Genomic DNA, 143868 nt, shown 5'->3' with positions numbered 1-143868 from the left:
TAGCTGACCAGCTTGCTCCAAGAGAAGGGATCTCTCCACCTCTTGAGCACTGATGTGGGCTGTACTTGGGGATCCTCAGTACTTTGCCCGCTAAGCCATCTCCCCAGCCCTGGCTATGTGTAGTTGGCCACAATGATGCACAGGACAGTGACATCATCTCTACATGAGTTCATTTCCTACGGATGTGTCTGCAGGAAATGAAGGTTATGGGATACCTGTAGCCATTAGCTAAATGAACAGTCCACTTGCTGAATGAAGCTAGTAATGTGTGCTCTGTCTCCAGTAAGTGGGGGAGATGATTTTGTGTAAGAGCCTCCATTGCCTAAGTGATTACCTCCGTGCACATTCTAACTCCTTCCTGTTGGGTGCTAAATGGCTAAAGTTCAAATCCTGACCCAGTCCCTCCCCCCCCCCGCCCCCGCTGTGTTTGGGGGGCGGGGGAGTTACTTAACTTCCCAGAGCTTTCATCTCCTGACCCCTAGAATAATCATTCAACAAACAGGTCTACCACATGTCCTTTCTGGAGCTAGGGATACCATGGGAATCAGGGAAAGTGACCTGCTCTTAAGCCGCTTAGATTCTGAGGTGGGAAAGAAGACAACCAGACAATAATTAAGTGGTAGGTACAATGTAAAGAAAACACAAAGGCACGGAGGGGGATGCGGGGGTGGGGCTGAAGGGTAAGGGACAGAGGTGAACGGGGGAGGGCGCTGACTTTGGTTAAGGGTCAGTTCTTTCCCTTAGCTGAAGCTCCGTGAAAAGAATGGACAGACCCGAGGTTATGTGGGGCAGAGCCAAGGGAGCAGGAAGTGGAAAGATCCTGGGGCAGCAGGGCACCGGCACATTTGTAGAGGATGCAGACTTCTGACTGCAAAGGGTGGACAGACAGGAGCCTCAAAGTCCACTTGGTGGGTAGATTTTGAAGTCATCCAACCCTTCTGTACCCCTTCCCTCTAAGCCCGAGCTGTGACTTGCTTTAACCAAAGGGCGCAACAGAAAAATACTCTGCCAGCACCAAGTTATAAAGGAGCCCAGAAGCCATTTCTGGGCATTTGGGAGCCAGTCATGTAAGAACCAGCCAGGGCCAGCAAGATGGCTAGTAGGGTAAAGGTATTTGCCACTGAGAGTAAGGGTCTGAGTTCGATTTCTGGAACCCACATGGTCGGGGCAGAGAACCAACTCCTGCAAGCTGACCTCCAACATGCACCACAGCCTGTGTGCATACATGCACATACATGCACACACTACCAACAAATAAACAAATAAATGTAATTCAAACGATAGCCTGTCGGGAGAACCCACCGACAAGAACAAGCCCCTGCCTTTGTTTCCAGCCACAGAGAATAACCATGTGGGCATTGTATGTAGGATGTGGGAAAAATAAGACACCTGTGTGGCTGGGCTACAGCCAGTGAGATCTTACAGGCTTATGTGACCTGCAGATGGACCAAACAACTGACCACACTGTAACTGGTCACCCTGAGTAGGGCGCTGTAACTCATGCTGTGATCCTAACTCAGGAGACTAACTAAGATGGAGGATTCTGAATTCAAAACCATCCTGGGCTACCCGGTGAGACCCTAAGGACAAGCCTGAGTACCAAGGGTATGGTCACAGGTGCACAAGGGTGCAAGATCTGAGTGATATGGCAGACACTCAGTGCTCCTTTAATGTTCCAGGAAGTGTGGGAGGGCTGGGGGAGGACAAGGGACCTGCATTCTAGGTCTCTCTGGAATGTGCAGATTACCTAACCTCTGCCCCTCCCTGACAGGCAGGCTCAGACACAAGACAGCAGTTGTCTCACTGTGGATGACGCAGAGGCACGCGCCCGGGCTCTGCCAACCTCCATGAGCAAGTCATGCCACATTCATACCAGCACACCCTGAGGATGTGAGCCACTCTAGTGACAGGCAGAGCTGCCTCGAGCTATTAGGTTCATTCTAGAAGGCAGTGGGGCACGGGCGCAGCCTTGGGGCCACTCCTCCCTCTAGGCGGCAACAAAGAACTGTTATTAACCAGGAACAAAGGTCTTTGAATATGGAGCCTATTGAATATTCAACAACTGTAGGGGTCAGGAACCAGTGCGGGATGGGAACTGAAGCCTGGCCTGGTTTCAGATGGGCGCTGTTACCCACCAGCCAGGCCACCCCAGGAAGACGTCAATTCTGCTCACCTCAGAGAGAGGGTATCTGACACCACAAACCATGGACACCTGTGTCACTGTGAGCGACAGTGAGCTCTCTTTGGGCTTGACTGTTAGAAGTGCTGAAAGAGAAGTCTAGCAGTGTATACATGTAAGGCCAGCAGTCAAAAGGCTGAGGCAGGAGGATTGCTGCAAGCATGAGACCTACCTGGGTTACACAACAAGAGACTGACTCAACCTGACTGGATTTAGATTCAGGGTAGGAGACAGCCAAGTTGAGGGTGAAGATTCACCATCATGGGCTGGGTCAGCGGGTAAAAGCTTGCAGTGCAAGCCTGAGGACTTGAGTTCAATCCCCATAACTCATAGTAAGAAAGCCTGACTCTTGAAGCATGATCTCTAACCTCCATACGTGCTATGGCTCACACGTTCATGTGTACGTATACACACACAACGTACACACACACACACACACACACACACACACACACACACACACACACACGCTAAATAGAAAAAGAAAGGATTCACCACCACAGGGAGGGAAAGGATCTTGCCCACTTGCTACTAAGCTGGGGATGGACCTGACATCCTATCACATTCCCTAAGACCTGCCTTCCCCCATGAAAATGGCTGTGGATTTGCAATGGCCCTGTAAACACTAAGATGCCACACAGGTAAAATAGGTAATGGCTGCATGTTCCTCCCCATCCTACCATGCTGTATACACACTTTTCAGCCACTTCAGGGTACTTTCCCATCCTTAACTAAACACTTCCAGTGGGGTCCTCATCCCTAGACTCCCTCCCCTGCTTTCATATAGGGCTGTGCTCCTTTCAAAACTCCACCTCCACCTGGCCTCTCACTCACCTGTGCAGGGAGACACAGAAGGCTTCAGGGCCCTGGCTCTTTAATGGGGAAACTGAGGCTCAGAGAGATGATGACTCTCCCAAGGCTCGATGTCAAGACAATCTTGGCTCCCATGTGTTACAAAGGCTGCTGGCTGCACCTTTCTGAGCCTTGGGCAGCTGGTCCTTGTGGAGTGTGAGTGTCAGGTGCTCCTCTGACTTAGTCCCACCATCCGAAGGCCACTTAGGTCAGTGGTCAGCATGGGGGCTGCTTAGCTGGCATTTGCATGCATCGGGGTGACTGTCGAGAACCACCTAGAATTTCTTGGGGTTGACTGCAGCACAGGCTGTTACTAGGGCAGGCAATTGAAGGTGACAGGTGACATGGGTGCTACCTTTTTCTTTTTCAGAACTGGGACTGAACCCAGGGCCTCAAGCAAGCAGTCAAATGCTCTGCCATCAGCAGAGTGGCCTCAAACTCAAAGTCCTCTTGCTTCAACCTCCTCAGTAACTGGGATGACAGACCTGCACCACCAGGCTCAGCTCAAAGTCGAGTCTCTGAGTCGAAAGCAGTGTCTTGCCCCTAGAAGGCCCTCTACTTGAAGACTAAATCAATGAATAGATGAATAGATGAATGAATGAATGAATGAATGAATGAACGAATAAATGACAAACAGAAGCAAGGACATTTGGAGGGCATCCTTGGGTCCTGGCAGCTGGTAAAAAATGTAAACTCTCAGGAGACTAGCCAAGCATGATTTAAATGGCACCAAGGGCCCTGCAGCTCCCACAGCATACCTGCTAAGGCAGCGTCCGCCATATTTGGTGCTATGCTTACTTAGGAGCTTTGCTTCCTACTCTCAGATTTGTGGAACTCTGGGTAAAAAAAAATGACCTTGTGAGTCACGGAGAATCTGCCAGTAACTGTGAGGATTACAAGTGTCCTCTTCCCTCAGGGAACATGTCCCCAAAGTGCCAATGGATGGCTGAAACAAAGAACTCTCTCTTCTATACTGTGCTAAGCTACGCTATGCTATACTACACTACACTATACTATGCTACACACACACACACACACACACACATCATTTAAGTACGTGTATGTGGGATGAACTCATAGCCTTGGGCATGTCAAACAAACACTCTATCACTGAGCTCCAATGCCTGCTCGGTCTTTCCCATCAAAACTAAGCATTTACCACACACGGTGGCCTTAGCTTTTGTCATTGCTCTATTTTTATGTGGGGGAGGGGTCGTCTTATGACTGCATTCAGGCGCCTGAGGAGGCCAGAGGAGGACATCCAGTTCCCTGGGGCTGGAGTTACAGGCAGTTGGGAGCTGCCTGATGTGGGTGCTGGGAACTGAACTCCTGCCCTCGGCGAGATCAGTGCTTGCTCTTCACTGCTGAGCCATAGCTCCAGTTTTGAGCTGTGTGACCGCACAGCCATCATGAATTTCTTACAGATGGGCACACGACAGTCATTCCAATCCTTAATCTAGGCTGTTAAATGTGTGTTGTCTCTCTTCTCTCAGGGTCCCCATTTCTTTCCACCACCACTGAATCCTCAGGGTCTGCACAGGACTTGACACAGCAGTGTCTGATAAATAACTGATGAGTGAATGAATGAATGAATGAACGAACGAACAAACAGATTTGGAATGAATGAATCTGGTGCTGAGGACACTGTTCAATGATCTATCAAATTTTTAATCAAATTATGTGGTTAGCACCCTAGAAATCAGGGTGCAAAAAACAAAGGGCAAAAAAATTAAGCATGAAACATTATTCTTTTCTATATGGATGATGAATTTTTACAATTGAAAATAAAATTTGTTGTTGTTTTTCAGAGTGTTTCTGTTTGTAGCCCAGGCTAACTTAGATCTCAACTTGTAGCCCAGGCTGGTTTCAGAGTCAAGATCCTTTAACGTCAGCCTCTCTAGGCCTTCGATTATAGGTGTGCGCTGTCCCAGTGGGGAGGGGAGCGGGCAGTAAATACTGTACTTGATGTTCTTGTTTCAGATTCTTTCCACAGACGTGTTTATGGAAGTGCACTTTGGTCTGTTAGGAACACAATTCACTGTTCTCAAACAACCTTACCGCAGGGAGACACTGATTACACAGTCTGCTTACATTGGTTCCTGGACACTTGTCCACTCCCTGTGTTTTGATGTCACTATTATTCTGGAAGCTAACTAGAGGGAGGAAGCCTGATGAATACACATACAGCTTCCAAAGGCTTTTATCTAGAAGTTTCTAGAATTCAGAGACTCTACTTTAAAAACTACCACACAGGCTGGAGAGATGGCTCAGTGGTTAAGAGCACTGACTGCTCTTCCAGAGGTCCTGAGTTCAAATCCCAGCAACCACATGGTGGCTCACAACCATCTGTAATGGGATCTGATGCCCTCTTCTGGAGTGTCTGAAGACAGCTACAGTGTATCTATATATAATAAATAAATAAATCTTTTTTTAAAAAAAGCTACCACACATAAGATACCCATCAAGTGATATATACGCCATCAGGATGGCTCAGCAGGTCAGCAGGTAAGGCACGTGTCGCCAGGTCTGATGACCTCAGTTTAATCCCTTCCTTATATTTTGCATAGTTGAAAAATTATATATTTTTCAAACTCATGTTTTCAGAGTCCTTTCCCACAGCCTTAAGGGCTGTCCTAAAGGTCACAGCATTCTACCATTTTGCTGAGGCATTAGACACCTCACCTCCTAGACTCTGTGCTGTCTCTGATTATCATGGAGTCATTAATCTTAAGGACATTCCCCCAAGGAGGAGCATGAAAATATGTTTATTATTATACAAATAAGCCTTACATCCATGAGCATCGACACCCATGGATGTCTACACACTGCTAGCTCTGTTTCAGGCATGGGAACGATGTCACACTGTCTCTTACATACGGCCAAGCAGGAGTTGGCACCTGAGAAGGTGACATTTGAGGAAGGCTGGGAAAGCAGGGAGAAATAGTTATGCAGTCATCCTGGGAAAAGCTATCAAAGAAGAAAACAGCAAGTGCAAAGGCCCTGAGGCAGGTGGAGCTCAGCAAGCCTGAGAAAGAGATGGGTGGGAGTCAACAGGAAGACAGTAGGTCATGGGGGACACGCCAGGACACATGGGTCTTGAGTATCAGGGAAAGCATTTGCTTCTGTCTGTTAAAGTGGGAGCCATTAAGGGTTTGTGCCAGAGGAAGGCTTCTCTAACTGGGGTTAGGCGGGGTCACTGTGGCTACCATTGTCTCTACACAGTACCACAGTTGTGGCCCAAGCTAGGTACACTTCCCAAAAGGAAGGCGCAGTATTTTTTTTTTTTTTTGCCAACTTGACATAAACCTAGATATATATGAGAAGAGAGAATCTTTTTTTTTTACTTTTTAGATTTATTTCTGTGTGTTTTTTGTTTGTACGCATGTCTATACGCCACATAGCTGCCAGGTACCCTCAAAGATCAAACAGGGAATCTCCAGCCGATTGGCCTGTAGGCAACTGTGTGGGGCATTTTCTTGATTAATGAATGATGTGGGAGGACCTGGCTCATTGGGAGGTTGGGGGGTGGACTACCCTGGGCAAGTGATCCTGATCCTGGGGTGTATAAGAAAGCAGGCTGAGCAAACCACATGGGGCAAGCCAGTAAGCAGCATTCCTCCATGGCCTCTGCTTCAGTTCCTTCCTCAGGTTCCTGCCTAGAGTTCCTGCCCTGACTTCTCTTAGTGAGGGACTGTGACCTGGAGGTGTAAACTGAAATAAACACTTTCCCTCATAGGCTGCTTTTGTTCTTTGTTCCCATCAACAGAAACCAAAGACAGGAGGGAAAGTTCTATATCTGGGATCATTAAGCAAGCGAGGTGTGACTGGGGAAAGGCACTTTTCATTTGGTCACATGACCAAAGCTACCTGTGGCTGGTGCTATAGGGGACACTGTGGAAAAGCCTTCCCTGAAGCCCAGAGCCAAGGGAAGGGTAGAGAAGCCTGCCAGATGCCTGGACAACAGGCTAGAAGGACCAACCTGAGTCACATCAGCTGGTGTCAGGAGCCTGGCTGGGCTGGACCCCACATTTTACAACCGGATGAGCAAACAGCCCTGAGGAGCAGGTGACTAACTTGCTAATCAGAGCTACCATTGGGCCAAGTGCCTGGATTACCTAGCTGTCGAGCCAGAGGAGAGTCCAATGTGCTGCTTATGGGCTAGTTCCTATGAGCTGGTATGCCCAATGGTGTGCAAGGCATGCAGGACAGAGCCCTGTCTCCCTGGCCACATGCCTGGTGCTGAAACCCAGTCCCTCCTCCCTGACCACCCTGTGCCTTAATCTTCCCACCTGCAGCAGGGACAGCCGTCCTGAAATCAGTCAGCTCCCATATGTAAAGTGTTTGGACAAGAGCCAGAGAAAAACTCACGTGTCTCAAATCCCTGCTGCCCACATAGCAGGAAAAATCCCCAAGTGACAGTAGCAACTGTGTTCTAACAAAAGCTTATTCACAAAAACAGGTGGCAGCTGATGTGGTGAGACGCGTGTGGAAGCTGGGACTTACTATTCATTGATAAGCTTAGCGTGTGAGACGATCCAGAATGTGCCTGGGAGGTGCCTTCTTGGTAGGGGTCAGGCTAGTCCTTAGTGACTGTCTTCTCTCTACCAGGACCGCTTCAAAAGAGTCAGAAGACAGAGGCTGAGGCAGGAAGACTGAGAATTTAAAGCCAGTCTAGGCGAGGCCCTTTCACAAATATAAACAAATAGGGCTGCAGAGATGGCTGTGTGGGTAAAGTGCTTCAAGCACAGGGACCTGAGTTCAATCCCCAGGATCCTCATGGAAAAGCTGGGCATAGTAGCATGTGTTTATAATTTGAGCACTGGGAAGAAAGGAGCCAGTGGATCACTGGAGCCAGCCTTTTGCCTACCTGCTTTGCTACTAGGTAGATTCTAGGCCAGTGAGAGATTCTGTGGTGAAAATATTTAAAAAGGATGGCACTTGAGAAACATTACCCAGGGCTTGACTTCTAACTGACATGTGCATGTGCACCTGCACGAACACACACACACACACACACCAAATAAACGAATGAATGAATGAATGAGTGAGCGAGTGAGCGAAGAATTAAGTGATTCCAGTGTTTCTGAACACACTAGCAGCAGGCTCTGGGGAGCACACACAGTGCAGAAGCAGACACAGTTATGGGAAGTTTTTACACTGGATCCCCGGTGAGTCTCACAGTGGCCAGATCACGCCGGGTCTTCTCATGCCTATCCTCTGCAGCTAAGATAATAACTCTGCTCCCAAATGAGCCAATGTTTGAATCATGAGGGGAAAACCTCAGGACATGCTCACTCCATACCCACGACACAGCAGTGGTCTGGCACCTAACAAACGTCCCTCAGACAGAACATGGAAATGTGGCCTTGGGGATTTCTCTGCTGCGGGGCGGCCACAGTGCCCTGCTCCAATTTTCATCAACGGGTTTGTCATAAAATACAAAAGCTCCTCGCAGGCTGGTCGACTCTGCATACCGTTGTGACAGTTCATGGGCCTGACAGGTAAGCTTGGGTGAGGCCCGGGCCTACTCCTGGAGGCAGCACTGCCTAACAGGAAGTCACTGGAAGTCAGAAAGGAGCCTGGGTTCCACAGTCTCTGTGGTGGGCACCCCCATTAAACCCCACCTTTTTTTTTCTTGGTTTTTCGAGACAGGATCTCATATAACCCCAGCTGGTCTCAAACTCGATACTTAGTAGAGGTTGGCCTTGAACCTCCAACTGCGAGGATTACAGGTGTGCACCACATCCATCACTTTCCAATGCCAGCACCCTGCGGACTAACCTCCAACACGCAGAACCTCCGGGAGAAGCCACCACAAGTGGCTTGCCAAGTAATCTCTCTGTGCCTCAGTTTCCACAGAGGTAAAACAATCCTTTCCTGGTTTGCTTTCTGTTGCTGTGAATAAACACCACGACCAAAAGCTACTTAAGTAGGAAAGGGCTGGCTCGGCTTACATTTTCAGGTAACAAGGTCCACCCACCCAGGGCAGGAACCCAAGCAGACCACGGAGGACCGCTGTTTCCTGGCTTCCTCTCTGGCTTACACTCATCCTGCTTTCTTAGCCCAGGCAGGTTTTATCCAGGCTACATGCTATTCGCACCTGCCTCGCTCGGCATGGTGTCTGGGTCCTCTCGCATCAGCTCCCAGTCCTGATAGCATCTCTCAGACATGGCCGCAGGCCAACCTGATGCTCACAGTCTCTCAGCTGAGGTTCCTCCTTCCCAGGTGATTCGGTTGTGTCCAGTTGACAATAAAAACTACCAGGACAAACCCTTACTTCCCTGAGTTTCTGAAACTCCACAGGCAAATGCAGACCAGGGCCTGCAGAGTCTGCATGAACAGGCTCTGGCTTGCCTGACCTGAGCCACCCCTGCTCCTCTAAGATCTCCCTGAGGCCTCTTCAAACACACCAGAGGCTGTCCACTGTGCCTCCACACTGCTCACTGCGCAGCCAGGGGCTAGGTCCTTTAGACCCTCAGGGACCTTAAACCCGGGTACAGCAGGATCTTGGTGTCCACTACAGAAAAGACACAAAACCAGTCGAGAGCGAAGCAAAGCTATCGAGGCTACTGACTGGAAAGACAGACTTGAAGGGAGTCCAGCGCAGGTGCCCTGCCCCCACCTCAGCAGTCACCACGGATACGATTCAGGGGCTTCCAAGTTTAGATGTTAGAGGAAGCCCATGCTGGCCTGGAGACTTATCATAGAGCTGTGTCCCCAGATAGATGTAGGTTTTGGAAGGGCACACTGGAAAAAAATAAAATACAGCTAAAGGGGTTCTTGCTCTTCCTCGGGTCACAGGATGCTGGACTTAGAGCCTCATTCAGTAGGCAGAGTTTTCCTCAATAATTCGTTTTTGTTTTGTGTGCCGGTGTTTTGCTTGCACGTTTGTCTGCGTGGGAATGTTGGGTCTCCTGTAACTGGAGCTGCCATGTGGGTGCTGAACCTGGAACCTCTGCAAGCACAGCCAGTGCTCTCTCCAGCCCCCCAGTAGCCACAGCTCTACCAACCCTATATGTGGTGCTTCTCAGAAAGGAGAGGGCAGTGCTGTAGACCTGGAGGTCGGCCAGTGAGGGACAGAAATCAGAACGTGTGTGGTGGGGGAGGGTCCTTTCTCTCCTCATGTTCCTTGGTCCTCCTTTTCTCCCTCCTCCCTCCCACTTTCCCTACTGCCTCTTTGCTGCAGACAGAGCCTCCCTACGCAGACAAGGATGGTCTTAGCACTCCTTCTTCCTCTGCCCCCCTGATGACTGGACACAGGTACCTCGCTTGGCTCTTGGCCTATTTTATTTAAGTTTGGTTTTTAAGATTACATTTCCCTTTGTACAGGGTGTGCCAGGGAGCACAGGCGTGTCGTGCGTGGCGTGGCGTGTGGAGGGAAGACCACTGTGGAGCTCAATAGACAGGTTTTTAGAGTCCTCCCCTCTACCACGCGGACCCCAGCGATCAAACCCAGGTGACCCACCAGGCTTGGTTGACAAGCACCTTAGTTAGCTCTCTGCCCTCTGCCCTCTGGTCCCCTCTCTGAAGGTTCCTTCCCTTTGCACTGCCAGCAAAGGCCACAACACTCTATATCCCCCTGCATCAGCTTAGAGTCACTTCAGAGGCTCTGTCCCATCTGGGCTGGTACTGACACTGGCACACAGACACACACACACACACACACACACACACACACACACACACACAGAGATACACACATGCACACACCCCAATACACACACAGACACACACACTGATACACACACACACACACATACATATACAGACACACACACACACACACACAGATACACACACACACCCCAATGCACACACCCACAGACACACACACACACACACACACACACACACATACACACACACACACACACACATGATACATATACAGACACACACACACACAGAGATACACACATGCACACACCCCAATACACACACACACAGATACACACACACACACATGCACACAGACACACGCACGCAAACAGGCCACCTCTGTCTCTCAGCAGCTGGACTCCCTTGGATTCCCCACTTCCTCCCTTCACTGCAGCCTTCTCACAGAGCCTGACCTGGAGCTCAGTGCCCTGTCTCTTGCAGGCGGCTCCCTGGGACCAGTCCAAGGGTCTGCCTGATAGAACTGTCCTGTCTCCCTCCTTCTACTTCTAGGAGGGGACCTCACGTCCACAGCCCAGGTTGACTGGGTGGTCTCAGGCCCAAATTCTCTCCTTGAGAGAGGGTAGCAGCTTGCAACCAAGTCACAGCCCTACAAAGCTATTTCCCCCTTTTCTCCCTTCAGACTTCTCACTTCCTGAAAAAACAAAGACAGCCACCTCTAAGCTGGGTCCCCATGGCTGAACAGAGCTGGACTCCTCCAGACAGATGGGCAAAAATAACTCAAGAGAACCAGTCCCCAAGAGAACCTGACTGAAAAAGGCTCAAATGATCTCCAGCCTAGACCAGAACATTCTACCCTCCTCAGACGCCCTGGAGGGTGGTAGGTCACTCAACGGAAGAAGGGCTAAGCAGATAAAGGAAGGCATAAATAGCTATGTGTCTTTGTATCTATTGTGGTGAAGGAGGCTTGACTCAGACAGAAGAATAGTTTTAAATTCATGCAAATGCCTGGTGGGCCTGTCACAAACCCTATGCTGTTAGGGTTCCAAAGACCAAACAGAAAGACCCACAGTGTTGTCAGGGCTCTGGGACAATATCCCAAAACGCGCTTCAGAATTTCATGTCCCAGCTCCGAGGCAAGACATACGCACAGAACTTCTCTTGCCCACCCAGGGGCAGTCATGAAAACTAGAACCTATTGGCTCGGAGACAGAAGAAAGTTGACTTTAATCTCCCCTGCCTGTCCAGGAGGCTAGAAGGAATTCTCCACCTGAGAAGCTGGGCGCCCTGCCTGGCCTATTAACACAGCTCACATAGCCTTGATGTGCCTTGCTGTTCTCCAGGGCGTTGTGGCTTCACCACCTAAGCAGAACATCACCTTTGAGTCTTCAAGTGTATAAAAAAGTCTGATGTAAGCAGGCATAGTACACATAGTTCACAGCTCAAATGCCAGCACTGAGGGACAGAAGAGACACTCTAAGACCCAAAATGAAGGAGAAAACATAGGAAAAAAAAGTGGGGCAAGATTTTCCAACAACAGCCAAGCTGTGTACATGAAGGGCTGAGCAACTCCACTCACAGGGGCCCAGGGACTGAGCCGGCCCGATGTCTATGACTGGACGTGTACACACACAGAATATGACCCACAATGGAACATTAGTCTCTCGTGAAAAAGGATGGAGCACTGGCTATGTGACCATGGATGAACTCCAATGATAAGCTGAGAGGAAGCCCTCAAATCAGCCTCTAGACTGATCCACAGACAGTCCCTGGAGATCCACAGACAGGGGTAGAAGCCGACTGTTTGCAGGAAGCTGCGGAAGGGGAGGGACTACTGAATGGGGGCGGGGCCTCCTTGGGGTGATATGGATGTGCTGAAACAAGGCAGACCTAGTGCAGAGAAACTAGTTAAAATTGGTAGGGGTTGAGGATTTAGCTCAGTGGTAGAGTGCTTGCCTAGCAAGCGCAAGGCCCTAGGTTCAGTCCTCAGCTCTGGGGGAAAAAAAAACCTAACAAAATTGGTGCAATGAAGGATTTACTAATTAACTTGCTTAGAAATATTAAGTTACACAAAGTGGAACTTAGCTGAAGGAGCATTGCCTCCAGTAAGACTGGAGACCAGCAATACACTAAACAGGCTGCCTAGGAACTGTGGGAAGAAGAATTTTGCACCATAATGGAAGTTTAGGGTTTCCAGGGAAAGTTTCTGCTAATGTTTGTTCACCAAGCTTGACCTCCAATTAGGCTTCATTCCCATAACAAAAGGAGACAGCCCTGACTAACAAGCAGCCATTAGGCTACTCCCACGTCAAAGAACAAGCCCCCAAGGGGCAGCTCAAGGGCACAACAGGTCTGCAGCCATCACTAAGTCCTGGTCTGCCATTAAGTCAGGAGAAGCACAGTCCTGCCAGGTGGGCAAAAGGGACCTGGGTAACAAACATTCAAAAGGAACCCCCATGCAAGGCCCCGGGTTCAGTCCCCAGCTCCGAAAAAAAAGAAAAAAAAATACTCTTAAGAAATAATTCTGATAATATCTTTACCATATAAACCTCCCATCTTCCCAAGTGGCGAGACTCATGGTCTCCTGTCTCTGTTGAAATTGTTCAGTGTGACCTGGGACTGGAATGGAAGAGGTTTAAGAATGACAGCAGATATGAAAAGCATGTGTCTAAGGCAGCAAAGTTAGTAAAACCTGTTCCAGCCAGCTCCTCTTTGGGCACGTCAGGGTGGGATGCGAGTTATCATTAAGGCGCTTTCCCCTTAATCTCCTGAGTGTGCAGAGTGGGTTCTCACTGGGGATGAGGGAGGAGCATGCAGAGTGGGTTCTCACTGGGGAGGGGGGAGGAGCAGGCAGAGCAGGTTCTCACTGGGGATGAGGGAGGAGCAGGCAGAGTGGGTTCTCACTGGGGATGAGGGAGGAGCAGGCAGAGCGGGTTCTCACTGGGGATGAGGGAGGAGCAGGCAGAGCAGATTCTCACTGGGGATGAGGGAGGAGCAGGCAGAGTGGGTTCTCACTGGGGATGAGGGAGGAGCAGGCAGAGTGGGTTCTCACTGGGGATGAGGGAGGAACAGGCAGAGTGGGTTCTCACTGGGGATGAGGGAGGAGCATGCAGAGTGGGTTCTCATGGGGATGGGGGAGGAGCATGCAGAGTGGGTTCTCACTGGGGATGAGGGAGGAACAGGCAGAGCAGATTCTCACTGGGGATGAGGGAGGAGCAGGCAGAGCGGGTTCTCACTGGGGATGAGGGAGGAGCAGGCAGAGTGGGTTCTCACTGGGGATGAGGGAGGAACAGGCAGAGTGGGTTCTCACTGGGGATGAGGGAGGAGCAGGCAGAGCGGGTTCTCACTGGGGATGAGGGAGGAGCAGGCAGAGTGGGTTCTCACTGGGGATGAGGGAGGAGCAGGCAGAGTGGGTTCTCACTGGGGATGAGGGAGGAGCAGGCAGAGTGGGTTCTCACTGGGGATGGGGGAGGACATGTTTTGCATCACTCCACCCTGATGAACAACAGCTGAGCCTGTGTGAATCAAGCCTCCATGAAGGAAAGAGAAGAGGAGGGAAGAAAGAGGGAGGCAAAGTGGGGAGAGAGGAAATGTAAGAGACGAATAATCTAAATCTCACGGGGAGAAGCACATGAGCACAGTAGGTAGTAAAGAGGGTGCACCAAGACCCAAGCTGGGCAAGCAAGCACACAGGAAGTTCACTGGTTCTCATTCTACACAGGTGGTAATTCTGCGTCCTTTTCCCAGCCCATCCTCCAAGCCCCCGACTGTCTGGGATTGGGCCTCAAAGTCTTTCATGACTGCCTGTTTTCAAGGGATTCATGCAAAGGAAATGAAGGGTAGTCGAGGTCACTTAAATTCTGATAATGAAGCAGGACGTAGTGGCATTCACCTTTAATCCTAGGGCCTGGAAGGCAGAGGTTTTCTGTGATTCAAGCCCAGCCTTGTCTACATAATGAGTTACAGGACAGCCAAGGACTACATACTGAGACCCTGTCTCAAACACACACACACACACACACACACACACACACACACACACACACAAACGAAAAAATTAATTTTGATAACACAGCAGGACCTTTGTATAAACAAGTTTTAGCCAGTTGGAGGGGAATGAAGACATTTGCATAAATGTTTCAGAGCAGGAAAGATAAAAATATTTTGATTTCTTGTCATAAAAGTGTTACAGCGCTTGAGAGAAAAGAATATTAAATGCTCCTTGAAGGAGAGGAGGAGGAGAGGAAGGGAAAGAGAGTGGAGGGAAAGAGGGTGGGAGGGAAGTCTGGAAATGAGGCAAGAGCGGGGAGACCAGCTACCTGTGGACACCTAGTGACACCAAGTGTGCCGCTAGGACCCTGTGAGAGACACTGAGAGGAGCTGTGGTCAGGACTGAGGGAAGGAAGGCTGGGTAGATGCTGCAGGTGGAGGCTTTGCTGGGAACCTTCCTCCTCTCCATCGGGCTGGACAGGGCCTTGGGCTGTACTCCTGTCAGAATCCCCAGCTTAGAAAGGTGGAGATGGAGCCTCAAGAAGGAGGCAATTTGCATAGATTTGCATGAGCCCAGCTCTGAGAAACAGAGGGTTGAGCCAAGTGTGTTTACCCCCAAAGCCCTGCTAAGAGTGGGAGGCTCAAGGATCAAGTGTTTGCTGAGCACGTGTGAGGCCTTGAGTTCTACTCCAGGGCTGCACACACACAATAAAAGAAATCAGTAAGATGTGCAAAAAAGCCACTGTCACCCCAGTACTCAGGAAGCAGAGGCAGGAAGACCATGGGTTCAAGCTCAGCCTGGGCTACTTGGTGAGTCCCAGGCAGGCCTGAGCCGCAGAACAGACTATTTGGATTAAAAAAAAAAAAAAAAAAGATTAAGCCAGAGGAAGGAAGAACCCCTCCCATCAGGAGAGGTCTGGGGGCCTCAAGAGTACATGGTGGGGACAGAGTCTAGCCTGGGGGAGGCATCACTTCTGGGAAGAAGTGACACTGAAGGAAGAGATGGACCTTATAAGGAAGGTTATGGTCCCCAAGGAGGATGGACAGTCTGGAGCAGAACAGTGACCATCAGGTGGGCCTGGGAGGAACCAGTGGAGAGGGACTTCCCTGCAAATACTATCGTCAGAGTGCGCCAGACACCGAGGCCACCTTCCAGGAGCCCAGTAGCACAAGGAAGCACAGCCATAAATGACAACAAGGTTCGTTAGCACTGACCCCAGAATGGCCCCAGAGAGCTACACTCTCAATGTCTGGGTGCTCACATCCAAGCCCAGCACCCTGCACACTAGGCAAGGTGACCCATGACAACCAAGGAGCTGCTGCAGAAATCTGGCATGGACTTCAGAATGGACCCCAGGACACTATAGCTTCCAGACTGCTTTCTTGCAGTCATCTGCTCTGGGGACGGTATGAGCCATGTTGTGGGGAAGCCCAAACTGCCCTGAGAAGGCCCAGATAGAGAGGAAGAGAGGCTCCTGCCAGCGGAGTAGGCCTGTTGATTAAGCTATGGTGGGAAGGACCCTCCAGGCCCAGTCAAAGGTGCAGACAACTGCAAAGCCAGGTTCCCCTTGATTACAGCCTTACTGTAGTAGACTCAGGGAGCAGAGACCCCAGAGGGTTCACTCCTGACTGCACACACTGTGGCCTAGCACACTATGGACCGCTGCTTGTCTACAGAGCATGGTACTGCTGTGGGGTCCATTTCCAAACAGGCCCCACCTCATGCTGCTAGATTAAGGGACACAGTGTCTGCCTGGGGCAGATAGTACACCTGTATCCCAGGGCACCGAGGCAGGTCAGATCATAAGCTGAAGGCCAGACAATGTCTCAAAATTTAAAAAACAAATAAAACCAGAGGTAACGGCACACACCTTACCTTCAGCATCAGGAAGCAGAGGCAGGACTCCAAGGCTAACCGGGATCACACAAAGTTAGTCTCAAAATAAATAAATAAATAAATAAATAAATAAATAAATAAAAATAAAAAACAAAAACAAGCAAGCAAAAAACCAAAGCAACGGTTGGGGATTTAGCTCAGTGGTAGAGCACTTGCCTAGCAAGTGCAAGGCCCTGGGTTCGATCCCCAGCTCTGAAAAAGAGAAAAGAAAAGAAAAAAAAAAAAGTAAAAGGAACTGGGGAATGTAGTTCTGAAGGGGAGCTCTTGTCTCTCATGATGTGTAAAGCTCTGAGATTTACCCCAGTATTTCAAAACAAACAAAAACTTGCAGATATCCAAGGGGATGGAGAGACAGCTCAGTTATAGGGGCCCAGGAGTCATTTAGAGTGGCCTTTCAACTCTCAGCAAAGACCCGAAAACTGGGAGCAGTGTGACCGACCAAGCGGGAAGATCATATGGAAGCCAACCAGAAAGGGACTTAGCTTCCACAGTGCAGCATGGTGTCCTGGAAAACTCAACAGGAGACACGCCCTTAGCCCCTCACTGGGGGACTCCAGGCCTCTGGCTGGAATTAGCAGACGTCAGCAATGCTAGGACTAAGCTAGGGGGAAAATAAACTATCATAGAGCTTCGCCTGGTTTTTTTTTTTTTGTTGTTGTTGTTTTGTTTTGTTTTTTGTTTTGTTTTTTTTTTTCCTGCTTCCAACGCATTGTCCCAGGATTGGGTCTTTCTTCTGGAAGTTGAAGAGACCAAAGCCCTCTCGCTGAGCTTTGCCTTGGTAGATCCAATCTCACTCAAACTCAGACTGCAGATAACATTGTGAGTTCTGGCTCAGGGAAGAAACAAAATAAATACAAACTACAAGGAAGCCTGCCTGAAGGGGTTGGCAGCTCTCCTATATCTACTGGGCGGTGTCTTTACACATTTCTGTAAAATCTCAGGAAGCTGTATAACTGACTGTATATCTAACACAACTAGAAAGAAAATTTTCCTGTGCTCAATAAGCTGCCATTGACTGTTGTCTTACTATGATCGGGGCTGTGCTGGGCATTTATTAATATTTCACTGTTCTTCAGCCAATCTGAGGCTCAGAGAGGGCAAGTCACTTGGCAAAATTCACACAGCAATAAAGACCAGAAACAGAATGGCTTCCATGTGGGTATAAAGGGAATATCTAGGGGCCAGCCTCTGGGGCAGGCAGGTTGTCACAATCTTTTCACAGAATAGATACCATGGCGATCTAGAGGCTGGCCTGGGTCCGAGAGTCGTCGTGTGGAAAGTGAGGACTGCCTCCTCAGCTCGGCCGGCAGGGCAAGGGGAGCCTTCTCGCCGGGCACGTCCGCTGCCCACCGCTTTTCCCGCAGCGGTGTCCCGCGGAGGACCAGGACGGCCACCCTGCCGCCCCGCACGCCTGGTCCCGCCGCAACCTACCTGGGTGTACGGCTCGCTGCCGGCTGGACCCGTGGCCCGGGTCGCCTGCGTTGCCCTCGCTCATCACGGCTCGGCGAGGACCCTCCAGCCGCCTGGACCCGCGGCCCCGCCTCGTCGGGTTCCGGATGACGTCACAGAGGCAGGCGGGGCCGTTCCCACGGGCGCAGGGTGGGGACCAGCTACCTTCAGGAGCCTCCCACTTCTTTCTCAGTCTCCTTCTCCCCTATGCCTCGGTCCTTCCCCTCCCTCCCCTCCTCTTTTCTACTCTCCCACTGTTCACTCTCCTCCCTTTTACCCCTCCCCTCCCCTTTCTCCTTCCCTCCCTCCCTCTCTTCTGGTACTGTGAGACCCAGGTTAGCCTTGAGCTCCTAATCGCTTGCCTCCACCTCCCAAGTGCTTGGATTACAAGCCCCACTATTGTAAATTGTCATTTGGTAGCAAGTGTGGAACAGAAAGTGTAGAACATTGCCATTGGATTCGTGCGTGTGTGTGTGTGTGTGTGTGTGTGTGTGTGTGTGTGTCCACTCATAACTAAGACAGTCGGAATGTACCGTACACTATATATATACCAATGTATGTGTAGATAGCTGTCTAGAGGGTGCAGTCAAACCGATCCACTTGCATAGTTACCCGAGGGAAGGGCAGGTGCGGGAGGATTTGCTACATATGTTCTTCCTAGAAATGTTCTCATTTCACCAACACCCCATACATATTCATGTACAGCTAAAACAATGAATTGGGTCAGTCAGATGAATCACAGGTAAAGGTGTTTGCCATCAAGCCTGCCGGCCTGAGTTCTAGCTTTAGAATCCACATGGTGGACGGAGAAGACAGACTCCCACAGATGTCCCCTGCAGGGGAAAAAGAAATGCAAATAAATGAAATTTGGAAAATATTCTTTTAAAGAAGAAAGTGGGGCTTTAGAGATGGTTCATTGATTAAGAGCACTTCCTGCCCTTCCAGAGGATTGGGGTTCAATCCCCAGCGCCCACAACCACCCTGAGCTCCAGCTCCAGGGTCTCTCTTCTGATCTCCACAGGCCCCTGAGTGCACATGGCATATGTTCATGCAAACACACATGCACATAAATAAAAAGTTTAAAAAAAAAAAAAAGCTTGGGAGACCGATAGATCTGTAAATGTGAGCCAGTCTGATTTACATAGAAAGTTTCAGGCCAGCCAGGGCTACATAGTGATAACCCCTCAGGAAAGAAGGAGGAAGGAGGAGGAGGAGGGGGGAGGAGGAGGAGGAGGAGGAGGAGGAGGAGGGAGGAGGAGGAGGGAGGGGGAGGAGGAGGAGGAGGAGGGGAGGAGGAGGAGGAGGAGGAGGAGGGAGGAGAAAGGAAAGGGGACTTGATGGGTGGAGTTGCTGTCCCACCTCAGGAGGCTGAGGTGGGAATATGGTCTGAGCCCAAGAATTGAAGGCCAGCCTGGACAACATACGAACCTCAACAAAGAAAGGAGAAATGGAGGGGAGGAGGTGCAGAGAAGGGCAGGTGGCGACGAGGCAGAGCAAGACTGCTATTTTGAGAATTAGTAAAAGGCTCAGACGCCAGCTGGCACTGGAGACCTTTAGCGGTGGCAGTGAAGGCAGCCAAGCAGGATCACCACGTCTGTCTGAAGGTCATCCAGCTTCCCAGTGTCCCTCCCTGTGCCCTTCACCCTCTGCGTTTTCTTACACTGTGCCCTCTCTCCCCCTTGTCAGATAGTGTCTGTTGACCTCTGGCTGTTGATTGTTTCTGTCTTTGTAGTTTCTCTGTCCTACTGAATGATTAATACAGGATATTAACATTGATTTTAAAATTTGACAGCCATGGTGACTCGGGCTTGGAACTCCAGAACTCTAGAGACAGAGGCAGGACTATTATGAGTTCAAGTCCAGCCTGGGGTACATAGCAAAGCCTGACTCAAAACAAATAAATAAGAAAACTGAATGGGAATATAAAGAATATGACCCAGTTGCAGTGAGGAGGGTTCCAGCAAGCACAGTTCCTTCCTATGTGAGTTGCAGCCCATCTCCAGGGCTGTTTCTCTGTTTCTCCCCAATCAGAAATGTTTCCGACGCTTTTCCTTCATTGTCCAGCCTACTTCTGCTTTTCCTTCTCATTATTTCCAGCAAATTTTAATTTATGAATATGGATGTTTGTGTCTGTGCACCATGTGTGTGCTTGATGTCTGCGGAGGCCAGAAGAGGGCGTCAGGTCCCCTGGAAACGGAGTTGCAGACGGTTGGGAACTTCCATGTGGGTGCTGAGAACCAAAACCAGGGTCTCAGGAAGAGAGCCAATGCTGTTAACTGTTCGGCCATTTCACCAGACCCTTGAAGTGTTGTTGTTGTTGTTGTTTGTTGAGGTCTCCGTAGTCCAGGCTGGCCATGAATTCATTATACTGTCAAGGGTGACCTTGCAAGTGTGTGTGTGCCACCAAGACCACCTTCACTGTCAACTCTTCCAGAAAACTGTATTTGTAATAAAGAAATAGAAATTACTGAGCTGGGTGTGGTCATTTGAGACCAGCTTGCATAATGAGACCCTGTGTCTAAAACAAAGAGGGGAGAGAAAAGAGAAGGAGAGAGGAATCACAATGAGTGCTATCACTGTCACCATCACCATCACGACCACCACAACCACCACCACCATCACCACCACAACCACCACCACCATCACCACACCACCACAACCACCATAACCACCACCACCACCACCATCACCATCACCACCACCACCACCACAACCACCACCACCACCACCACCACCACCACCACCACCACCATCACCACCACCACCACCAACACCACCTGCGTGTGTAGTGTTTCGTGTTTGTGCAGGAGCACATGCACAATATGAGGAGACCAGAGGTCACCTTTTGGCCTCACACCTCCGGAGCTTTTTGCCTTGCATACTTTTCTAATGCTGTGATAAAATACCACAACCAAAGCAACTTATAGAAGAAAGAGTTTATCTTGGGCTTATGGTTGGAAAGGTTTAGTGTCCATGATGGCAGAGCAGAGGTAGCAGACAGTGGGCAGCAGCGCTCACGAGCTCACGTTTCTGTGTACAGGCAGGAGGCGGAGAGAACTCATTCCAAATGGCATATGTCTTTTGAAACCTTAACGTCTGCTCTCAGTAACACACCTCCTCCAACAGGGCCATACCTCTTCAGCCCCCTACTGGAGACCAAGTATTCAGTCATATGAGCCTGTGGGAGCCATTCTCATTCAAACCACTACACTGTGATACAATCAGGTCACCTTACTAGGGCCCAGCAATTTCAAAGTTTAGGGGTTGAGGGGCTGCTTGATGCCTATCATCAGGACCTGCTGTGTGTCCATCTTCCAGTCTCTTTCTTCTCTAGTGCACTACCAAGCTCTCAGAACTACTCTTTATAGGGAGGCAAGACCCCCTTGTCTGGGAGGCAAGCCCCCCCTCTGCCTGGGGAGGCAAGACCCCCTGCCTGGATAGCTGCAAAATCCTGGCTAGCGCCAGGATTTTAGGATACCACTGGCCTTCTGTGAACCTTTTCAAGACAGTGTCTTTCAGTGACATGAGAGTCAGCTGGTCAGGAGTCCCAGGGATCCTCCTGTCTCTACTCTTAAGACTGTGATTACATGAACATTGTACAGCCAAGGTCTTACTCTATTTCCCAGACTGGCTTCAAACTTATAATGCCCCTCCCAAGTGCTAGGATAATGGGCAAAGGCCACCATGCCCAGCTGGAAGCTGTCATTTTGAAACCTCTTAGCAGACACACAGACACACACAGTTTAACTCTGTTTCCTTTGACTAGACTATCAATGGAGAAATGGAAGGCACCAAACACGTACATTTATTAAAAATCTTTGTCATTGCTGCACTTAACAATAATAGATGACCTAAACAGGTTGTGTGGTGTAAGTTAAGTCACCTCCCGCAGGGGGCCCTTGGTTTTCATCTTCGTGTAACACATGGGTTGGGGTCATGATGCCAGACTGAGGTGGCACCTGTCCAAGGGTAGTTTGAGAGCCTTGGTGAGCTCGGAAGGGTAGAAGCTAGGGTTGCCCCCCAGCACCAAGCTAGAGTCATCCTATCTCTCACAACAGCCGTCCGGCCTCCTGGGAACTTGGTAACAAAAACCTGAACCGATGACTGGAGCAATGGTTCTGGTGTTAACAGCATACTGTTCTTCCCCCGAGAGACTCAAGTCTGACTAACAGCTCCCCTGTAAGGCAGCTCACAGTCGCCTGTTGCTCCAGCAACACAGGATCCAACATCCCGTTCTGCTCTCCAAGAGTCTATACAGACTCATATGGGCACACAGAGACATAGAGTGCACATAAATAACAATGAGTGGGGCTGGAGAGAGGGCTCAGCGATTAAGAACACGTACTGTTCTTATAGAGTGCAACTGTTTGTTCTCCATACTTATGGCAGCCAGCTCCCAGGGAGACCAGCTCCAGGGGACTGGACACCTCTGGCCACTGCAGAGGTTCCATGTACACATCCCTATCCACCCTCACATATACAAGTATACATAAGGGGCTGGAGAGATGGCTCAGCAGTTAAGAGCACTGACTACTCTTCCAGTGGTCCTGAGTTCAATTCCCAGCAACCACATGGTGGCTCACAACCATCTGTAATGGGATCTGACGCCCTCTTCTGGTGTGTCTGAAGACAGCGACAGTGTACTCACATACATAAAAAATAAATAAATCTTTAAAAAAACCAAGTAGACATAATATTCTATTTAATGTACATTAAGCACACTAGCTCTCAGCCATCTCTCCAACCCTACATAATAAATGTTTAAGAACTGAGTCAAGAGCCTGCATCGCAGGAACAACTGTCTGCCATTTCTGCTTCCTTTTGACAGACACTGAATCTTCCAGGAACACAACACCACATATATTTTAAGAAGAACACTTAGGATTTAGTCTCCAGTGGTGTCTTGGTCTTCACTGCCTGTATCAGTCCACATCTGTATCAGTGTAGCTGTAGATGCATCATTGGTGGGGTTTCCCTGAAAGTCCTGAGGACACTTACAGAACACTGTCCTCCAAGCACAGTGGCCATTACCACCTTCATCAGAGCAGCTGTCTGATGACCCAAAAGCGACCCTCAAGATCAGGTCTGTGGAACTTCCCTCATAGAGAGAGGACCTGGGGAGTAAGAACCTACTCTCACTGGGGCTCCAGCTGGATGCAATTCTGTCCCTGCTGTCTGTGTTAGAGTACACCCATGGTAGAAGGTTAATTGAAGGAGGAGGGGAAGCATTTATACAGCTTAGTCATCACTTGGAAGTGATGTGATGGCCTGGCTGATGATCATAGGCCACTAGGGGTGGGTCTTAAGAAGTTTTAACCTAGGACTGGTTCAGGGTCCAAGGTCTCTGCATCTTGTCCACCACTGTGGTGGTTTGAATAAGGTTGGCCCAGGGAGTGGCACTATTAGGAGGTGTGCCACTATGGTTGTGGGCTTTAAGACCCTCATCCTAGCTGCCTGGCAGTCTTCTCCTACCTGACTCCTGATAAAGATGTAGAACTCTCAGCTCCTCTTGCACTGTGACTGCCTGGACACTGCCACGCTACTGCCTTGATGACAAACGTCTGAATCTCTGAACCTGTAAGGCAGTCCCAATTAAATGTTGTCCTTTATAAGAGTTGCCTTGGTCATGGTGTCTTTTCACAGCAGTAAACCCTAAGACAATCACCATGTGACAGAGCTACTCCTTCCTACCACTACCATCAGTCTACCATGCCTTCCCTACCCTGGTGGGCTGAAATCCCTCTGAAACCATGAGCCCAAGTAACTCTTTCCTCCTTCATTGCCATACGTTTTGACCACAGCAATGAGAAAAACAACACACCTGGCCTTTTCCCTGGCAGGCCATCTGCATTCTCCACCCCCTTGACCTTTGACCCTCTTCTCTATGCCTCCTTCCCTTGTGGCATTTACCATTCTCCAGCAAAATAAACAACAGCTGGTATTGTGGCATTAGTGGCTGTCATCTTACCTCAGTGCAACAGAACACAAGCCCATGGCAAGGATGGTCTGTGGTCATGCCGGTTCACCAAGAAGTTCACTAGGCTTGTGGGAATTAATGGATGGAGAAGGAGAGTCTTTTTCTCTCAGAGATTGCTCTGTGGTATTATTCATTCATTCATTTTACTGGTGTGTTTGTTTTGTTTTGTTTTTGAGAAGTGGGGAGGAAGGAGTCACAGTCTCGTGTATCCCATGTATCCATCCCATCAAATCCACTATGTAGACTAGGATGACCTTGAACTTCTAACCTATCTGTCTCTGCTCCTAAGAGCTGGGATTACAGGCAAGCACTACCATGTGGGTTTACGGGTGCTGGGGATCAAACCCTGGGCTTCATTCATGTGGGCTTCACTCACGCCGGGTAAATGACTAACAGAGCTATACTCGGCTCTTTTTTTCTTTTGAGATAGGATCTCACGATGCAGCCCATCCTTGCCTCAAGCTTGATTCCCCTGCCTCAGCCTCCCAAGTGGTAGGTTACAGGTGTGCACCGCCCTCCCCTGCCACTCTCTGAATCTCAACAGATGGGCTTTGCTGCCTTCTGGTTGGTCTGTTGGCAGGAACTCATACCACCCGCCCAAATGAGGCCTGGTGCCTGGTGCTGGGTGAGTGCTCTCTGCTGGGGTTTCTATGCCTCTGTCACTTTCTCTGTAGTACTTGAGCCTAAGAGAGCACTCCCGCACACTGAGTCTTTGTGTCTTCACTCTGGAACCTTCCATATAGACAGAACTTGGTTAAATAAATTGGCATACCTTTCTCGTGGTAGTCGGCCTTTTGCTATGGGGTACCTACCATGATTCCTCATGACAGACAGGAGGAATGTCCCTCTTCTCCCACACACTCTGGCCTCCTCACTCCCTAGGTCCCCCAGAGATGTACTTCCGTCCATCTGGAAAACATTTCCCTCCTACCAAAGGAGGTGATGACTCCCGCCTCTGCGCATTATCATCAGCCCTGCTACACTGTCCCGCTCTGATTGCTGACTACTCTGTCTCTAGGGAGGACTTGGTTGAAATCTCCCAGGCAGGAGCTGAATCCTGATGAGAGCCAAAGTTTCTCTGAGGCTGCTCACAGCCCATAAGCCGCTGCCCAGAGCACAAGTCTGTGCATGGAGGAAGGGAAAGCTTCCCTTGGCTGCTGTTGCAGACAGCAGGACACCAACACACCCAGCAGCTGCCCTCCTGGGCATTTATTATGAGGCCTGTGTGTCTGTGCAGTCTGTTCAGCTCCAGGGGCTCTATTTGGGAGGACTATGCAGTTCTGGTCATCATTCCAACTTTCTCATGTAAAGCCTTCATTGAGGGGGGGGGCTGGGGATTTAACTCAGTGGTAGAGCGCTTGCCTAGCAAGCACAAGGCCCTGGGTTCGGTCCCCAGCTCCGGAAAAAGAGAGAGAGAGGGAGAGAGAGAGAGAGAGAGAGAGAGAGAGAGAGAGAGAGAGAGAGAGAGAGAGAGAGAGAGAGAACACCAGACAGCCTCAGATCAGCAGATGGTTCTTCACTCACTAGCTGTGTGATCCAAGGCTTGTTACTAAGCCTCTCTGTGCTCCTGCTTTCTGTGCTCCTGCTTTCTGATCTATTCTTTCCCCTTTCTCCCTTTAGATAAGAGCTTGCTAGGTAACCCAGGCAGGCTTTAGACTTAACCCGCTCCTGCTTCAGCCTCCAGGGTTCAGATACCATGGGTCTGCATGACCATACTTGACTCTCCTCCTGTACCAGTGAGCCTTGTAGTGACATCTGTTCCTCTGTTTAAAAAAAGCATTAGCTGTATTCCTGCTCCACCATCACCTCTAATTTTTCTTTTTTAATTAAATCAAAAAGGGTGGATGTTAGCATTCTGTCTAAGCTCTACCGCACAGTTACCTGGTAACAGCCAGGCATGCCTGACTCACTATAAAGGGGCTGCATGCCCCCTCCTCATTCTCTTGCTCTTGCCTTCTTCATGTCCCTTCTCTCCCCATCCCACCCCCGACTTCCCTCCACCATGGCTGGACTTTACTCCTCTCCTCTTCTGCTCTTCTTCTCTCATTAAACCTTTCCATGTGGAACCTTGTTGGCTTGGTGTGGTTTGTCTGGATGCGAGCCGAGATTTCTACCCCAACAAGCTGGACCTGGATTTTGCAGACAGGGAGAGGGGTGGGTTTGATCCTAACGTGACCTGGGTATCTGGAAGCTATAGCCAAGAAGCAGGCTGGGGGTTGCTGATAGGAAATTACTACGAGAAAATATCAGGGCTGTATTAGTTCTTAGGTTGCTCCGAGCAGACTGGAGGAGGGAGGACTTAGTTTACCTCGAGGTTTCAGAGGCATTGGTGCAACTTCTATCATGGCAGCCGAGAAACAAAGAGAGGGATGGTATAGAGAAAGAGGTGAGGGTACAGCGTACTGTTTCCACCACCTGCTTCCTCCCAGGGGTGCCATCTAGTTGGGAATTCATCAAGATATCAGGTCAGAACCTGTAGTATCTAACTGTGGGCAATTTGTCACACACACAACAAGATGGGACTTCTCCAATTAATCCTGTGGTGATTCGAACTCCAATCAGGGCGGCCGTGGAGACTAACCATCAGGCGACAGATACCATCCAGGAAGGAGGTCCTACTCAGACAGTGAGGAGCACCAGGCATTAGGGCTCCTTCTTGCTGAATGACTGTGCAAGCCTCTCTGGCCTCACTAGAGTTCACAGAGAAGTATCCAGGCTGGCTTAGGAGGTGGTCAGGATCCTGACAGTTAGGCTACATAAAGAATCTTAGTCACCTCTGCTCAACTCAGGGATCTACTTACCCAAGAGGCAGAGGCAGGGCACCTGAGATCAGTGTTACATAGAGATGAGTCCAGAGAGCACCCGCTGAGCTTTCTAGGTTCCTGTATCCCAGAACAAAGAATGGACCGGTGTGAAAGTGTGCGGGAAAGCTGAGGAAGAAAGTAGAGGTGCTAATGGACCCCACCTGGTGAGTGGTGAGTGTATAAGGCCTCTGCTCTGAGGAGAGCACCTAGGGTGTGCTTGGTTTGTTCCTTGTAGCCCTGGTGGGGGAAGAGTTTCCAGGCCTTCAGCCAACTGGCTTCTTTCATATGCTAATCTCCCCCTCCAGCCCTATTCTAACACAAGTTGCTGTAACTAAAGACCTACCCCCGACCCCCACACTGGGTGGTTTATAGAAGAAAATATATATGGTTCTCACAGTCTCTAGCTGGGAAGCGACAGCTGTTCAGAGAAGAGTAACAAATACAGCTTGAACATTCACGTGAAGCAAATTGCCAGGGTGCTTCAAAAATATCAAGAGCCGGGGTGGGGGCAGGGGCATGAGCAGGGGTGAAGTGGGAAGCTCGGTAAAGCTCTTGCATTGTAAACTGGAGGTCCTGAGTTCCACCCCCAACCCTGGCGGGTGGAGAAAGAAAACAATTCGAGTCGGGATTGGCAGAAGAAAGGGAGGAGGCGGGGACAAACTAAAGGTGAGTAACACGGAACTTGGGGGTTCACAGCCCACCTCCTCTGCTTTTATCTGCTGGTGCTTGCTGTCACTGTGACCAGGAAGGCCCTTGCTTCCAGCTGGGACCTTGACCTTGGTGTTTCCAAGCATCCAGAACTTGAGAGTATTAAAGAGCTGCCGTAGGGCATTTGGGGGATGGCTCAGTGGGTGACGTACTTGCCGCACAAGCCTGAGTATCTGAGGTTGGATCCTCAGCACCCAAGTAAACCTGGGCTCAGTCGCACACATCTGTAATCTCAGCTCCTACTGTGAGAAGAGGGCCAGAAGGAGCTGGGAAGCTCCCAGGCCAGCTAGGGGGTGCAGCTGTGAACACCAGACTCTGCCTCACACGGGCGGAAGGAAGACCAACGTCTCTCAATAAACCTGGAACTCAGCGGTCAGTCAGTAAGCCCCGAGTGTTTTCCTTTCTCTACTCCATGCCCCACAACCCTCACCCCAGAATGGGGTTACATGAGTGCAAACACGCCTGGTTTAATGCTGGGGATTCGAACTCGTGTCCCCGGGATTGCAGCAAGCGCTCTTACTCACTGAGCTCTGATTTAGAGACACTTGCCTTCATTAAAGAAAGGCATGCTGTACTAACATGAAATAAATGGGGGCTGTCTGCTGCTTTCAGTGCCTTGTGAGGTTCATCTTGGAGTCTCCGTGTGGGATCCTTATGATTCTCTGATGGACCCAGTCACATCAGCCAGTCAGATTACCTTCCAGTCCACAGCGTGGCACAGAGGCAATGTAGGTCACGTGGCCCTGAGGTCAAGCAGACCCAGATCACAGCACTGGCTCTGTAGTTTACTAATGGGCAGGCAATGTTAAGCAAGTTCCATTTGTCCCTGTCTGAATCTACCTCTCTGTTTCTAAATTTGCATGTGTTTAAACTTAAGACACGTTATGACTATGTTTTCTAGGCTGGGCTGGGAGTCCAAAGCTCAGGCAATCTGTCCCCCTGCCCCAGCCTCACTTGTGTGCCCCTGCACAAAGTTCAGTTTCCGTATTCACAAAGCCACCTCACGGAGTTGTCACATGAGGTAGTGCATGATATCAAGTTGCCAGGTGGGCACCTAGTCTGAGCTTCTTTGACCAGTGAATCCCTTTCATAGACTGGGCTAGCTCTTTTCTTAGTCTAGGTTAACTCCTTTCCTTGATGAAGCCTCCCGTTTCTGCCTTATACTAGAGGCAAGTGGCCACAAGAGGGAACCAGAGAGCAGGGATGGGAGTCCTTCAGGCCTCCTGGGGAACTTTGCAGAGTTTGTATTGACAGTAAGCGAGGCTGGAGAGGTAAACAGCATCCTCCCAGAAGAAGGCAGACTAAAACCGAATCTTGGCTATAATGAGTGTCCCTGAAGGTGGCCAGGGTTCTGTTGGTTCTCTGGGGAGTCTGATCTCTGGCTGCTATGCAGCAGCTTCTCCTCTTGAAAAAAAAAAAAAAAAAAACCACCGAGTCAAATCCTTTTTGTGACCCGAATCACCACCTTTTTAAGAGTGCTTTTACTTTACGGTCTTCTTCAGGCTAGCTAAGGATATGTGGGCAGAGCCTTGGGTGGAGCATTTATTCTGGTGTTTTTGTTTGTTTGTTTGTTTGTTTGTTCGTTTTAGAAAGTGTCATGCTATGTGGTCCCAACTGGCCTGGAACTCTTTTGGTAGAACAAGCTAGCTTCAAACTCACAAAAGTCCACCTGCCCCCACCTCAGTGCTGGGATTAAAGGCATGAGCCACCATGCCTTGCCATGTGGGAGTTTAAAAAATTACTCGATGAACACAAATGTACATTTTAAAACTTATCACTCTGTGTGTGTGTGTGTGTGTGTGTGTGTGTGTGTGTGTGTGTGTGTGTGTGTGTGTAAGAGAACTATTGGCGGTAAGTAGAGAATTCCTCCTTTATACCCTGCGGGTAAAAATCAGGCAAGCGTGGGTTCAAACACCTTTTTCCAACTGAGCGATCGTGCAGTCCCACGCGTGTCTGTTAAAGAACTATGTCTGTAACCAGATCGTTGTGATCTTCTTGGTCTCAGAACCAGGTGTTGATATCCCCTGAGATAACCAGGCAACAGAGTCTGTTGGCTGACACAGCGCTTCCTTAGGGAAGAACCCTGCTCTGCCTGAAGCACTGTGTACCCCCTGCATCAGTCAGAATGACAGCTGCGTGGTGCCGAGGCAGCCCCCAGAGCCCTATGTGTGTGGTGGGCAAGCACCACACCCCTGAAATCGAGGTGCACTTCTTAACCGTAATGAAAAAGAAATGACAATCAACCTATCCTCCTTACGCAGTTCAATGGAGAAGATGCAGCTGGTCTCCAGAGTGTCTTTCTCTGTAAAACACCATCCCACACCACCCCTCAGCACCCCAAAGCTTGTCTGCACTTGTTCCCTGTGTGGGTCCAGCTCAGAGTATTCAAGCTGCTGTACCAGACTAATCTCACCCACTGTCAGGATCTCTTGTTAAACACAGGCTGGGTGTGGAGCATGCTTGTAGCCCTGGTACACCTGGAGTCCAAGGCTAGCCCTGCTACTCCAGACTCTGTCTTGAAAAGCTAACACCATGGGGCCTGTGAGAGAGCTCAGCAGGTGAAGGTGCTTGCTGCCAAGCCTGATAGCTTGAGGTCTATCTCAAGACCTTCCTGATGGAAAAAGAGAATGGACCCCTACATGTTGTTCTTGGATCCCCATACATGCTCCCATGTTCCCCCAATAAATAAAATGTAATAATAATTTAAAAAAGAACACTACTCTGTTTTGTTTTTATGAAATTCTCACTCTGTAGCTCTGGCTGCTTTAAACTTCCAGCAATCCTCCTGCCTCAGTCTCCTAAATGCAGAAATTACAGGCCTGAGCCACCTGTCTGGACAAGGTTTTCCTTTCTATTGAAAGGCAGGATTTCACTAAGTTGTGGTGAAACAGAGATCTGGGATGACAGGTTGGCCCTCCACCCCAACCCCTTGTCCCCACTCCCCACACCCCCAGCTCCCCCTCCCAGTCACTTTTCTTTGTTTGCTATGGGTGGACATTGGAGTTGCTTCTGTTAAAACAGTGCTGGGAAGAGCATTTTTGGAGGTTCCTGGTGTGTGTGTGGGGGTGTGCATATCTCAGATGACGACACACTTCTATTATCTCATTTTGGAGGACTTTCCATAGTGTTTTTCGTTGGACTGCCTAGCTGGTTACAGTGTCATTCTAGTGGTGAGTGGCAGGGTGCTCGGCCCACTTGGTTTCTGATTCTGTGTCCTCTGGTGATTCTAATCTCCTCTTTGCATTTCTTTAGAATGGCTGGCAAGCGGTGCCTTCTGCATCCCCTGGGGACTCCGTGGCGCTGCCGAGGGGTGGAGTTTTCATAGGAGACAGTAGTGTGTGTACACCGGGTTGAGCAGTTGTCCAGAGCCACCATCCGCAGGAACCTGCTAGATGCTAAGGATACTGTGGCTGGTCCCTGGATACCAGGACCAGACGCCGCCCGCGCACAGTTCCAAGTCCTCGTCTCCAGCTGTGAGTGTGAGAGCCGCTGCGCCCGGGTGAGACGGTTGCCCTGCACAAAAGATAGCAGCTATGACATGAAAGCTGGGAGCTCCGCAGGTGGATTAGGAGAAAGCGGGGTCGGAGTGGGGGCGGGGCCGAGGGGATTTAGCAGCTAAGAACCCAACTGTCTCTGCACCCCAACAGCAGCGCTGTCCTTGTGTAGTAACAAAAAAACGGGTAGGATTGTCCAAACTGCAGCTTGCATGAAAATGTCTTCAAGATCAATTTCCTTTCTTAAGAAAGTTCCATAGCTACAGAGTCCAAAACCCCGAAAGAGTCTAAGCCAACAGTGAAAAACGCCTCTCTCCCTGCCTGTCTTCCACAGAGATCACTTACGGTGGTCAGGTCTGGGGCACCTGCAGACAAGACAAGAATCATCCACACACAGTGTCTAGGGCAGAGTCATGGCTACTTGGGATGGTTTCCAGAAGGGAGAAGTTGGGTGGGGCTTGCGGGTGGGCTTGACTTGAGGTTCTCTTGTGTGAAATGGGAGAGGCCTGGGACGATACTGCTAAGCACCTTACGATGACAAAATGTCCAAACTCTAATACGGTAGAAATCAAGAGACCTGACAACTGAGAAAGGACTTTTTGCCTTTTGGTTCCTCCATGCCCTCTCTGCAACCCCTGCATTCCACAGATCCTGGCAGCTGGGGACTTATCTCTACAAGGGGACAATTCTTGAAGCAAACCAAGCCATCTTCCTGGGGACCACCTTCTACATCCTCTCATTTTAAGGCCCTTCCTCACTTTGTGAGGAAGAAAAATCCCATCTCTCTTTTAGGAAAATCCACCATTTTCCATTTAAAATTTAAATTTTACTTACGTGCTCTTAAGATTTTTTTTTTTTCTGAGTATCGCTTTGCAGCCCTAGTTAACCTGCCCTTGCTATGTAGACCAGACTGGACTAAAACTCATAGAGCTCTGCCTGCCTCTGCCTCTTAAGTGCTGGGATTAAAAGGGTGGTGCACCCCAAATTTTTTTTTCTGAGTACGTGTGTGGTTTGCACACATTAGTGCAGGGCCCCTGGAGAGTGTTCGACCCCCGGGAGCCAAGTTACAGTTACCTGAAGTGGGCGTTGATAGGTTATTTCTCTGCCGCAGGTGAAATGAGCCAACTGAAGCCAGATCAGAGTATATTAAAGTCAGGTTTATTGGGAAGCTGGCCCCCAGGGACCAAGGCCGAGGAAGTTGCCATGGGGAAAGGGGGTGAGGGGGGAAGAGAGAAAACGCTCTCGAGCAGAAAGAGAGAAAAGGAGGGGGGGTGAAGGAGAGTGAGGGTGAGGTGCAGGGAGAGGAAGGACCAGAATGTTGGAATTATATAGGGAAGGAAGAGCCTCTGCAGGAAGGGCAGCCCAGCCCCTGGGCTGGTAAGTTCAGGGTTGGAGGCAGGGTATGCCAGGTAGGGACGGAGAGGTCCTGGGAGAACCTGGGGGCCACATCTGCTTACCAAGTAAGTGTAGGAACCCAACTCCCACTGTCTGCAATAAATAACAATTGGTCCTAACCACTGAGCCATCTCTCCGGCCCCATAAATTTATTTTTAATTACATTAGTTAATTGTGTTTTTACTTTTTGTTTTGAGACAGGGACTCTTGTATCATAGTCTGGCTTTAGACTCATGTGTAACTGAGGATGACCTCAAACTCCAGAGTCTCTTGCCTCTACCTCCTGGAGTCACAGGCCTCACGGGTGCCTACTGTCTGGTTTATCTGCCGTGGGCTGGACCCCAGGGCTCTGTGCTTGCTTGCTTGTCCTCAGCCAGCCGACTTAGCATTTTAATGTGGGTGTCAATATTGCAAACTAGGAACAGGAAGTATAAGCCCTTTCCCTCCCCTTCTCTCCCTCCCTCCCTCCCTCCCCCACATCTCCATCTCTCCTTCCTTGTTTATGAGACAGGGTCTTTCTCACTATGCTTTCTGGGCTGACTCCATTCTTGACATTCTCCTGCCTCAGCCTCTCAAGAGCCAGGAGTTCAGACTTGTGCCACTGCCTCCATCTCTTTCCTTCCTTTGGAATGTTTCCTCCTTAGAGGCAGCACTGAGTGAAGGCAGAGTGTCCACTCGGCTGTGGTTTCTCTCTGGAAGGATGAGTCTTGGGTGACTAGAAAGGACCAGAGCCACAGAAGTCCCATTTATCTCCAGTATTGCCTCCACTGAGGAGGTAGAGGATTTTGCTCCCATTTCTCAGATGAGGAGGGTAAAACTGAGACTAGGCGAAGATGAAGAACAAGAGTCAGGATTCGAATTTTGAACTGCCTGCCTTGAAATGTCAGCTATGTCCATACTGCCTGCAAGGCACAGGCCACCTGTGATCATAATTATGAGCTACGGCTGCCTTCAGATGCTGCCTCAGGGGAGCTGGCTACAGAACACACTGTCCCAGAGCTGGGAGCCTCTGTGAGACCAAGGTCTACCATGTTCCAAGGGACCGTGGTTCAGTCCGTCTCTTCCCACACCTCTGTGACCCTCTCTGAGGGAAAGGCCCAACTTACTTCCTTATGGTGTCTTAGAAATAAAATACTGAGCTGAAAAGGACTTTGCTCTCTCTATTGTCTTGATGCCAAGAGGACATCGGAGGAGGAGCTCAGGCTCAGGAAGAAAAGAGGAGTTGGAGCCCCAGTGAGGGCCTTGGTAAACCACAGCACTCAGTCCAGACGCTGGAAAACAAGCAGATCAGTGCAAAAGGTAAGACTTGGCTTTTCATTGGCAGGGAGGGGACAGGTGACAATGAGGGGGCATTTGTCAAAGTTTCCCAAGCTGGGTCAACAGTTCCTCTTGCCCCTGTCACCAGCTACGTGGCAGCCTGCCCAACAGAATAAAGAAGAGGGCTAGGCAGGCATGCTCTGTGCACAGGGACCTGGTTCAGGGGCCGAAAGAGATGAGACTTAGCGAGTTATTTTTAAAAAGGAAGTGACCGCTTCCTTTTTCTTTATGTCTGCCGAAGCACTCCCCTTCCCAGAGGCAGTGCCGGCTGGGGTTTAGCATCTCTGCGATAGAGCTTTCTTCCTGGAAAACCCCACCTCTGATCACGGAGTACAGAGCAAAATTATTGAGATATTTCTTCAGGACAGAGGGAGGCTGAGTTAGGGACAGGGAAGGAGATGACTGAGGTAAAGGGGATGCCTGGGAATGTGTCAGGGGAGAAGCACCACACTGGGCTGCCCTGTGGCTTATTCCTATGTATGGATGCAGAAAACGCACACTGAACATACGTTAGCCAATGGAATGCTCATCTGGAAGTCCAGATGTCCGGTTAGGACCGAGTGTGCTTCAGCTGCCTCCTACCTAGTTAAAGTCTGGCCTTTTCTGCTCCTAGCTGTGTTTTGCTAAATTACAGCTCCCTCCTGGCCTTGATGTCCTGATTGAATGGATAAGATGCTATCAGAGCTGACGAGAATGTATGATATATTGTCACCTTGATCTTTTGATCTTCTACCTCTGCTGTCATTGATGATGCTGTTAATGGTAGCAACCAAAGTTTAAGGTCTTCGGGCAGAGGCCCTGGGGTCACATCCCACCCTGCTTCTATTTGGCCTTGCAACCTTGAGCAAATTACACAACCTGTTGGACCTCAATATCGTCATCACAAGCTGGGCCAGCCAGACCTCTCCAGAAGGTTTGAAGGCTTGGTTGCTGAGATGAGAGCATGGATGGTCGAGTGTAGCCACACGGGCAAGCCCTCAGTACACAGTTCCATCTTTATTTGTCCATGTGGGCACTACCCTCATCAAACAAGATTCTGTCTGAACGGGAGGAAGGAGATGTGCTCGGTGGGGATGAATACCAAGGGCAGGATTTGAGCCTAGCACGAAGTACACGCCTGTGGTTCCAGCATGTGGGAGACAGAAGCAGAATGATTTCAACTTTAAGACTCCAAAGCAAGAATTTGTTTCCAAAATCAGAGAAAAAACAGAAACAGAAGGAAGGGAGAGGGAGAGAGAAAAGAAAGAGAGATGGCTCAGTGGATAAGAGCACTGTGCAAGCATAAAGAGCCCAGCATCCACGTGAAAGCCAAGCACAGTTGTGGGCTCGTATATCTACAGCACCACCGGGGGCAAAGACAGAATCTCTGGTCGCCAGCCTAGCACCAGCTTCAGTAAAATCCTCTGTCTCAAAGGAATACAGTGGGAAGTGATAGCTCAGAACACCCAAAGTCCTCCTGAGCCTTCTCCCCAGATGCACACGTACTAGTGGTGGGAGATAGGCTATCAGGAAAAGTCCTCCACCAATGTATGTCAAGGTATAAATGCCACCAAAGTCCAGTGAATCACCTGCTGGATGCTTATGCCATGATTTCCCAGAATGAAGTGATGAGGCTGTCTTATTACAGAGGTCATTTGCAGTCAGAGACCAAGCCAGCTGCCGGAGTGCTAATCACCAGAAAGGGCTGTCTCTGCAAAATACCTCATCAGAAGGAGCATGGGATTTCCATGTTGTTATGATCGTCAGACCGAACAAATTCTATTTCCTGTGGTCTTCCAGGTCTGAATAGCATTTACAAATAAGAGAAAAACAGTGTCTTTTTTTTTTTTTTTTTTGTAATTCACAAGAAGATTTGGAAGCCTCTAATGACTGTTATTAGCATCCACATTAAATGCAAAAAAGAAAAATTTTTTTTCTATAAAGAATATTAAATTTTTGGATTGGGGATTTAGCTCAGTGGTAGAGCGCTTGCCTAGCAAGCACAAGGCCCTGGGTTCAGTCCCCAGCTCCAAAAAAAAAAAAAAAAAAAAAAAGAAAGAAAAAGAAAAAAAATGAAATTCTCTCTTTGACAGAATATTGAGGTATAGACAGAGTAATCAAGGGCATGGCCTTTAAGTGAGGGGAGAAGGGGACTGTCTCCCTGAGGCAGATTCGCCTCAAGAACTGTCTTTCCAGTGATGTGTAAGCTACAGGGTCGAGTATGCTATCTCTGACAGCTGAGCTGCTGAAGTGGAAGGTGGACCATGGTTCCCGTTGTTGCCTATTCGATGCCTTGCTCACGGAGCCTGAAGTGACTTGAATCTGAGATTTGTGTGCTTGAACACATGTTCCCAGCCGCTGGTGACAGTCTGGAGGTGATGGGGCCTGCTAGTAGACATGGGTCCCTGGGCCGGCCTGAGAGTGATAGGCCCACTCACCTCCTGTTTTCTCTGTTTCCTCAAACCAGGAGCCCAGATAAGGCCTTTCTGTGATTCCATCAAGTCTTCTGTCACAGAGATGAGAAAAATAATTGAGAGCATCTGCATTGTTTCAGTCTGGATTTTGGGCAACATAGTTTTTAGTTTCAAAAATTATAAGAGGTACTTCTTTGTCCAAAATTATTTCAGGGCTGGGAAAATAATGGCTCAGCTGGTAAAGTACTTGTTTTGTAAGCATGAGGGCTTGAGTTCAGCCTCTCAAAGGTGGACACTGGGCTGGAGAGATGGCTCACTGGTTAAGACACTGGGCTGGAGAGATGGCTCTCTGGTTAAGACACTGGGCTGGAGAGATGGCTCTCTGGTTAAGACACTGGGCTGGAGAGATGGCTCTCTGGTTAAGACACTGGGCTGGAGAGATGGCTCTCTGGTTAAGAAACTGGGATGGAGAGATGGCCTGCTGGTTAAGACACTGGGCTGGAGAGATGGCTCTCTGGTTAAGACACTGGGCTGGAGAGATGGCCTGCTGGTTAAGACACTGGACTGGAGAGATGGCCCGCTGGTTAAGACACTGGACTGGAGAGATGGCCTGCTGGTTAAGACACTGGGCTGGAGAGATGGCCTGCTGGTTAAGACACTGGGCTGGAGAGATGGCTTGCTGGTTAAGACACTGGGCTGGAGAGATGGCCTGCTGGTTAAGACACTGGGCTGGAGAGATGGCTTTCTGGTTAAGACACTGGGCTGGAGAGATGGCTCGCTGGTTAAGACACTGGGCTGGAGAGATGGCTCTCTGGTTAAGACACTGGGCTGGAGAGATGGCTCACTGGTTAAGACACTGGGCTGGAGAGATGGCTCGCTGGTTAAGACACTGGGCTGGAGAGATGGCTCGCTGGTTAAGACACTGGGCTGGAGAGATGGCTTTCTGGTTAAGACACTGGGCTGGAGAGATGGCTCTCTGGTTAAGACACTGGGCTGGAGAGATGGCTCTCTGGTTAAGACACTGGGCTGGAGAGATGGCCTGCTGGTTAAGACACTGGGCTGGAGAGATGGCTCGCTGGTTAAGACACTGGGCTGGAGAGATGGCTCTCTGGTTAAGACACTGGGCTGGAGAGATGGCTCACTGGTTAAGACACTGGGCTGGAGAGATGGCCTGCTGGTTAAGACACTGGGCTGGAGAGATGGCTCTCTGGTTAAGACAGTACTGGGCTGGAGAGATGGCTCACTGGTTAAGACACTGGGCTGGAGAGATGGCCTGCTGGTTAAGACACTGGGCTGGAGAGATGGCTCGCTGGTTAAGACACTGGGCTGGAGGGGTTGGGGAGATGGCTGGAGACCCCAGACAAAAAAAAAAAAAAAAAAAAAAGACACTGGGCTGGAGAGATGGCACTGGTTAAGACACTGGGCTGGAGAGATGGCTCTCTGGTTAAGACACTGGGCTGGAGAGATGGCTCTCTGGTTAAGACACTGGGCTGGAGAGATGGCTCTCTGGTTAAGACACTGGGCTGGAGAGATGGCTCGCTGTTAAGACACTGGGCTGGATGTGTGTAACACCAGCGAGGGGAGGCAGAGTGGGTGGATCTGGAGCTTGCTACCTAGGTTGCTGGCATGTGTAAATGCCATGTCCGTGAAAGAAGTGGGCAATATCCTTCAAAGGCTTACACATACATGTGTACACACACACATGTGTACACACACACACACACACACACACACACACACACACACGCACACACCATTTCAAATGGCACAAAGAAGATGATAAAAATTCAACACTTCCTCCTGTGTCTTCTACTCCAAACCTTGCACATCATTTGGTCACATGATAGATGACCACTCTGTTTGTTTTGGGGGTTACCATGGTGACCACCTTTAACCTTACCGGGGTCTGTTGTCTCATTGGTTATTGTGTACACATGTAAATATGCCTAAGTGTATGTCTTGCTACATGCTTTGTGCCTGATCCATGCAGCTGTCCTGCATGCACTTTGTTCTGAGGGCTCAGGAATCCAGCTCACCAACTGTCTCCTCTCTTTTGGTCACCTTCCAGTGTTATTATTTTAGTCTTTCTTTTTTTTTTTTTTTTTTTTTTTTTTTTTTTTTTTTTTTGAAGCTACGAATCACACCAAGCACCAAGATGTTTGATCTGGAAACTCTGTTGGCTTCTGCTGTGTGTTTTGTGAGATGTTGAGTGTTAGACACATCTGAATACCAGAGATGCCAACAGCATACTTGTACTAGTGTTCTCTCTCTCTCTCTCTCTCTCTCTCTCTCTCTCTCTCTCTCTCTCTCTCTCTGTTTTTTGGGACAGAGATAGGCCCTGGCTATCCTGGAATGCTCTATATAGACCAGGCTGGCTTCGAACTCACAGAGATAGGCCTGCCAAGTGCTGCGATTAAAAGCATACCATGATCAGCAGTTACTTGTCTCATTGCTGTGACAAACTGCCTGACAGAAGCAGTTTAGGAAGGGAGAGTTTATTTTGGCTCACATTCTGAGGGGATGGTCCATCAAAGTGACCCCTTGACAGCCCTTCATTCAGTGTGGAACCCCAGCCCAGCCCACGGGATAGTACCTCCCACTAGGGTGGGTCTGCCCACCTCTGCTAATTCAATCTTGAACCTGCTTCTCAGAGCTACACAGAGGTTTGTCTCTGAAGTGATTCTAGGTCCCATCAGGTTGACAAATTAGCTTAACAATCTCACACACACACACACACACTTGGACACACACATGTGCACTTGAGTGCACACACACACAAACGCTTGAGTGTGCTCTTGGACATGTACACCCACACCATATGTCCACTTAAGCACGCATGCTCACATGCAAGCACACGCACCTGGCCCTCATAAACTTACACACACACACACACACACACACACACACACACACACACACACACACACACACACGACATTCGAGTCTGTCAGACTTTGACAGATATTCCCCCAGTCGAGTGCTGCTGACAATGGCCTGACATTTTCAGTTCCAACACCCCACCTCCACATGGACACCTCAACATTTTGATCAAAGTTCTCTTCTAGTTTCACTCTCAGGCCTCTAGACACCACCTTCATGTACTGTGGCAGTTAAATATTTTATGTGTCTTGAATGATGGGAAAACAGTTTTCTCCTGTGCTTCCTCATGCTGAAGCCGTGGTTGATGTTGCTCCAAAAGTAGACACAGGTGGATTCCCTTAAAGAAATTCGTCTTGCAGTCAGCAATGGAGCTGACCGGCTGGGACTCCAAAGAAGGAAGCAGCAAATGCCATGGGGGCCTGTCCTGGTGTTTATTCAGGGAACCCGCAGGAGAGTGTGGCTTACCCTGTGACGGGAGAGGAGAGAAGTGCTCCCTGGGAGGGTCAGAGTTTGTGCAAGGGCTTCAGGATTTAGGCTCAGTGCCAGGCCCAGCTTCCTGCAGTGTTTTGGCAACAGACTAAACACCTTTGTTGATGTTTGAGTGCTTTTGAGGTCCTGCTTATGGACACAGAGGGGCAAGGCACACAGAAACTTGGGCTCTGGGAAGTCCAAACTCCCACTATGTCTCAACAGAGACTCCTAGGTTGGGTGGTACAAGGCTTTTCAGGACTGGCCAATTCTTTCAGCTGGCCCATAGTTGAGTTAAGTGCCAGTATTTTCTACCTAGAGTTAGTGCAGCATCCCTGGGTTAAGGGCTCAGTCCCACAGGGTACCACAGTTCAGATGCAAGTGACTAATCCAGGCTTCTGCTAAAAGACAAAATTACAGTGAGTTTATTTGAAATATATATACCTATATGTATATACACACGCACACACACACTTATACATTTTCAAATCAAATTTATTTATCTATTTGTACAGCTGTGACGCACATGTGGAGGTCAGAGGACCAGAGGACAACTTTTGGGAGTTGGTTCTCGTCTACCATGTGAGTCCCAGGGATTGAACTCAGGATTGAACTTGCTTGGTGGCATACTCATTTATGCACGGAACCACCTTATCTGCCCCCATCGCCTTTTAAGATAAGGCTTTGTGCCCAGTGTGGTGGCGCATGTCTTTGATCACAGCGCTCAGGAGGCAAGTAGATCTCTGTGAGTTCAAGGCTAACCTGGTCTACAAAGCAAGTCCAGGACAGCCTGGGCTATTTCACAGAGAAACCCTGTCTCAGACAGCAAACAAACAAAAACAGGGTCTTACTCTGTAGTCCAGCCTGATTTTGAACTTGTGGTCCTCTTACTTCATCCAGTACCACAGGTCTACACCACCAAACCTGACTAAAATATACAACGCGATAAGTTGCCAGCGTCTTCTTGATGTTTTTATCTAATTTTGCTGCACTAGCTGTGTAGCGTAGGACTAGTATGCAACTGGCCAATGCTGGACCACTAAGCAACACTCCATCTTTGAATGATCTTCACTGACTTGTGTTTGTGTTCTAGAAGCAGGCAACACCCCAGATTTGACTAGCTGAGTGCATGATAAGCAGAAAAAGTTTGGGAGAGCCAAAAATGGAACAAAAGCGATTGAGGCTATCACCTCTCCTTATTTTTTAGAAGACCAAACAGTGAAGTTTTGACTTAATGATGTAAAACTTTGGTGTCAACGACTCTATGAATCCATGATGGTTTGTTCTGTGGGCCCCGGTACACAGCCTCATTTAAGTTTTATTTAACATTAGAAAACATTTTTTGTGGTCAACCTCTCTCTCTCTCTCTCTCTCTCTCTCTCTCTCTCTCTCTCTCTCTCTCTCTCTCTCACTGTGTGTGTGTAAAAGTAACTTTTATTCACCTGATGTAGTTGTCACCTTGGAGGCTTACTGCTGAATAAGCTCACCCTATCTAGTTCTGTCTGAACTCTGGCTGGCTGGTTCAACTCAGCTGTTCTGGCTCAAACGCCTCTCCAAGCTGACTGATCCAACCTGGCTTCTCTCAGCTTCTCACTGAGTTGCTGACCTTGGCCCCGAACTAACTCTGGCAAATAGTTCTAATCTTCTGGCTCCTTCTTATTCTCTGGCTTCAACCACCTCTGTTGCCCTGCACTGAACTGCGTGAACTCAGGAATGAACTCAATCCCACTGCACTGCACTTCTGCATTGACTCCTGACTGACCTCCTTCCCTGTGCTGCTCTTAAATAGCTTCTCTTTCCTATGCTGCTCTTAAGAGAGTTGGGCTTATCCTATCTCAAACTCATTCTACCAGATCTTTCTCTGATTTGTCACTTCCTCTGTCCCTCAATTAGATGTCACTTTCAAACATGGATACTTCTTTCTACAAACTAATTTTACCTTAAAGGTATATACTAAGGACATATCTGTATTCCAGCCAAATCACAGCCTTGCCAGAGTTGCCATGTTGCTGGATTAAAATTCCTCTCCCTCCTCTCTCTCTCTCTCTGTGTTTCTCCGTCTGTCTCTTTCTCTATCTCTCTGTCTCTGTCTCTTTCTCTATCTCTCTGTCTCTATCTCTGTCTTTCTGTCTCTGTCTGTCTCTCTGTCTGTGTGTGTGTGTGTGTGCACGCACGCACGCGCGTGTCACATATGCATATGCTTGTGAGGAACAGAAGTGGACTCACTGTCATGTCTGACTGGGAGGGTGCTGAGGATCCAGACTCAGGTCCTCACACATGTGCAGAAGCAGTTTACTGACAGCACATCTCCTGACAGCTTTGACACTGAGCTTCCTCTGACCTTCCTGCTACTCCTTCGATGGTTTAGTCATTTGCTGAAACTGCTTATACAACTCAGGGAAACACTCTTATTTATCAGTTTATAGTGATGGTTATGAAAAGCCTTCTGATCAACAACCAGATGAAGAGGACACAGGGTGAGGTATTTAGGGCAGGCACTTCCTTTTCTCTCCCTGTGGATGAATGGCACCACCGATGAAGTATGCTGTCCACACAGTGCCTGATATGTTGAACCCGTAAGTTCCGGGAGCCCCTGAGTTAAGGGAGTGGTGTGAAGTTTTTATTGCATAAGCACAATCCTACTATCTGCAGCCGGTGTCCTCATCTAGGACAACAGGGGTGAGGCTGAAAGCTCTAAGCTGCTGACCTGTCTCCCCAAGAGTCACCACATTAGAGTCAAACAGAAAGTTTCCGAGCATGGGTGGCTCTTTCAGGAACTTTGTTCAGAGACCATATAGTACCTTAATTATTATTATTATTATTATTATTATTATTATTATGAAATAAATTTTATAGTGCTAGGGTTCAAATCCAGGGCAATGAGAACACAGGCTAATGCTCTACAAAGCAGCTACAGCCCCAGACCTGAATTTTAAAGTTTAGATTGAAAGACTCTGGGGCTGGAGAGATGGTTCAGAGGTTAAGAGCACTGGCTGTTCTTCCAGAAGGCCCAGGTTCAATTCCCAGCACCCATGTGTCCGCTCCCAGGAATCTGACACCCTCACACAGACATATGTGCAGGCAAAACAATGCTCATAGAAATAAATAAATAAATAAATAAATAAATAAATAAATAAATACAAAGGAATCACTTAAAATTTTAAAACATTGTTTTAAAAAAAAAAAAAAGGAAGAAAGGAAAAGAAAGAGTCTCCCATGATCTCTATTGCTCAGGAAACTGTAGGGTTCTTAGGCGCTCCCTGTATAATCCTTCTCTTCCACTTCTGCAAGGAGAGTAACTTTATGACCAGTCACTCTTTGATCTGACTCTGCTTCTCTCAGCCTTTTCCTGGCTATCAAGCCAATCTCCCCTCAGCTCATTAGAAAAGGTATTCTATTTTACAAAATTAGATGGTGCTTGATTCTAGAATCACAAGTAGGAGTCAGTGAAGTTCATTCAAAGACTGGAGGAGGGTTGAGTGGGTGAGTGCTTGCCCAGCACACTGGAGGTTTCCTACCTAGCACAATACCAGGAAGACACAGACGGAAGACGGGCACACATGGCCACGAGGCTCTGGTGATGCATACCTATGGGGAGCAGGGTTCACTCCAGTTCACAGTGCTGGAGACCCTGAGGAAAACTGATGCAGCAGCCCAGTTAGACCCAAGGGTTACTCGTTCCCCAGGTTTGATGGGATTGGTTGTTTTGCCATTTCTGTCTGTAAGTTCTTTGTGTCCTTTGGAGGCGAGGTGTCTCTATTTCAGACTAGCCTTAAGCTCTGCATCCTCCTGTTTCAGCTTCCAGAGTCCTGGGATTACAGGTACACGGCATCATGTCCCTGCCTCGAGATCTTGGTGTGCTTTTGCTGTGTCTAACGGGGTGTCCTTCGTGTGATCACACCTGAGTTTTCGTTTTCTAGCTTCTCCTTCTCACTTGCAAGCTAAACTTACGAATCAAACAGCTTACATTCACTTTCCATTCATAAAAATACCTTTCAAGAGGTAAACACATGTCCTGGAATCTATCACTGGATTCTCTTTGCCTGCTAGCTCCCAATAATAACAGCGACTTTTTATTTATTTGTGAATGCTTAGGCCTTATAGACTCCCAACTAGCTCATATAACTTAATAACCCCATCTAAACTAATCCACTTTTTCCATGTGGTCCATTCTCCACCTCTCATTCAGTCCATACATCTGACTTTCTCCATGTTTGGTTGCCTTCCATCCCTGATGCCACCTGATTCTTTCCAGAATTTCTATCTCTGCCTGGAAGCACCACCTTTCCTATCCTGCCTCAGCCAAAGGCTATCAGATTTTTATTAAACCAATTGAAAAATGATGGAGAAGAATGTCTAAGAATAAGAATACCAAAGTCTGGACAGCACTGTGCTGGCACAGAAATCAACAGTTGATTAATACAAAGACAGTCCTTACACAGTACACAGGAAGATTATCCCAAGAGAAAACTCAATAAATTCCTTTAAGAATGAAAAATATTTTTAAAAAGTAAGGCATAACCATTTTTGCTAGAGAGTACTTAATTCATTGAACAGTTATTTATATTTTTTGTGTCCATGTGCCACAGCGCATGTGTGGAGGTCAGAGGTTTCCTTGGAGGAGTCAGATCTCCCTCCATTTCTACCACATGAGATCTGAAGCTGGAACTCGGGTTGTCAGGGTTGGTGGTTACCAAAGGTAATTTTCCTCATCGAGTCATCTCCGCAGGCCCTAGTAGTTTCATCTCCCCTCCCAATCTGAACACAGTAGCACTGAAACCACAGTGTGGCTGTTTCCGGGGTGGGGTGGGAAGTGTTGAACACTGGCGACATCTGAGTCAGAGGCAGAAATGCTCTCTGAAAAATCCCACAGATCTTGAGTTTGCAAATATTTAACTACCAGGAAGTGCTTGCATGCGAGTGAAGGTCTTGTTTGCAGTTGCTGTTTGAAGATGTTTGCATCATGGCCGTTTTCTAATTCCAAACTGAAGGCGTTTGGAGAATTCGTGATGGCGCTGAGGTCCAGCGGTCTAAGTACCCATCATTTCTATACTGACCACAGTACCCACACAGGCACAAGCCCAGTGAAAAATGTGGAATGAGAGTGGGAACCTCTGCTGTCATGCATGGTCTGAGTGACAGATGTCCAGGCATCTGGGCCACACCCTCAGAAACATGGTCATCGATGCCCTCTGGGTTGGCAGTTATTTTTCCCTATGGCAGGACTGAGGAATGAAGCCAGGACACACACACACACACACACACACACACACACACACACACACACACACACACACACACTTTGTACACATGCACTAGGCGAGTGCAGAAAGGCACAGTGAGAGTCAGTCAAAGTGATATATATTCCTGGTAAGGAGGGACTGTGATAGTGACTGGATTGTCTGCCCGACAGAATCCAGAATCTTCTAGGAAACAAAAGTGTAGGCACATTACTGAGGAAGTTCCTAGGTTCCGTTAGTTGAGGCGGGAAGACCCAGGATAAATGTGGGCGCCACCTTTCCAGGGGACCCTGGACTGCCTGAGAAAAAGAAAGCCAGCTGAGCACCAGCGTTGCTCACTCTCTGCTTCTCGAATGTGCACTTGTCCGACCCTGTGACCAGTTGCCTCACTCTCCTGACACCGTGGCTTTCCCCACTGTGCTGTGTTGGGTCCCTGGAGCTGGGGGACAAAACATAAATCCTTCCTTCTTTAAGTATCTTTTGTCAGGTGTTTTGTTAGAGTGACAAGAAAATAACTAACACAGTGATTTGTTATCCCCCACTCCTTTTCTCCTCCCTCCTCCCTCCTCCCTCCTTCCCCCTTTCCTTCCTTTTCCTCCCCTCCCTCTGTCCTCCCCCCTTTTCATTTTCCTGTCTTCTTCCCCCATCCCTTCCCACCTCCCTTCCCTCCCACCTCCCTCCCTCCCTCCCACCCTCCCTTCCTTCCTGTGTCCCCTTTCTTTCTGACAGGGCTTCACTACCTTGAACTCACTTATGATGTTCCCCCTACCTCAGCCTCCTGAGAGCTGGGATTAGGAGTGAATCCAGGAGAATTCTTCTCTTTGGATTCCTTTCTCCCCCCTCCTTTTCATCATGTTTGGTCCCATTCTTACCACACGTGCTATTTATTTATTCATTTATGTCACGCTGTATATTCATTGTGATAGAAATTCTGTGTGTGTGGAATGGAGATTTGAACATGCTGGGCTCCACAAGCTGAGCTCTGCCCTCAGTCTGTAGCAGCGAACTGATGTCCATTGTCAATAGAGAATGTGTATAATTTTGTTTACAAATATGGCTAAGTTTTCAGTGCAGGACGAATGGCTAACTGAGGTGCCTACTGACATATCAGAGTGGACCCTGGCCACCAGGTTCTCCCAGCATTCCTCAGTGCCTACCTGTTACAAGGTCCTCCTGGCTGACCTATCCTGCCCTCTGCCCTAAACTTCTCCAGTCCAGAGGTTGGGCTGGACTTTCCCTTTGCCCAGCTGCTTTTTCCTGTATCATCCAGCCATTTGGGCCTCTGGGTCTTTTGGTCTGTTACTTCTTGATCCTGGGCCCCTCGCTTGGTCTCCTGGCCAAGGCTCCCCCCTCCCTGTTACCTCACAAGGCCTGGCTCAGGGTCACGTTCACTGGGAACCCTTCCGATGCCTCTGGCTGTGCTCTTCCTCATGTCTAATATACATCCTCCTCACCATACCTAGGACCAGTCATGTCCTCCTCCTTATTTCTTTTCTTTCTTCCTGTCTTTACCCCTCATTCTTCCGGTACTGAAACCTCAGGAGTGGCATAAACAAACTCCTGTCCCAAGGACTCAGCCGCTCCAAACCAAGCTGCGATCGACTCCCTTCTCTGGCTTCTGCTACCCATGTATTTGGCCTCCTTCCAAATCCCAGAGTCTGCTCTGATATGTTAATAGGCAGCTCAGTTAGCCACTTGTCCCAGGTTTAAGGCCCAATAGACTGCACTTGGGTACCCGTGATGTTACTTGGAAATCTTTATTTTAGCTTGGTTCTTGGTGCTGTGGCTGGAACGTGCCTTAAGCGTGAGAGGCAAGAGCATCTCGGCCACAACTCTCTGATGTACAGTTATAGACACATTCGATTGCTCAGAGTTTGAGAAAGGGGAAGACTCCTGTATTGTATTGTGCAGCACTCTGAATGAGCAAAGGTTTAGGAAACTCCACCAACAAACGGGCAGATATGCTTATGAATGAATGAATGAATGAATGAATGAATAAGGAAAGAAGCACCCGGAGATAGTGAGGGAGGCTGAAGCTCACATTTTGCTGTATCTGGATAGATCTGAACGGTTCGTAGTTGTGAGCAGCTGAGAACTCAGCTGCTGGGGTCGGCAGAGACGTGGCTACTGTAACAAGAACATGCTATCCAGTCAGGCCACAGCTTGCTCTGGATGGAGACAGCGTGGGACCAGATGTAGTTGCACAGTTTCCATGTTTTTATGCATGTATATATCCAAGGAAAACAAAACCACATATATTTTTTAAAGATTTATTTTGTTATGTACATATATGCATGTCTACGTGTGGGTGGTTGCCCGTTCTTGTGGATACCGCAAGGGGACAGAAGAGGGAGTCAGATCCCTGGAGCTGGAGTTGGGAAGCAGCCAGATGTGGGCGGTAAGAGCAGAATTTAAGTTCTCTGGAAGAGTAACAAACAAGCCACTGTGCTGGCTCCCCATATTTTAAGTTGTCTTTAGACTGTGATGACGAAAGAAGCCAGTCTCGAAAGGCTGTGTACTGGGGGCTCCATTTATGTGACATTTTGGAAAAGGTGAAGCTAAGGGTGGAAGGAGATTGCTGTCAAGTGCTATAGTAACAGTTTTTGGGTCATGGAACTGCTCCATGCTAATGAGAAAAATACCGCGCTGGCCGTTTTCCTGTTGCTATAACGGATGCCTAGGCGATCAGCTCACAAAGAGGAAAGATTTATTTGGCCTATGGTTTTGGAAATTCTAGTCTGTTCATCGAGCCTGTTGGTTTGGGCTTGTTGCCACTATCAAGGTGAGGAGGCCAAAGAGAGGAACAAGGGGCTGGGGGCCTAGTGTCTCCTTTAAGGGCATCTCCCTTCAGTGACTCAAGACCTCCTATTAGGCTGTGCCTCTCACAGGCTGCCCACAGCAGCACCAGTTGGGAAGCGAGCCTTGAACACGCAGGCCTCTGGGGAGACACGACCCCGAACAGCAAGTACGCATTAACAACAAAAGTCACTGTGTGCTAAAGTAAAAAGAAAGGTTGGTGGGGCCCATGACCCAATTTACTGTTTATGCAGAGAAAACAAAACGAAACAAAACAAACAAGCAAAAAGACACCTCCCAAAACAAACAAACAAACAAACAAACAAACAAAACCCCTCTCATGTTATAAGGGAAACGGGAGATGTTCTAGAGCCAAATTTGAATGGTCACATACTGGGAACTCAGATTTAGGATGTCCCAGATTCTGTATTCCAATTTGCAAGCAGTTTCATGATGTTTTATAATAGTTCTACAGAACAAAGAAAGTCACCAGTCAAGGCAAAGTTTAAAATACGTTGGTGCGTACATCAGAGTTGTGGCTACAGCAGGGTGGGGGAGCTTTCCATAGCTCTCAGATGCTATCTGATGACAGTCTGGACTTTTAAGTGAGTGGAAACTAGTGGTCTCATAAGTTAATAGATTCCCAAAGATTTTTTTTTATCTGTTTGCCACAGAATGTTAGTTCTGACACAGAAGTGAGTAAGGAATGGCTCATCTGGGGGCATTAGAACTAACCCAAGGTAAGGTAGTTAGCCTCCTGACTGAAACATTCCAGTCACTTCAGGTCTAATTAATCAGCCTTGGCAGACACAGCTTCTCTCCACGAACCCCACATTACCATGTTTGGACTTTCCGAGGGCGCAAGCGCGAGGTGCGCTCAGGAGACACACTGCAAGGTTTGGATTCTGAGTCGAATGTTTGGCACCAAATTCTCCCAGCATGCAGTGCGTGCCGTGCTGATGAGTGAAATGCTTTGGATGCTCATCCACTTGTTTCACGGAATCTTCAGCCTACTGTTGGGTTTCCTGGAATATAACCTTTTCGTAAGTCAGGAGTGTCTGCCGTGCGATTCTGGCCACACACTGCGGCTTCAGCAAGCCTCTGAGCGTGCTGTTTCAATCGGCCCTTTGTTGGACAGGGCATCACGACATACACATAGTTGAAAGGCTGCTGAGGACATCTTGGTAGAGATGTAGCTGTTAATTAGAAAGACTTCAGTGGAAATGTGTTTCTTTTGTGTGTGAAACAGGCAGAGGTTGATGTCGGGAACCCTCTGCACCCTTCTTCTTCCTTTATTTAAGTCTCTCTCTCTCTCTCTCTCTCTCTCTCTCTCTCTCTCTCTCTCTCTCTCTGTGTGTGTGTGTGTGTGTGTGTGTGTGTGTGTGTGTGTGTGTGTGCGCGTTGCACGACTGTGTGCATACATTACTCAGGCACCATCCACCTCACTGTTGGAGACAGTCTCTCTCTAGCCTGGAGCTTGTCAAACAGGACTGACTGGCTAGTGAGCCCCAGAGAATCCTGGGTCTTTGCCGCTCCAACAGCTATGCCACTGGTGACACATGGCTTTTTTTTTTTTTTTTTTTAATTAAGTTACTTGTTTACTTTACATCCCAATCACAGCTTCTTCTCCCTCCCTCTCCACCTGGCCCCCCCTCCCCCCCCCTACACACACATGGGGCGCACGTGGTGGTTATGCTTGCAAGGCAAGGGCCTTACCAAGTGACTCATCTCCCAGCCCATGCGCTCTCTGCCGTGCCTAGGTAGAAAGGGAGGTGCTATCCTGTTTTCAGCTGACTTTTTAAAAATGATTTAAATTTTTTAAATTTTATTTTATGTGCATTGGTATTTTGCCTGCATGTCTGTCTGTCTGTATGAGGGTGTCAGATCCTCTAGAAGTAGGAATTACAGACCATTGTGAGTGGCCATGTGGGTGCTGGGAATTGAACCTGGGTCCTTTGAGAGACCAGCCAGCTGAGCCACCTCTCCGGGCCCCTTGTCAGCCAGTCTTCACCGGCTGCAAGTGGAGTGGGGATTGGGGCCGATCATCCAGTCAACACTGTGGGCTTTTTACATGTCCCTTTTATTGCCTCAACGAATGGTTATTTGACTTCAGTGACAACTTACTGAATTTGCTTTGAGGCTTTAAACTGCACTTCTCAACCCCAGCAGGTGTGTTTGCTCCCTGATTAAATTTACTAGGAAGCCTTTGTCACCTGTTTGGGGTTTGATGAAGAGAGGCAGTCATGATGTTAGCTTATTTGACATTTTCCTCACCACCCTTTCCCCAGACAGCACGCTGTGACAGCTGATGTTTGCACAAATGGCTTTTGTTTTAAATGATGATAAATTGGGAAAATTCTTGCCTCTTTTCACTTACATTTATCATGTTTTCTTTCAAGAAGGCTTTTTTTGAAAAGCTAATTTTATTCTGTTTAGTTTTTTAAAATATGCATATGTATAATTTTTCTAAGTTCTTTTCGAGTTTTGCACAATATATTTTGATTATATTTACCTTTTCTCTGGCTTCTGGCTCCTCTCAGACTCTCTCCCCCTTACTGAGAAGATGCCTGCAGTCGGGAGTGGGCAGGAAATCCAACTTCTTTATACCAACACACATTTAACACATATCTTTACCCTCAGCACTTGGAAAGTAGAGGCAGATGATCTCTGTGAGTCTAAGGCCATCCTGGTTCACAGAGGGAGTTCCGGGACAGCGGGAGTAGATTCTTTGTGTTTTCACCTAAAGAAACAATTGGCATTTAAGATAATGATGCGCTATTGCCCTAAGTTAATCATTACCCCAGATGTACACACAACCCCAGACATCACATTGAACTTTACATGGCTATGTAAAGCAGGTTGTCAGTCAACAAAGTAAATTAGTTTACAGAAGCCTGCTTTATAGAATCTGTGACGTCAGCAGTTCCCCTTGGCATCTGCAGACCACATCACATTGGGGACATGTAATGTCCTGTAACTGGGGACACAGTGAGAAAAGTAAGTGCTAAGGGACAAGCTTCCACGCAGGTGGATGTGTTCGGCTAGTGGATCTTCCTTTCTCTTTAGGAAGGACAAATAAAAATATTTTTATTTTATGCGTGTGGGTGGGTGTTTTGCCTGCACGTATGTCCATGTACCATGTGCATGCAGTGAATTGGATCCCTGGGAACTGGAGTTACAGACGGTTGATGGAGTTACATGGGTGCTGGCGATCGGACCCAGGCCCTCTGCAAGAGCCACTGAGTCACTTTTCTAGTATTCTCGTTAAGAAGGGTTTTATTGGCACGTATTTAAGTCCTCAGCGATAGATTTGGTAAGATATTTTTACAAAATATACCATGTATGTTAACCATATTTGCCACCATATCCTTTTTCTCCCCGCTCTTCCCTCTAAACCCTTTATTCTCCCAGACAGTCTTGCTTCTACTTCCATGCATGGTGTGTGTGTATAATTTTGTATATTTCCATAAAACCCAAAATCCATAAATGAGAGAAAATGTGATTATCTATCTATCATCTGTCTGTCTGTCTGTCTATAGAGAAAGGGTCTTATTATGTAGCCTTGACTGACTTGGAACTTGCTATGTAGATCAGGCTGGCCTCAACCTCACAGAGACCCTCCTGCCTCTGCCTCGTATGTGCTGGGATTAAAGGCATGCATTTCTATGCCTGAGTTTATTTTCTTTTTAATTAATTAACTAATTAGGTCTTTTGAGAAAGAGTCTCTCTCTACATAGCCCTGGCTGTCCTTGAACTCACTATGTAGACCAGGCTAGCCTAGAGCTCTCAGAGATCCACCTGACTCTGCCTCCTGAGTGCTGGGATTAAAGACATACATCACCATATCTGAATATTTTCTTTCTTTAAAAACATACTTTTAATGTACATAAGTGTTTTACCTGGGTGAATGTATGTGCACCAGATGCATACCTGGTGCCAACAGAAGCCAGAAGAGATCAGATCCCTTGGAACTGGAGCTATAGGTGGTTATGAGCTACCATGTAGGTCCTGGGACCTGAACCTGGGTCCTCCGGAAGAGCAGCAAGTACTCTTAACCACTGAGCCATCTCTCTAGCCCACTGATATTTCTTCGAGTCTGATTTCTTTTGCTTAATGCAATGATCTCCAGTTGTACACATCTCTCCGTGGTTAGCATAGTTTCACTCTTCATCAAGGCTGCATACAACCACCATGCAGATTCTCACATCAGTGGCCTGGAGGGGACCCTGGTGTCCCTTCGACTTTAGGCTCCTGAGGTCGTCAGCCTCTGACCTTGGCTGATGGCTTCACTCTGTTATCTGATCCTTCTAGAAGGGTTCTTGGAACACTTGTTCAGAAACTGATCCTCAGCAGCATGGCTGCCTGGCCAAGCCAGCTCTGCTCACCCACGATGAGTGTCATGTAACCTACACTGATTTCCTTGTGTTTTGGACACCGATTTCCTTGTAGTCTAGGCTAATAAGAAGCTTAAAGCAAAATTCAGCTCTAGGCTGGGCAAGGTGTTACCTTCCTATAATCCTAACACTCAGGAGGTGGAGGCAGGAGGATCAGGAGTTCAAGGCTAGGCTTGGCTACATACTATCTAGAGGTCAACCTGGATTATGTAAGACCCCATCTTACAAAAACACCAAACAGTTCTCTCTTACTGTCACTATGACAACCTAGGAATTGTGTGGGCTTGCTCCTTCTCCTGTCTGTTAAAAGGCACTACCTGTTTTTTTTTCTTGTTGTTTTTTTTTTAAATCATTTCCTGGTCTAGTCCATAGTTAACTCTTCTAGAAGTTGCCTGGGGATTCATTACACATACACAAACAGTGCTCATTAGGAATTCCTGATGGCTGCCTGGAGATGGGTGCTAGGATGTTACTGCTGGTGTTAGGTGACTACACAGACAGACTCAGAGAGCCTAAGGGCCTTGTCCCACCACACCCCCCAGCATGTGGATGCCAGACTTTCTACCTGACACCAAGTGCTGCAGTTCCTAACCACTTTCATTTTATTATCACTTTAGTACTTTGTCTCTCTCTTCTTCCTTCCTTCCTTCTTTCCTTCCTTCCTTCCTTCCTTCTTTTCTTCTTTTCTTTTTTTCTTTGTTCCAGAGCTGGGGACTGAACCCAGGGCCTTATGCTTGCTAGGCAAGCGCTCTACCACTGAGCTAAATCCCCAACCCTCTTTTCTTCTTTTGAGACAGAATCTCGATAGATAGCTGAGGCTGACCTCAACCACAATGTAGTCTAGGCTAGCCCAAAGCTTGTAATTTTCCTGCTTCTGCCCATGCATCCTGGCCCCTGCGCCTCCAGCCTTTCTTTCCGTTTTCAGTTTAGGAATGATATATTAATAAATACATATACAGGTCTTAAGTGTATAACTTGATGAATACATATCTATACTTCTAGAAGGCATCTCCCACCCAAGAAGATCATAACCCAGCATTCATAGAACGTCCTAGCCATTGGCCATCTCTTTCATCTTTTTCATTCTCTGCATCCACTATTCTGACTAAAATCGACACGTGTTACAGCCTACTCTTGAACGTCGATGAGTTTATACAGTGTACGCTCTTTTGTGTTAACCCAATTATCTGTCAGAGTTACTCATGCTACTTCAGATTGCAAAGGAATTGCTGTATAGAGATTCGTGCTATGAGAATACCACAATTCATTTCTTTGTTCTGCTCTTTAATGGCACCTGAGTTGTTTCCACCTTTGGGGTGCCCTGATCTGTTTCTGTGGGGGTCACAAGACTTGTCATCTTTTGGTGGATATACTTATTTCTCTTGGGCTTGTCTACACCTATCTATCTTTATTTCCTGGATGTACTAGGTCTTACTTGACTTTGCTGGATATAAGACCTTGGTTTTATGTGAACCCTGGAAATCCATAGCATAGACCTGGTAATTTCTACAAGGAAACAAATGAGCTCCAAACCATGTAAGGAAAAACAATTCATAGTGAAACACAGCAGGGTCTTTATAGCACCACAGGGTATGTAACTGTAGCCACTTGCAAAGGTCATATAATAGGGAAGGTTCTTTAACAGCAATTAGCAACCAAACTCTAAATTATGTCAGAAAAGGAATACAGTGACACAGTGTGTAGTGATTGTCTGCCTTCAGGCATGGCTGCATCCAGGCGCTGTGTACATCACCACACTCTTCTCTCTGTGTATGTCTTGGCTCTGCTCTCTCCCTATGGGCAACGTTTAGGCTTCAGCCAAACAAACTAAATTCATAGGATTGATTCTTGTCAGCTCTGCTGGGTGAGAGGCCCTCATCTGGTTACTGTGCCTGGAAGAAGAGAATCTCAATCAGGCCCAGCCCACAGGGCTCCCAGCGGGGAGGGATCCTACCCAAGGAGACACGTTTCCACAACAGAGAGAAATGGATGCCAGGAAGGAAGAGAGGGGGTGTAAACTGACTCCCAGGGTGCTGTGCTACCTGGAATCCAGTTGGCCCGCAAACTTTCTGAAGGCATAGCTAGAGCAGAAAGTTAATATTTTCTTAAGCTTTGGTTATTCAAAGCCTAACCTATGTCATTTACACAGAGATAAAGTAGTCAAAGCTGGCCAAGCTTTAAAAATCTTCTACTTCCTTCTTCAAAAGTATCTCCATTTACCTGGTCATTCAGGCCTGAAACTGGGAAGATGTGTTTGTGTTTTACTTTCCTTATTTCCTGCTATGAACTGAGCAACAAATTCTGTTAGCCCTTCCTGTTTACTTTCTCCTTTGCTTATTATTTCCTTCTCTACCCACACTGATACCACTCTTGTAGCTCTAGGCTGAGCCTTTAACCTCCTCGGAAGAAGAGCGCCTTCACCTCAGCAAGCCTAGTCTAGACCCCTCAGAACTAACGGAGCTTATGAACCCAGTCCTGAGCCGAGCAAGGTGGGCAAGAGGATGGTGGGTGCTGATTGGTCATGCTGGGTCACGTGCTTCTTGTGGGGGGGTTGTTTGTTTGTTTGTTTGTTTGTTTGTTTGTTTTGTTGGTTGGTGCAGTCAGTTTCTGTACCACCTGCAGTAAGTGGGAATAGGAGGATTTCTTGGGGGGGAAATCAAGGCATTGATGCCAGAGAAAGGAAACAGCAGAGCAGGTCTCCAGGACATCTAAAGAAAACTTTATCGCTTGACTGGAGAGTGCACCCCACTTGAAGAGTTCCCAGAACTATAAAGTCACATTTTCTTTTTTTTTTTAAAGATTTATTTACTTATTTAATTTATGTGAGCACACTGTCACTGTCTTCAGACGCACCAGAAGAGGGCATCAGATTCCATTACAGATGGTTGTGAGCCACCATGTGGTTGCTGGGATTTGAACTCAGGACCTCTGGAAGAGCAGTCTGTGCTCTTAACCGCTGAACCATCTCTCCAGCCCCTAAAGTCACATTTTCAAACAGCAAGGGATCCTAGCTGGTGTCCTTACTCGAGTCTTCTGTCTCATCTTCATACACTATTCTTTCTTTGTTCACTCATGTTGATCTGTGCTAACCCTAGAAACAGAGCAATCCAAGAGTTTAAGGTTGGATGTAGTGGCCATACCTGTAATTCCAGCCTTCGAGAGGCTGGAACAGGAGCATTGTGAGCTCCAGATCAGCGTGGGCTCCACAGTGAGACCTTGCTTCAGACAAACTAGAAAACAAGCAGCTCAAAGATGTTCTGGTTCCTTGGGCTAGGGTTCAGTTCAACTGGTAGAGCGTTTGTCTAGTGCAGAAGCCCGGGGTGGTTTATGCCAGGCATGGTGGTATGCTGTAATTCTTGAACTTGGGGTCAAGTTCAAGGTCATTCTTTGCTACTTAGTGAGCTCAAGGCCAGCCCGGGCTACGTGAGACTCTGTCTCAAAAAAATTTTTTTTCCTTTGGTTCCTTCTGATCTTTGGTTCATGTCTCCTCCCTCTCCCCAATCATGCAGATGTATTCTGTAAGATAAAACTGCCTCTGTAGGTATCAGCACTTAGAGAAAAGACCGAGGCTTATTCTCTCCCCGCTGTAGTCTGTGCTGCTAGGATGGCTTTGCTTAGGGGAGTTGCTTACCATTCAACTCTCCATATGTTGCGCTATTGTTCCCACAGAGAGCACTGTCATTCTCAGGACCCAAGACCGCAGTGCACCAGCTCCATTCCAGCCCACAGAGGTTGAAAGTTGGGATGTGAAGGAATGGCTTCAATCCTTCAACTGCATGGCCTGGAAACTGTAGATAGTGTTCCTGCTGGGCTGCCATTGGGCACCCTCATAGTTTCATCCTAGGTGTGGGGAGTCTACAAAACTCAGTCGTTGCTCTCAGAACCTAGTTATCAGATAGTGGGAAAAAGCAGGCAATCTATGCGAGGAAGGAAGAAAAATAGCTTACTTTTCCTTTCCATTTTGTTTTTCAGGTTAATGAAAAAAGGTCCCTGAGTTGCTACGGATACGATGATGCTTTAACACGACTGGGTGAGGACTCTGCAGCATCATGTCTTCCTTCCACAAGAATAGCAGCTACATGGAAGATCCTGACTACCCAGGTTATTCAGGGTCTCAGAACCACACGCAGAACTATTTGAGAACTCAAGATGATCTGGAATTCCCAGGGTTTCAGGACCACCCCAGAAGAAACCCATATTCTTCGGACTCTAGAACAAATGCAGACTACCACCACTCCCTAGCAGAACCAGATTATCCTGGATCTCCGAGTAACACAGACTATCAAAATACCAGGCATCACCCACGCTCCGCACATCCCAGAACCAGGCCGGACTATGAGCCAGACTATGATCCAGACTATAATGACTTCCAGAGCGAATCCTATCACCCCGATTTATCTATGGAGCCTGACTACCCTGGCTCTCATGGCCATCCTGGTTTTGCAGGAGTCCGAAGCAGTGTGAACTCTACAGGTCCTAGAACCAATCTAGGCTATTTGGATCTGGAAGAACCAGACTACCCTGGAGCTCAAGGCAACTCTTATCACTCTGGCCCCAGATCCCATTCCAACCTGCCAGGCTCCAGAAGAAATGCAGGCTATGCTGGGTCCAGAATCAATTCCTACCCAGACTCTTTGGGGGAACCTGATTACCCAGGTGCCGAGAACCAACCAAACTCTCCCGACTTTTATGGAAAGCCAGACTATCCTGGTGCTGAAGAGGGCGATGTCTACAGCCCTTCTAGGTCTCTGGGAGTCATCGGGAGGTAAGTCCAAGTATATCCTCCTCAGCATGCCAGGGGACATTGGTCTAGTGGATTCAATTAGGGACACATATTCATTACCTTTGTGTCACTGTGTCTAAAATGCCCAATGCAAACAGCTCACAGGATGAGGCGTTTGTTTCAGATCACGGAGTTCAAGCCCATGGTGTCTTGGTCCCATGCTCTTGGACAGAACATCATGGCCACAGGAATGTGTGGCAGAGGAGAGAGTTTGTGTCCTGGAGGGCGGGTAGCAAAGAGAGTGAGACCAGGTAGATGGTTGGAGGTGCAGAGACAAGACTCCATTCCAAGGACCCAGCCTCAGTGACCCCCTTCCTCTACCCGATTTCATCTCCCCAAAACTTCCAGAAACTCCCTAAACAGTGCCACCAGCTGAGGACTGGGCATTCAGCTCGCCCATCTGTGTGGGATAAAGGACTTTAGCATCTGCCATTTTTGGTCACTGTTATAGGTACTGATTTAGACTTCAAAGTGTTGGCTGGGTGCCCTAGCTGGACCAACTCTGATTTTCCTGGGTTAACTTTTCTAAAGGTCATGTCAACAACAATATTTATTTCTTCAGTGAGTTTTTTGTTGTTGCTAACCTACACATTTTACCGCGTGGAATTTTAACTGATACAGGTCTTATTTTACACATACCATTTCAATTATAATACTTACGGTTTCAGTGTTATTTAAAAATAGCTATCCTAGAAGTGATGATACATTCCTATAACCTGAGCACTTGGAAGGCTGAGGCAGGAGGATTGTGATATTAAGGCCTGACTGGGTTGCATAGTGAGATCTTTTCCCAAAAGAAGGTAGGAAGGAAGGGGGAAAGAGAGGGAGAAGGGAGGAGAGGAGGGAGGGGAGGAGGGAGAGAGGGAGGATAGAAAGAAAGGAGGGAGAAAGGGAGGAAAGGGAAGAAGAAAGAAACAACAAGATCCAGTGTCTTGCATTTGTGTCAAGGAACAAGGGCACAGGACTTGGTATGCAGCTACCACATAAATGCCTTCAGGACCTAAGGAGTGGCCCCACAGGCCCAGGCCACAGGTGTCATTACCTCCGACTGTCTGAGCCACCATTCTGAGAGCCACCCTTGATCCCAGCATCCCATTCTTTCCATCTCTCGTGGGTCCTCCTATCCTGTGGGCGAGGCTCCACTTGTTTAGTTACAGACTGGGAGAAAGAAGTACAGGGTCAACAGCAGAACAAGGTGCCAGCCCCAGACCAGCTGGCCTTGCTCCTGTCCCCTCTCTACCACCGGCCTGTGCTCCAAGTCAGTTATCTGACTGCTCATTAAAATTACTCTGTTCCCTAGAGGCCTTTAAAAATGATATAACCAGGGTTAGAGAGGTGGCCATCAGTTAAGAGCACACACCACTCTTCCACAGGATGCAAGCTTATAACCACCTAAAGTCCAGTTCCAGGGGGACCTGATATCTATATCTCCCTTAATCCTTAATATTATATCCTTAATCCCAGTGCTCAGGAGATACAGGCAGACCCTGTGAGTCTGAAGATGCTATATATAGTGAGTAACAGGCTAGCTAGAGCCATATAGTCATACCCTATCTCGATGATGATGATGATGATGATGATGATGATGATGATGATGATGATGATGATGATATAACTTGGGAAGCAGAAGCAGAAGAATATAGACAAGTTCAAGTCAGCCTGGGCTATGTGCTAGGACCCTATCTCAAAAAATCAATAAAATAATAATAACAACAAAAATAATATTAACAATAACAGCAACAACAATAATAATACAAAAATAAAACATCTTAGCCTGAGCTTCCCATTCTGTTGTCTAAGATGAAGTCCATGTATTGATACATATAAAACTGAGCATTATTGCTGCAGGTTAAATGTTCTCTCGTGGTGTGTGTGTGTGTGTGTGTGTGTGTGTGTGTATGTGTGTGTGTGCATGTCTGTGTGTGTGTCTGTGTGTGTATGTATGTGTGTCTGTGTGTGTGTCTGTATATGTGTGTGTATGTGTGTATGTGTGTGTGTGTGTGTATGTGTGTGTATGTGTGTGTATGTGTGTATGTGTCTGTGTGTGTGTATGTGTGTGTATATGTGTGTGTGTGTATATGTATGTGTGTGTCATGAGTGTGTGTATATGTATGTGTGTGTGTGTGTGTGTGTGTGTGTGTGTGTGTGTGTGTGTGTGTGTATCTGTGTCTGTGTGTCTGTGTGTGTGTGTGTGTCTGTGTGTGTGTGTATGTGTGTGTGTGTGTGTGTGTCTGTGTGTACTGTGTGTGTGTTCGTGTGTGTGTGTGTGTGTATGTGTGTGTATGTGTGTGTCTGTGTGTGTCTGTGTGTGTGTATGTATGTGTGTGTGTGTGTGTGTGTGTCTGTGTGTGTGTGTGTGTGTGTGTGTGTGTATACACCTGTACTTGTGCATGTAGAGGCCAGAGGAGGACTTTGGGTGTCTTCCTCTGGTCTCTCACTGAATGGGAAGCTCACTGTTTTGGCTAGGTTGGGGTCAATAGGCCCCAAGGACCCACTTATTTCGGCCCTCCAATGCTGGGATCGTAACTTCTAGCTTTTCTGTGAAACTGGGGATTCAAACTTAGTTCCTCATGCTTGCGTGTGTGCGTGCAAGCTCCTACACCCATGCCCCCTGGCCCCCCACCTGTCTTTACATGTGCCCTCAGACTGCACTGATCAGTCCTTCAAGTTTCCTCTGATATGCATTCTCTCCATGTAGCCTTCTCAGAACCCCCAGCCAGAAACCCCCACCCTTTCTCCGAACCCTCAGCCTGTCTTTTGACACTCCCTAATTCCTACTTGAATACCTCACAGCTGTATTTTAAAGTGGGTTGTGCAGGGGAGGAGGCGCCTTCAGAGTCTTCTCTCTGTATTCCTAGTGCCTAGTCACAGCTGACACAAGGCTGGCCTTCAGTCAGCCTCAGAAGACAGATGAATGGATGGATTACGACTGGACACATGGGTGAACAGATGGATAGATGGGGTACACATGAGTGGTGAATGAATGATGGATGCACAAATGGATGGATGAGTGAATTGTCACCCTGATATGGCTGGGATTGTGCTAGTGAGACTTTCTGTCACTGTAATAAACAAACAGACAAAAAGCAAAAACTGACAGAAGCCAAATGAGAAAAAGAAAAGAAAAGATGTATCTTGACTTACGGTTTCAGACGTTTCAGCCCATCGTGGAGCAGAGGGTGTGAAGTAAAACACTTCATATCCTAGTGGCCAAGAAGTAAGAGATGGGGAAGGAAAAAGAGAAGGAAGGAAGGGAGGGACAAAGGGAGGGAGAGAAAATGGGAGGGAGGGAGGCACAGAGGGAGAAAGAGAGAGAGAGAGAAAGAGTATGCATTCAGGTGAATTTCTCTTGGTTCCCCTTTGGTTCCATTTGTGCCCCCCCACACACACACACTTCTGCCCTCCTATGGGAGGGTCTTGCCCTTAGATAATCCTCTCTGGAAATGATCCTCACAGACACTCCCAGATGTGTGCTTTATGAATTCCCTAGGCCTTCTCAGTCCAGGCAAGGCGATAATAAAATGGGCCATCACAAAGGTAGCCGTGCTTTGGGAATTTAAAGATGCTCAGCCAAACACATTCAGCCTGATCCCTATTTCCTTGCAGGAGTCGTGGCTCCTTTGGCATGCTAGGGAGAGAGGATGGAGATTACCCTGAAGGCATTGAAATGGCGTCCCTGGGGATGGCAGGTGATCCTAGAAATGGCTATGGTAAGTACGTGTTCAGGTGGCATTAGTGTCCCAGCAAGGAAGCAAAAGGTAGTGGATACAGTGAAGCAGCACCAGCTTCTCCTCCCGCAGGTGTCCTCCTTACACACATAGAACTTGGTGTGTAGGCAGCCAAGTGTCATCACTAAGGATCAAATAGTGTGAGGGGAGGGGAGAGGAGGGGAGAGGAGGGGAGGAGGGGAGGAGGGGAGGACAAGGGGAGCGGAGGATAAAAAAGAGGAAGAGGGAAGGACAGAGAAGCGGAGGACCGACCAGCTAAGAACAGCACAGGATGCTGGTCCTATAAGGCACAGGCAGAAGCTTCATACGCTGCAGGGGGTGCTGGGAATGATTTTGAAAGCAGCAGACAGGAAGGTACCAGGATGCACTCTCTGGTTAGTGTGTACTAGGAGTCCACTGTGTTCTAGGCTATTGAACCATTTCACATGTCTTCACAGATTGCTCTACCAGCAATCCTGTGTACAAGTCAGATTGCCATCCCTGCCCTGCAGATCATGACGGTGAAGCTCAGAGATGTTAAGTAGCATGTTTGGGGAAACAGCTGGTAAATAACAGGGCTGAGACTTACTCCCAAGCAAGAAGCTAGGGAGCCCAGTATTCTCTATGGTTTGCCTTTCGTTCTTGACATGGATCATGTGAGCATATCCTGCGCTACGTGACACTGTCACACAGAAGCAGGGAGCAGACTCTGTCCCTAGGAAAATCAGGCCATACTTGGTCCATGCGTCACAAAACACTAAGGGTTCAAGGAACCTTTGTGCTTACCTATACGAGCGGTTTCGATGTGACTTGTAACTTATTAACTAACAAGTTCAATCCATTACAGAGTGAGATAGTACAATTACGAGTAACAAGTGCAGCTAGAGAGTGGGATAGAAATTTTTTTTTTGGGGGATAGAAATTTAAGTATGTAAACATGAGTTTATGTAGTTAAAATAGAGTTTTGTGAAATGTGTTTATCAATTACCAGAGCATTGTTTTGTGCTGAATCACAAAATAGAGTTTTGTGAAATGTGTTTATCTATTACCCGAGCATTGTTTTGTGCTGAATCACAAGTACAATTTTTATTTAAAGAATATTTTGAGTTTTTGTTTATTTCTATTTAATGTGTATGGGCGTTTTGCCTATGTGTATGACTGTGCACAACATATGTGCAGTGTCCTCAGAAGCTAAAGGGGGTAGGTGGCTGTGAGTTGTCACCAACTGGGAACCAAACCCAGGTCATCTACAAGAGCAGCCAGTGCTTTTAATCACTGAGCCATCTCTCCAGCCCCTAAGTAGTTTCAATCGTATGATTTTTGTATTTTAATCCTATTTTCTACCCAAGCTCTTAGTCTTGGATCTCCTAGGACCTCAAAGGCAAAATCTTGGTTTGGGGGACCCTTTGTGACCATTGTAAGCACAGTCAGCCATTATGTGTTCCTCAGTGTAGAAGGACTGATTGGCCATGTTCCCACCTCATTGCAGTGAACCCTGCTTACATGAGAGGAAGCAGTCCTGTCTGTCCAGATAGAAACCTGTTACTGTGCCCACGTGATTGGAACACATCACCCCAAGGTAAAAGTCTTAATGGATCATCACTAAAACATCAGCCCTGGGGAAGGACTGGGCTCAAGGCAACCCAGGTACTAGAAATAGCACTTCATCCAGACCCTTGGTCTTCTAATGGATGTGGTAGTGCTTCATTTATCATTAAGAGTTTTCTCCCTGCCTCTGTCCATCCATTTATCTTTATCTACCTTCTTCCCCTCTTCTGCTGTGGGGATTGAACCTGGGGTCTTGTGAGTGGTCAGCACACACTATCCTTTAACCTTACCACTCAGAGTTTCCTTGTAGATAATACAGGTTTCCCCATGTAAGGATCATGATATCTTCACTAGGAACCTCTGGTTGAGGGATGGGAGAATGGTCCAGTGGGTAAAGTGCCTGCTATGTATCCATGACGACTTGAGTTTGAATCCCAAGAACACACACACACACTATGTGTAATGTTGAATATCTGTAACTCACTGGACTGGGGGCAGAGATAGATCCTGGGAGATCATTGGGAAGCCAGTCTAGTGAAAATGGAACCAACCTTCAGGTTCAGTTGAGAGACCATGTCTCAGAAAATAAGCTGGTGAGCAATAGAGGAAAGACATCCTGGCATCAACCTCTGGTCTCTACATGTGCCCACTCATACAGGCGAGTGCCCCATGCACACATAGGTGCATACAAACACACATACACACGTTTAAAAAAATCTCGTTATAATGGAAACCTAATTCATTAGCAAGGAAGGTATGGACTTAAGGGGGGAGGATGAAGGAAAACATAAGAACTGAAAGTCATAATAGCTTCCACTTCCTCATATGGTGCCCGACACACAGGTAGGTTAGGGGTTCTTGCTGGTCAGTTTGTTGAATATAAAAACCATTGCCTTAGAGTCTGAAGCCAGGGCTGGGTGCCCCTGGATTCATTACTCATCCACTGCTCCCCTCTGCTTGGCTCAGCTTCTCTTTAAACTTGACCTTCACAGACATGAGGGTCAGGCCATCAGATCTGCAGGAGCCCCTCAGCGTGGATATCCCTCTGAAGGCTTTCCTCTCTCCCTAGCTGTCCAGTGCTACAAGAAACACATGTCCACACTTGAACCAATCATTTAATCATGGGTGACAAGACAGGGCCACCTATCTCAAGGTTAATGCTTGTGTTTCTGGGGACAAAGTCCAAAAGTAAACTGTGAAATAATAAAGCGGCTTCCCCAAGGTTGGCATGTGCATGTCACCGGAAGTGTGTAGACCAATGGGAGACAGAGGCTTCCCCTTGTTTGTATATGTTTGCATACGTAGTGTGAATGTATGTACGAAGGTTTGAGTGTGTCTATGCTTATATGAAGTCAGGAGTTGACATCTTCTGATTGCTTCAACTTACAAATTGAAGCGAAGCCCTCCCACCACCTTAAAATTACATCTTGGCCAGGTGTGGCTGCACACACCTTTAATCCCAGTATTTTGCAGGCAGAGGCAGGCACATACCTATGAGTTCAAAGATAGCCTGGTCTATATAGCAAGTTCCAGGCTAGCCAGGGCAACATCATGAGACCTTTTCACAAAAATAATTAAATAATGTTTTAAATTTTTATTTATTTATTTATTTATTATTGTGTGTGTGTGTGTGTGTGTGTGTGTCTCACAGTGCACTGTGGAGGTCAGAGGACAAACATGGAGGAGCTGGTTCTCTCCTTCTACTATGTTGGAGCCCAGACCTGAACTCAGGCCCTCAGGCTGGGCCAAAAACCACTTTAACAGCTGAAGCATCTTCCTAGCCTCATACAAGGGAGCTTTTGGGATTCCTATATCCCATCTCTGTCTCCCAAACCCTGGAATTACAGGAGGCAAGTGCTTGCGTGGATACTGGGATTTTAACTCACTTCCTCAAGGTTACCTTCAAGCATACGTTGAACCGTCTCTGCTGAAAGGTCGAAGGCTTTGAAGTATTAGGAAACTCTAAATATCTAAATATTGTGTGTGGCAAGAAAGGCTTTAATTAAAGGCAGAGACTGATGAGCTTATGGAAACTGTCAGAGAGACACTAGAGAAGGCCATCCCAAGGGCAAGCTTGTGAATACAGGGGACCAAACAGATGGGTTCTTATAAAGCAAATCAAAGGACTCTGCAACCTAAAGTCGGCCTGCTCAGTATCCTTTGAGCAGATTCCAGACTTGTCCTTCCAGAACCTTCCCAGGCTAGGGTGTAACTTTTGCAGGAGATAAATTCTACAGCCTGGCAGTGGAGCACAGGTTGGCTTTGAGGGAAAGCTGTACAGTGAACATCATTACACTGCTCTGTCCAGCCAGCATGCGGTTGGAGGAAGAGGCTCCAAAGGTAGGCTTTTAATCTCCCTGTTCTCTGATTTTCAAATCACGTGTCAATTAATTGATGTGTCACTCTTATAGATTCTGCTAATGCCTCAAGAACTCCCGGGCACAGAGCAGGCACTAGTAAATAAATACTTGTAGTAAAAATTTATTGAGCACCTTTGAGCACTTAGTTCCCAAATAAAAGACACAAAGTCTTTATATTTAATAATTAGTCTTAACAGCACTAGAGCTGGGAAGATATCAACCCTCAAAGCTATTTTGTCCACTTCCCTGTCGATGACTCCGTGATATGACTTGCCACACTCCACCTGGACCGCTCTTACTCCAACTAGCCAGTCCTCGTGGCCAGTTCTCATAATTAACTTACCCAATGGCGTCTTCTCTCTTCACCTCTCTGATTTTCTCGTGGTCTCTGCTTCAGATCCCAAGCATAGCAACCGAAACTCTGCCTCTCTTCTGCCCAGCTACAGGCTGTTGGCATTTTTATTCAACCAATAGTTATAAATTAAGGAGCAAGGTTACATAGCAATACTTGGTGTATGTGAGGCAACCAGTACTGGGGGCCAGTATTTAGCATTACAATACATAGCAAAAGACCAAACTTCAACATACTTGCTAATTTATGAATGAGTGATGAATTAATGCACATTAGCACCTTGTTCTAGAAGGAGACAAAGGAGAAGTACTCAAACTCTCATTTTTGGGTTCAGACCTTTAGTGCAACTGATCTCTGACATCTTAGCCTTAGGCAAAATCCACCACCACCATCCACCCCCATTGAGCCTCAGGGGGTTTTTTTTTAGCTCTGAAATGGGGTAATTGTGAAAACCAGAATAGCATACTCTAAAGCAGTGGTTCTCAACTTACAGGTCTCCACCCCTGTGGGGGTCAAATGACTCTTTCACAGGGGTTGTCTAAGACCATTGGAAAACACAGATATTTACGTTACAATGTATAACAATAGCAAAGTTACAGTTATAAAGTAGCAACAAAAACAATTTTGGGTTGGGGTCACCACAACATGAGAAACTGTATTAAAGAGTCACAGACAGCATCAGGAAGGTTGAGAACCACTGCTCTGAAGTATCTGCCCTCAGTAAAGCCAGGCGAGGCTAATGACCACTGTGGGAAGGAGATAAGAAGTTTTTGTTCAATCCTGACTTGTAATAGGAGGCAATGGACCGAGTACATCATAGCATCTCTCTGCCCACTGAAAAAAATGAGCACGTTGGTCCTGGTCACTTGAAAATCAGGTCTGTACAATAGTTCTGTTCAGGTCTCTGGCACTGGGGCAGAGCAATACCTTAGTGATACTTAATTTTCTCAAGAAGCGGGAAGAGTTGAGAGAGTAATTCGATAGAGAAGCTGTTTCCAAGATCCTCTCAAGGACTGAGTTTCCCTCCCTCATCCTTAACAGACAAATGTCTGCTTAATTGTTTTCAAAACAAGAAGGCACAAAAGCGGAAGGATGGTGAAGGGGGGAAAAAAAGGCCAGCCAAACCAACTCTTTTGAAAACTCGGTCCCAAAGGCTGCATTCTCATTGGCTAAAACTGGGTCACATGATTACTCTTAGCTGCAGAGGAAACTGGGAGGCTCTAACTGAGCAGTGTCTATCCAAGAGCTTCTGCAGGCGTGAAGAGGATAGACAGTAGAAGGCAGACCTGAGGTGGTCGGGAGATAATGCTAATGTTATGAACTCATGTGGCTTTATATAGAAGACTTTAGTTATCAGTGTCCACAGGCTCTTGTGTGGAGGTCGAGGAAAACTTGCAGGAAGGATCAGTTCAGTCTTCCCGCCATGTGGAGATTACACATGGGTCATCAGGCTTGGTAACAAGTACCTTTAATCACTGAGCCATCTCACTGCCCCCAACATATACATAGCAAGTGATGAATATAAAATTGACAAGAAAACCTTGTCCTATGGTTACAGGTCATTTAGAAGACTCCCACCTTCTGTTTCTAGAACCCCATTGTCTTTAATGAAGGGTTCTGTTTAAAATTTCTCACTTAGCTACCAAGGCAGAATTCTCTGTAGGGAAACGTGTCTCCTCCTGAGGAGCCCCCTCAGGGACAGAGGCAGGAGGCATGTTGTAATTTGTGTGGAGCTCTTTGTGAATGAGGCATCCTTTCCCCGATGTCATCGCTCTTCCCTGGTGGACCCAACCATGGCAGTCTGAGTGCTCATGAGACCTTTGATGACCAACCCTGTGAAGAACAAGTCTTCGTAGGCAAGAGATGCTGTCTGACGACCAAGTGAATGAAATCATCATAGAAGTGGAGAATGTTCCCTCTGGGGTCCAAAGAAACGTATCCTCAAATCAAATTACTCTGAGAAAGTCATCAGCAAAGCCGAACTTCAGCATGCTTTCCTCGTCAACTGCAGACACCATAGACTGTCAGATCTTCAGCCATGGCAATGACAGAAGGCACAACCGGTTGTTGAGGTTTTCATCTCTGAATGACTCGATCTCTCAGATCTATCATGGCCCAGAGTGCCTGGGCATGGATGAAGCCTGTACTTTTCATGAAACTGTTCAAGGTATAGAATGCTCAGGAAAAGTTAGGGAAGTAGCTTTAAAGTTGTCTGTGGGTTGCTGTTGTTGTTTAAGTGTGTGTGTGTGTGTGTGTGTGTGTGTGTGTGTGTGTACTTAGCACGTGTGGAGGTCAGAGAACACCTTAGTGATATCAATTCCCTCCTACCTTTCCCTGAGGTGCAGGTTGTGGGCATTGAACTCAGGAAGGCATACTTGTACATTCGGCCTTTTATTAGCAGGCTTATCTCGTGCTGGCCCCTTCACTGCATTCTTTTGAGACAGGGTCTTTCACTGAATCTTTAGCTCCAGGACTTAGCTGGACTGGCTGGCCATTCAGCCCCAGGGTTCCTTCTATGCCTGCCTCCCAATGGCTGGGATGATACTACTGTGCCCAGCTTTTTACATGGGTACTAGGGATCCAAAGGCAGATACTTAACCCACTAAGCCATCTCCCCAGCCTTTAATTTAAAAAAAAAAAAGATATCAAGTAATTTTCAAGGATCATAGTCAGGAAGCTAAAGGATGTTGGCAATGAAGAGAAGTGTCACGTTGAGACTTACCTACTCATTTTCCAGACAGCCACATTTCATGTGACTGGAGTTAGTCATCAAGTTTAGTTTTGTTAGTTGTATTTTATCTTACACCTTTGAGGCAGGCTTAAGGAGGAAACTGAGGCTCAGGAAAAGTCATTGTCATCATGGTTTCATGGAACTAGACAAGATGTCTCAGAGCTAAGTTAATTCTTAGCCTGAGTCTTAGCTGAGGTCCTCCAGCCTCTGAGCTCCTGAGGACAACAGAAAAGCCATTTCTGTTTTATCCCATGATAAAATGTTGATGTAAGTCTGTGACTTGGATGGTAGGGTGTTTACCTAGCATTTACCAAAAAAACCCCTCTGGGTTCCATCCCCAGCCCCACATATACAGGGCATGGTAGGATATGTCTGTGGTCTTGGCATCCATGAGGTGGAAGAAGGAGGGTCTCGTTCATCCCCAACCATGTATGGAGTTTGAGACTAGTCTGAGCTATATGAGATCTTATCTAATGAATTTTATTAATATATATTTTTCATTCTAGGTATAAAGTCTATCATATGCCAGTATTTTCCAGGAGAAGGGGAAAATTAACCCAAGCTTTTACTAACTCATACTGTGCTCCCTACCCCAGCTACTCTGTAATGGCTCTCCCATCCTCTCTCCTCCCCTCCACTCCTTGACTCCCTTCTCCTCTCCACACCTTACTTCCCTCCCCTCTCCCTTGCTTATGCTAAACAGGGAAACAAAAGCTCCTCCTTTTCAACAAAGTGAGCACCCCTTCCACCTCAGTGAACCCAGAGCTTCCTCTCAGGCTTTCCAGTTCCATGTTGAGTCTGAGCCTGAGGAGCAGGCAGAGCATCGTGCAAGCCAGTCTTTCTCATGTTAGCAGATGGTCACAGAGCTCGGAGGTTACACCTTAGACCCACACTATCCAAAGGAAGAAAGGCAATCTTTGCTTCTCCCCTTTTTGTGTAGAAAGAAGAAATCCTTTTCCAAGAAACTTTTTGACCAATACTATGTCCCATGTCTCTGTCTAAGTCCCCAGCAAAGATGATTGGCTTAGACATGCTGGGACCTGTCCCATGTGCCTGGAGATGGTGTTTGTAGAAGATGCACAGGACTTGTAAGGAAGGGGAAGTAGGGAGTATGGTAATCCAGACTCAGTGGGAGTTCATAATTAATAGGAGGGGATGACTTGGAGCCTGAAAACATGACTGTGAGTTAGAAGAGAATGGAGAATTGAGAAAGTCGTGACAGTTGTCAGGGACCTAGGAAAAGGCACTCGATTTGCGTGGAGTTCAGAGAGATGCAGGCAGGCAAGATCTGTCGCTTTGCTCAGTGATGATTTTGTTTTGCTTTTGCTGTTGTTTGCTGTTCGCCTTTGGAAAGACAGAAGTATTAGATTAGAATAGTCTAAATGTTAGCTTTGATTATGAGCACACCTGTACACACACACACACACACACACACACACACACACACACACACACACATATGTTTGTCTTCTAGTCACTTCCATTTGTGGTTTTGTTTTTTGAGACAGGGCCCCACTATGTAGCTCTGGCTGACCTGGAACTCACTCTGTAGCCCAGGATAGCCTTGAACTTAGAGATCCATCCACCTGCCTCTGCCTCCTGAGTGCTGGAATGAAAGGAGCCACTGCAGCAGACCCTATCTGTGATCTCTGCATCCCCTGAGTCTATGTTATCTCCTATACCAGTCTATATGGTGCTGGGTGTTCATTGTTCAACACTGGGAAAATGAGAGAAGAGATCCACCAGTTCCAAGCCAACCTGAGCTATAGAACAAGAATCTGTCTCAAAATAAAACATGCTCTAGTGTCAGTACCATGATTGATTGATTGATTGACGTATTTATGGGGGACGTGGATGAGACAGGATCTCACAAGGTAACCAAGTATACTAGTTACTTTTGTATTGCTGTGGTAAACGCTGTGACCAAGGTAACTAACAGAAGGCATCTACCTGGGCTTACAGTTCCAGCCAGTTAAGAGTCAGCCGTAGTGGAGAAGCATGGTTGCAAGCAACAGCCATAGCAGCTAGAACAGGAAGCTGAGTGCTCACATCTTGAACTGAGAGCAGGAAGAGAGAGCTACCTGAGAATGGTTTAAGTCTTTAAGCTCTCAAAGCCTGCCCCTGTGGTGTACTTCTTCTAACAAGGCTACACCTCCTAAACCTCCCCAAACAGCACCACAAACTGGAAAACGAACAGTCAAATGCCTAAAACTATGGGGAACATGTCACTCAGACCACCATACTCAGATTGGTCTTGAAGCCATTATGTAGCTCAGGATAGCTTTGAACTTGCTGTCTTCCTACCTCTGCTTTCAAGTTGTGGAATTATGGACAAGCACTGCCAAGTCTCACTCCAGTGTCATCTCTTAAAATGTTAAGACCGTGTTAAAGAAAACAGCAACAGAACTCTGCTCCTTTTCTTCTGCAGGACAAAAACTAATTGCATCCCTGGTTCCCATGACATCCAGAGACAGAATCAAAACCATCAGAAACCAGCCCAGGACCATGCAGGAGAAGAGGGAGCTTAGGTACGGCCATTGTTCTTACTTGGGAGCCTCAGTCTACTGCAATTGTCCTGTCTCAGAAAGATGAGAAAGGCATAATGCAGGAGACAGTTCTTCTGTAAGGAAAACCTTTGTGGAGTGGGACCCCCAACTCTCTTCAATGCTCCCCACAGGCACTTATAATGTAGCTTTAGCTGTCCTCAAATTCAGGCTCCTTTTGCACCAGCCTGCTGAGTGCTGAAATAAAGGTGTGTATTACAACCTTATTATGGATTCAGACTCTTATGTGGCCCAGGCTGCCCTTGAACTTGCTATATAACCAAAGATTGTCTCGAACTCCTCATCCTCCTGCCTCCACTTCCTGAGTGCTAAGAGCTAGGACTTGGCATGTCTCCTTCGAGGGCATGGGTACCCTGGTGCATGACTGCTTCCAGAAAGGATTCTCTGGAGAAAAGCAAGTCTCCAGTGAGCTCTAGTTACCACTGCCCAGGCCAGGAACTCACTTGAATCGGTTTCTTCAAAGATAAGACATGTTCTGGTCCTCTCTCCCAAAGCCCCGATGCCAGTGTAACCAGAAAGATGCGTTAGTCAAATCCTCCAAAATCTCTGAGTCAAATATCTTCAGGTCATCAAAGGCAAGGAACGACTGAGAATCTGACACGAAATAGAGGGTTCTAAAGGGTCAGGAGAGCAGATGCAGTGTGTGCAGCCTGGGAAGGCTGGGAGGAGGAACTGGGAATCTCTGAAAAGTGTCAGGAGCCTAGGAACCAGGACACATGCATGCTGGCTTTTCGGACAAACCTACAGTGTTAGTTACTTTCCTACTGTGACAAAACACCAGGACCAAGGCTACTCATAGAAGAGTTTATTTGGGATTATGGTTCTGGAGTGTTAGAGTCCACCACAGCAGAGGGCAGACATGGTGACTGGAGCGATAGCTAACAGCTCATGTCTTGAACCACAAGCAGAGAGAGCACCCAGGAATGGCTGAGTCTTTGAGACTACAGAGCCCACTCACAGTCATGTTGGTGAGCCACACTTCCCACAGAGCGCCACTAACTAGGAACCAAATGTTCAAATCTGCCCCCATCTCTGGGGAACAGCTCATTCAAGCCACCCCACCTACTGTGGGAAGTGAGCAGGGGAATCTGTGAAAGGCGTGTGGGAACACTACACAGCCTAAAATCTTCTTGTAAATTTCAAACCACTCTAAATTAAAACTTTGCTTTGAAACAACCAACAAACAAATAACAAAAAAAAAAAAAAATTAAAAAAAATCTGAGGAGAAAGCTCAGTTGGGAAACGATGCCATGCAGGCCTAAGGACCAACCGAGCTTATATCATCAGAACCCATGTAAAAGCTGACAGCCTTGAGACCACCCTTGTATCTCCAGGGCTGGGGCCATTGAGATCCAGGATTAAGTGATTCCTCTTTGACCCCCTAGAGGTCTCCTTGTCCAGGGGTGGCTAGGGTTTTTTTTTCGGAAATGAATTCCACTGACGTCCTTTATTTTCTCCTATTGTTTTCCACAGAAAGATAGTTGACAAAGAAAAAAACAAACAGTCCCATGGTACCTTCGAGGCCAACTGCTGTGCTCAGTGTCTCAGCTCCCTTTCCCTGGTAAGTCAACTTTGAGAAATATTTTTTTCCATGCCTTTGATCTCAGTACTGGGGAGGTGGAGGCAGGTAGGGCTCTGCGAGCTGGAGGCTGGAGCTGCTCTTCATAAGGGAGACTTGGTCCCAAATGACTGAGTATTATCCGTTTACATATAATATTCATGTTACTGCTGTAACACAGGCTACCTCAACACCTGCATACAGCCTGAGTGGATTGAAATTAGTGTTTTCCTCTCCCTGTCCTTCTGTTATGTGAACAAACTTCTGTTTCCTGTAGACAAGGAATCAACTAGTTTGGTGAACCAGTCAGGCTAACTACGATTACCTACAGGGCGCCGACAACTTGCAGGCTGTTGCACCACTGAAGATGTTTCTCTCCCCAGCAACCCTTACTGCCTTGTGTGTGAGCCCCTGCCCCAGCTGTTAACTGCCTACATGTCTTATGGGAGGAGCCAGGCCTTTGAGTCCTTGCTCCTGTCCACCATGGAAAATGAATGGGTCCAATCTTGCATAGATCTCCTGAGTACCCACAGCTGCTGAGAGAGTTCAAGAGCGCAAAGGCCCTGTCACAGCCTGGCATCCCCCACCTTCCTCCTTCCTCTCTTCTTCCTACTTGCCTGCCTTCCTTGCTTCCTTTCTGCCCTCATTCATCCCCCTTCCTTTCTTGCTCTCTTAGTGCTGGGGATTGAACCAAGGTCAAGCACCTGCCAAACGTTTACCTTTTAGCCCCTGAAGTCCTCTCTTCTAGATCCTTATACAATGTATACTAGGCTATTGTGAGCTATGGACATCCCACCTCGAAACACCAGCACTCATTCCTTCTTTACCCCAGCCCCTCTCAATCTTTCCTTCCCTCAATTCTTCCCTGCCTTTAGTAATCTCTAAATCCACGTTCTTCCACACATGAGAGGGAACATGCAGTGTGTGTCTTTACGTGTCTGGATTGTTTCATTTTGCATAACATCCTCTACTTTATCCTCATTTCAGCAAATGATAAGGTTTCATTCTCTGCAGTACACACACACACACACACACACACACACACACACACACACACACACACACACACACACTGTCTTTTCCAATCCAAACACTGAGGACAGCTAGTTTACTTCTACATCTTAACTTTACATGTATGGTTCTATAGGAACTTCACTGGTTTGCGGATCTCATTTCCTTTTATTATATACCACACTAGATTGCTTTCTATTGTTACTGTTATAATAAAGCACCAAAAGCGATTTGGGGAGGAAGAATTTATTTGGCTTATACTTCTGAGATCACAGTCGGTGGCGAAGGGACTTCAGGGCAGGAACTGAAGCAGGAGGTGTGGAGGAGTGCTGCTTACTAGTTTGCTTCTCTTGGCTTGTTCAACCTCCCTTCTTACGCAGCCCAGGACCACCTGCCCAGGAGTAACACAGCACACAGTGAGCTGTCCTCTCCACTGCAATTATTCAGGAAAATGGCCCCACAGATTTGGCTGTGGTCAATCGGATGGGGTTAGTTCCTCAGTTGAGGTCTAACTTCCTAGATAGAGCTAGGTTTGTATTAGGTAAACAAAAACTAACCGGTAGACATATGTGAAAGTGGGAGGCTGTATCATTTAGTAGTTTAATATTTATTCTGTTCTGGGACTTATTCATGTGGGTTAATGGGATAAGCTGAGCAAGAGTGTGACAGCAGTGAGGTCAAGGGTCAGGGGTGGAAAGGGGATGAGGAAAGGGAAGCCAACATTCAAATTGTATAGACCAATATGGGATAGGAGTAAAAAGGTTGGAACGGGAAGGTGGGGTATTAGTGACCAGTCTGGCCACTTAGAACAACCTGGGAAGGTGATAGTAGGGGTGCATGAGAGGGTCATTGTGAACATGAACAAAGCCACCTTAGTAAGTGACCCTTGAAGCTGCCCGGCTGGGAACAGGGCTCTTGGAGCAGGGCTGTTTGGCTATCACAACATCCACTCAGGAGTCATTTGTTTAGTGAGGACCAGGCCTCCTCTTTGTCTCCCCACCCTAGGCTTACCGAAGAACCAAGAGCAGCCTTTCAGAGCTCCTCAATTACATCAGCCTGTGGCAGAAGAGATTCAAGGTCATCGGAGGCAAGTTTGGAACCAGCGTCCTGTCCTATTTCAGCTTCCTGAGGTGGCTTTTGAAGTTCAACATCTTCTCATTTGTCATGAACTTCAGCTTCATCATCATCCCACAGTTCACCGTGGGTGAGAAGAACACCCTCCAGTTCACTGGCTTGGAGTTTTTCACAGGGGCGGTAAGTTCTCCGTCCGCCACTCAAGTTCACCATGATGGAAGATCATGCCTTACTCAGACCTCTTACTCTGCCTGATGGAGAAATGGCTGGTTCTCCCTCAAGTGCTGAGTGCATGACAGTGTGGAGTGAGCCACTGAAACCTCCAGAGGTTCAGAACCAGTGTTGTGGGTCGTTTTAGCCACACCCCACTTCTCTGCCCACTTACACCATTTACGCACGAACCAGGTACTCCATTCTTATGAAGGATGAGTGTTCCTTACAGGACGCCTACTGTATGTTTTCTTTCCCTTAGCATTCTGCAGTGGGCACATCGGGTTAGAAATCTGTTTCTTCCCTTTCCTTTATTGCTACAAATACAATCAGTCCTCTTCTGGAAAATCCCCCACTACAGAGTAAAATGCAGGAAAGTCTATCCCTTCCTTCCTTTTCTCTATTCTCCAAGCTGGGGTGTATCCTTAAAGGATTTTTAATCTCTCTCTCTCTCTCTCTCTCTCTCTCTCTCTCTCTCTCTCCACAAGTGTGTGGTACCTGCAGAGGGCAGAAGGGAGCATCAGATCCCCTGGAGTTATAGGTGGTTGTGAGCTGCCCAATGGAGGTGCTGGGAACTGAACTCATGTTCTGTTGGAAAGCAGCAAATGCTCTTAACTGACGAATAGTCTCTTCATTCCTGGAAGTTGATTCTTAACTTTCTTAGACATGTCATTGGTGATGTGATCATAGGAATGGATCCTTCATTTTCAGAATTGCATGGTGGATGATTTCAGAGTAACATGATTCTGAAAATGTTTGCCTTTGATTCATTTTCAATCAGTGTGCATGCACACACACACACACATACACATGCACATAATACACACACATATTTGCACATACACATGCGTACACACATACAGATGCATACAGACATACACAGACACACAGACACAGAGACACACATACACATGCACACACATACACATGCACACATACACACATACATATATGCATACACATATACAACATGTGCATACACACATACACATACATATACACACATACATACATACATACACATACACAAACACAATACATACACATACATGCATAGCATATACACACACATACACAGTCCTAGATCATAGAAATGCAAAGGCAGGTAGGTTCCTTGGGGTGTAGTTTTAGCAGTCCTGCTCTACAGACTCTCAAGGGCAGACACTTCTTCAATGCTAGCTCACAGGGTAGAGGTTAGATGCTCCAACAGGCAGCTGTGTTGATGCACTCTGACTGATGCTAAGAAGAACATGTGTTTATAAAACTCTCCAAGATGCATGGTAAAGCAAACAAACAAACACACACACACACACACACACACACACACACACACAAACAAAAAACAAAAACAAAAACAAAAATCCCAAGACCTTTTCTATGTTTAATTTCTTATCATGGGCTGGAGAGATGGCTCAGTGGTTAAGAGCACCACTGCTCTTCCAGAGGTCCTGAGTTCAATTCCCCAGCAACCACATGGTGGCTCACAACCATCTGTAAAGAGATCCGATGCCCTCTTCTGGTGTGTCTGAAGACAGCTACAGTGTACTTATATATAATAAATGAATAAATCTTTAAAAAAAACCCTTAATTTTCTATCATGCAGGGAAACCAAAGCTCAGACTCCACCCATTCCAAGCAAGCACTGTGCAGACAAGCAATACAGCCAGCCCTCCTCCTTTATTTTTAATCAATCATTCCCCTGTGTTTATGATTGTTTATTTACCTGATATCTATCCTTTATCTACTTACTGATCAATTGCTGTGTTGATGCTTATATGGGGAGAGAAAATAGTCTACAAAGATACATCATTTCCCCCTTATTACAAAAAGTGATGCCAGCCATTAGACAGGCAGTAATGATGTCTGGCCTTCTGGAATTGTCTGGCCACTTCCTTGGGTTTGCGCTGTCAGGCCAACGCACTGAGGTTGAGGATGTCTGACCTCCTGGCTTTCGGGATGTTTGGCTTGACCCCAAGTACAGGTACTCACAGTGGGGTTCCTCCATTGCAAAAATCCCCTTGGTTTGAAGTTCTCTCCAACTTTAGGAGCTCATTTTTCAAACATCTAGGTCTCTTTCCTAGGAAACATCAGCCAAACTTTCAGTCCCACAGTTCTAAGCCCTTTGATTCACTCGGCCACAGGTACAAAGCGTGTTTTTAAAGTTTATGTCTAGGACTGGGGCGGGTGGCTGACCAAACATGAGGATGTGAGTTCGGATCCAAAGCCAGACATGGCTGTGTGCACCTGTAATTTGAGCACTGGTGGGCAGAGGCAGGAGGGTGATTGGACACCCAGCATAGCCTTTGAACCAGCAAGCTCCAGGTTCAGTGGAGTCCCAGTCTTAAGGAATAGGTGGAGAGTCACAGGGCAGAACACTTGTTTCTCCTTTGGTCACCAACACATTTATGCATTTACACCAAGCACATGCACACGTAACACACAGGCATGCATGCATGCACACATTCACAAACAATAAATTAAAGAAATTGTGTCTGTAAGTATGTAAGCAGTCCTGGTCTTCATCATTATTCCCTAATTACACACTGTAACACCTATGTACAGAACATTCATGTTATATTAGGCGTGTCACCTCAGGATGGTTTAGAACCTGGGAGGGTGGGCACAGTGGACACTAGGCCACTGCATGCAAGGGACTTGAACATCTGCAGTTGGTGGATCCTTCAGCAGCCCTAGAGCTGATCTCCTTGGATGCCAAGAAGTGACCATGAATGTGTGAATAACTGCAGACAGGGGCCTGCAAAACAGCCATTCACCTTTCTCAAGCAAGTCGCTTAACTTAGACCTCTTTACTATTCCCATCAGGGTTATTTTAGGGAGACGGTGATGTACTATGGGTTTTACACCAACTCTACTATCCGGCATAGGATGGGCGGAGCGTCCTACAACATGCAGCTGGCCTACATCTTCACAATCGGAGCCTGCTTGGTCATCTGCTTCTTCAGTCTACTCTTCAGGTAGAACTGCTGACCTGATTCTTAAGCTTATTTTATTTGTGTGGGTGCACATGTGTGCACAATTGCGAGGGTCAGATTTGTCTACATTTGAGGACTGACGACAACATTGAATGTCTTCTGTACCTCAAGTACTTTCTCTCTTTCTACCTTATCTTTTTGTTCTGTATTTAAGAGGGTCTCTTGGGCTTGGAACCTGCCATGCAGGCTTATCTGGCTGTGTCTTGAGCTCCAGGGAGCCATGTGTCCTTGCTTCCACAGTGCTGGGATTATATGTGTGCACTGCCATATGCAGATTGCTTTTTACATGGATTCTGGGAATTGAACTCATCCTTGCTCTTAGGTGACAAATACTTTACCAGCCGAGCTGTTTCCCCAGCCTCCAAGGCTCATCTTAGATTTAGGCAAACTCCAAGAAATTCCAGCAGTAATCCAAGAAGTTGGGCATGGTGGTGTGCAGTGGTCATCCTAACACTTGAGATGGTGAGGAAGGAGGATTTCGAGTTCAAGGCCAGCCTGAGATACATAGTGAGACCTTGTCTCTAAATGAAAGCTGGCCCAGAACACAGCTTCTCTGCAATGGTGACTTCCTACTGCTATCTGTGCACTCCTTGTCTTACAGTGCAGAGTATGAGAGGGATGGGAGCAGAGAGGTGCTTGTGTGCCTTTAAGGAATTAAGTGGTCAGTCTAAAAACAGTTGAGATTGCACCAGCTAGACAAAATGGAGGGACAGTCGGCAAAGAGGAGGCCCAAATGGGGAGTGAGCTCAGGGGCTTGTCAGCCTCTGTATTCATTTGCAGAGGACCCTGGCATGGATGACTGAGTCAACAGAAATCTGTCTTCTCACAGGTTTGGAGGTTGGTAGTTCTGAGTGAAAGTGCTAGCGTGGTTGGTTTCTCCTGAGGTAGCCTCTCCTTGGCTTATCGAAGGCCATCACTAGAGCTTGGATCTAGGATGTAAGAGGTGCAGTTTAATGGAGGATCTTCAAGTCACTGAGGGCCTGCCCTCGGAGGGAATTGTGGGGCTCTGACCCCTTCTGCTCTCGACTTTCCACTTCCTGGTTATGAGCTGCTGTTCAGCGCCGTCCTGCCTGTCATGATACATTGTTAGGGGTCCAGAGCAGCAAGGGCAACTCGACTTTGACAGAAGCTTCTAAATCTGAACCAAAACAAACCTTCTCTCTGAATAAGCTGATTGTCTTAGGTATATGAGTTACAGTAGCGGAAAGCTAACTAGAGCAGCCACCTTTCCCTGTCTTTACCATGTCCTTCACTGTGTCTGGTTCTAAACACCCTCTTCCTCTTCACCCACTTTCTTCCTCCTATTTCTTCTCTCCTTTCTCTTCTTCCTCCTCTTCCTCCTCCTCTTCCTCCTCTTCTTCCTCCTTCTCTTATTTCTTATGCAGTTCTGGAGAGGAGCTACATCCCAAGCCTAATTTTTCTAATAAAAATGCCAACATCTTTGATTAGAACTCACTCTGAGGTCTCCATTTTATTTTATCTTGTTTTCAAAGGCCTTGTCTTCAAACACAGTCATATACTGATGTCCCAGGGCTTACAGCTTTCACATCTGAATTTGGGGGACCCATTATTCAGTTCACGTAAACTCCCCGCCAGCATCATTATTCAAAGAAAAAAGTGGGACTTCACTGAAACTTATCAAACTAGAACACATTCTTTCAGCTGTCACCCAGTGGCAATGCATCATGGGAAGGCAGTATTGGTTTCACTTCGCATTGACAACGTACCTAGCTGTATGCCAAGAGTACTTCCAGTCTGAGACACCCCATTATCTCACAGCAGAGGCTAACAAATGCCTCCTGCCATGGCTCCTGTGGTTTTCTGACTGATGTTACCCCAGGATTCCTGTTTCCTGACTCCTAGAACCCATAGGCATGTTATTTTGTATGACGTGTTTATCTCCATCACTGACAAAACTGTTGCCACGCACAACTCAAGGGTTCATGTCCATGGTCTCTTGAACCCACAGTTCCTGGGCCAGGGTGAGGCAGAATAGTTGGTAGAGGTGAAAGCTGCTTACTCTCTGTAGCCAGGGAGCAGAGAGCTCCCCATTGTGTCCAGGGAGCAGAGAGCTCCCCATTGTGTCCAGGGAGCAGAGAGCTCCCCATTGTGTCCAGGGAGCAGAGAGCTCCGCCCTGCTCAGCTTCCTCCTCCCATCTTTGTCTTATCTGGGTTCCTCCTACGTTCCCACCACCATGGTGGCCCATTTCTGGAAACATCCTCATAGATACCGAAGAGTGATGTAGTAATAAAGGCATCTCTTAGTCTAATCAAGTTGGCAAAGGTTAACCATAACAATGCAAATGGACTCTGGCCAGGGTGGAGGACATCTGAGATTCTTAAAGAAAACCTTTGTAAGTTTTGAGGCCAGCTTGATCTACAAAGTGAGTTCCAAGCTACCTTGGGCTGCATAAGGATGCCTTGTCTCAAAATCAACACATGAACTCTACAAATGTTGTTTAAAGATCTTAAACATGGGGGAAGGTGTCTTGAATTATCCAAGTGGGTCCAATAGAAACACAGGCATGTAGAAACCAGAGGAAAACCCTGGGTCTTTTCTTAATTCATCTCCTTTGAGACAGAATTTCCCATTAACCTGTAGCTAGACTGGCTGGCCTATAAGGGTCAGGAATAGACCTGTCACTGTCTCCTCAGATCTGGGATTATGAGTACACCCTTTTACACTCTGCATTTTTACTTTGGTTCTGGGGATCCAAACTCAGGTCCTTGTATTTGCACAGCAAGAATTTTTAGTTTGAGTCATGTCTCCAGACCCTTCTAAACTTCAGATCCCAGAAATGTGAGATTATGCCCTATGGTGTATTAAGCAATCTCTTGGTGATCTTTTGTTGTAGCAACGTGGATGGTACTCTCATAACATCTCTGTTGAGGTTACACTGTTGTTATCCCCATCATACAGATGTGGAAACTAAGACTCAGAACACTTAATGGGGCAAAGAGGCTTCTCTTGGCAGACTTCAGGCTTACAGGCTATGCCTGTCTGTTTCTGTCTCCTGTACAGCATTGTGCTGGTAATTCCCCTTCTTTGAGGGAAGAGTTTGGATTGCCTATGTTGCGTTTCATTATCAGTGAGGGTCATGTCTCGTCCCTGCATGCCTCAACACCTTCATAATAATGCTTGGATGTTTTGGTTTCTGCCTCCCCAGCATGGCTAAGTACTTCCGGAACAACTTCATCAACCCCCACATATACTCCAGAGGGATTGCTAAGCTCATCTTTTGCTGGGATTTCACTGTCACTCATGAAAAAGCTGTTAAGCTAAAACAGAAGAATCTGAGCACAGAGATCAGGGTAAGTCCCAGAGTCCTCCCTGCAAGTCCTCCTCCACCAGCCTTCCTCACCCCTGCATGTCTACAGGTTTTTTCCTTTTCCCCTCCCCCTTCCCTTTCCTATTTCCCTTTCTCTTTCCTTTTGAGATAGGGTTTCAGCCAGCCTGAGGTGTGTACATCTTCAATCGCAGCACCTCAGGAGGCAGGGGCAGGTGGATCTCTGTGAGTTCCAGTCGGGGAGGGGTGGGGGGGGTGGGGGGTGTTCATTTGTATTGCAAGCTGACCTGGAATTTAAGATCTTCCTTCCTCAGACTCCCTGGTGCTGAGATTATGGCCCTTTGCCTCCACTCATGGTCTTGTCTATAAAATGTTTAATTATGGATAATACCTAATGCCAGGCAGTACATGGGGACATCATGTCAAGCTCTGTGATTGTCTCAGCCTTCACGGAGGCCAGTTTAGCAATTCCTCTGAACACGCCCACTTCTTGAGCTTCCACATAAAAGTTGTACCCTAGAGAGGTAGTTCTCCACCTGAAGCAACTGTGATCCTCACAGGGAGGTTGGGCTATCTCTGAAAACCTTTTTCAGTTGCTATAATTAGGGTAAAGGTTCAGTGGTGTCTGGTGGGTGGAGGTTTGGGATGCCATGAAGCCCTCCATGTACAAGGAAAGCACAGTCTTCACACCAAATGCAGAAGCTGAGCTGCCCTGGCCTACACAGACAGCTCATGGTTTTCAGTGAAGCAGCCCATGCCTTTAATCCTAACACTGGAGTGGCAGAGGTTGGAATCTGAGGCCAGCCTGATGTACAAAATAGTGCGTTCCAGGTCAGCCAGGGTTACAGAGTGAAACCCTGTTTCAAAATACAAATCAAAACAACGATAACAGTAAAACCCCCCAAAATAACTCAAATAGAGCCGTAATTATAAATTATCAATAAATGAGCTTTGATGAGAGCTTTCACTTCTTTCTCCATGTGGTTCTCGGAATTGTTGATTTAAGAAAAGGCTTCTGTTGAGTGTTTTGTTATGATGTACACCTGCCATTCTGGAGAGGCAGAGGTTGGGGGGTTGTGTGTTTAAGGGCAGGCTTGGCTACACAGTAAAACCTTGTTTCCCCCAAAACACAAAGATAAAAGAGAAGGAAGGCAGAAGAGAGTGACTGAAGAAGAAAGGGAGGGAAGAAGGGAGGGGAGGAAGAAAGCACACCATGACCATGGACCCCTTATGTCTCTCTGTTCCTCTAAGATAGAAATGGACTTTGAAGCCCTTGTGCTTCTCTAATGTCTGTCCTGAGGTTCCCTCTTGGTCTTCATGATCCACCTTGCAGATTTGCAGCACAGACTTACCCTGCAGCTCATGTATGGTCTGGACTGGCCCCGTATTCCTGTGGGTCTCTGCTGACAAGCAGGAAGGGGCAGTGGGTCCCATTGATTGTCTGGCACTTGCAGGAGAACCTGTCTGAGATCCGCCAGGAGAACGACAGGCTCACACTCAACCAGAAGCTGACCCGATTTTCTGTTCACATAGCCGCCTGGCTCGTCTCTACTGGAGTAACCGCAGCCTGCTGTGTAGCTGTATATTACTTGGCTGAGTATAACTCTGAGGTAACCCTAAGGGCCGGAGCAGAGAGAGCTGGGGAGGACTGGGAGGCTGCTGGGCAGATGCAGAATCGAGGCCTCCAGCTGGGCCCTGTGGCCAGCAGCAGCTGCACCCACAAAGCCTTGCTTCAAACTGTAGAACCAATCCTCTCCTCATGCCCAGATCTGCACTTAGGAGTCCCCGTGGTGTAATGCTCACCACAGGGCAGAGTGTACTAGGCTCCTGTGGAGATGGGGCGTTCGCTGAGAGCTGGGATCCAGTTCTCAATTCTGTTTCTTCGTTTTGCTTTCCTTCTGCTTTCTTGAGACAAAGTCTTGCTATACAACAGAACCTAGCCTTAAATTCCTTATCCTCCTGCCTCAGCCAGATTATAGGCACTCAGCATAGGATTCTGTCCACATGCCCCCATGACACCTGACAGAGTAGACACTCTGTAAGTCTAACAGATGGGTAAACTCCCTGAATGGCTTAATCTTCCTTGGCCCCAGTGTTTCTCCCCTCGTTTAAAAACTATGGGTATGGGATTACGCAAGTCTGAAGGGTTGACACTGGCCATATTAATGTCTGACTTGAAGGAGGGGAAACTGAGTCACAGTCCTTAGAGGTCCGCCTTTGGCCACCCTGGGGTGGAAGCTGTGGCTGAGCTCTGCCTCCCATATCTGCCCTGAAGTGAAGTGCAGGGCTGCTACTGAGAGACTCAGAAGCCCTGGGCCTAGGCACCTGCTCTACACTGAGCAGGATCAGCTGTTGACACAACCCCAGGGACTGTCAGTCACTGGTGACCACAGCTTCCTGTAGCTGAGCTTGGCTTTACTTCATCTCACTGAACTCTAGTGAGTCTCTGTGGCTTGAGGGATGCTCCCATGGCTCAGATGCCAAGTACCCAAGTTCCCCCTCAGCCGACCAGTATAGGATCGAGAGGCAGCATTAGGACCCAGACATGCCAGCCAACTTCCTCAATGATCTGACAGAAGCAATGCCAGGGAGGAAGGATGTAACTTGGCTCACAGTTTTAGAGGATGCCAGTCCATCTTGGAGGGGAGACATAATGGCTGGGCATGGGTTAGCATAGGTGGGAGTGGGTGGGCCCTCTTGATGGGTCAGGAAGCAGAGAATGTGGGAGGCACTGGAGGCTGGTTTTTGACCTTCAAAGGCTGGCCCCCTGTAATACATTACTAGCTAGGCCCCCTGTAATACATTACTAGCTAGGGATCACTCTTTTCTCTCTCTCTCTCTCTCTCTCTCTCTCTCTCTCTCTCTCACACACACACACACACACACACACACACACACACACACCTCTAATGTCCTATCCTACCCATAATATGAGGGTTCCAAAGAATTCCTAAGAGGTCAGAGGTGCTTTCAACACCTCTATAAGTGGATACAGATTGGGTCAGCATACTGTTCTGATCTTGTGCTTCCTTGCTGGGTGACTCTGGGAAAATGTATTTACCTCTCTGAGACTCAGTATGCCTCCAAGGAACTGTGTATGGGGTTCTCTACTCCAGACCTCCGAGTGTGTGGAGAGGGTCCATAGCTCTGGGGACCTCTCAGGCTTATTCTCCAACCCTGCAGTTCCTGAAGACGCACAAGAACCCTGGGGCGGTGTTGTTACTGCCCTTCGTTGTGTCCTGCATCAACCTGGCTGTGCCTCGCTTCTACTCCATGTTCCGCCTGGTGGAGAGGTATGAGATTCCGAGACAGGAAGTCTACGTCCTCTTGATCCGGTAGGTGTGTTATGCCTGGTTTTAGTTCATTTCCTGGAGCTAGAAGGAGTTCCATTCAAATGTCAAAGTTCTGCTCAAGAAGGAAGGCATTCCAGGAATCATGTGTCACATGACAGGTTAACAGCTGCCTCGCTGGGTTTTTATTGTTGTGATGAAACACTGAGGCCAAGAGCAAGTGGGGAGGAAAGGGTTTGTTGGGCTTTCACTTCCGCATTGCTGTTCATCACTGAAGGAAGTCAGGACAGGAACTCAAACAGGACTGACCCAGGGATTAACCTAACCCTCAAACAGAGCCACTGTACAGGGGTCCTGACTAAGAAGCCCCGGTATCCACTGCATCATGCAGGAGATGGCATATTTTTGTAATTCATCCATCAAAACAGAAGGGAGGATGTGGAGACTCACTGGCTCAAAGCCAGCACTCCCTGGGGATACCAGTTCATATGTGAAAAGATGTGTTTGATAAACAAGAACAAAACTGCCCAGTTTATGTCAGTCCTTGCAACTTCTTCCTAACTGATTCTCTGGCTACCCCCTGGCTCTGACCATGGATCTGCACAGTGTCCTCACTGATCACCTCTGCAGTCCTCCCTGTGACCTGAGGACCATGTGCCAGCCTCCTTTTCTGTCTGTCTCCTCATCATGCCCCGCACTGACCTCCCAAGGTTCTCAGACAGGTCCTCTCCATAGCTACCTCTGCTCTAGCTGTTCTCTCTGCCTGAAAGTCTCCTCCCACATACAGCCCTGGAGCTCAATTCCTGACTTCATTTTTGCTTCCACTCGAGTGTTGTCCCTTCATGGAGTTCTTCCCTACCACCCTTATTCCTTACATTTTCATTTTCTGTCACTTTGTAGTAATTTATCTATTATCTCTCCCAGCAGTATGCACATGTGTGTGACTCTTTGTCTCTATCTCTGTCTCTCTCTGTCTCTCTGTCTCTGTCTCTCTCTCTCTCTCTCACACACACACACACACACTCACACACACACACACACACACACACACACAGAGAGAGAGAGAGAGAGAGAGAGAGAGAGAGAGAGAGAATATGGTGAAATTGTTTTATTATTTACAGTACCTGGGGCATACAAGATGCTCAAGAATAATTAGTGAATGACTGACTCAATAAATCAATGAGTTGATCACTTTCAACTTACATTACAAGACTTCTAACCATAAATGATTCTTGTACCACTATTATTTCTCCCAATCCACCCACATATCTTGGATGTGATGTGTTGTAGTAAAATGAAAATAAGTGGTTTCTTTTACCCTGCACTAGTGCCGGAACCGTGTGGCCACATAACATCTGTTAGAGATTTTCATCTCAGTCATCAAAGCGTCTCACCTGCTTTGTTCCAACCCATATCACACTGCCGATGGCTACTTTCTAAGCCTGGCAACAATCTCTCTACCCATCTAGTTCCTAAGGCAGGGTGCCACCATGACAGACATACACATCCCAACTCTGTGGTGGTCCAGTGTGTCCAGCCACCACACACTCTTTTGAACTCAATTAAATCGCCACATGAAAGAACACACAGCACAATAACCTCTGATCCAATTGATAAGATATAATTTGCTCATCTAGACATACAAAATCCTGTACACATCCATCCCTTAAGAATATTCATAACAACCTGTAAATGCACAGAGGAATCTTAACATCCGCCTCCATGCTCTCTCGGCTGCTCTCTCCTCTCCCAACCTCCTCTTCCTCCTCTCAAACTTTTCTCCCGCCCATCCTTCCTTCTCGTCCAATGACAGGCCTCGTTCTGCCTTCTACCTGCCTTCACCTGCATAATGACATCATCCTACAGTGATGGCTAATATTGATTATCAACTGGACAGAATCTATAATCATCTAGCAGACAGATCTGTGGGCACATCTGTGAAGGAATTTCTAGATTAGGGTATTGGAAGTGGGAAGACCCACCCCAACTGTAGACACCCCCATTACTGAGGGCTAGGATCCCAGACTGAATGGAAAGCAAAGAAAAAGCTAAGTACAGGCTTCATCTGTCTTTTCTTCCCAACTGTGTGCGCAATGCAACCAGCGGCTCGTGTTCCTGCTGCCTCGCCTTCCCTTCTGTGATGGCGGACTTCACCCACAAACTGTGAACCAAACAAAACAAAAACTTCTTTATCTCACTTCTTACCAGGTATTTGGTTACAGCAATGAGAAAAGTACCAGATACATTAGGCATGCATGAGGGGTAAATATTAGAGTTTGCTGTCATACTTGAAGTTTGGGTACCTGTGATAGAGTTACCAATTTTAAGGGAGATGATTCATTAAGGGCCTCGTCTCAGTAGAGCATCTTGGGTAAATATTCTGTAAATAAATACTAAACACATTTCTTATTACTGTAATGGGAGAGAAACTGGCTCATTTGCAGGGTCAATAGAAGAGTGTATTAGTCAGAACAGATTAAGCTTTGCTGCAGTAACAATCCTGTCCGAGTCTTGGTGGCCTGAGGCACACAGGTTTACTTCTTGCTGGTATTACACATACATTGTAGACTGGAAAGAGGGTTGTGTGCATGTTAATCACCAAAGGACCAGGTTGAGGCGTCAGTGCACATCTAAGATAGTGCCTCCTGCCTTTGCAAAGAAGGACAGTATGTCTGGCAGCAATCAGGGTAACATGAAGTGTTCAAGGCTAGAACTGACACATGGCACATCTACTCATGGTTCACCTTCTAAAACTCATCTCATGAGCTTATCCAGCCTTGGAGCTAGGTAGGCAGTAACGTGTGTCCTACTGAATGGCTACGGGAAACAGGAGACTACCAATGAGGGTGACCAACAAGGGTGATCAGAGCTCTCTTTTCTTCTGTTATTTAGAAACATCTTTCTGAAGATCTCCATTGTTGGAATTCTTTGTTACTATTGGCTCAACATCGTGGCCCTGTCTGGTGAAGAGGTGAGATTTATGTGTTGATCTGTTCTGCCTTGAGTTTTGCCTTGAGTCTTGGCCTTCAATCACCAAGGAGACTTTGAGTTTCCTGACAGGCATCACACCTCATTTTGGGAAGAGGAGAGGAAAGAAGCTGGTCTGGAGGACAGCGTAAAGCAGGAGGGCTCTGTGGCAAAGCTGAAATGCCTATCAAATACACTCAGTCTCTTTAGCTTCAGTCTTAGTATCGGTAAGACAGGTACTACTCAATATCAGGGGTAGTGTGAGTACTGTGACCGACCGCTGGTGGGCATACAATAGACCAAACCTTCGATGCTAATCTTTCCAAATAGCCTGAGGTTGGGCACAAGATCCCTCTTAAGGTTTGGTGAGTTTTGCCCATACCCCAGACACCATGGGCTCTGATGATATGCAGACATTTGCACAGCCATATCCTAACCCTACTGTCCCTCTCACACGCTCAACAAGGCTTTTCTCCTTCTCCTGCCTCAGACCATGGGTTTCTGATTCTTGCATCTCACAGTGGTGCACTATGTGGCCTCAAAAGAGCTCACCCTGTTGGTTCCAAGGCTTTTTCCTTGGAATGCCTCTCCTTCTACCACTAATTTCCTGTGAGAAAAAAAAAAAAAGCAAAATACACCCCCTCTGTATCATTCAGCTTCTAGGTTGTGACAAAGAGTAAGAGATCTCTTATTTCTCTGACTCCTTCCAGTTCTAGGGCACACTGGGTCCCTGAGGATTCACACTGGCCAAAAATATTGCTGTGTTTGGACTCAAATTATTTGCATAACAATTATTTTCACCTAATCCTAATCATCAAAGATGTTCAAAACCAGCTTTTCAAGTTAGGATGTTAGAAAAAAATCATGTTGTGCTTCTGTCCACTCATTCATTCTTCCATCCGTCTATTCATATATTTATGTATCCATCTCTCCATTCATTAGCCCAGTGATTCACTTATTCAACTATCATCTGTCCACCCAATATTCATCCATCCATCCATCCATCCATCATCCATCCATCCATCCATCATCCATCCATGTATCTTTCCATGAATTCATTTATCCAGGCATGTTCCAATGCATCCATTCACTCTTCCATCTATCCATATTTCTTCCTTCACCTACCATCTTTCCACTCTTCTACTCATCCATCTATTCATCCATCCATCCATGACTCCTTAGGCTATATATGGAAAGCTTCCTTCTCCCTCAGCTAATATGAAAGATGCCAGCCGGTATGTCCACTCATAGTTCTGACTCCCTGTAGAGGTTGCTGTCAACCAACTCACACCAACTTGTGAAACCCTCCAGTCACTTTTTAAAATAACATTTTCATTACTTGCAAGTCACAAGTTTTTGTACAACATAGGAGTCAATAAGAGAAAGAAGAGGGACATTCTTACCCCCCCAAGCTTCTTACTCTCCTGAAGAAAATGCTTAGCCCTGGTGGAGAAACAGGGTCTAGAAGGGACAGAGCATACATGAAATATCTTAGAAGGAGAGCTTATGAGATGGGAAGACTGTGGTACATGTGAGCAGTAAGGGGTATGGGGGGAAGTACAGAAAGTGCACACACACACATGTGCACGCACACACAAATGGCTGGTTTTGCAGGTTAAATTTCCTTTTCTGGGTACAGAGGGTGTGGTCAATTTGAGCCCACATGAATTTTGATCTGGGCCACCAGCCCTGATTCTGATTTGTGTCTGCCTTCCAGTGCTGGGAGACCCTCATTGGCCAGGACATCTACCGGCTCCTTCTCATGGACTTTGTGTTCTCCTTGGCCGACTCCTTACTGGGGGAGTTTCTGAGAAGGTAAGTGTTAGTCAGTTGTGAATGGCACTGTAACCAGAACCTGATTCCTGGGAGCAGAAAGTGGGAGTTTGGGGGGGGGAGGGGGGGGAGGAGTGGGGGGGAGTGGGGTTGGGGGTGGGGAGTGTGGGGAGTGTGGGGTGGGGGAGTGGGGGGGGGGGTGGGGGGGGGGGGGGGGGGTGGGGGGGGGAGGTGGGGGTTGGGGGTGTGGGGGTGGGGGAGGGGGGGGTTGGGGGGGAGTGGGGGGGAGTGGGGGGGTTGCTCTTCCTGCTGTGCATTTCCTACAGCATTGTTCTCTCCTAACTTAACTGCATTCCACCTCAACCTAACAGCTCACTGGGTTTAGGTTAGCTCTGTCCAACCTTCTCTTTGGACAAAAATCCAGAAATAAAACAGAAACGGAGCCACTTGGAATCTGTCTATCCCATTGTCTTTTTGTCTGTGATTCGGAAATGGAAATTAGGGCTTCCGAAAGCTGGGCAGTCACTGTACCACTGAGCGGGATCTCCAACCACACGTGTATTATTATTGAAGGCTTTTTTATTTGTTTAAAAAGCACCCAAAGAAGATGTCAAATTCCCCAGAACTGGAGTTAACTGGCAGTTGTGAGCCACTCAGTGAGAGTCCTGGGAACTCAACTTGGATCTTTCTCAAAGGCGTCCAATACTCTTAACAGTTGAACCCTCTCTCCAGCCCACACTAAAATCCTTGTCTGCTATAGATGATTTTGCTATTCCAGTGTGGATCACTCCATATTTGAAACAGAGACTTGCTACGTAGCACAGGCCTGCCTTGGACTCACAGCAAACCTCCTGCCTCAGCCTCAAGTGCTGGAATTATAGATGTGTACCACCACACCCAGCTAGACTGAATTCACTCCCAGATTTCTCTCTACATACACATTGCCACACATGTGCATATCACACTCTATAATCCCCCAAAAATGCACTTCCTATGGTTTTGCTACACAGAGCATAAGGACCCTTATTTAAGGTCAGTAAGATCCTTGCAGATGATGCTTTTTGTGCAGCAGACATACCTAGCTCATTGTTTTAAGATAATTGAGTCACTGGTGTTTATTTTAGGTCTATGTACAGGACTGAGGCACTGTGAACATTGACCAGATGTGGTTCTCTTTTATTTTTATGTTTTGCAGTGCTGGGGCGGGGGGGGGGGAACCCAAGGCCTCGGGGTGCTAAGTGAGCACCCCACTACCAAGCCATTCCTGAGTCCTGTGTGGCTTCCGCTTCATTTGTATTCATTCACTTTGTAGTCATTTGATGTGTGCACCCCTCTTCTTTCTAGGTGTTGCTTTTCCTGAGGCTGTAACCCAAGTTCTGGGACTTGTGCCTTCTCTCCAACTGAGCAACATCCCAGTCTTGGACACTCCTGTGTTGCCTCTGGTTTCTCTAGAATGAAATACCATGATATAATGCCAGGTTTTCTCTGTGGGGAAGCTGAAGTTCTATACAAACTTGATTTTATTTCTGCTTCTGCCCAGAACCTGAACGTAAAGGGGAGAAGCACTTGTGTTCTTAACAGATTTGGGAGCAGATATAAACTCCCCTGTATAATGAAATCTGGCTGAAGAGATGGCTCAGTGAGTGAAATATTTATCAAACAAGCATGAGGACCTCAGTTCGAATCCTCAGAAGCCACATAAAGCCAGTCGTGGTAGCACATATATAATCTCAGTGCTCCCAATGGGAGACTGGAGGAGCCCTGCCCCCCAACTACTCATCAAAAGACCCATCTCAAACGAGGTAGAATGTGAGGGCTAATACCCAATATGGTTCTGTGATTTCTATATGCACACTGTGCCATGTGTGCACGCACATAAATGTGCAGATACACACATACACATATCAGACACATGAACAAAGAGTTAAAACGATCATAGTAAGAGAAGAGGGAAAAAAAGGAAGTGTCATTAAAGAAGAATTCGAGCCCGGCAGTAGTGGCACAGGCCTTTAATCCCAGCACTCCAGAGGCCCAGGCAGGCAGAGCTCTGTGAGTTCAAGAGCAGCCTGGTCTACAGAGATAGTTACAGCCAGGGCTACATAGAGAAACCTTGTCTCAAAAACCCAACCCCACCCCCACCCCCAACAAAGGACCCTGGTAGGTGAACCACATATCAGGGCTGGGGCAGGGCAGGGCCCACTCCCAAGAGCAGTTGAGCAACACAAGCTGGACTTGACAGCAAGAGAGAAGAATTCAGAGGTGGGTGGAGTGGTGATGGTGGAAAGGATGGATATGAGAGGAGGGGGAAGGTAGTATGATCAAAATGCATTGTGTGGTAGTCTCAAAGACTTAACAAAAGTATCATTTAGGAAAACAAGGAAAGGATCAAGTTTCCCCAAAGTACATAGTGAGCCTGTTTTCTTCTTCGCAGAACACAGACCGTTGCTGGCTCCAGAGCAGCACCGGGCTTAGGTGCCTCAGTGCAGAGGACAGGCTTAGCATATGCATGACCCCAGGCCCCATCCTCAGCACCAAAAAAAAAAAAAAAAAAAAAAAAAAAAAAAAAAATTAAAAATACATTTGTGTCAGAGGTGCTCAGTTTATCTGCTTCATGGGGGAAAACAGAAACTAACAAGCAAAAAGTAGGCAGGCCAACTGGGCATCCTCTAAAGTTGTTTACATTGATCGCAGTAGTTCCCTGCCTGCCTTCCTTGTGTTAGGCCTGCACCTCCCTAGGTTATCTGCACGCTGGAGAACTTGTTGAAGACTTAGGGCTTCAGTGTTTGCTCTGGGACCTGCAGCTTCATTCTTAACTATGGAGGGTCCCCTGCTGCTGTTCGTCTTGATTGGTGGAGGTCTCTGAATTGTCACTTGAGTAATAACCCAGTACATTTTCACAGGTTCATTGGGATGAAATTCATTACCAGTCTCAGCTTACAGGAGTTTGACATTGCCAGGAATGTTCTAGAACTGATCTATGCACAAACTCTGGCCTGGTAAGTTTTGCAGTGCAGTGTGGAGTACCCCAGTCACGTCCCACCTGGGAGTGGACTTGGAAGTTTTGGTTTTTGGTCCCTGATCTGTTGTTTAAAAATATACATAGGTGACAGTAAACACAGCTAGTCTGAAAGCTGGGAACATAGCGTATGTTCTAGATTATTCTTTGCCTTCAGGAAACTCTGATGATGTTAGATGAGAGTCAGTTTAGGGCAGGGAAGCAACCTGAAGACCTACAAACCATGGGCAGCTATAGCCCTGATTTGTTTACACCCCTTCTCCCATTACACCCTCCCCCATTATAACCCCCAAGTTCCACCCCTGCCCCTGCAAAACCCTGGATTATTCCCTATAGTGTTGAACATTTGTCTCTCCCTAAAAAGCTTTCTCTGTGTTTCTCTGTGTGTCCGTAGTCTGTACACATGAGTGTGAGCTTGTTCATATGTGTGTAGATACATGTATGTGTGCATACATGTGGAGACCAGAGGGAAGTCTTGTGCCTCACAAACTGTCCACTTTTTTTTAAAAAAAAATTTTTTTTAAGGTATGTTCTTTCACTGGAAGTCACCCAGTAGGTGAGGCAGGCAGGGGATCGTTGAGAGCCTTCATCTCTACCCATCCAGGTTCAGCGCTACTATGCTTGGCTTTAAATATAGGTTCTAGGGCTTGAACTCTCACTTCTTCCTTCCTTCCTTCCTTCCTTCCTTCCTTCCTTCCTTCCTTCCTTCCTTCCTTCCTTCCTCCCCTCCTTCCTTCCTTCCTTGATGAGCACTTTACCAATTACGCTGTCACCCCAGCTCCATGTAATTCTTACACTGAAACAGAATGACCAATGTGATAGTATTAGGGGAAGATTTGGCCTTAAAATGGAGCCACCATTAATGGGCCCTTCTAAAAGGGGGCCAAGAGAGGCTTCTGGATCCTTCTTCATGTGAGAATAATTAGAAAGTTCCATCCATTAGATCAAGGTAATCTGGAGTTCTCAATGAGATCCAAATAAATAAAATTATACTTTTAAAGGGTCAAAAAAAAAAAAAAAAAAAAAAGTTCCATCCATGAGCCAAGAAGTGAGTTTCACTGGATTGATTCTTGCCAGCCCTTGGACTTTGGGTCTCTTAAAATTCTAGCAATAAATCTATATTGTTCTAAAGTTAGCCAGCTGAAGGTGTTTTGTCATAGTGTTCCAAATGGGTAAATCAATTGTCAATACTTTTTATTTTATGTTATGTATGTGGGTGTTTTTCCTGAATGTATGTATGCCATGTTGCGCATTGCCTGCAGAGGACAGAAGAGAGCATCAGATGCCCTGGAACTGGAGTTACAGATGGTTATCAGAAGCCATATAGGCCATATAGGGAATTGAACCTGGGTCTTTTGAAAGAGCAGTCAATATTCTTAATCACTGAGTCATCTCTCCATATATATATGGAGACCAGACCCAGAACTGAATCTGCAGATGACCAGGCAGACCTGGAACTCACAGAGATACGTACACCTCTCCCTGCCTTCCACCATGCCCAAGTCAATCACTAATACTTAAAACACAGGAGATTTCAAATAAAATTCTCTTCAAAGATCTGGCCTTGAACTGTAGTATTTCTGCTGTGATCCAGACTCCACTCTTGACTCCCCAGAGTCCCCAATATTGGTTTGTCTTTTTTCAGTGAATTTACCTTTCTCTCTCAGTGGAAAACTTAACTGCACTCAAATCTTCACAGAGAGAATGAAGGTGGAGGACTGCTTGTTTCTTATTCCTGTTCTAAAGGTTCTCTCTCTTCCCCTCCCTCCCCCCCTCTCTCTCCTCTCTCCTTCCTTCTGTCCCTCTCTCCTCTGCCTTCTTCTCCCCCCTACTCCCTCCCTGGATTAGATTTTTAAAGATGGCCAGATAGTTGTATCATGGAATTCCATTCTGTTCTGTTTTTTTGGTGGTGCTTGGGATAAAACCCAGGTCCTCGTGCATGATAACAACTGAGATATCCCTCCTAGCTCCAGGCATCCCTCCTTTCATGCAGGAACACTTAGAAACCTTAGAGCATCCGAGAGTCTTTCCTTACTTTATTATTTTAACATGATGACGTCAATACCAGAGTTTTATGTAAGATCTGTTTGAGTGTATCTTCTAACATTACTGAGAGACACAATATCACAGCAGCACACTCCCTGATCGTTTGGCTCTTACAATCTTTCCCCTGATCTTCTGCAACATATCCTGAGCCTTAGGTATAGGCGTGTTTTGTAGACATATCTATTGGAACTGACCTCCACAACTCTGCAGTTTGATTAGTTGTACTTTTCTGTAGCAATCTCCATGTGTTGCAAAGAGAAGTTTCTTTAAAGAAGGGAGAAAACTACACTTACCTGTGGCTATTCAGATAAATGTTTGTCTGTTAAGGACACAAAGATTGTGGTTAAGGATCATGATAGCTAGCTTTCTTATACAGCCCAAGACCACCTACCTAAGGATGGTGCTGCCCACAGTGGACTGGGCCCTCCTGTATCAATTACCAATCAAGACAATACCACACAGGCATACTCATAGGCCAAACTTTAATTGAGGCTTGCCTCCCAGATGACTCCAGGCTATATCAAGTTGACAAAGCTACTCATGATGTGCTCTTCAAAAGAGAGCACTCCATACATGTTATCAAAAGCACCTAAAGATTGTCCAACATGCAGTTGACATTGTTGTCAAAAAAAACAAGGGTAGAGTTATTCATATGTTGAAGCACTTGGAGAGAAGAAAGAATTTCCTGTACTGGATAAAAAAGTATAAGAAAAGGAAAGAAAAAACTCAAAGAGAATGGTGCCTAGGTTCATGTGAAGTGCCAGCCTGCTCTGTCAGAAGAGGGAGAAGAAGGGAATGGGCCTGTACTGATGGAGCTTACGATTCCTAGAATAACAGATTTTAAAAAAAAAAAAAACCTACTGAAAAAATAGAAATGGTGGTAACTTACCTAACCTGGGTAAAAATAACATAGGACCATTTAAGGAGTGTTTACCTTGGCCCAGCCTTGAAATCCCAAGCCTAGGCTTTCCAACTGCCAACCATTTGAAGACCCCCACACCCCCAAATGTAAGTGGCAAGCAAGGAGTGTTGCATTTAAAAAGCAGATGAGAGATCTTGCCTTGAAGATAGAGGATGTCTGAGGACAATGCCTAAATTTGACCTCTGATCTCTACATGTGTATCTGCCTTTGGGGATGTGTCCTTAGAGAAGACAATGTGCGCGTGCGCGCACGCGCGCGCACACACACACACACACACACACACACACACACACACACACACGTTGGCCATTATGATTGATGATTGATTGATTGATCAATTGATTGAGACCATGTCTCGTTTTATAACCTGGCTGACCTGGAACTCACTATGTCCTTGAACTCACAGAGATCCACCCTCCTCTGTCTCCCAAGTGCTGGGATTAAAGGTGTGTGCCACTGTGCCTGGACTCAGCCATTCTATTTTCTGGAATTTTTTGAGCTGCCTATTGATGAGCACAGTTGAAGATGGTTTTTTTTCTTTCTCCATACAAATCACAGATTTAGCCTTTTTAGGTTTTAGGATATCCTCCCCATCCCACCCGCCATGTTTTTCAATACTGAGATCAAGCCCAGGGACTTACGCTGGCTAGGCAAGGGCTCTACTTCTGAGCTACATCCCCCAACTGTGAAAACTGTCTTTAAGGACTGGTTTTTAAAGAAAACAATGTGATAACCAAGGAGCGTGTGCTGGGCATGATGGCTGAGGTAAGGAAAATATGCTTCCCAGCCCCAGCCTTCACACAGCACTGCCACCTACCAGCTTGTTAGAACATCTACACATCACCTGAACCATCATTTAAATTCATTCTTTTAAATTCATTGCTTCTTTTTACTCTAATCCATAAAATATTTACTCAAATATGCAAAATACATAAACGTTGTATTACTTCTTTGAAAATTTCATGTTGTATCTCGATAACTTTCACTTTCTTCCTCCACTTCCTCTCAGGTTCAACCCCCATCCCGTACCTATCCAACTTTGCGTCCTTATTTTTTTCTAAGAAAAAACAAAACCTGTCCAGTCCTATAAAGACTTCCTATGTACACTTGCATGTGTGGCTAACCAATGGAACATGCTAAGACCTACTAGGGGCTATCCCTTAGAAGAAGCTTGACTCTCCATCTCCTGGGAGCTATCCATTTCCACTTGCTCCTCAGCTAAGAGTGGGACTTCATGCCAACTTCCCTTCTCCATGCTGAGATTTTATCTGGCTTGAGCTTGTGCAGGTCTTGTGTGTGTTGTCACAACTGTTGTGAGACATATGTGCAACTGCCTGCCCTGGTATATCAGAAAAACACTGTTTCATTGTCATTCACTGTCCCTGGCTCTTACAGTCTTTCTACTCACCTTAGCACAATTACCCCTGAGCCTTGGAAGAAGGGGGTGGGATACAGATGTCCCATTTAGGGTTAAGCACTCCAAAGTCTTTTATTCTCTGTACCTTGACCAGTTGCGGGTCTCTGTTAATCACCATAACTGCAAAAAGAAGCTTCTCTGTGAGATTTGAGAGATGACCCAATTATGGGTAGAACAGTAAATCGTTAGGACTCAACACAGTGCCCATTTATCAGAGTGATAGTAGTTGGAGCTCTGATCTGCCTAGTCACATGCTCTTAGCTCCAAATACAAGTTCCAGGGATGGGTTTCACCTTGTGGGCAGACCTGGAGTCCAAGCAGAGAGTGGTTGGTTACTTCTATAACAGTTGTGCCACTATTGTACCAATGGGCATCCATACACAGGCCAGGCCAGGCATTATTGTAGCTTCCAGGGCCCACAGTTGGGGGAGACTGGTGATTGCTTTTCTCATTCAGGAGCCTGCATAGCACTTTCTAGCACTAGGAACGTTAGCAGTAAGGACGAACCTTCCAGGTGAGCACCAGCTCCATCTCTCCATGTTCTGTGATGTCTTCAGCAATAGGATCCTACCACCAATCTCTGGAAAGTGACCAAGGGCACTGGCAATAGCCTGTAATATTGGGGGTGTCCAGGGGACTCCAGTGGGGCTCTTTATTTGTTGTTCTGTGGTGTTTAGTAGAGGCATTGCCACCTCATTACAAGATAATTCCACTTCAACTCTTTTTATACCTGTGTTTGCTTATAGTTTAGAAGCTTTTGCACTAGTCGTCTTCCATAAGACTTTTTCAGGTCTTTAGTTTTTTTTACTCTTCTTACTCCTGCCTCTCCTTTGCTCTCCCACACCTCACCACATTTAACCTTTCTGGTTTCATTAATCTCCTTTCCCCTTGACATTGCTGCTGCTCTTCATCTCCCTCTCCTTGAATGTCCCCCTCCGTGTTAGCTTTGACTCTTTAGAGATGTGTTTCTTTTCTAATATCCATACAAGGCAAGAAACTCACATATATTTTAAACCACCTTTATTTTACTCTCATAAATGGAAAGCTATTGCTAGATTATATAAATCATAATTTATTGGGAAAATTGAAGTAATCCTGTCCCAAACAGGCCTTAGACCCTGACTATGTGCTCTTGTCTTCTGAGACTGTCCGTTTAAAGACTGCTCCTTAAAGGCGTGTGGGTGGGGGAGGTGTTCCAGTGAGTAAGAATGCTTTTGCCGGGTAGGCATAAGGACCTGAGTTCACATCTTAGCACCCACATATAAACCATTATGGCCACATGGGACACTACAGCCTTAGGGCTGGGTTGCAGGGAGACGGGAAGATTGTTGGGGATATTGCTGGCCACCAGCCTAGGCCCATGTTTGGTGGGAGAACCCCTCCCCTGTCTCAAAAGAATAAGACAAAGAATGACGGGGCAGGACACCCAGTGTCCTTCTTTGATTCTGCACACATATGTGTGCACTCATTGCACACCCATATGCTATACACAAATAGATAAAAATTTAAAAAAAATTTAAAGTGTGTGTTGTAAAATTATAAAAATAAAAATGTATAGGTGTCTTTTACCCTGCTAGGTCTGCACTGCGGTACCCCAAGATATCTGCTAGATATTTTGGCGGAATCACATCCCAACTCCGTGGCGGCCCATTGTCTCCTGCCGCTGCACACTTTCCTATACTCAAACAATCACATAAAAGAACACACAACACAGTAATCTTAGATCAAATACAAACATATAAACATACAAAGCCATCCATCCCTTGAGAACATTAATAACAACCTGTAAATACACAGAGCAGAATCTTAACATCATCTGCCATGGCTTCTCACCCTCTCTCTGTCTCCTGTCTCTCTTCTTTTTCCTAGTTCCTCCTCTTCCTTCAAACTTCTCTCCCGCCCACCTTCCTTCTCCTCCAATGACAGGCCTCCTTCTATCCTGTTCCTGCCCCTCACCTGTACTTTACAGATTCAATGGGGAGAAGGTTCTGGTGAAGTCACCTGATTACTGAGTAGTGACTAGGCAGCTGTCCTTGGGGCAGTGGAATTAGCATCAAAATACAGATAACTTCAGGGCAAAGCACAACATGGGTGGACTGGCAGGTGCTGGGCATTAAAGTCATCCTGGCACCAAGCTTCCTTGGGAATACGGCAAGAAAGTTGGAAAGCAAAGACCAAAGTGTAACTCAGTGTAGTTTATTGCCTAGTCCTTGCGGGACCCTTCACATATCATGGATAGGATGGGGGCCACACATGGGAAAGATGACCTCACATTTGAGACACACTAGATTAGGCCACTTTGAAGGGCCTCTGATGGTTTAGTGGCTCTGTGGTGGGTTAGAGGGATGTTCTCTTTTTCTCTCTGCAAAGCCTTCCCAGATATGAGGAGGGAGCAGCCATAGTGAGACTTCTCTGGTCTACTATTATTCAAACAATCTCCCTGTGCATTAGTCTCCCATGAAACTACACATATAAAGGAACACTTACCATGATGAAATACCACAGTCACAGTGTTGGCAAGTGGTTCCTTCCAAAGCCCACAAGGTCAGGATTGGCCTCGAGTTTCTCTTTCTAGTTTACAGCTGGCCTCACTTTCCCTGTGTCTTCACACAGTTTTCCATCTATTTGAGTCCTCCTCACTTCTCTTAAGGACAACACTCATACTGATTTAGAACCTATCATAGTGACCACGAGCCTACCCCAGTCTAACTTAATTCCTGTTTGAGCAACTCTCCCTCTAAATCCAATCATGTTGTGAGGTACTGTGGTGTGTGTGTGTGTGTGTGTGTGTCTGTGTCTGTGTGTGTTAGTTAAGTCTTCATATATGAATTTTAGGGAGACACTTTTCTCTCCCTTGTCTCTGCACCATGTTCTCCTCGTGTATCCCCAGGTCTCTGACACTCCTGTTTTCCTCACAGGCTTGGAATTTTCTTCTGCCCTCTGCTGCCTTTTATCCAAATGATCACTCTCTTCATTATGTTTTATGTCAAAAATGTGAGTTGGACCCAGGTTGCAACCAATTATTTTCCTTTGGTAGCTTATGACCTGGCGGGGATTGTAGGGGGCATCCCAGCTGGGAGAGGGCTATGGGGAGGGGGTCAGGAAGTAAAAAACCGGAAAGCTGTAAGGAGATGGTGGGAGAGTTGGCATTCGATGGGGTCCCAGGGTCTGTTCTGGGGCCACGAGTGGAAGGGATTCCATTTCTCTCCTCAGGTCAGCCTGATGATGAACTTCCAGCCTCCAAGCAAGGCCTGGCGGGCCTCACAGATGATAACCTTCTTCATTTTTTTGCTCTTCTTCCCGTCCTTCACGGGAGTGCTGTGCACCCTGGCTATCACCATCTGGAGGTAGGGACTATGGCCTTGGCTGAGGTTTTAGTAATGGCGTGGATAGATGTCTGTTTTTAAACGTGGTTTTATTGTCCAGATATGAAGACAATTGCCACCTAAATCACTGTGTGTTACTCACAGTTCCCTAGAAGGGAAGGTTCTCCATGCTGTGCAGGGTCACCTGAGGGAAAGGCAGGGTAGTCAGGAGGGAGGTGGAATGAAGGACAAGACCCTTTACTGCAGTTTCTAAGGTAAGGAACATACGAGGCAAGGTAGCAAGGCTAGGGATGGCCACTCTGGGTCTCTTTAGAAAATTCTACAGTCTTGGGGGCTATTATAGGTCTTTGAGATCCTGACCATGGGGTGACTGGAGCCTGGGAACATGCTCCAACCATGAAAGCCGGTCAAAAGAGGTGGCTGTGCTGTCAGCTGTGGTTTGAGTATTTGTCACATAAGAAGTCATGCTTCCTAGGCTAGTCCTGAAAAAGAAAGTCTTCCCAGGGTCAGTGAGACTCTCAGATGTAAACATCAGGATAGAAACTGGGCTTAGTACAGAGCTCAGCTCATGTGTCTGGGGGAGCCCGCAGATGCAAGGACTAAGGGAGGGAATAATTCCCACCTGGATGTATTCTATACATCCTACACATTTAGGAGCTATTTCCTCATTTCTGCCAAGTATTCAAGCTTCCCAAACTGGGAGAGGCCACTTCCTCCACAAAGAGAAGGAAACTCGACTGAAATGAACCAGAGGTCCTGGCTGAGCTGGCTTCTCCCTTGGGCACCATCTCACTGCAGCCCCAAAGCTCCTGCTCCATTTCTAGGGCCCAACAAGTCCCTTTCCATACAGCCTGGGTCCTCTTTCCGAAGGGCTCTCCCCATTCGAGTCTCAACTCCAAGGTCAACTCTAAGCATCCTAGACTGGTCCCTCATCTCTTTCCTTTCTCAGGCCCACATTTCTGTCCATCATTCCATGGTTCACAGTTCATCTAAATAAGCTTTATTATATATGCCTGCACCATGTGTTTGCCTGGTGCCTGCAGAGAACAAACGAGGGCCTCAGATTTCCTAGAACTGCTATAGACGGTACTGGGAACTGAACCCTGATCCTCTGAAAGAGTAGCAAGTGTTCGGAACCTCTGAGTCCCTTATCCTGTCCCAATTCTAACTTCTTTTGTCATATCTATTTCCACATTCTCCTCCTCCTCCTCCTCTTCAACAAAATGCATTTATTTATTTTATGTATGTGAGTACACTGTAGCTGTCTTCAGACACACCAGAAGAGAGCATTGGATCCCATTACAGATGGTTGTGAGCCACCATGTGGTTGCTGGGAATTGATCTCAGGACCTCTGGTAAAGCAGTCAGTGCTCTTAGCCATGACCACTGAGCCATCTCTCCACACACACAGCCCAAACCCTCCTTAATCTTCCAGTTTCTACTCATTTGTAACCGCTGACAGCATCTGAACACAATGTCACACATGGCTTCCATAGCTAACAAGCTTCCCTCTTGGTGGGTCTTAAATCTCATTGCTAAGAAAAACTCTGATTGCTCCCAAGATACTGCTAGATCATTGTCTGGAGTCTGGATTGGCCTCTGTGGCGGGTGATACCACTGCTCTGAGAGCTGGTCCTCGGACGGCTGGTAACACCAGGCAAGGCTGAGTGAGAATGCTTTCCACAGAAGTAGCATGTGGGGAGAGCAAGCAAGATTTTCTGTGTCTAGAGCCCAAGCCCAGAAGGGACTCCTTGACTCTGAAATGCCTGCATTGGAGTCTCACGCAGCAGGTGGTTTTCTGGTTTTGTCCTCAGACTGAAGCCTTCGGCTGACTGTGGCCCGTTCCGAGGTCTGCCTTCCTTCATCCAGTCCATCTACAGCTGGATCGACACCCTGAGCCACAGGCCTGGCTACCTGTGGGTCGTCTGGATCTACCAGAACCTCATTGGAAGCGTGCACTTCTTTTTCATCCTCACCCTCATTGTGCTGTAAGTGGGGCTCCCCGGGAAGTGAGAGGGAGGAGAAGCTAAGGGTTCTTGGGGACCCTTCGTTGACTTGAGATGACAATGGTCCTAGGGATGTTCATTAACTAAGCAAGGCGGGCAGAGCAGTGAGGCCAGGAAGAGCCTCAACTCTTCCCTTGAATAATTTTCTGTAAAATGTCGTTTAATATTTCTGTTTTTAAAAATATTCATTTATTTACTTATTTTATATGACTAAACTGGCGCTGTCTTCAGACACACCAGAAGAGGGCATCGGATTCCAGATGGTGATGTGGTTGCTGGGATTTGAACTCAGGACCTCTGGAAGAGCAGTCAGTGCTCTTAACCACTACGCCATCTCTCTAACTGTATTTAATATTTTCATATCTAAGCTTTTTTTGTATGCTCTACAAAGATAGTGTACTTACTTTCTCTCTTTTTGCTGGGAAGATAGCGCAGTGGCAGGGCATGAGCCTGACACAAGCAAGACGCAGGTTTTAACCCTCAATAGCGGGCAAAAAATAACAAAGAATATCAAAGTAACAAAGAATATCAGGGGTTGGGGATTTAGCTCAGTGGTAGAGCCCTGGGTTCAGTCCCCAGCTCCGAAAAATAGAAAAAAAAAAAAAAGAATATCAAAATAACAAAGAATATCAAAATAACAAAGAATATCAAAATAACAAAGAATATTGAAATAAAGCTTGTAAAAAGAATTAAAACCTATGAGAATTCTCAGATAGATTCCTTTGGAGGCCACAAGATAGAAAAACTGGCACAGGTTTTGTTGACATTTAGGAGTTTTTCCTTTTCCTTTTTTTATTTTTTATTTTATTTTTTATTTTTTTGACTCATTGATTTACTTTAATTTTATTGAGTGTATCAGGGAAGAGGGAAAATGGGTCAAAAGGGAGGGAGGAAGGGGGGGAGAGGGAGGGAGGGAGGGAGGGCCATTTTTTCCTCCAAATCGGCTGGTATGTAGTCTCGGTGCTTCATGGAAAAGACTGGTTCTGGCCTCCATTCTGATTCCCCCAAGGCAGTCTGGGCACCCTGCTTATAGATTGTACTGGAATATATCTTTCTTGAAAGTAATCCATGGCCACTGTGTACTCCATGACCGTCCTGCTTCTCCTTCAGGTTACTCCTGCCTTGTGTAGACCTTGAAGGTCCAGATAGAACCAGATACTGCTTAACACCTCTTCCAAATGATTAACTGAGTTTTTCCTTTTTAATTTTAAAAACTATCCGTTTCTGACTTTTTACGAAGAGTCCTACACACTGGGTTCACTTCCCTGCATTGAAGAACTGATTGGCCAGACTGCTGCAGCTTAGCCCCCACGGCATCAGACAGGGCTGCTGTGAGACACAGGACTCAAGGGCTCAGACCGTCAGCCAGCCGTGGGTTACAGAGCAAAGTCTGTGCTCTGCAGATAAGAGCAGTAAGTCGGTGATAGGTCGGATGCTGATACAAGCTCCGTGCTGCACAGCCTGATAGTGGAGGCAGGGGCTGCAAGCCACTTCTTCTGGCCCTCCATGATGCTCCCTCCGCTTACACCACAGCAGCAGCTGCTATGGGCCCTTTAGAACATAGAATGGTAAAGTGGCCTCCAGACCTGCTGCCTCTGTGGCGCTTCTCATCACCTGACTCTGCTGCTGTCTCCCTTTGTTCTTCGGACACCAAATAGGTGTGTGACAGGGAGAAGATTTTCTTACACAGAGCAAAGGCCTTCAACACCACAGGCATCAGCTGCCTAGCCTACTGTCTCAGTCAGTTCTGATCTTGGACGTGGATGGTAGCAACCTCACAAGTTAAGGGCTCGGTCCTGCAAAGCCCAGTTTAGATGCCAGGTTCGAGACCCAAGTGTCACCTGTACTTCTCTGACTTCTTTTGACTTTGAAGGTTCCCATAATCTCCTCCTCACATCCAGTAATTTGCTAAGATGACTAGCAGAGCTCAGGAATTATCTATTTATGATGTCTAGTTTATGATAAAGGTTGCAACTCAGGAAGAGATGCCCAGGGTAAGGGATGTGGAAGAGCTGCTGTGCCCTTTTCCAGGGAGGTATTCTTCATCAAATTTTTGGCTATTGGTGTTTAGTTCTATTTCTAGCACTTCTCTCCTCTATAAGGTCACGAGGGACAAGGACTAAGCAGCCCACCTATTGCCTTATGTTAAGACAGAATGTCATGTGGGCCAGACTGGTCTAGAACTTGCAACCCTCCTATTTCAGCTTATGTCCAGCTCTTCAACCAAGCCTTATCTTTGTGGTAACCAGTTCCCCAACTTTAAGGCCTTGAGTCACCAAACATCTGATGTGAATTCAAAAAACATTTACCACCCTGAATGTCTGAAGAATTTTTAAAGCTATGCGTAGGAACCAGACACACATGCAAAATGCTTGTGTTCATTACACCAGAAGCTTGGTAGAAATGCAGAAACTGGGGCTGGAGAGATGGCTCAGCGGTTAAGATCACTGACTGTTCTTCCAGAGGTCCTGAGTTCAAATCCCAGCAACAACATGATGGTTCACAACCATCTGTAATGAGATCTGATGTATTAAACAAACAGAAAAAAAGAAGGAAAGAAAGAAAGGAAGGAAGGAAGAACGAAAGAAAGGAAGGAAGGAAGGAAGGAAGGAAGGGAGGAAGGAAGAAAGAAAGAACTGCAGAATCTAGAGGCTGGGATGGCTAGTGGTAAAGTCCTTGCTGCGTGGGCATGTGGACCTGAGTTGAGGATCTCAAAAGCTGGATATGACGGTACAACACCAGAGACAGGGGGGATCTGCAAGGCTCAACGGTCAGTCAGCCTACCAGTTAGTTGGGGAGAGTCTGAAGAACAAAATAAAGTGGAGAGCAATACAGTAGAATGCTAGACTTGGAACTCTGGTTTCCATGCATGCATTCACAGGAACAATTCCCAGGAACATGCACACACACACTCACTACAGAATCTCAAGTTCATCTAAACCTGAATATGCGGAATATGTGTTTGCAAGAAAAGGAAGGAAGGAAGGAAGGAAGGAAGGAAGAAACAGAGAGAAGGAAATAGAAAGAAAGAAATAGAGAGAAAGAAAGAGAGAGAAAGAAAGAAAGAAAGAAAGAAAGAAAGAAAGAAAGAAAGAAAATTTCAAGAAATGTACATCACTTTGAGATTGAACAGCACTTGTGCAAATCACATAGTCTAGCTACATACTCAGACTTTATGTTTTAAAAATGTGGATGTCTGGTTCCTGCCCAGAAGTCATGTGTCTGCTTGATCTAGGAGCCAGGCATGGAGTGAGGCTTATTTCCACCTTCCAGGTGTGCAGCCAGGTTAAGAAAATACTTCTCTAAAGAATGATTCTCAACCTTCCTAATGCTAATACCACTACTCTTAATACAGGTCCCCAAGTTGTGGTGACCCCCCAACCATATAATTATAGCTACTCTATAGCTATAATTTTGCTACTCTTATGAATTATAATATATGTGTATGTACATATGTATTTTTATAGTCTTAGGTAAACCCTGTGTAAAGGGTTTTGACCCCCCCCCAAAAGCTCATGACCCACAGGTTGAAAATCACTGCTCCAAAGCACTTAGCCTGCTACTCTGTTTTGACTTCTCAGGGACGCACTTGGGTCAAAACCCCATTTGCAAGTAAATATACCAGTCCTATTGTACCCCACTAAAACGTGGAGCCTCAAAGCATTGTCAAGAGTGTCTGTCGTTTTCTTCTCTTCCAGAATCATCACCTATCTTTACTGGCAGATTACAGAGGGAAGGAAGGTCATGATCCGGCTGCTCCATGAACAGATCATTAATGTAAGACTTCTGCACCCCCTGTTCCCCTTCCCTATAATACCTCCATCCTCATTCTCACTCTTCTGTCAAGAGTATAATGGAAATTCCCAAACATATTTCAAGATAGAGAAAATAAATAGTACAATGAATCTCTAAGTCGTCATCACCCAGCATGTGTGTGCATGTATGTATTTGTGTGTGCAGGTACACATGTATGTGTATTTACATGTGTGGAAGGGCAGAGGACAACCTTGGGTGTCATTCCTCAGATTCTGTCCACATTTTAAATACATAAGACAAGGTCTCTTATTGGTGTGGATCTTGCCAAGAAGAGCAGGCAGGCTGGCCAGTTAGTCCCAGGGACCTGTCTGCCTTCACTTCCTCCTGTCTGGAATTACAAGCACATGCCACCATGCTTGTCCTGTTTATGTAGGTTCCAGTGATCCGACTCACAAGCTAAGGCTACACGCGCACATGCACACGCACACGCACACGCACATGCACACGTGCACACACGCACACACGTTTATGCGTTAACTACCTCTCTCATCACTGTGGCACAATACTCAACAAGAAGCAGCTGGAGGAGGAAGTGCTTATTTTTGTTCACAGTTTCTGTCTGTCGTGGTAGGGAAGGTAGGTCATAGTTCATGATGGCAGGAGCATGTGGCAAAGACCCCTCACGTGTTGGCAGATCAGGAGGCAGAGAAGTTGAGCCAAAAACAGAAGCAGGTATTATAACCTCCAAGACCCACCCCCAAGAAGTCCACTTCTACAGGCTAGGCCACACCCCTGATGGTTTAGCAACCACCCAAGAGATTACCATTCCTGAGGCAGTCCTTCCTTCTGGGGAAGTCCGGTGGGGAATGCAGAAGCAAGGAGGGAAATAGTGATCTTGAAGCAAAGGCCGGGAATATTAGTGCGAATGGCACTTACACAGTTAAGGCTGTTGGGTTCATTGTTACAGCAGGATGTTAAAATCAGTGGAGTGACCAGTGCAAAGTTGGGATGACTATTTCTGCGTGAAGCTGGGGTAACCATGCCTGTGGGAAGCTGTGTGACAGAGCCTGTATAGAGGAGACAGCTATGCCTACCTGGCTCCCCACACAGGAGGAATAGTTCACAGGGAAGTGATTCCAGCTTTCTGGGAGAAGGACTATTCCCTCTATTTCTCTTTGAGCTGTTGAATCTCAGATCTCAGTCAACACAGATAACTTCCCTTTCATTAGAAGAAGCATGGCGGCCAGCTCCTTCCGGCTTGTTCAGAGCTTCCATTTTATTCATAGCTTCCTCACCTCGCACAAACACACGTTTTCCATGTTTTACTCTTAATTTTTTTCTTCTTGACAGGAGGGCAAAGATAAGATGTTCCTGATAGAAAAATTGACCAAGCTGCAGGATATAGAGAGGAGAGCCAACCCCAGTACGCTTGTCCTGGAAAGGAGAGAAGTGGAGGTGAGGCCACAGCTGTCCTGGGGACACATACCTGCATCCTGTGACAAGTGTATTAGAAAGCAGACACCAAACTCGGCGATGGGGGTGGGGGCTTTGTTTCTATGTAACAGGTTTTCTTGCTGTATAGCCCAGGCTGGGCTAGACACCCGAGTTGTTTGGGGGCTTTTCAAGTACTAATGAAATGTTTTATTAAAAGCTGTAATTTTGTGGTACTGTGGAAACCAAGGCCTTGTGCATGCCAGGCAAGTGGTCTGAGGTACACCTCTAGTCCTATTTGTTATAAATGCTTTTTGTACTTCTGCCCCAAGACATATGCATCTGCCCCTATAACATGTTGTTAATAGATGTCCTTGTATCAAGCTCATAAAAAGATTTCTTGCCAATTTTCATTGGTGCCTTAGTTAGGGTTTGACTGCTGTGAACAGACACCATGACCAAGGTAACTCTTATAAGGGCAGCATTTAATTGGGGCTGGCTTACTGGTTCAGAGGTTGAGTCCATTATCATCAAGGCGGGAGCATGGCAGCATCCAGGCAGGGATGGTGCAGGAGGATCTGAGAGTTCTACATCTTCATCTGAAGGCTGCTAGCAGAATTTTGACTGCAGGCAGCTAGGGTGAGGATCTTAAAGCCTATGCCCATAGTGACACACCTACTCCAACAAGGCCACACCTCCTAATAGTGCCACTCCCTGGGCTGAGCATATACAAACCATGACAGTTGGTAACCTGGAATGTACCAGTAAAAGGTGAACTCTCCTCAACTCAAAATGTTAACAACATAATTTACTACCAGTGTAAATTAATACTGTCAGCACTGCCCATCTCAATGACCCCGGGTTCTATTATATTAGCTGGCATGTCATGACTGCTCAGTAAATATCCATGGAATGAATGCAGTATCTGCTGCTAGAATTTAAACACGTTGGACATTTTTGTGGTCGACTCTGTCACAAGCGTTACCCTTTCGTTTTAAAATAGCAACAGGCCTGCAGACTGTATGGTCCGTGCAACAAACTTAACATTTGCGTTCCCCTCCAGTGACATGGCTGTGTGTTTTCTTTACTTTCAGCAACAAAGCCCTTTGCATTTGGAGGAACTTGATGCTGCTCCTGGTGAGTACCAGAACCGCCACAGACAGAGACCCAGCAGCATAGCCCGGGGTGGAGGGTGTGCCGTTGCTCTTCAGCCTCAAGCCTGACCTCAGATGATTTTGCTGTTGTTCTGACCTAAGGCAGAAGATCATGGTGTCACTGGAACTCTGTTTCGGTCTGTTCAGGTCACATGTTAGCTCTTTACACAGCCACTTCGTAATGATGGCAAAATAGCATCACTGATGTCTTTTCAGGTTCAATCTGGTAGGGAAGACGCAGGGAACTTAGAAATCTCACGTCGATTTCATTCAGTCTGATGTGTTCATCCACAAACCCATTGCTTTGACTATGAAAATGTAATGGTACCCGTAGCCATACACAAGTCACATGTTTCTGCTACTGTGCAGCTATAGAACCATACAGATCACAGGGACTGAGAACAAGCAACTCAAGGTCCTAAGTCGAACTCTGTTGCCAGAAAGGAATGGACACTGGGGAGGCAAACGAGCCTGCTCAATTTCTTTAGACTAGTTATATATTTTTGTGCGTGAATGTTAGTGTATGTGCATATTCCTTTTTGCCAGGTTCTTTCTCTGAACGCGAAACTAGCATTTTCTTCTTAGCTAGTCTAGGATCAGCAAGCTCCAGTGATCCCCCTGTCGTTGTCCCTCCCTGTGATATCAGGGTTTACAGGCACATGTGGGATATCTGGCTTGGTACATGGGTCCTGGGATCCAAACTCTGGTCCTCCTGATTTTACAGCAAGCGTTCTTTCCACTGAGCCACCCCACCAATCCTGCACTTATTTTTGAAACAGTCTGTACTGACAACGGCCAAGGATGGGAGGTCAAGGGGAGAGTCTGGAAACTCAAAAGGGAGGTGCGAAGGCAGGGCTTGAGAAGTGCTGGAGTCTTCATGGCCCCCCTGAGGGAGGCCCTTGAGCTGGGAACGTGTGTGTGTGTGTGTGTGTGTGTGTGTGTGTGTGCGCGCGCGCGCGTGTGTGTCCCATATTAAGTTCTCTTCCCTGTGTTCAACCCAGACCTGCGACTGAGGCGGTCAGTGCAAGAAGAGAATGCCATAGCCTGATGACTACTGTGAGTTATGGAAGCCATGCCGATCAGAGGGGAAAGAAGATAAACAAATGAGACCACCTCCGTGGCAGCGGGGCCTCAGGAGCCTCCCAGGAGTGGGATCCAAGCCCGAGGCAGAGAGGAAGCTGATCCACAGTGCAGACAGCTCGATGGAAGAGGGCATGCTTTACTTCCAACCTGGACTGCTGATTTTTCTTCCAAAGCAAAATACTTGGAATTTTCCTATTAAACCTGTTAAAATGTTGAAATGTTCCACAAACACCTGGGAAGAGGTAACCCGGGAATATTGCACTTGTATCTTTAAGAAATATATGTCTGGGGGTTGAGGATTTAGCTCAGTGGTAGAGCGCTTGCTTAGCAAGCACAAGGCCCTGTGCTTTTTTGGTCCTCAGCTCCGAAAAAAAAAAAGAAAAAGAAAAAGAAAGAAATATATGTCTGCATGGTGGAGACTTTAGGACTCTCTTCCCAGGTTTAGAAACTGGTGCTAATGATAATGGTTCATAATGAATAAAATACGTGATCGCCAATCTGGGATGTTTCAAAGCCTTTGAATGGTATGACTCGCATTGGTCTGGGACTTTGAACTAGAAACAGCTCCATGTCCCCGAAAGCTGAAATATAAGAAGTCTTATGGTTGGACTTTCTGTCTTTACTGAGTACAGGAGTCTTGGGATTGGACTAGGAGTAGAGGATGTCCTAGTCAGGGTTTCTGTTGCTGCAATAAAATACCATAACCAAAAAGCAAGCTGGGGAGGAAAGGGTTTACTCGGCGTATACTTCTGGATCATTGGTGGAAGTCAGGATGGGAGCCCAGGAAGGGCTGAAATGTCAAGCAGGAGCTGATGCGGGGGCCATGGAGGGTGCTGCATACTGGCTTGCTTTCTCAACCTGCTTTCTTAGAGACCACCAGCCCAGGGATGACCCCATTCACCATGAGCTGGGCACTCCCCTATTGATCACTAATTGAGAAAATGCCTTACAGCTGGATCTCATGGAGGCGTTTCCTCGAGTGAGACTCCTTCCTCTTTGATGCCTCTTGCTTGTGTCAAGTTGACACACAGCCAGCCAGTCCAGAGGAGGTGGAGGAAGAGAATGAGAGCTTGGCCCTAGAAGACATTGTTATGGTTTGAATCCGAAGTATCCTCCGCGGCCTCAGGGTTTTAATGCTTGTTCTCATTCTTTGGGGAGGCTGTGGAACTTTTAGGAGGTAGATCCTTGATGGAGGAAGCAGGTTACTAGAAGCAGGCCTTTCAAGGATATACCTGGCCCCTAGTTCCTGCTTTACGCTTCTTGGTCAGCCATGATGTGAACATTTGTCACACCCTCCTGCTGCCACAAATGTCACTGTCTTACCTAATGCCGTCCTTACCACGATGGACAGAAACTGTGAGTCAAAATACATAAGTCCCTAAATCACTTCTGCCAGACAATCTGTTACAGCAAAGCCAATGTGATAACAGCCATCTAGAAGCAAGCCCACAAGAAATCAGGGGTGACGTGTAGAATCCATGTCTGTACATGCATGTGTATGTGCGTGGTGTGGACTAGATTTTGCAGATGTGCCAAGTGATTCCCAAGGCCCGTGACTCCTTAAAACTGAAGGCCCACCTCCCATTGGTGCCACAGACTACTAAGCCTTGAACATGTGTGTATTGGAGATACCTTCCTAAGTCATGGCCCTTCCCAACAGTCACCCAAAGGCTAGAGAACTGTAGCTTAAGGCTGGAAAAGATTGCTTATGAACCTCTTCAGGGTCTCACCCTTTAGTGGCTACTGCACACACCCACGTCATGTCTTGGGAGGCAATGATTTAGGGTAAGGTTCAATTATAAAAGGAGAGACTAAAATAGTATACCACTTGTTCAAGTCTTTATAATCTTTGACTCAAAGACACATGGGGAGAACTTGTTAGTGTGGTGGCGCTCCCTGAATTCTCACAGCTGGAGCTTCAGAGTGACATTTATGTGGAACAGAGACAGAGAGATGGGCACCCTTGCTCTGATCAGGACTTCACCTGTGTCACAGGGCTCCACGTCTGAGGCCCACACCCTGAGCAATATGTCTCCCACTCCCAAACACCTCCCCCATGTGTTCCTTTCTTTTCTTAAAGATTTATTTATTTTATTTACATGAATGCACTGTCACTGTACTGTTGTCAGACACCCCAGAAGAGGGTATTGGATCCCATTACAGACGGTTGTGAGCCACCATGTGGCTGCTGGGATTTGAACTCAAAGCCTCTGGAAGAGCAGTCAGTGCTCTTAACCACTGAGCCATTTCTCCAGCCCCTTTGTTCTCTTCTTCAGTAGCGTTACAATTCACTGTGCTCGGGAACACCTCCCTCTCCTCTGAGCCTTATTGCATTATGTCAGTACTGGGACAGGTTATGATTTGCCTGCAGTCCAGCTGCTAGCTAGGCACAGAACTGAGGGTGGACTGGCTATGCACGTGCATGCGCATACCCTTTGTTTTTTTTTTTTTTTTTTTTATTAACTTGAGTATTTCTATGTACTGGCATCCCCTTCCCCCCCCCTTCCTTATGGGTTTTCCTCCCCACCCTTTGCCACGATGACAGTCTAGTTCACTGGGTTTAGTCTTAGCAGGACCCAGGGCTTCCCCTTCCACTGGTGCTCTTACTAGATATTCATTGGTTTTTCTGAATGGCTGATGGGTAAGATGAATCTTTTTAGTTGTGTTTCCTGACGGTGAAGGATGTTGAACATTATTTCAAATACTTAATTTGCTTCTCTCCCTTTGAGGGTCATCCTTTCAATCCATTAGTCCACTTACTGGCTAATGGATTTTTAGTGTGTGTGTGTGTGTGTGTGTGTGTGTGTGTGTGTGTGTGTGTGTTTTTTTTTGTAGTTCTTTATAGATACAAGATATTAACCCCCCTTGTCTGATATTTCTCTGTTGAACTCTCTATCTCGGTCCCTTTGCTGAGAATTAACTGATGAGATAAATGTGATTCTATTTTAGGAAAATATTCCATATCAAGTTAAAGTACTTCTCTTCTTGTAGTGCACTGGTTGAACTTCATGTTCTAATTTAGTTGCAGGGCTGGGGAATGAATCCAGACCTCGTGTGTGGCGGGTTAGTTAGACACTCGTTGGCTGTATAGCAGCCCTTCACACTGGTTGAAGAGCTATGGGGAGAGCTCTTTATCTTTTCAGTTCTGACAAGTGTCTCCTTGTCCTGATCACCAGGCAAGGGGAAGTCAGGCACTTGTCTGCTCTTCTGTTATCTCTCGCCCTTTGTCAATGCAGTTAAAGTCACCCTTGTCCTCTCCATCTTCAGCACAGCCTCCTACTCCCTGTGCTGACTGCTGGGGTTATAGGTGTGCACCACCATGCCCGGGTTCGTGCATTGCTGGGGTCGAATCCAGCGTTTCCTGCGTGTCCAGCAAGCATCATACCAACTGAGCCACAGCTCCGCTGGGCATGCCAGGATGTCAAAAGGTATCTCAGACATCTTCTCTAGCATTGGGCAGTTAAACATGGACAGGTCCATGCATTTTCCTAACTGTTAACACACCAGGAAATTTCGACAGTTCATGGTGCAGGATTAACCACCAACACTACTGGGCTGTCCCCAAATGAATTGCTTTTAGATATTGTTATTTAATGATCTTACTGGTTTTATGAAACAGGAATTACCCTCACTTTACAGAAGAGGAATCTGGGGTCCAGGGCTATGCTACCTGTCAGGGTCATACAGAGCCTAAGAGACTGAGCTAGGAGGCACACTCAGTCTGGTCCAGTGCCTACACTTTATGATAAGGCCAAAGAGACAGTGAACATCTGAATAGAAGAGCTATTTCTGGGGGGGGGTTGTACTATGCATTAATATGTATTAAACCTCAAAAAGAAGTCTGCATATAACAAATTGTACACACATACCTGACCTTCATGTCTCTTCTGCCATTCTTTCTGCTAATTCTCATTTTCCTTCATCTATTTAATTGTAGGCTACTTTATTTAGGGTTCTGAAACACGTCAACCTTCCTTCTAACCCACCAACCAGAGGTAGGGGTAAAAGAAATGGGCATTGTTTAGAAGTAGTTTCTTGGGGTGATTCTACTCTTCCTTCCTTCCAAGCAGTCCAGTTCAATAGCAATCACCAAACATGAATCAGTAGCAGTGGCACACACAATCCAGCAGAAACAGCAAGGCTCCACCAGCAGGAGTCAGTGGAAGCAGCTAGAATCAGCTGGAATACCACAAGATTTTTTTTGGTACATTTCTCTCTATGAAGTGAAGACCAACAAAGGCCAGGGAAGACCAGTGATGTCCAGCGAAGCATTGTACAGTGTAGCAATGCAAGAGCGTCTTCCCACTGTCTGTAGGGTTCCATATATACTCTTTCTAAAGATCATGTGCCCTCTCAAGTATCTGTATTCAGAAAAACATCATTTGCCCTCTCACAAGACAGCTTCCAGAAAACATCACGTGACACAACTGAGTTGTTAAACAGACCAGAATTTTCTACTTCATTTAATACAATTATTTGTGTTCCCTTTTGCGTATGTGTGTGTCATGTGAGTGTTTATGCATGTTCACATGTGAATGGGCACAGTGTGGGTGGGAGTACATGTGCATATGTGTGAGCATTCAAGTAGAGACCTGAAGTTGACATGCAGTGTCTTCCCCTATCACTTTCCACCACACTCTGTCAGGGTCTCTCCCCAAATCTAATGCTCACCCCCCCCCCTTTGGCCTGTCTAACCAGCCAGCTTGCCCTGGGGATTTCCAGTCTGGGATTACAAGTAGGCTGTCACATCCACCCAGCTTTTATGTGGGTTCTGGGATTCTAAACCCTTCAGCCATTTCCACTAGTTCCAGTCACTGTCAACCAGCATTACTGGGTTGTTTGAAAGAAACACTGATTTGGAGTTGGAGCTCTTGATTTCTGGGGTCCTGTTTGTCACATGCCAGCTCAGTGATCTTCAGCAAGTTCTTTAAAGTCCCTCAGCCTCTTCCAGTCCTTTGCTTTAGAGAGAGAACACTAACAGAACCCACTCTGTCTGGCTGGCCTAGGAATCAAATGAGAAGGAAATGCTTCGAAATTTTTAATGTGAGGGTTGTAGAAGAACCCTCTGGACATGTAGCAGATGTGTCAAAGAAGTGCTATCAGGAGCTGGGGGTTGGGAAGCTCACCGGAGGTGGAGGACCTGGATTCTGACTTTGACCAGCTTGTCCTGAACACATTGTTTGTTCAGCACAATCACGAGCTATTGCAAGCCATGGCCGTTAAGGGACTTACAGTGAGGAGAACTTGACTGAGAGTGTCCACAGAGGCACAGTTCCCACTTAAGGCACAGCCAGTCTTCACTGATGTCTACGCTGCAGGCTGCTTAGAGCTTAGTTTCATTTGTAGATTTATTGGAGACAAAGTCTCACATTTCTCAGGCTGGCCTTGAATGTATTATGTAGCCAAGAGTGCTTTTGAACTTCTGATTGTCCTGCTCCATTCCTTGAGTGCTGGGATTACAGTTGTGCAACCCTGTAACTCTGCACCCCCTTGGGTTTCCTGCCTGCTGCAAACATTCCACTAACTGAGCTCCATCCCAGCCCTAGGCTATGTTTCAAATGAAAAGGAGAGGATGTGAGGTAACACTTTCAGATGAGAAGGAAGGGAGCATGGTGAGCTGGTTAGAAATTCTGATCTAGGAGTATGAGAATCTAGTCTTGACATGTGGTGAGGAGAATGAGAATCTAGTCTTGACATGTGGTGAGGAGTATGAGAATCTAGTCTTGACATGTGGTGAGGAGAATGAGAATCTAGTCTTGACATGTGGTGAGGAGAATGAGAATCTAGTCTTGACATGTGGTGAGGAGAATGAGAATCTAGTCTTGACATGTGGTGAGGAGTATGAGAATCTAGTCTTGATATGTGGTGAGGAGTATGAGAATCTAGTCTTGACATGTGATGAGGAGTATGAGAATCTAGTCTTGACATGTGGTGAGGAGAATGAGAATCTAGTCTTGACATGTGGTGCACACCTTTCATCCTTGCACTCATGAGGCAGAAGAAGCAGGCAGATCTCAATGAGTTCAATACCCACCTGGTCTACAGAGCAAGTTCCAGGACAACAAGGGCTACACAGTAAGACCCTGTCTCAAAAAAAAACAGAAGAAGAAGGAGGAGGAGGAAGAGGAGAGAGAAGAGGAAGATGAAAAAGGAGGAGCAGAGGAGGAGGAAACAACAATGACGATGACGATGACGATGATGATGACAATGAAGATGAAGGCGAAGAAGAAGAGGAGGAGGAGGGGAGGGAGAGGAGGAGGGAGAAACTAGTCTTGAATGGGCTGAGGGAAATGGTTATCTAGCTAGGAGTGGGGGTCTTGTCAAAAAGACTCAGATCCAGTAATGTAAACTTGTTTCTGGTGAGGAAGATAGAAATGATACACCAACAATGACAAACAAGCCATGCACAGTGGCTTATGTCTGTAATCTTATCATTCCAGAGGTTGAAGCTCACCAACTCAAATTCAGAGTGCTAAGCAGGAGGTGCACTACCTTTAACGCAGGAATTTATGATTTAAGATATTAAGTTCTTTCTTATTTAGTTTATTATTTTTGTACTCTGCTAATTTTCAACCAAAGTAATGTTGTAACCCTGAAGTGGTGACCACGGGAAACACTAAATGGCACTCACACCACACACACACACACACACACACACACACACACACGCACACACCATACACACACACACACACACCATACACACACATATACACACACACAAATCCTGTTACCTTTTTTTTTTTTTTTAAAAAAAAGGCTACTTTTTTTAAAAAGATTTATTTATTCATTATATATGAGTGCACTATAGCTGTCTTCAGACGCACCAGAAGAGGGCATCAGATCCCTTTACAGATAGTTGTGAGCCACCATGTGGTTGCTGGGATTTGAACTCAGGACCTCTGGAAGAAGCAGCCAATACTCTCAACCACGGAGCCCTCTCTCCGATCCTCCTGCTACTTAGTGTTTGCAGTCAATCTTATCCTTAATTAAAAAGACGAAAGGGGAGGATAGGGGACTAAGCTGCATGACAGCGATTCTGCCATTTTGATGACTGATTAGTTTGTTGCATCTGAGCTGCAGGCACATGGTTGCTGTGTTCCAACCATATTGATTGCTTACCAAACAGAATATTGACTGATGTGACAGAAAACTGTGGTCAGAGGCTTAGAAGCATGCCCCATGAGAGCTTGAGAACGTACCAAGTTCCAAGAAAAGCCATCGCAAACTCCCTTCGACATGTGCTTACGCAGTGTGAGTAAGAACAGGCAGAAATCAACATGAAGAACTCGGATGTCTTAGAATAATAAAAATGAAGCACTTCTGCCAGCAAAATCAAGTCTCCCCCCCCAATTATTGAAAATAGATTTCTTTCTTTCACATAATATATCCTGTGTTTGGTTCTCCTCCCATCCAGATCCACTGTTTCCTGTCTCATTACAAAACAAACAGGCTTCTAATGGATAATAATTAAATATAATAATAAGATAAAGCGAACACTAATACATTGGAATGGGACAAAACAAACAGAAGTAAAAGAACCCAAGAAAAGACACGAAAAATAGAGACCCACTTGTTCTCACACTTGGGAATCCCATAAAACTCTAAACCACACTATATATCTAATGGACATGTAGGGTAAAAAGAGAGAAAAATAAAATAACATACCCAACACAACACTATGAAATAAAGAACTTCTAAAGTTGTCATTGAGTTCCTTTTCTATTGGCTATCAACTGCGGGGCATGGGGCCTACCCTTAAAAATAGTTTGTTTCAGAGTCTGTTCCTGGCTTCCTTCGGAAGATGGAGAACTTTCAGTTCCTCTTGCACCATGCCTGCCTGGATGCAGCTTGATCATAATGGACTGAGCATCTGAACCTGTACCATGGTCATGGTGTCTGTTCACAGCAAGAAAACCCTAAAAAAAAAAAAGAATATTTTGTTTCCAAAGTGAGAAAGCTATTTTTTGTTTATTTTTTATTTACATTTTTAATGTTATGCCCTTTCCCAGTTTCCTGTCCATAAATCCCCATCCCATCCCCCCTCACCCTTCTTGTATGAGGGTACTCCACCACCCAACCACCCACCCCTTCCCACATCCCTGCCCTGACATTCCTCTACACTGGGGCATCGAGCCTTCCCAGGACCAAGGGCTTCTCCTCCCACTGGTGTCCAACAAGGCCATCCTCTGCTACATAGGCAGCTGGAGCCATGGGTCTGTCCATGTGTACTCTTTGGGTGGTGGTTTAATCCCTGGGAGCTCTGTTGGTTAGTATCATTCTTATGGGGTTGCAAACCCCTTCAACTCCTTCAATCTTTTCTCTAACTACTCTGATTGGGACCCCGTTCTTGGTTCAATGGTTGGCTCCTAGCATTCACCTCTGTATTTGTCAGGCTCTGGCAGAGCCTCTCAGGAGACAGCTATATCAGGCTCCTGTCAGCAAGCACTTCTTGGCATCAATAATATTGTCTAGGTTTGGTGGCTGTATGTATATAGGCTGAATCCCCAGGTAGGGCAGGCTCTGAATGGCCATTCCTTCAGTCTCTGATCCAAACTTTGTTTCCATATATCCTCCTATGAATACTTTTGTTCCCCCTTTTAAGAAAGACTGAAGCATCCACACTTTGGTCGTCCTTCTTCTTGAGTTTCATGTGGTCTGTGAATTTTATCTTGGGTAATTTGAGCTTAGGGCTAATATCCACTTATCTGTGAGTGCATATCATGTGTGTTTTGTTGTGATTGGGTTACCTCACTAAGGATGATTTTCTAGTTCCATCCATTTGCCTATGAATTTCATGAAATCATTGTTTTTAATACCTGAGTAGTACTCCACTGTTTAGATGTACCACATTTTCTGTATCCATTCCTCTGTTGGGGGACATCTGGGTTGTTTCCAGCTTCTGGCTATTATAAATGAGGCTGCTATGAACATAATGGAGCATGTGGTCTTTGTTGTATGTTGGAGCATCTTTTGGATGTATGCCCAGGAGAGGTATAGCTGGGTCCAATTTTCTGAGGAACCTCCAGACTGATTTCCAGAGTGTTTGTACAAGCTTGCAATCTCACAAAAAAATGGAGGAGTGATCCTCTTTCTCCACATTCTCACCAGAGCTTTTGGTCTTAGCCATTCTGACTGATGTGAAGTGGAATCTCGGGGTTCATTTGATTTGCATTTCTCTGATGACTAAGGATGTTGAACACTTCTTTAGGTACTTCTCAGCCATTCGATAGTCCTCAGCTGAGAATTCTTTGTTTAGCTCTGTACTCCATTTTTTTAATAGGGTTATTCGATTCTCTGAGCTCTAACTTCTTGAGTTCTTTGTATATATTGGGTATTAACCCTCTATTGGATGTAGGATTAGTAAAGATCTTTTCCCAATCTATTGGTTGCCATTTCGTCCTAATGAGAGTGTCCTTTGCCTTATAGAAGCTTTGCAATTTTAAGAGGTCCCATTTGTCTATTCTTGGTCTTAGAACATAAGCCATTGGTGTTTTGTTCAGGAAATATTCCCCAGTGCCCATGTGTTTGAGGCTCTCCCCCACTTTTTCTTCTATTAATTTGAGTGTATCTGGTTTTATGTAGAGGTCCTTGATCCACTTGGACTTGAGCTTTGTACAGGGCGATAAGAATGGATCGATTTGCATTCTTCTACATGCTAACCAGCAGGTGAACCAGCACCATTTGTTGAAAATGCTATTTTTTCAACACTGGATGACTGAAGTTCCTTTGTCAAAGATCAAGTGACCATAGGTGCGTGGGTTCATTTCTTGGTCTTCAATTCTATTCCATTGCTTTACCTGCCTGTCTCTGTACCAATATTATACAGTTTTCGGTTTTTGTTTTTATCACTATTGCTCTGTGATTCCCCCAGAATTACTTTTATTGTTTAAGATAGTTTTCACTATCCTGGGTTTTTTTGTTATTCCAAATGAATTTGCAAATTGCTCTTTCTAACTCTATGAAGAATTGAGTTGGAATTTTGATGGGGATTTCATTGAATCTGTAGATTGCTTTGGGCAAGATGGCCATTTTTACAATATTAATCCTGCCAATCCATGAGCATAGGAAGTCTTTCCATCTTCTGAGATCTTCAGTTTCTTTCTTCAGAGACTTGAAGTTCTTGTCATACAGATCTTTCACTTGCTTGGTTAGAGTCACACTGAGGTATTTTATGTTATTTGTGACTATTGTAAAGGGTGTCATTTCCCTAATTTCTTTCTCAGCCTGTTTATCCTTTTGAGTAGAGGAAGGCTACTAATTTGTTTGAGTTAATTTTATACCCAGCCACTTTGCTGAAGGTATTTATCAGGTTAAGTAGTTCTCTGGTGGAACTTTTGGGGTCACTTAAGTACACTATCATATCATCTGCAAATAGTGATATTTTGACTTCTTCCTCTCCAATTTGTATCTCTTTGTCCTCCTTTTGTTGTCTGATTGCTCTGGGTAGGACTTTGAGTACTATGTTGAATAAGTAGGGAGAGAGTGGGCAGCCTTGTCTGGTTCCTGATAGTGGGATTACTTCAAGTTTCTCTCCATTTAGCTTGATGTTGGCTACTGGTTTGCTGTATATTGTTTTTACTATGTTTAGGTATGGGCCTTGAATTCCTGATATTTCCAGGACTTTTAACACGAAGGAGTGTTGAATTTTGTCAAATGCTTTCTCAGCCTCTGATGAGATGATCATGTGGTTTTTTTTTTCCTTTGAGTTTGTTTTTATAGTGGATTACGTTAATAGATTTCCATATATTGAACCATCCCTGGAATGAAGCCTACTTGATCATGATGCATGATCATTTTGATGTGTTCTTGGATTTTGCTTGTGAGAATTTTGAGTGTTTTTGTGTCGATATTCATAAGGGAAATTGGTCTGAAGTTCTCTTTCTTTGTTGGTTCTTTGTGTGGTTTAGGTATAAGCATAATTGTGGTCATAGAAGAAATTGGATAGTGTTCCTTCTGTTCCTATTTTGTGGAATAGTTTGGACAGTATTGGTATTGAGGAATTATGTCCATTGATATTAAGAGATATTAAGAAATAGTGATTGTTGTTTTCTGTTATTTATGTTGGTAGAGGTAGAATTGTTTGTGTGGCTCTCTTCTTTTGGGTTTGTTGCAAGAAGATTACTTTCTTTTTCTAGGGTGTGGTTTCCCTCCTTGTGTTGGAGTTTTCCATCTATTATCCTTTGTAGGGCTGGATTTATGGGAAGATAGTGTGTAAATTTGGTGTTGTCATGGAATATCCTGGTTTCTCCATCTATGTTATTTGAGAGTTTTGCTGGATACAGTAACCTGGGCTGGCATTTGTGTTCTCTTAGGATCTGTATGACATCTACCCAGGATCTTCTGGCTTTCATAGTCTCTGGTGAGAAGTCTGGTATAATTCTGATTCGTCTGCCTTTATATGTTACTTGACCTTTTTTTCCTTACTTTTTAAAATATTCTTTCTTTGTTGTGTGCATTTGGTGTTTTGACTATTATGTGATAGGAGGAATTTCTTTTCTGGTCCAATCTATTTGGAATTCTGTAGGCTTCTTGTATGTTTATGGGCATTTCTTCCTTTAGGTTAGGGGAGTTTTCTTCTATAATTTTGTTGAAGATATTTACTGGTCCTTTAAATTGGGAATCTTTGCTCTCCTCTATACCTATTTTCTTTAGGTTTGATCTTCTCATTGTGTCCTGGATTTCCTGGATGTTTTGGGTTAGGAGTTTTTTGCGTTTTACATTTTCTTTGCTGGTTGTGTCAATGTTTTCTATGGTATCTTCTGCCCCTGAGATTGTCTCTTCTATCTCTTGTATTCTGTTGGTGATGCTTGTGTCTAGGACTCCTGATCTCTTCCCTAGGCTTTCTATCTCCAGGGTTGGCTGGGTTGCTGTTCATGTTTCTGCTTTGGTAGCAAGCAGAATACCTTACTGTACCAGAGACACTAGCCCATAGGGGTGCAAGCTCTACGTAGGCAGCAACTTGACTTCTTCATGTCCAGTGAGTTGTGCTGTCTTCAGCAGCAGGGCTATGCTGTCAAGGTGTGGAGAGCAACCTGGCAACAGCTCAGGTTGATAGGGAGTTCCCATGGGGCTAACAACACAATTAGACATAATCCAATCCCAGTACTGAAAGCTACATTTGGTGACAAGAGATGTCCAATTGGAGCTCTGTATTCCCCATTACTTGGTGACTTTATTTAGAGCACCTCCATATATGTATGTACTTTAGGAAGCTTCTGCTGTATTAGGTTTCTATGCTACCCCCCAAAGGGTCCTTAATTTTAAATGTCTCTCCCCTTATTCCCTCCATTGTGCCTCATTCACTCTCCCTTCCCACTTGACTGTTTCATTCCAGCCCTGTCCCCATCCACCCATAACTATTCTACTTCCCTCTCCTAGGCAGACCTATCTCTCCCCACTAGTCCCTTACTCTATACCTAACCTCTGTGGTTCTATGGATTGTAGCATAGTTATCATTTACTTAACAGCTAACAGCGGTATGCAAGTGAATACTTACCATATTTATGTTTCTGGGTCTGAGTTACCACACTTGGGATCCTCTTTTTTTCTTTCCTTTTCTTTTCTTTCCTTTTCTTTTCTTTTCTTTTCTTTGGTTTGTATATGCTTGGCCAAGGGAGTGGCACTATCAGGAGGTGTAACCTTGTTGGAGTAGGTGTGTCACTGTGGGTGTGGGCTTTGAAACCCTCATCCTAACTGCCTAGAGGTCAGTCTTCTCCTGGCTACCTTCGGAACAAGATGTAGAACTCTCAGCTCCTCCAGTTCCATGTCTGCCTGGATGCTGCCATGCTCCCACCTTGATGATACTGGACTGAACCTCTGAACCTGTAAGCCAGCCTCAATTAAATGTTGTCCTTATAAGAGTTGCCTTGGTCATGGTGTCTGTTCACAGCAGTAAGACCCTAAAAACCACCTTCTTCCTCTTCCTCTTCCTCTTCCTCTTCCTCTCCCTCTCTCTCCTCCTCCTCTTCCTCTTCCTCTTCCTCTTCCTCTCCCTCCTCCTCCTCCTCCTCCTCCTCCTCCTTCTCCTCCTCCTCTTCTTCTTCTTCTTCTTCTTCTTCTTCTTCTTCTTCTTCTTCTTCTTCTTCTTCTTCTTCTTCTTCTTCTTCTTCCTCTTCTTCTTCCTCTTCTCCTCCTTCTTCTTCTTCTTCTTCTTCTTCTTCTTCTTCTTCTTCTTCTTCTTCTTCTTCTTCTTCTTCTACTTCTTCTTCTTCTTCTTCTTTCTCTTCTTTCTATCCATTTACCTGTGAATTTCATTCTTTTTTAATGGCTGAGCAACATTCCATTGTATAAATTCTTTATACACTCATCTGTTGAGGGACATCTAGATTTGGTTCCAATTTCTGGCTATTATGTATAGAACAGCAGTGAACATAGTTGAGCTATGTTGCATTTTGTAGGGCCTCCTGTGGTAGAATTGCTGGGCTCCAGTGGAGACATATTACCCTGGCTTTTATTGATTGTAGTTTTTTGCTGGCATTTAGTCATCTGGATTTAGGCAGATTGTAATTCTAGGTGCTGATATCTTGTCTTTGTTGAGTGTGTCTTTTGTTGCTAAGTTTCTGTCACCCTCTCTGGTTCTTAGGAGGGTGTGGTGGTTATGTTTTGTCTGATAGGAAATTCTTCTGAGATCCTGCTAGGTGTGGTCACTGGGGTTTCTGGGAAAAATGTGTTTCTAGGTATTGGGAGCTAATATGGATGGGGATGGTCTGGGAGTGGGGGCTAAAGAGGTCTACAGGAAGGAAGAGAGCAGGGTATTCCCCCCAGGATCTACTAAGTCCTCTGGGAATGAAGCAGAGAGTGAGGTGAGGCCACAACTAGCAGTAAGACTTGGGGTTGGATCTGGAAGGGAAGAGGGAGAGGAAAGAACTTCAGTTAGCCTGCCTGCTTCCCTGGCCAGCGTGGCCTGCGGGTTCCCAGGGACCTGAACTCGACTCTTGCACAAATGTGTTATATCTGTGACTCTCTCATGGAGGGAAGATAGAAAATAAGCCAAAACAGGATAGCAATGGTTTGGAATTAGATCGTCAGAGCAGCTGCAGCCAATAGGGACCACATAGATAACCTTCTTACAATCAAATTATATATGCAAGAAGCTGGGACCTTTGAAAACTTTAGGAATAGTGATACAGTTCTAGCAGACCCCTGAAGTTCACTGGATAGCCAGCCTAGTGGGACCCAAGAGCATCTGCTTCAGCAAGAGTCCCTGTCTCAAGACAAACATATAAAGAGGTGTTGAGAGGACGGTCTCTGTACAAAACTGATGCTCTCCCAAGACACCTCAAGAAGGCCAGCTTCATGCTAGTATAATGTGGTATTAATAGAGTCCATTATATTCCATGATTTATTGCATCCGCTCTTGGTTGTAAAACTGCGTTTTCTTCCTTGCACTGTAAAATCCACAAGGTCATTTTATTACCTGTTTCTCATAGCTGTGATGTAAGTACCTGACAGAAAGACTTTAAGGAAGGGAAGACTCATCCTGGCTCCTGGTATCATCGAGTTGTGGGTGTGCCTGTTTGGGCCTCCAGCGGTGAGAACATTTTGTGGCGTGAGCATTATGGGTTGAACCCAGATCACTTGGAAAATAATGCTTTGCTAAACATGCCTCTTGCCACTTTAATCCTAGTCATGGATTTTATTTATCAGGTAAAAGAGATTTGACAGGCAGTAGAGCTTATTGCACAAACACCCCAGCAGCCCAAGGAAAACTTTACTTGTTAACTCTGGTAATTGGAATGAAAAGAAGCCAAGTTGCTCTGCTAAATTCGAGGTTGTTAGGTTGTTCTGGTGTTTTTTTGTTGTTGTTGTTGTTGTTTTGTTTTGTTTTGTTTTTTATGGCTTGGTGGTACATCCTTTTTATTGTTTTTAATAAAAGCTCACAGTCCGAAAGATAAGCACTTTTGAGGTCCTGTAACTAGGGAAAATAACAATCAGAGGTAGTTGAGTCTGTTTTTGTTTTGAAGCATGTTTATATGTACTATATGTCTATGTTATGTCTTAAATCTCTGTTAGGAAGTGTGAGGCAGAGACAATAAACGCAGGAAACTCACAGGCCAGCTAGCCTGACATGTACAGGGCAAAACAGGCACAGGCCCTGTCTCAAAGAAGGTGGCAGGTGAGACATGACCCCAGGAAGCATTTGGCCTCAAGCTCCACACACCTATCATAGTAGACGTCAAAGCAGAATCCCCAAGATCATTGGCCAAAGATTGAGATCTGCAGTTCCATGATGCTCCAGGAGGTATCTTTGTACAGAGTAGTGGTTTTTAGAAGCAGTTAAGTCTGGTGATTGGGACAGAACCCCTGCCTCTCATCTCTCAAGACCTCTCTTCTGTCTCGGTCCTCTCCAACACCATGCACTCCAATCGCCTCTCCTCTGGTTCTTCCCTCTCCTCTTCCCTTCCCCTCTGCCTAGCCTACCACCATCTGCCCACTCACCTGTCACCATGTCCCCTCTCCACTCAGCTCTCCCCTCTCCACTACTCTCACTGCCTATCCCACCCATTTCCTCTCCGTTCTGCCTCCCCTCACTCCAATCTCTGATATTCATCTTCCTCTTCTTTCACTCCTGTCTCCCTCCACATTCTCATGTCCTGTTCCTTCTTCTCTCTCAATCCCCCTTGTCAATGTACCCTTCTCCCTTTCATCCCATTCCCACGCTCCCCTCCTCTTCCCTCTGTCCCCGGTGTCCTCCCCTCCTGGCTTTCTGTCTGCTCTCTGCCCATCTCCCCCTCCTCTCCCCTCCTCTCTGCAGGTGTCAGCTCTCACTGCGCTGGCACCCCTCACCTGCCATTCTTCCCTCTCCTTCCCCCACCTCCCTCCTTTCCACTCCAGTCTCCCGCTTCTCTGGTACTCTCCTTCCCTCTCCCCTTCCCGGTCTCATTTCTCTCCAGCCTCCTTTCTCATCTCATTTTCCACCCCCTCCCTTCCCTTCTTCTCTCAGGCCCGTCTCTCTCCCTCCCCCACTCTTACCTCTTTATCACCTTCCCTCCTCTTCCCCTAGCTTTCCTCTTTCTACCACCTCTTGCTCCCCTTCTCCTCTCTGGCCCTCTCAATTCCTCTCTTCACTCTACTACATTCTATTCTCTCCCTCTACTCCCCATCCCTTTTCTCCCGTCCCTCTGCACTTTCCCTCTTCCTGTCCCCATCTCCTCCCACACCTGCCCTCTCCCCACCTCCTTTTCTACCCTATCCAATTCCCCCCATATCCGACCTTCCAGCCCCATATGTGGCCTGTCACAGGCACAAAACCTAGTCAGGGTGTTTCCACAGTCCTTCTGTCTTGCTGGCCTACAGCAGCCAGTGAGTTTAGAATGCTACAGGTCCACACAGTGATGTGACGAGGAAAGACATCAGGTTTTGATCCTGTGAGTGCAGGCTCTTGTAATGAGACCTCAGATACTTTCAGCCAACACTAATAAAGAACCAGGTGTGGCAGCACGCGCCTATAATACCAATACTCAGAAGGCTGAGGCAGGAGCTTTGACTAGGCTGAGATTTATAACATAACTCTTGTCTCAAAAAACCCAAGGACTTGGGGTGAGGCTCAGTGGTGGGACACTGGCCTAGGATGCACAAAGTCTTAGGTTTGGTCTCTAGCAGAGAAGAAAACTAACTTCATGTTAAATGTTGCCACTTACTGCTATGTCTGTTGGTGCTGGCCTGCAATCTCAGCACTTGGGAACCTGAGAGATTTTAAGTTTATGGCTACCCTGAATAACTTAGTGGACTCTGTCTTAAAGGAGCTAGAATGCCAGTTAAGAGACTAGCTTACAGCGTTGCTAACCAAGCCTGATGACCTGAATTCAATCTCTGGAACCCACGTGGTGTGAAGACTCTGGCAAGCCTGTCCTTTGAGCTCCAGGTGTGTGCCATGTGTACTACGCACACAGTAAATGTAATGTGAAAATTTTGCTTTTTGAGATGGGGTTTCTCTATGTAGTCCTGGCTCTCCTGGAACTCGCTTTGTAGACCAGGCTGGCTTTAACTCAGAGACCTGCCTGCCTCTGATTCCAGACTGCTGGGATTAAAGATGTGTACCACTTGGGGCTGGAGAGACGGTTCAGTGGTTAAGAGCACTGACTGCTCTTCCAGAGAGAGGTCCTGAGTTCAATTCCTAGCAACCACATGGTGGCTCACAGCCATCTGTAATGGGATCTTGGTGCCTTCTTCTGGTGTACAGGCAGAACACTACATAATAAATAAATAAATAAATAAATAAATAAATAAATAAATAAATATCTTTAAAAAAAAAAAAAAGATGTGAACCACTGGGGCTGAAGAGATGGCTCAGTGGTTAAGAGCATGAACTGCTCTTCCAGAGGTCCTGAGTTCAAATCCCAGTAACCACATGGTGGCTCACAACCACCTGTAATGGGATCTGATGTCCTCCTCCTCTGGTGTGTCTGATGACAGCTACAGTGTACTTATATATAATAAATAAATCTTTTAAAAAAAAAAAAAAGATGTGTATCACCACACCTGGCTTAATTTTAAATTTGTTTACAAAGAGGCCTAGTGATAGAACTCTGGCAGAAGGCTTACTTACCACATGTAAAGCCTAGGTTGAATTTCTAGCATCACAAAAAACCCAAAACCTTAAGGGCTGGTGAGAGGGCTCAACGTGGTGCCTGCTACAAGCCGAATGATCTGAGTTCAATGCCAGGGACCTCCCCCACCTCGGCCCCTCCCCCACACATGCAAGCACCAAATTACTAAGTTCCCAACAAAAGCCCTGTTTGTTCACGCGGGATGGTGAGGACCTGGAACTGGACACTGACTGGACTGCATCATGGACTCAGGTGTGCAACTGTGGTGCCTCTGCTTCCTCATCTCTAAAGATGGCGCCAACACATCCACAAGCTTTTCCCCAGGGCTGCAGATGAGTGTGCATGCAAATGCCTCATCTAGTTCCTAGTCTAGAGCAAAAAAAGGAACACTAGTTCTCCTGAGGCCCGGCTGAGGCTGTGTCCCTGCTGTTCTGAGGCTGCCACCAGTCTGTGCATCTTCCTTTGAGAAATGAAGAGCAACCCAGATCCTTAGAAGTGCCCTCCAGGTTCTCATCTAGGAACCAGCCTGTGCTTGAGCTTCCAAACAAGCTGGGACAGCTGCCGCTCTGCCCCCTGGTGGTCGGAAGTGTTTACATCAAGTCTTTAAAACTAAAGGCCTCCAGGGTGCCCAGAGCAGCTCCCCTCTCCCTTCTCCCCAGAGTCACCCCAGAGTCCCAGACGCTGTAGGACCAGAAGTGTGGTCCAGTTTGCCCTCTGTTCACCTTTCAATGATTTTATTAGTATGGTCACAAGTTTGACACCTACATGTCGCCATTAACAGAGCTGACGACAAATATTGGAAATAAGTGAATTACTGAAGTATGGCAAGATTTAAAATGTCAACTTGGAGTGATCATGCAAGCCCATGCATTGGTGCCTGCGCCCTAATTGCAGGACCCACTCTGCTCATCCTCATGGCTCTGTACCCTCAGCGGGGTTGGGGTAGGGCCACCCTGCCTTTTCGCAGATCCAGAATTTTAAGGGCAAGTGTGGAGCCTTCCTTGGAGCATGGTCGCCATGCCTGGTTTCTGCTTGGGGTAAAACTGTGGCTATTGCTAGTATGAGCCGCAGGATTCCCAGGGCTTGTGCTAACAGAGTGTTCTCGTGTCCCTGCAAAAGGCCTCCAGGCAGTTTTGCATCTGTGTTTCCTCCTGGGGAGTCTAGAAGTGAGGTGCACAGTCTTCCAGCATGCTGTCAGTGATGTAGCTGGACCCAAGGTGGGACTCGTAGTAATTCTTTTCATCAAAGGTATTAACAGTCCAACTAACAACCTGGATTCCTTTGGCTGACCACTTCTTCAAATAGTCCCTGGAGAAAAGGGGAAACGGGTGGTGTTAGATTGAACAGCTGTCCCTGGAACTGAGAGCTCAGAGCATGTGAGTGTCAATGGTTCCCTAAGAGCCCAGCTGGCCTCCCACTGCAGTCAGAAGGCTGGGAAGCAGGTGTGGCCTGTGTATGCCTGCTTTACATTGTCCCAGCTCAAACAGGTCACGCTCACCAATCTGTCTGTTCATCCCATACTGCCCGCTTCTCTCTGTGCTGCAGAAGCCTCCCTCTCAGGCCACCAGAACAAGCTCCTCCACAACGTACTGACGAGCTCTCCGTCCTCCACTCCTGGGTAAGAAGAGCACTCCAAGCTCTCCCTCAAGGCTTTCTTCCTTGCAGTTCATGGGCAGAGCTTAGTTTGCTCCCGCCCCATATCCTGGTGAACAGCTGCATAATTCCTGAAAGTGCACTGACTTTATCCCAGGTTATAAAATATAAAAGCAGTTGTTGGGACACAAACCAGACACACACCTTCAAACAGCAAGACTAGAACAATCACATTTTCTCACAGATTCACAGATTCACAGGTCCAACATGACTCAGTGACCTCCAGGCTCTCAGCCCACACTCCAGAAATGGTAATTTCTCAAGACAATGAGCTACCCTGATGTAGCTGAGACATCCTCAAGAAAGATGCCACATAACCATCTGTGAGGCCAGGGCAAAGAGACACAGGTGTGAGCTCCCACCCCCACCATGACTCCCACTTCCTCCTGTGGTCCCACAGCACTGGCCCCCCTGACAGCAGCAGGCCTGGATATCCTTTACCCACTGGATGATGGAGAGGCTGGAGGCTGACCCTGGGCCTTGGGCACACAGGGAGGCAGTCATCCTCCACTGCACCCCAGCTTCCTTCTTCACTTCTACTTTATGCTCTCACTCGAGCCCAGGCTGCCCGTGAACATGCAATCCTCCTGACCTAGCCTCCAGAGCTGCTTGGCTTTCAGACCTGTGCCATCATGGTAACAATTACTCCCCTCCTCCTTCCTTGGGATCCCCTCCCTGTCGAAGACTAGGTCAGAACCCAAGGTGTATGCACCGCTGTCCTCGAAGCTGTTGATGTCAGTGTCTTTCACTATTGTCCTCATCTTATTTGAGACAGGGTGTCTCAAAGAACCCGGATTTTGAAGCTCCAATTAGACTGATCCCCAGAATCTGCTGATTTAGCCTGAGCCCTGGGTTACACACATGCTACTGCACCAGTTTTTACATGGCTGCTATGAATCTGAAGTCAGGTCCCAATGCTTGCACAAGAAGCCCTTTACCCACTAAACCACTGGTAGCCCTCAGCTGTGGTTTTATATTTACCAGACTCAACACTGGACTAGTGTCCCTGTCCTATTAGACATGAACCTCCAGGAGGCAGAGAGCATGTCTTTGTTTCTTCACTCTCGTACCCTCGGTTTCCTCACGGAGCACCTGACAGCACTGTGGGCCACAACCAAATGGCTGCTAGAATGAGCAAGCGGGAAGTCATATGGATGTACAGTGTGGTCTACAGCTCTAAAGCTGCCAAAAGACAGCTCACAAGATGTCAGCAGGCAAGAGAACAGACAGGCTGTAGGAGACAAGCAGAAGGGAGGATGGGAGCTGGAAGGCTGTGCCCACATGCGGTTTCTGCTGAGGCGATTCCCTGCCCATCTACTTTCCCAAGGGAGTTAGCCAAAAGCAGTGCAATCCCGCTCTACCAACACTTCCATTTTCTTCTTAAAAATGCACTACAAAACTGCGCTGGGGCAGGATGGCATCAGTGCAGGCCTTAATCCCAGCACTCGCTGCAGAGGCAGAGGGAGAGGCACAGAGGCGCAGAGGCACAGAGGGGCAGAGGGGCAGAGGCAGAGGGAGAGGCAGAGGCAGAGGGAGAGGGAGAGGCAGAGGCAGATACATCTCTGAGTTTGAGGCCAGCCTGATCTACAGAGTGAGCTCCAGGACATGCAGAGATACACAGAGAAACCCTGTTTGATGAGGCTATGGTGGGCTATGATGCATCAGCTCTGCCATACACATTTACATGGACAGCAATAATTTACAGATATATTACATGATTAATATGTTCTAATTGTAATTGACTTTTAATATTTTATTTAAAGACTTATATATGGGGCTGGAGAGATGGCTCAGTGATTAAGAGCACCGACTGGTCTTCTACAGGTCCTGAGTTCAATTCCCAGCAACCCCATGGTGGCTCACAACCATCTGTAATGGAATTCGATGCTCTCTTCTGGTGTGTCTGAAGACAGCAACAGTGTACTTACATACATAAAATAAACAAACAAACAAACAAACAAAGACTTATTTTTTTATTATTATATTTATATGAGTACACTGTAGCTGTTTTCAGATACACCAGAAGAGGGCATCAGATCCCATTACTGATGGTTGTGAGCCACTATGTGGTTACGGGGAATTAAGCTCAGGACCTCTGGAAGAGCAATATACTGTAATATACTTTTAAAACATAGTAAAAAAAAATGCTTGTCATTCAAGAACCAGAGTTGGGTCTCTAGCACCCACATAAAAGCTGGGAAACATCGCAGCCCACCTACAGTTGCAGAGAAGATCCTGAGGAAATCTAGCTTTGCCACAGGACTAGCTGCATCAGTGAGTTTCAGGTGCTCACATACACACACACACACACACACTCACCACACATACAAGCAACCAACAGAAAACCTATAAAACTGAAGAGTGTCTGGTCAGCCTGCTGTGAATCAGTGAAAGACACCTGACATCTTCCCACGCACTTCCAGCAGCTGGCGCTCCTCTAACTTACCAGACCCAGGGGCATCTAAGAGTCGGAAACAACTCAGTCTGCCACTTCTTTAACACCTCCTTCCCAGAAAGAGCACCCAGGACATGTGAAGCCAAGAGACAAACACTTCTAACTTACGGGGAGACAAAATCCTTCTGCATGAGGAAGGCTGAAATCCCACACAGGTACCACAAGACATTGTGCATGCTCCAGTCAAGCAAGATGTCCAACACCACAAACACAGACTGCTTCCAAAAGACGCTGTAGCGAGGCTTCCCGTCTCCAGTGTGGCTCAGGCTCCAAGGCCTGTGAGTCAGGGCTGTGATTACCTTCTGATCTGTTTGTCTCATCTGAAAAGGAATTATGAACAAAAAAATGATCACCTCTTAAGTCTGTAACTTCTCAATATTTTAGATTAGCAAATATTCATTTGATGAGAGCCCTGTAGCGATCAAGTACACCATCTCTCACAAATCCTTTGAGAAACATAAAGTAGATGTAGGGGTGCAATATGCACTACAATTGAGTAGCTCTTCCTCACAGTCCTACAGAACTACAAACTCTATCAGACAGACAGAACCTGGCTGCGGAGGGTGCCCAGCCTCAGAGTGGGGGCAAGCAACAGGCCCTAGGTTTACTCAGAAACACACAGCAAGTGTGTGTGTGTGTGTGTGTGAGAGAGAGAGAGAGAGAGAGAGAGAGAGAGAGAGAGAGAGAGAGAGAGAGAGAGAATGAATGAATATATGCCAACCACAGGGTCAAGTTGTATTTGTCTGTCTAGGTTTCTTGAGACAGGGTCTTCTGTAGTTCAGGCTAGCCAATCACACTAGCCTCCTGCCTCAGGCTCCTGAAAGCTGGGAATTACAGATGTGCACCACCATGCCTAACTTTCAGAGCCACATTTTAATAATGCTATGAAGATATACTTTTATTTGAATTACTCAGATAGCACGTTAATTTAGAATTCAATGAGAACAGAGCCAGGATCATTTCAACAGACGCTGGTTAATTCGACCCTGTTATGGCAGGACTGCAGAGCTGTGGGGAGGGGACGGGAAGGGAGGGGAGTGGAGGGGAGGGGAGGGAAGTAAAGAAGAAGGGCTATGAGGAGATGGGGGAGGGCAGAGCAGGAATGGGGGAGGTACCTCAGCCTGTGCTTTCAGCTCCATGGGAGAGCATCACATACTGTAAAGGCCTCTGTGGTCAAATAAGCCTGGGAAGCCTGACCCCACATGTCTGTAAGCCACACGACTGCCACCCCAAAGGTCTGTACTGGCAGGCACTGTCCTGCTGCAAACATTTTTAATGTATTCTCTGTTGACCCTAGTGGAAGGATGCCACAGAACAACTCATTATTTTGGAAACTATTAAGTAAAAACAAAGATTTAATGATAGATTAGGAAGTGTCTTATTTATAGATGAATTCTAGATTCTGAATAAAATATTAACATTTCAAAACTTCCTAGTAAACTGACAAACCTGGCCAAGGACTACCAGGAGCCCACAAAAAAAAACTGCACAGCCCAGCATATGAAGTGTGCCTCCTGATGGGTATTCACTCCCACTATGACACGACCCTGCTAAGGACAATCAACCCTAACTGCACGAGTTCTCGTGTACTTCACCAGTTTTACAAGAAACAAAGTGAGGAATAGCATATAAAATCACACAAGTGTACAATACCAGACATGGTAAATGAAGAAACATAATTTCAGACCTCGAAACATAGCCCGGTGGCAGAGTGCTTGCCTAGCATGCATGAGGACCTAGCAATACACACGCATGCATATACACACATGCAGGTATACACACATGCACTTTCAGACACATACATCTGGGTTATCCAATAACCAGGGGTGGGGGGGAAGGTCAGAAAGACAGAAAAGAAGAGAAGGAAGCAAACTTGCAGATTTTAAGATTGAAAATGAATACCTTATTTGAATATTGATCAAATGAACATTTTTTAAAAACATAAATACCAATTTTTATTTGAAAAAAGTTAAAAGCATTTGTGGAGCTTGAGACATGAAAATTCTATTTTTCTGATCTTTGATGATCTGAAACTAAACAAGGGCTTACTGGGGAAGATCAGTGGGGAGAAACAAGCAAGATCATAGCTAAGGGGTTCGTGTAGTTACCATGTGGAACACCGTGTAAGAGGAGTTTTGTTGTTGTTTGAGACAGGCTTCATTTTACAGCCCAAGCAGATCTCAAACTCAAATCCTCCTGATTCAGTCTTCTAAGCGTTGGGATGTGTGTCTAGTCATTACGTCCCTCCCACAGTTCCTCACCCCACTATCTCCCAACCCCCAAAAGTTGTTTTTTAAAGTCATGTTTTACTGATACTTTTTGGGAAGTAAGGTGTGGACTCAGTTTACCAAGGAAACACAAGGAGCCTGTAAAGTGCCTGCCTAAGAGAAGCTCGAAGAGGGCTGTGCACATTAAAGAGCAGCAGGCGGGTGCCTCCTGGGACACGTCCCTGCTCTTAAAGGAAGAGCTCTTGACTGTGGCTGCATTCAGTTCAGTGTGACAATGGGCATCTCACAGAGTCCACTGATATTACCTCCAGCAACTAACCCAATGTAACACAGAAAGAAAGGTCTGACTTACTTTATAGATGACTTCCGGCAAGAATGAGCAGACCATACTGTTGTTGTACAGCTGGGGAAATTCCATGTATATATTCTTTAGAGCAGCAGAAGCCTGTACAATAGAGTCACATAGTTAAAATCTTCACTATTAATTATATTAATAATAATAATAATATATTAACTATATTAACTATTCGCATAGTTAAAATCTTGCTAAAAAGCTCCCTAAAAGGAAAATATTTCTAAAATTTAAAAATGTAAACTGCATTTTATACTCCCATTAAGTATAAGTCATAAAAATAATGAAAACGAATAAGTAAGAAAATATATGGTTAGTTCTAAAAATGATTAGCCTTACATAAGACATCTTTTTAAAATAGCAAAGTCCATGGAATGAACTGTACCATATCTGCATGGCCTTTGACATCGAAGAAGATGGTGAGGTTATGGCAGAGGCACTCTGTAACTGCTTCCCTCAGGGTGGGGATCCTTTCGTCAGGGAACTCATTTCTGCAAGAGGAGAAAGGAAGGAATGGCTCACATAGAGAAGAGAGAGCACAGGAAAAGAACGAGGGTTACTGGAATGGACATTTTACAAATGTCTCCCAAACATGCTGGCCAAGGATGCTTCCAACCACGGCCAGAAAGTTCACTATGCCACCTGCACCAAAGTACAACAGGGACAATAAAGCCCACGAAGGTGTCTCCACAAAAGTGGCAACATAGTATCCTGCTCTTCAGAGGGCAGACACAGCTGCCCGGGAAACTCAGGGACTTGATTTTAAGCTAATTTCTCCTTTTGTAGAGAAAAGACGTCTGTTTATTAGTTCGTACTGCTATGCAGGTGTTTGTCTAAGACAGAGGCTCTCCATGTGTGGGTGGTGACCCTTTCGGGAGTCACAGGAGCCCAAGACCATTGGAAAACACAGATACTTACATATGGTTCATAACTAGCAAAATTACTGTTATGAATAGCAATGAAGATAATTTGTGGTTGGGGTCACCACAACATGAGGAACTGTATTAAAAGGTCATGGCATTAGAAAGGTTGAGAATCACCAGTCTAAAAGAATATATATTCTGCTGAAGAAAATGAAGCTTAAGTGCCCCATACCCAATAAATCAGCCTTCCTCTCATGAAGGTTCACTGTACATGGTTTAATTTGTATTCATTCAACCTAATACTGTCAGATCTCAGCTTGAAAAAGCACATGGACGATGCACATCTTATGGGGAAATCACATGTCATCTGTGCTGATTGATGTTCACTCCATGGAGAGAGAGAGAGCCCTAGGCTTGCAGTCATCTCCTCACCACGCATGCACACATACCCCTACCTTATTTTGTTTTGCTGAGACACAACCTCATATGTAGCCCAGGCTGGCTGGAATTTCTGATCCTCTTGTCCAATAGTGGGATTATAGGCACAGGACACCACACCTAACTAGCTAGTGTTAAATGCCTATTTTCCGTGAAAGGTGGTTCTAAAAAAGGCCAAGTCCTTCATGTGGAGTCAGTCATTGAGAAGGCTATCTGTTATAACTGTAGAATCAGGAGTACGCATGTGAGGCTGGGGAGATGGCTCAGTGGTTAAGAACACTTGGCTACCCTGCCAGGGGACCCCAGCTTGATTCCTTGTTCCCAAGGAATGGCAGCTCGCAACTGTCTGCAACTCCAGTTCTAGAGGATTTACCCTCCTCTCGACTCCTTAAGCACCGCACTCACATGGTGCACAAACATTACATGCAAAACACACACACTCTCAAAAAAAATTCTCAAGTAGTTATGTGACGCATTAAGATAGCATAATACTATGCTTCTCCTTGTTTACAGATCCCAATGGTGATACCCACCATAAGCATTTTTTGCCGTGTTAACTTTAAGTCTGACATCTTCAAAAAAATTTTTATTACATTAATTCATTCATTTATTTCATTTTTTTTTTCCAAGAAAAGGGTTTTTCTGTATAAGGGCTCTGGCTGTTCTGGAACTAACTTTGTAGACCAGGCTGCCCTTGAACTCACAGAGATCTGCCTGCCTCTGCCTCCTAAGGCATGAGCCATCATACTTGGCTTTAAAAATTTTTTTTTTATTTATGATGGTCAAGGGTACATATGCATGGCACCTATGTGGAGGTCAGAGAAAAACTTCTGGAAATCAGTTCTCTGCTCCCACCATGCCATGGGCTCTGAGGCTCAGTTAGGCTCAGTGGTCAGCTCTCAGTGCCCTGAACCTGACATCCTCCTAGTGATTATTTGTTTGTAATATTAAAGCCAGCTGCACCTCAAACACAGAAGCAATGAAATGTCTGATCACAGGAAGAGCAATTTCATAAGTGGGCTCTGGAGTTTCGGGTTAGTGATACTCTTTAAGACCAGCATCCAAGTACAGTTGGCCTTGCTGACTTTAATTCTTTTAGGTCTGAATTTTCACGATTCGGGGTTAGACCTTCATCACTGTGTCAGACAATCAGCACTCAAGGAACACTGGACACTGACCAGGCAACAGACATGGCACTGATCACACCGAGCACACGTCTTTATTATCAAAGAAGACGGGCTGGAGAGATGGCTCAGAGAGTACTGATTGCTCTTCCACAGGACTCAAGATTGAGTCCTGCATAGCCACTCGCAAATGTCTGTAACTCCAGTCTTTAAGGTATTCAACAACCTCTTCTGACTTCTGTGGGCACCAGGCATACATGTGATAAGAGACATACACAGGCCAAACACCCATACACATAACAAACAAACAAATAAGTAAATAAATAAAGAAATCAATAAAAAAAGATAGGAGTGAAATCTAAACAACCCTATTTCACAATATATCATCTGGTGTTTCAATTGTCAGGGTGGAAAAGCTATCAGTGGTGGGAAGGGAGGGTTCAGTGACTCAGAATCAGACATGCTGAGTCAAAGGCAATGATTGGTGTGCAGTATTCAGAACAGAGCACTGGGTTTGTAAGAGAACCTTCTGGAACATCTTACGTACGTACACACACACACACACACACACACACAGATGACGTAAGTTTGATACCATTAGAGAACATCATATAGTTAGACATCTAAACACATTTCCCACTTTTACAGGGTTAAGACACATGAAGGACAACCAGAAACAGCATGGTGGGTTCATGTTTTTTCAACTGAAAGTGGAATATCAAGACTCTAATGTTGGTTCTTTTTTTTTTTTTTTTTTTTTTGGTTCTTTTTTCCAGAGCTGGGGACCGAACCCAGGGCCTTGCGCTTCCTAGGCAAGCGCTCTACCACTGAGCTAAATCCCCAACCCCCTAATGTTGGTTCTTATATGAACTTACTGTTGACTCTTGAGTAGATCATTAACTTTTCCAGAATTTTATGTAAGCAAATCAATGTAATTACCTATGGTTTTTAAGTGTAAATATTTATCTCCACTTAAGTAAACAAGCTGGTTCTTAAGTTGTGTAAACCATGCCAAGATCTTAACAGCCTTTGCACTGGACGATGCAGGAGAATACTGCTGTTGATGGGACAGTGCTACTTTGGAGTTTACGGGGATTCTTCTAGTCCTTACATTGTACGATTCCTCGGAAGTCTGCTGCAAGATCTAGTGAATTGGTTAATGATGGAATCATCATTTGACTAACTTAAAGAATGAGTTGGTGTATCTGGAACAAGAGCATTGACAAGCCACTGCTCTAAGCCTTTGACTCCAATTTAAAGGATGGCAGAAACTAATTTCAATTAGTGCCTAGAACATAGGCAGTACTGTCCTCAGAATGCTGCAGCAGCCGGGTACCCCACAGTGCAAATGGTAAAATGTACACACAATGCTTCTGCTGTTGCTGGTGTGTGCTTACCACTTAGGAATACGTTGAAATGAAAAAACTCTCCTGGAATAGACATACTTAGAAGGTGCCAGTGCCTACCTGTAGCCACCAGTGATGACTAAAGGACCTGCGTAATAATGTCAGTGACTCACCTGAGTCTGTGATTTGCTGCAGGATTAAGTTTCCTAACTTGTTCAAATGTCAGATCACATAGTCGGCCAGACCCGTCTGTTGTCCTATCTACTGTGTTATCGTGCATCAAGACAGGAACTCCATCAGAAGTAAACTCGATGTCCAGCTCCACACCTGTTGCTCCATTCTTAGCTGCCTTAACAAAAACATCAACAATATTAATGTCAACAGCTACAGATACCATTTTATATCTAAATCTGAAGGAAAAGCACATGGCTGCTGAAGTGGACAGCTGTCCTTACAGATTTCTGTCCCTTTCCTCCTCCAGGTCACTCCCCAGATGAACCTGTCTCCCATGGGGGTTAATGCTACCTCAGCCCCACACTCTTCAAGTCCTTAAAACGATCCAGTCCTGCTCTTTACACCATCCCAGCAGGAGAACAAGTTTTTTCTGGCTATGGTGGCTTTGATCACTTAGACAAACTCTACCCTTTGCCTACTTGGAAAGGCTGGTGACTGCTCTGTGTTCCCTGTTACTCAGCTATTTCACAATTCTGGTATAAACAAAATCAATCAGGATCGAGTCGGTTTAACCTCACCCTCTCTGACAAACACCAAGCAGATTCACCATGGTTATGTACTCTTCCTTAAGCATGAATTTCAAAGGTAATGAATTAGATTTTCCAGTCATATTCAAGGCTGGAGGCTTGTCTACTTTATTTTAATATTTCTCTACCTGCATGCTACAGTTATACAGCTACACATTCTTTAAGTTTCAGTCATGTGACCATGGAACCCCCTCGATCCCAATTCCATCTGTAGCTATGTCATGAGGATGAGTTTCTACGGACTCTAGCCTCAGCTTCTTCATTGAGATGGCATTTCTATGATGCCCCATAGAGTTGTGAGGGTGTGGAAACCATGCCTATAAGGAGCTTGGTACCCAGCTCAGAGTTGTCATTCCTCACAAGCTATTATGACAAGAAAGACAAGCGCAATGATCAATGATTCTAATAAAGCTCCCATCTATACCAGTGACAATGCCTTGTACTATTAAAGATTACAACCTTCTTAAGTTAAAGTTGAACACCACACAACATGGGTTATGTTTTATAACATAAATCACAACTCAGTGTACACCACAAATGTCTTTCCCTATAATAGAAATAATATCCTTATGTCTAGACATACTAGACATTTAACTGTACTTTTCTTCACTGGGGTTATTATTTGGTCTCAACGCAACAAGGTGAGACAGTATTTTAACAATAGTGCCAGCATGAATGAAAACGACTAACTTTTGTGTGCTTGTGCATTCTCTCTCTCCCTCCCCCACTTTCCCCTCTCCCACCCTCTCTCCTATACTGCTGGAGATCTGGCCTCACATCTTGCACCATCAGTACCATCAGTGACTTGTTCCCTCGGCCCTTGGCTTTTAGATACAGAATCTCACCATGTAGTCTGAAATTGTCTTGAACTCACAATCCTCCTGCCTCAGTCTCCTGAGGGCTGTGATTACACATGTTACCACTACACCTACTTTTTGTCTTTTAAACAATTTATTAAAACTAAACCAATCAAAAAACAAACAAAAACAAATCCACAAACCCTACAAAGTTATTCAGAAAACAGAGTTTCTGAGAGCACCCACAATTTGCCCTTGGCTCTAACAGGAAGATATCCAAGGGTGGACTCTTCCACGCAGGAGAAACAGCAAACACAAAGCAAAGGCCTCAGGTAGGAAGGAGACAATGAGGTAGAAAAAAAATCCTTACTGCTACCTAAGCCTACTCCCTTTCTTACAGTTAGTGTAGACTCATGCAAGCCTCAATGTTCAGCTTCCTCCTGTACTCACAATAAGTGCTCCTGATTCTGTGCACACGTGCATGCTCATGTGTGCGTGCGTGCGTGCGTGCGTGGGTGCGTGCGTGCGTGTGTGTGTGTGTGTGTTTTAGGCTGGATGCTGGTATCTAAGAAGCTGCACTGACCACCTGGCTAGCACAGTGAGAGCTGGCCTATATGAGGCCAGTGGCAAGCAGACTGATCAGCAGAACCTAACTAATCCTTTAACAGCAAACAGCTGCATTAGCCTTCTGGAGGCCAGGCTTCCGCCTGCACTCAGGTGAGAGAGTAAGTCAGTTGCCTGGGAGGAATTTGAAGCTGGATGTTCAAGTACGTAAAGCCTAGACAAACACTGGGTGACAGAAACAGAGAGCAGGGCCCTGAGAAAGGGGAAGAGAGAAAAAGTCGGGGCCTGGGAGGGCAGATCACAAAAGTGCAAAGACAGGAAGGCAGGAGAGAGTAAGGGGCTTAGGTTTTTTTTCTTATTGCAACCAGAGGCTTTTGTTGTTTTGTTTCGAAGAAAATTAAGAATATAATTTCCCCAGACAGGGTTTCCCTGCGTGACCCTGGCCAGGCAGGAACTTGTTATACACAACTACACTTGTTTCAAATGCACAGAAGCCACTTGCCTCTGTCTCCTTAGAGCCAGGATAAAGACCTGCACCACCACACCCGTTAGACTTTTTCTTTTTAAAGTCATCCTCAGTCCTGAGGGAGTGGACTGTGGGCATAATTGACACAGTTATATTTCTTTGCCATTATTTTTAATAGTGTATCTTTAAAAAATATTTTTTTGAAATTATTTTAATTAAAGTGTGTGTGTCTGTATGGGGTCTGTGCATGCCAGTGCAGGTCTCTATGGAAGCAGAGGTGGTGGAAGGAATCACGTGGAGCTAGAGTTATAAGCAGGTCCTCTGCAAGAGCAGAGCAAACTCACAGATCTGCCTGCCTCTGCTTCCAGAGCGCCAGGATTGATAGTGTGCGCCACCCCGCTGTTTTGTTTTTTTTTTTTTTAAATACATTCGTTTCACATTTAACTAGTTTTCTTTATGTAACTACCATATTTCCTTCCAGAGACTTATCAGTCCGTCAGTCAGAACAGTGTTGTAAAAGTCTGAGAATACAAATTTTGTGCTGCAAATATACAGAGGGAAGCAAAGGACAGAACAAAACCCAAATGGGATGGAAATCCTGACTTGTCAAGAGCTACAGTGGCACCTGGCTAAAGACGGTCGTTGCTAACGACGGTCCACAGTGGCCTGCCAGTCCAGCCAGCTGAACTGCCATCTCACTTCCTCTTCAGACCAGGAACCATCTGGTGCAATGCTGGAGACGATGCAGTTTCCCTACGATGTGTTCATCGTACAGAGAATCCTGCCCTACTTCCGTATGACGCAACACGATGACATAAGTGTATTCTCATCTCACATGTGAAGCTTCCTCACTCATCTTTAATGTGACTGACACCCAGGCAAACATAGTCTTGGCCGAATCCCACTGTCAACAAATACTCAGAAACACTCTGTGTGCTCAGTTAACTTGGAGTAGTCTTTAAGGCAATTCACATAAAGGTAAGCAGAAACGAAGCCAATGACCATCCTGTGCCTTCCTTCTTCTTCTGACAATGCACGTACATGTACTCTCCGCTAACTCAAAGGTTGTCCTCCTCCTGTCTTTCAGATTTAATTCTTTCACCTATTCCGGATGACAGCAAAGCCATCCCTAGATTCCCGGGAAACAGCTCCCACATGGAATCGCACTAGGCTTTGGTGTGTACAGACCAGTCTCTGTCTCCTGTCACCTCCTTCATAGACACCATTGTCCTTTTCACTTTACAACTTCATGGGGAAACTGAGGTTAGGGCTGAGACAAGGGTGCCCTACTTGCTCTGTATTTTCTTTGCTACAGCTAAAGGGGCAGAGAGCGTTGGGTAATAAACGAGTTACTTAAGTTGGACAAAGAAAATAGCGCACATTCAAATATCCTGGAAAATATTTTAATCTTTGTCAAAGAGCATCGAGTCGTCCAATCAGAAGGGCTTATTCTGGGAGGAGTTGTCTTGGAGTCACAGTTTCCCCCACCTAGTCTAGGTCTCAAAGAAATGAGAAGACCAGATATACAAGTGTCTAAAAGGTCAAATAGGATGGTGCGCGCCTTTAATCCTAGCACTAGGGAGGCACACAGACAGTTCCAGGACAGCCAAGGCTACTGAAACCTTGTCTCAAAAAACCAAACCAAACCAAAACAAAGCAAAACAAACAAACGAAAAAGGAATAAGAGCTGTAGCGTTTGCATATATCCCAGGAATGTCCTACTGTACCCCTCAAGTCAACTCTCAGAGTTCTAAAGCAAACTATGTAAGCACTTAAGGTGTGGCGTCACTCCACACACGCCTTTCTCGCTATTTTTGAATCTACAACTAAATCCACAGACCGCCAGGCCAACAGGTATGAAGGCTGACCGTAGTCCACAGAGGTGCATAATCCACTGAAATGCTCTTGCCGTGCAAGCTGACATTAATCTGAAAACAGAAGACTTCCAAGGGCAAAGGCTATTAAAATTCTCCCGGTGTCTTGTGGGAAAGGGAGGCAAATATTGACAGAGGTCTGGCTGGCAGGGTTGTTGACTATGATGAAGGTGTATTTGGAGAGAGGCAATAAAGATAAAATTCAAGTAATGTAGAGACAGAAAACACATCCTATGATAAGGGTGATTTAGATACTTTGCTAGGTGATGGTGGTGGATGTCTTTAGTCCCACCAGACGCAGGAGGAAAGGAGTTGAGGCCAGCCTGGTGAGTTCCAGGACAGCCAGGACTACAGAGACCCTACCTCAAAAAGAGAGAGAAAAATCCCATTTACTGACAAGAACCCATTTGACCTGGTTTATATCTTAGCTCATCCACACACTAGATTTTGCTCTGCTCCTCGTAGCCAGCACCAAATATAAGCTGTCGTGTTGTTACCTTACCACTCCAACTCATGCCTCACGTCAGGACATTTGCTCTGGCCATGGGCATCCTGGTACACTTCCCACTGATCCAACCTTGTAATTATTGCTCCAGTTCACACATATCTAGCTCGTAGAAAATATTTCTGCTACATATTGCACTGCCCCACCCTAAAGAGTAGCCTCATATGTTATCTCTCCCAACCCAGATGAAAGCCCTGTCAAAGGAGTCTTGTCTGGCTGCCATCCCAGCGTCTGGCACATACCAAGTTTTATAAGTACCCGCGGAATTCTAGAAATAGCTGAAGTGGGGAGGGTTGCGGGGTTGGGATGCGGAGGAGAGATGCCAGCGACGGTGCAGGCCCGAGGCATGCGCGGCGCTCACCTGCCGGATGGCCGCCAGCGTGTTCTCGGGCGCGTCGTGGCTGCCGCCGCGATGGGCGATGGCGGACACGCGGTCACGGGGCTTGAGCACCTGCAGGGCCCGGCGGGACGGCACCGGCTCGAAGCTGAAGAACCGCAGCAGGAGGTAGAGGCTGCCAGTGAGCACACAGGCGTTGAAGGGGCTGCGCGTCACCACCAGCAGCAGCACCAGCACGAAAGAGAAGGGGCCCAGGAGGCCGCCCTGGTCCTCCCACAGCCACATGCCGGCGCCTGCACCGGCACGGACCGGAGCCCCGGACCTGCCGGGCGACGCGTAGATGCTGAGGTACTGGCCACAGCCGGAACCCTCCGCTGGGAGGAGCGCTGCACAATGGCGGCGGCGGACCCATCTCGAGAAAGAGCCCGCCCCCCAGCCAATCAGAGTCCCGGAGCTCCAGCGTTGGGGAGCCGGAACCAGTGTCATGGCAACAGGGGCAGGCCCAGGCCCCAGGCCTGGGTTCCAAGGGCACTCAGGGTTGTGTGAAGTAAGGACAGGACTTCAACCCTGACCTTCAGACTCAGTAGAAGGAGGGAGATACTGCTAAGGTTTTTTTTTTTTTTTTTTTTTAGTGACCTTGTGTCTGACCTCGAGGAAACTAAAGGCTTGGTGATTTTAAAGGAACAAGATGCTTAACCTTCTTATTTAAGATGTGCCAATAGTGGGGTTGGGAATTTAGCTCAGTGGTAGAGCGCTTGCCTCAGTGCTGGCACAAGCCCTGAGTTCGGTCCCCAGCTCTGAAAAAAAAAAAAAAAAAAAAAAAAGATGTGCCAATAGTGTTTCTAGAGTTCTGGGTCAGAGCCAGGGCCTGTAATAAGCTAGGTTTACCCTGGAGCTGTAATAAGCTATACTCAATGAACCAATCAAATGGTAAAACGCAGAGAAATGAACACACCAGGAAGAAGTCTAGTGAAACACACACACACCCAAGTCAGTTTTCAGGATTCTGACAGGAGGTGTAGGTCTAAACAGAGGGTAAGAGGCATGCTTAGCTAAGAAGCCGCCCATCATTGATCACTTAGTTCCAGTCTGTTCCTGGACCTTCAGAACCGTTTGAACTTACAGAAAAGATAGGTTCCTTTCCAGGCTGGCCACAAAATCAGAAAATTCCAATTGCCTGGGGTCCATGCCTCAAAATAATACCAAGAAGGGAGACTTACAAGTGTCTCTTTGGAATATCTTCATTCCTGCAAGGGCTGTTCCACTGAAAGGAAAATTATACAGATTTAAGGTTTAAAAATATGAAGTTAAAAGAATTTTCAGACTCAGGGCTAAACACTGTGAAAAGCAAGTCCAGGCAGCCCCGCCCTGCCGCTAGGACTAACAGACCATAAAGATAAAGAAAAGGAATGCAGGAACCAGCCTGAGTTATCAGGACTGACTCTAACCATCTGGCAGAAGGGCATCTCCCCCAGCTTACTCAGAGTCACACCTTAACCAGATGTCCTTCAAACCCTGATACGCCCCTAGCTCCTAAAATCCTGTACGCTCCAGTCAATACGTACTCTCCTGCTGTGCTGTAATTTCACTGCCATGTTTAAATGAGCCAATCACCTATAGCCGCGCCAGAAATTAGCCAATTGTGTGTAACCACGCCAAACCCCCTAGCCTTCCCTATATAAACCCCTGACTTTTGAGCTTCGGGGTCGACACCTCTGTCTCCTGCGCAGGATACGTGTCGACCCGGAGATCCCCGTAATAGATCTCCGTAATAAACCTCGCCTTTGCTTATTACATCCAAAATGGTCTCTCTGTGTCTGGGGTCCGCGATTTCCCAAGACTTGAGTAAGGGTCTCTCTTCGGGGATCTTTCAGTTCTTCCCAGCGTGCCTGGAGAACCACCTTAAATCTCATTTATTAGGCTGGAGAGCTGGTTCAATTGGGAGTGCTGGCTGTTCTTCCAGAGGAACTGAGTTCAATCCCAGCATCCACATGGTAGCTCATTTAACTCCAGGTGCTCCCTATTCTGGCCACTGTGGACTCTGTATGTTGTATTTTATTTAAAAAAAAAAGAAAGAAAGAAAAGAGGACAGGTAGGATATGTTTTAGTAGAGGCATGCATGGTATGGCATGGTGAGGTTGAAGGGGGTTCCTCTGAGAAGGGGGTGCCTCTGCAGGTCCATGCTGAGATATCCCTTCCCTCTGAGGTACCAGTCATATGATGGTTATAGTATGGAAAAGAGTTTATTTAGGGCGTGGGGAGGGAAGTTGAGGGAATAGAGGCAGAGAAAGGCAGAAGGGGAGGGGGAAAAGAGGGGGAGAGGAGAGGCCCACTAGGA

The 143868-nt window shown here is 46.5% G+C and overlaps 3 protein-coding genes across 4 annotated transcripts in view; 1 reads left to right on the top strand and 2 right to left on the bottom strand.

The window, feature by feature from the left end:
* The window catches only part of Tmc7 (transmembrane channel like 7), a 50707-nt gene extending 32542 nt beyond the window's left edge, over nucleotides 1-18165 (bottom strand). Inside the window, exon 1 of the mRNA XM_032892809.1 lies at nucleotides 17967-18165. Coding sequence (XP_032748700.1) covers nucleotides 17967-18030 — 64 coding nt within the window. The 5' untranslated portion in view covers nucleotides 18031-18165. The remainder of the gene's footprint in view (nucleotides 1-17966) is intronic.
* A 37661-nt stretch (nucleotides 18166-55826) lies between these two features.
* Nucleotides 55827-108429, top strand: Tmc5 (transmembrane channel like 5). 2 transcript variants are annotated; one of them, XM_032892807.1, is made up of 20 exons: nucleotides 55827-56615; nucleotides 60240-60343; nucleotides 61830-61919; nucleotides 69760-69859; nucleotides 71369-71456; nucleotides 73470-73718; nucleotides 76572-76723; nucleotides 79909-80053; nucleotides 81483-81638; nucleotides 83212-83363; nucleotides 86211-86289; nucleotides 88003-88100; nucleotides 90959-91054; nucleotides 98378-98453; nucleotides 98673-98806; nucleotides 100600-100773; nucleotides 104490-104568; nucleotides 105898-106002; nucleotides 107073-107115; nucleotides 108134-108429. In XM_032892807.1, the coding sequence occupies exons 1-20, from the start codon at nucleotides 55900-55902 to the stop codon at nucleotides 108178-108180; spliced, it is 2883 nt and encodes a 960-aa protein (XP_032748698.1). In that variant the 5' UTR covers nucleotides 55827-55899; the 3' UTR covers nucleotides 108181-108429. The 2 variants fall into 2 exon arrangements, with proteins under 2 accessions (XP_032748698.1, XP_032748699.1); XM_032892808.1 differs by lacking the exons at nucleotides 55827-56615; nucleotides 60240-60343; nucleotides 61830-61919 and adding an exon at nucleotides 66449-66767.
* Nucleotides 108430-126479: 18050 nt separating this feature from the next.
* Nucleotides 126480-141930, bottom strand: Gde1 (glycerophosphodiester phosphodiesterase 1). Its single transcript, XM_032892806.1, has 6 exons — nucleotides 141555-141930; nucleotides 136400-136575; nucleotides 132841-132946; nucleotides 132456-132548; nucleotides 129984-130195; nucleotides 126480-127075 (listed from the first exon to the last, which is right to left on the bottom strand). Exons 1-6 carry the CDS (start codon nucleotides 141813-141815, stop codon nucleotides 126928-126930), a joined length of 996 nt encoding a protein of 331 aa, XP_032748697.1. The 5' UTR covers nucleotides 141816-141930; the 3' UTR covers nucleotides 126480-126927.
* Between the last annotated feature and the right edge of the window lie 1938 nt (nucleotides 141931-143868).

This window comes from Rattus rattus, chromosome 2, assembly GCF_011064425.1.
Source record: "Rattus rattus isolate New Zealand chromosome 2, Rrattus_CSIRO_v1, whole genome shotgun sequence".
Classification (NCBI taxonomy): Eukaryota; Metazoa; Chordata; class Mammalia; order Rodentia; family Muridae; genus Rattus; species Rattus rattus.
This window is presented reverse-complemented; position numbering and strand designations above follow the sequence as displayed.

Bases quoted from the DNA above. Each gene is read 5' to 3' on its own strand.
- Tmc5 (XM_032892807.1), top strand. From the start codon at position 55,900: ATGTCTTCCTTCCACAAGAATAGCAGCTACATGGAAGATCCTGACTAC. The intron at 56,616-60,239 runs GTAAGTCCAAGT...ATTTCCTTGCAG, and splicing joins TCTCTGGGAGTCATCGGGAG to GAGTCGTGGCTCCTTTGGCA. The intron at 88,101-90,958 runs GTAAGTGTTAGT...ACATTTTCACAG, and splicing joins CTGGGGGAGTTTCTGAGAAG to GTTCATTGGGATGAAATTCA.
- Gde1 (XM_032892806.1), bottom strand. From the start codon at position 141,815: ATGTGGCTGTGGGAGGACCAGGGCGGCCTCCTGGGCCCCTTCTCTTTC. The intron at 132,947-136,399 runs GTGAGTCACTGA...CTCCTCTTGCAG, and splicing joins GCAGCAAATCACAGACTCAG to AAATGAGTTCCCTGACGAAA. The intron at 130,196-132,455 runs GTAAGTCAGACC...ATTCCTTTTCAG, and splicing joins TGCCGGAAGTCATCTATAAA to ATGAGACAAACAGATCAGAA.